This window comes from Schistocerca cancellata, chromosome 1 (genome assembly GCF_023864275.1).
Source record: "Schistocerca cancellata isolate TAMUIC-IGC-003103 chromosome 1, iqSchCanc2.1, whole genome shotgun sequence".
Taxonomy (NCBI): domain Eukaryota; kingdom Metazoa; phylum Arthropoda; class Insecta; order Orthoptera; family Acrididae; genus Schistocerca; species Schistocerca cancellata.
The window spans coordinates 1,230,248,515-1,230,392,693 of record NC_064626.1 but is presented as its reverse complement, the minus strand read 5'-3'; positions in this window follow the sequence as shown (position 1 = coordinate 1,230,392,693).

Genomic DNA, 144,179 nt, shown 5'->3' with positions numbered 1-144,179 from the left:
GACAACTGCACTGGCGGTCAAATCTTCGAAGGAAGCACGTGGGATACGAATTCACGACATCAAGAAACAGATGGCACCAGTATGCCAATATCAATAATTTTTAAGAGGCATACTGAATCGCCGCAAATGGTAGCGGAAATAAAATAAATTAATTTCTCAATTTGCATTGCTGTTTGACGAATTTCTTTGTCCAACTTCATCACTGAGGTTACGGTGTTCAATATGGTATGTGTCATTATACAGTAGTTACTCCGAAATATACACCGCATAGACCGAACAGAGCTTGAGTGAATAAAAATTTATGGCAGTAAATTGGGCTGAACATAACAACCGTAGCCTAGTTTTTGACTCAGAGGACAAGGGAACATTCAATTATACAGCCTGGAACAAGGATTCCAAACCTAACCTATGTTTTGTAACACAGGACTCCCAGGGACAACCTCTAAATACGGTGAAGACAGTGTTTGGAGGTCTCCCAAGAAGCCTACACCGGCCAGTAAGTCTACATGAAGGAATTCAAATGCCTGTAATCAGATCAATTCCTAGACCAAGATGGAACTTCACAAAAGCTGACTGGACTAAATTCTCCAAAGAACTTGGTAAAGTGATCAGATGGATACCCCCACTAAATGAAAATTATGAAAGATTCGTGAGGCAGTTTCAACAACAGCAAACAAATTCATTCCTAGAGAATTACGGAAAGAATATATCTCGGGCTGGAGGAATGACTGTGAAGAACTGTATCAGTCCTATTTAACCACCAATGACGGCGGAACTGCTACGGAACTCCTAAAACACCTTGATAAATCTCGTAAAGAGTACTGGGAGTAAAAAAGAGAAAATCTGAATTTTTAAGAGGTCATGCAGAGAGGCTTGGAGCCTCTTGAGAAAACTGGGAGGAAGTGGACCACCCACCCGAAAAGATCCTGAAGTAACACCAGACCAGATTGCGAATAGAATAAGTTCTCTCTTCAAAGCACCACCACATAAGCCACACACAAGAATGGTTAAGAAAAAGCTAGGAAACCTGCAGCAGAAGGCATCCAAAAAATCAGAGAACTCCACAGACTTCATTGTAGATGAGATTACTGTAGCAATCAAAGAAATAAAGAAGGTAAAGATCCGGGATTTGATGGGATACACCCACACTTCCTCATCAGTTCTTGAAACAGGACTCCTGAAGCCAGGTAAACCAGCGAACAAAGCTGTTAGCTATCGCCCAATCGCCCTCCTGAGCTGCCCCTTCAAGCTTTTGGAAAGAGTCATCCTCAACCGAATCGGTACAAAGATCCATGAAGTTATTCTCATCGAACATGTAGGAACCAGACCTAACAGAAGCTGCGCAAACCAAGCGCTCAGCTTAACTAGACACAAAGAAGCTGGATTCCAAGGTTGTCTTAAAACATCAGAGGCTTCTATTGATCTTATAGTACGTAGACAAGGACTCTTGTACAAACTCGTCAGTGTTATACACTGCCAGACCAAAATCACGCTCATAAACAACATGCCATCTGAGATATACTACCAAGTAGTCCTTGGCAACCAACTAAGCAAACAGAGGAAACATGATAATGATCTTCCTCAGGGCTCAGTTTTGGCACCAATCCTGTTCAACTTGTATACATCTGACCTCCCTGAAACAGAGTCAAAGAAGTTCATCTATGCAAACGATCTGGCCTTGGCCACCCAGCAGAGATCTCTTGAAGCTGGTGAGGAGATCGTACCTGTATATCTAAGCTCAATAGATGAATAGTCCAAAAAGTAGAGACTTATACCAAATCCAACACAGACTGAAGACAGCTGCTTTCACCTTAACAACAGAATGGCCAATGCGGAGTAGAACGTCACATTCAGTGGTCAGGTTCGTCACCTTCACCAAAACATCCAGGAGTGACTGTTGATAGAACTCTTTCTTACAGGAAGTACATAGAAGACACCGCAGCAAAGCTGAGATCACGCAATAACGTCATACAGAAGTTCAGTGGTACGCCATGGGGCGCAAGAGCTACGGCACTGCGATGCGCTGCTGGTCTGTTCTGCTGCCGAATACTGTGTCCCAGTGTGGCTTAATAGTACACATGTGAGACAAATTGACGTAGAGCTAATCGCAACAATGAGGACACTAACAAGTTGCATCAAATCTACTCTTCAATACTGGTTACCACCTCTAAGCAACTTTGCGCTACCAAACCTCCGAAGACAGAACGCCCTCCTCAAGGAAAACAAAAATTACTTAAAATCCCCGAGCTTCCACTGCAATATGATGTTCCTGCACCCTGAATGAACCGATTAAAATCCAGGCAATCATCTGTCCTATTGGCAGAATCGCTACCGGCAGTTACTTTCAGTATCAACAAAAAGTGGACAGAAACGTGGAACACTATTGTCCACGAGGAACATTAACCCTCCAGAGACCTGACACAAGACTATCTGGTATGGAATTAACGCGACGTGCCTGGAAAACAATAAATCGGATCCGCACAGTCCACAGCATCTGTGCTGAAAACCTCTACCGATGGGGAAGGGCTTCATATTCTCAACGTGACTGTGGAAATGAACACCAGACGATCCATCACCAGACGATCCACAAACTGTAGCAGAAGAGCATACCATGGGAACTTTGAAGATTTCTTTGAAGTGACAGAGGCAGCCCATGAATGGCTCGACAAGTTAGACATTAATTATTAGACCCATTTTTTAAATTATAAACTATGAAATTAATACATTTTTGTAAAATTACGTAATCCACGGTTGTTAGTTGCTGTTCATATATAATCCCATACGCTAAATAAATAAATATGCCAATAAAGTACTGTGCTTATGTGTAACTTTGATACTGCAGTTTCATTGTAATAGATGGTGCAGATTAAATCTTGCCTTGACAGAATCCATATGATTGAGTTAAGGATCTAACAATAATGATGCAGCCCACGTATTCGCAAACTAGAGAAATCGTAAAGCAGATTTTTGTAATAGTCAAAGTAGATAAACACTGATATTGACAGAAGTGATGTGAACCAATAATAAAACTCTTCGCCATCGCTTGGGCAATTATGTTTAAAAATATTATGCGACCCAATACAGGGATACGTGTAGTCATTTCAAGTATCATAAAACTTTTAATAACTCTCAAAAACACACATCTACCTCAGAAGTATTTCTATACAGTTTCACAAAACAGTAAAAAAGTTTTAAATGTTTTATCATTATCATCTCAAGGAATGTAAAACAGCAGCTGCAAAAAACACTGATTCACATTATAGGGCTACATGGTTGTGAAACTTTTAGTGTCTGGAAAATGGACTTAAAAAAGCTTCTCTTTTTCTAGCAGGAAGGCTTAAGGAAGATCTATGGTCCGGTACAAGATGAGATCATTGTGGAATGCTGGATACGATATTACTGTTGACTGGATGAAATCTACAGGCCTGATAAGAACCAAGCGGCTTGTGCGGGTAGGGCAGGTAACTCGGATGGATGAACACCGATGACACTTCCAATCCACGGACTTTACTCCTGGAAGAAGAGTATTAAACTGACCAAAGAAAGAGCAGGGAAATTGAATACGTGAGGACCTGCTGAATATCGGCATAGAGGTTGATTGATAACAGAAAGCCAGAAATAGAACACAATGCAAGAGGAGTCTTATTAGTTAATTACATGTTCCACAAATCATTTGCAAGAGTCTTTTATCGAAATTATGTGAAACGAGGCAGTTCGAATTGGATAAAGGAATCCGTCCAGGGGAAACGGTTTTAAATTAGATTTATGACTTGTTTCCTTATTTATAAGACATTTTATATGTTACTGGGACAATGATCAAAAATTTTTGTTGTTGCATGTTGAACTCCTCTCTGAGCCAGACGTTACACGCGATCCTCTGGGTCTGATCGTGTAGAGTACCATTAATTAGTTGTTATATAATGCAGCATGCTTGCCTCTAATAACTGAAGTCTTAATAAAATGAATATAATAATGTTTCTAGTTCTTTTCTCTGTCATGAATAACGTTACTTCTGTATATTTCGAACTAAAAGAAATGTAATTTTCATAAGGCAATAGTTTGAAAAATAAAACTTGAAAACTTTTATTTAATAATATTTAAGCGAGCAAGTGTAATTTACTTAAAAATGATAGACAGATAGATAGAGAAAGAGATAGTTAGATAGAGAGAAAGCGAGAGAGAAAACGTTAAGACAGTCGCGACATGCGGCTCTGAAAACACTTCGTTATTTTGCAAAAACCGTCTAAAATTTTCGTCGTACGGAATAGCAGTACTTAACTTCAGTAAATCTCTCGGGCTGAAAAGTCATCGACACTCATGTGTCTCTTACCACACATTTTCTAAATTGTTCCTAACTACAGTAAATATTGTTTAAAATTTTAACCACAAACACACTTCCAAATACGACAAATTGATAACAATCTGGAGTAGTTTGGACGCGTCTGAGATGACTTCACAGTCATTCAAACACAGACACCAGGCCTAAAACTTCTGTCGTGTAAAAATGAAATCTATGCCGTGTGGATAAAGATTCTTAGTGTTGGAGCTGTGATTATGAGATAATTAATTATTTGTCAGCTTAAATCAGGATGAAGCGTCTCGTGTGCCGGATAACATGACGTAGCTTTTTTGAGCACTTCTTTTTCCAGATTACGATTTAAAGCTTATATTTAAAAAACGTTCATGGTGCGTACGTTGTCGAAAAAGAGCGAAATGGTAGGGTCGTTCATCTGGACTCTATAAGTGCCTTATTCAGTGCAAATCATGTAATTGCATGCATTCCATGTATGGCGTTAATTGGAAGAAATAATTACTGAGCTTAAAAGCGGATTTGGTGATAAATGGCGGTCGTTTTCGTCATTACGGCAGTTATGCTGTTCAGACCTGTGGGCATCGTTATAAAGCAATTACCGCTTTTCTACCCCGTTTAGAAGTGAATCCACAGAGCGTAGTTACGTAAGATGTGTATATACGCATTATTAAATGTCGTAAGAGTGAAGTGTTGCAAGGAGAGGGAGGTTTTCAGTATATTTAGTTTTGGACCAAGGGTCAATTAAAGTACCGTAGGAGAGCATGTCTAAAATTTGTGTAGATACAGATACATCGTTTAAATAAAGTATATATTTAATTATATGTAATAATATTCCAAGACGCAGTACCGTTGAGAAATAGTTTCGTTTAATTGTCTTTATAAACCTGTGGGGTTTTGTGCGTATCGACGGAAACGATAAACTGAAATAGCGTCTCATTAAAACCTTGCATTTTTCGGCAACAGAAATTTCTAACAGCTTGCAAAAGTTTTTTAAGATGATGAATTCTTCTCGGGTTATCAGCCGAGTGGTGGCGCTCTCTTGTCGCAACGTTTCAATGAGTTTCGTACTCATCATCTTCTGGCGAAGTGTTTTTTAAGTTGCCTTTTTTTAGATGTCTGCTACATTTTCAACAATTATGAAACAATTATGAATTCGAATACAAGGTGTTTATAAATCAGTTATACAAAATGAGCCTTTAAATGTGAAGAAGATAAATAACTTACAGAAATGTTTGATACAACACAAGCCGGCCGCCGTGGTCTAGCGGTTCTGGCGCTGCAGTCCGGAACCGCGTGACTGCTACGGTCGCAGGTTCGAATCCTGCCTCGGCCATGGGTGTGTGTGATGTCCTTAGGTTAGTTAGGTTTAAGTAGTTCTAAGTTCTAGGGGACTTATGACCTAAGATGTTGAGTCCCATAGTGCTCAGAGCCATTTGAACCATTTGAACAACACTGAAAGCAGTAAATCTTCGAGTTTTATTTCCAAATGTTGTGTGTGGTTATCGTTTGTAACACGATTAATGCCTCGTCTGTAATAAATTTTCTGCCAAATCGTATGAAACAAGTCTTGATATATGGTGACAACTGCTCGTGTTATCCATTGTCAGAGGTCGCCGACTTTCCCGGTGGCGCAGGAACAAGTACTGTGTCTTTAACATAAAATCATACACAGAAGTCCACTGTGATTAAATGAGGTGATCTTGGTGACCAGGATATTGTTCCACCACCACAAATCCAAGTCTGCACATTCACAGAGAAATAGGTGCAAGCGACAACTTCACGATGATACTGTGGTGGAGCACCATCTTGCTGGAAAATAAATTCTGTGCGCATATCCTGTTGTAATCGAGGTGTTAGATGACGTTTAGACATTTCACGATACGCCAGTTACAATTAACTCGGTAAAAAAGAAAAGACCATAAATCACATTACAGCATACAGCGCAAGAAACATTTATCTTAGGCGAGTCCCGTACATGATCGATTATGTAGCGTGGTTTCTGTTCACCCCACATCTGGACGTAACAACAATTCACTTTACCGCATGCACGGAAGGTGGCTTCTTCACTGCACACAATTTTAATAAGATAACCATGTTCAGCCTGCATCTTCTTAAACATTACTGCACAAAACTGTGCTCGTCTTTCTTTGTCGCTTTCTCTTAAGCTTGCAACAACCCCATTTGGTAGGGTTTGGTTGGTTGGTTGATTTAGGGAGGAGACCAAACAGCGAGATCATCGGTCCCAGCTGATTAGGGAAGGCCGTGGAAAGAGGTCGGCGGTGCCCTTTCAAAGGAAGCATCCCGGTATTTGCCTAAAGCTATTTAGGAAAATCACGGGAAACCTAAATCAAGATGGCCGGACGCTGGTTTGAAACGTCGTCCTCCCGAATGCGAGACCAGTGTGCTAACCACTGAAACACCTTGCTTGGTGGTAGGGTTTGAATGACAAGTGTTTCCACAATAACTTTCACAGTGTAACACTAGGCGTATTCAGGGCTAAGTTGGCGCGTCTCGTTGATTCGCAAGGACTACGATTATAAGACTGCCGGACATGTATTGTGGCCGGCCGCTGTGACCGAGTGGTTCTTGGCGCTTCAGTCCGGAACCGCGCAGCCGCTACGATCTCAGGTTCGAATCCTGCCTCGGGCAAGGATGTGTGTGATGTCCTTAGGTTAGCTAGGATTAAGTAGTTCTAAGTGAAGGAGACTCATGACCTCAAATGTCAAGTCCCTTAGTGCTTAGAGCCATTTGAACCATTTGAACCGTGTATTGTGCCAGAGACTGTTGGCCGGTATCCTATGCGATATACAGCCGGTTTCGGTGAAATGATTGTACCAGTTAATAATAGCTTGTTGCTGAGACAATGTCTTGAGATATTTAATCATGAATCGTCAGTGAACTGTAGTAGCGGTTTTGGATTCATGAAGCCATAAACAGCACTGTGCACGCTCTGCAAGTTACACGGCTGCATGATGGTTGTTTGAATAGGTCGTTAGAGCGTACCATCTAGCAGGAACGTCGGGAACTAACAGTACTAGGTAGAAATAATACTTAAAGGCATACTGCCTTCAGTGACGTATCAGAATTTCTGTATGTTATTTACCCTTTTCGCAATTAAAGGTTGCTTTGGCGTACCTAATTTATAAACACCCTGTATGCCCAATCATTTCTCAAAGATTGTGTGTTTAACGCACACAGAACCTGTGATCTTGTATAAAACCACCAAGGACTTGGACGACAGGAGATCAAACGTGTATGGAGCAGCTATTCCAAAGACTTTTGAAATGAAAGACAAGCTCTTAAGCTACATAGACGTGAGAAGGCTTTGTTTTGATGTTGGGGAGAGTTTTGTACCTTGCAATCTTCTCAGATTTTCGAGTATAGCCAGCCCTATGATAGAAGTTTAATTGATTTCCTATTCCATTTCAAAATGATAGGATTCACTTGAGCTTGCACCCGTGGTGTAGGGGATAGTGTCTTTGATTATTAATTAAAACGTCAACGCTTAAATTTTGAACAAAATTCATCAGAAATGGCAGCCGGAAATTTCCAGCATAAGAAGTTGGGGTTGGGGTTGGGTTGTTTGGGGAAGGAGAGCAGACAGCGAGGTCATCGGTCTCATTGGATTAGGGAAGGACGGGGAAGGAAGTCGGCTGTGCCCTTTCAAAGGAACCATCCCGGCATTTGCCTGGAGCGATTTAGGGAAATCACGGAAAACCTAAATCAGGATGGCCGGATGCGGGATTGAACCGTCGTCCTCCCGAATGGCATAAGAAGTCACCGTTCTTCTGCCAACGGTCTTGGTCAAAGAGGGCGGATAAGTCGACAGAGTTTCAGGGCAGTCTATTGCACTTGGGGTGGGAAACAGTCCCCAGACAGAAGAATCAGCAACGCCATAAGGATGCAGAAGGCAATAGAAACGATTGCGTTAACGACAAATAATGGCCTGTAGTTGAAAAAATGTCATGATGATCTCTCCATTGGCAAAAGATTCTGTAATAGTCCCCCATTTGGATCTCCGTGATGGGACGGCGTAGGTTTAGCTGACCAAGAGAAAAAAAACTAAATAATCAACTGTAAGATGCGATATTTCTATAGTTTATTGTCAAATCACAATTTATGAAAGATGTTTATATTTTATTAATAGGATTAAGTAGGAATAATTAATATTTGTCATGTTGGAAATAATTGTGGTAGCAGGGAATGTCTGCACCAAAGTATTGTTGACAAGAGAGACCGCAAATTGATATAATTTTAAAAAGGGCGGGAGAGACCGCGTATGGATATATTTTAAGAAAAGAGCGTGAAAGACCGCGCATTGATACATTTTGTAATGGTAGCAGGGATTGTCTGCACCAGAAAGCGTTGTTGGCAGGAGAAACGGCACTTTAGCGTTCGTAGGAAGTCAGTAGTAAGCGAGAAGTGAAGCGAGTCGGTAGCGGTTCTGAAGCGAGAGGTTGAGAAAAGCGGTGTGCCTGCCAGCCACTGGCTATGATTTACAAGAGATTATAAACGGGTGTACAGAGACATCAGCTAACTATTATAATAAGAGGAACTAATATTACTGAATTAATTTTTGAGAAACTCAAGACTACTGAAGGTACGTTTGCACATTGCTAGTTGTAAGATTATTGTAAAAAGTAAGTCCCATTTCAACGTTTGTAAAATCATTTCATTCAGAATATAATTAACTTTTGCCAGTAATATTGCATTTCTAATTGTAATCCATCCCAAAAACCATCAACGTAAAACTTTGCAAAATTTTATTGTTGTCAAGGAAAAGTTTAACTATGAATTACGTAATTTTAGTCAAATTAATTATAGAATAACGTCAGCTTTGCTATTAAAGAATAACGTCAGCTTTGGTAATAAATACAGCCACTTATTATTAAAAGCCCACCAGCAGCTAATAGAGTATAGTAAAACAGAGTAAGTATATTCATGTCGTAGTTCGATGCAGCAGTCAGAAGGCGATCCAGTAACAGTAAAAAAGGTAAGCAACAGTTTTGGGTTATTGCAGATAACGACTGAGGGCCAGGACGACGACACGTTCTATGTTTCGTCGAAATAATCAGAAAATCACTTTTAATAAGCAGCAATTAAATTTGTATGCAAAGATAGAGAAAGAGAATAAATTTCAAAGGGAAGATTTCATTTGTTATTATTAAGCAAGAGAACGAAATCCTAAGAAAAGGTTACATAATTTGTTGTAAAAGGTAAGGTTATCAATAACACAAGAGGTATAGAGGAGACGGGAAGGTTTCACAACGAAAGGAGGCCTGGAATGTCAGAAGCTTGAACGTAGCTGCGAAATCTGCAAAGGGAAATGAAAAGGCTCAATCTTGAAATAGTGGTGGTAGGTGAGGTGAGTAGAACTCCTTATGAATAAGAATCGATTGCACACAGTGAGTTTCTGTTAACAGTTCAGTAATACGGCTGTTATTACCAGAACCGAGAGCATACCAGCACCAACAACGATAGTTCAGGTGTACAAGCCGACGTCACATACCGAATATGAAGAGACAGAAAAAGCATATGAGTATATTGAAAGGCTAATACATTACGTAAATGGAGATGAAAATCATGGAAGACTGTAATATGGTTGTACAGGAAGGAGTAGAAGAAAGGGTTATGGGAGAATTTGGGATTAGTACTAGGAACAAGATAGGAGAAATACTAATTGAGGTCTGCGTAAATTTAAGCTAGTTATATCTTATACTCTGTGCACGAATCACAAGAGGAGAAGGTACACTTCGAAATGGCCGGGAGGCACAGGATGATTTTAGTTAGATTACGTCATTGTCAGACAGAGATTCCGTAGTAGATTACTGGATTATAAAGGGTAGCAATAGAGCAGAAGCAGACTCGCATCGTATTTTAGTAGTGATGAAGAATAGGCTGAAATTAAGAGTCTCGTCAGGAATAATCATTGTGAAAAGAACTGGGATATTCGAAGTGCTGAGGACTGAACAGATACGATCGAAGTCCTCTGAGGCTATAGATACTGCAATAATGAATAACTCAGTAGGCAGTTCCGACTGAAGAGGAATGGAATCTCGAGAAAGGGCAGCCACATGCGTTAGAAACAAAATCATAGGTGCAAAGAAATAAATATGGCAAACAAAAGAAATACTTTAATTGATCGATTAAAGAAGGAATTTCAAAAATGTCCAGGAAAATTCGGGAATACAGATACGCAAGTCACATAGGAATTAAATAAATAGGAAGTTGAGGGAAGCTAAGGCGAAAGGCTGCATGAAAAATGTGATGAAATGGAAAACGTTTTCGGAAGGACTGACTCGGCGTAAAGGAAAGTCAAAACTACCTTCACCGAAACTAAAAGCAAGAAAAAATAAGAGTGCAACGGGAATCCCACTGTTAAATACCGAGGAAAGAGCGAATATGTGGACGGACTACACTGGAGATCTCTATGAGGATGAAGACTTGTCTAATGACATGATAGAGGAGGAAACAGACGTCTATATAGAAGAGAAAGGGGATCCAGTATTAGAATTAGTATTTAGATGAATTTTGGAAGAGTAAGATCGAATGCAGCAGTAGGGAGGGATAATATTCCTTCAGAATTTCTAAAATAATTGGCGAAGGCTTAATACTGAATATGGTGCAGGTGGTTTCCTTTAACGTTTACATAGTATGCTAGAATTGTATTTATAAGTACATTATTAACTTTACTATTTTTATGTGGTGATTAAGGTGCCAATAAAACAACCTTTGACGTCGGTGTGTAGAATGTACGAGTCTGGCGATATACCATCTGATATTCGGAGAAACAACTTCCATACAATTCCGAAGACTGCAAGAGCCGACAAGTCCTAGACTCACGCAGATTAGGTTAACAGCTCATGCATCGAAGTTTCTAGTAAGGGTATTGATAGCAGAATGTGATAGAAAATTGAGGATGCGTTAGATGATCAGTTTGGTTTAGGAAGTCAAAGGCCCCAGAGAGGCAGTTCTGACGTTGCGGTTGAAAATGGAACAAAACTGAAGACAAGTCAAGATACGTTCATAGGATTTGTCCACCTAGAAAAAGCATTCGACAATGTAAAATGTTGCAAGATGTTCGAAATTCTGAGAAAAATAGGGTTAAGCTACAGGGCAGATGTACAAACACCAAGAGGGAACAATGGGAGTGGAAGAACAAGTACGAAATGGTCGGATTAAAAAGTGTGTAAGAGAGGGATGTGACCTTTCGCCTATATTGTTAATCTAGACATCAAAGAAGTGACGACGGAAACTAAAAGTGAGGTTCAACAGGGGAATTAAGACTCAAGGTGAAAGTATATCGATGGCAAGGTTCGCTTGTTACATTGTTATCGTCAGTGAAGAATTACAGGTTCTGATGAGTGTAGAATACGGATTGAGAGTAAATCGAAGAAAGACAAAAGTAATACGATGTAGCACATCTCTTGACCAGAAATGCCATATTTTCCGGTTGTACTCTGCTTTTTATGTTCTCCCTCCTCCGTCCATAATGGGTTATTTTGCCGCCTTTAGAACATCGAGTAACTTAACATCAGGACTGGTGATCATAAAGTACATGAAGTTTAGTAATATCGCTACCTACGCAGCAAAATAACCAGTTACTGACAGAGGAAGAAGGACATAAAGAGTAGACTACCACGGGCAAAAATGGCATTCTTACCGAAGAGGTCTATTGGTATCAAACATAGTCATTAGTTTGAGGGAGAAATTTCTGAAAATTTACGTTTGGTAGTACTTAAACATGGACTGTGGGAAAACAGTAACAATCGAGGCATTTGATACGTGGTGCTACAGAAGAATGTTGAAAATTAGGTGGACTGATTAGATGAGAATGAGGAGGGTCTATCGAAAACAGGCGACGGAAGCAATATATGGAAAACTCTGACAAGAATAAAGGATAGGAGGGTACGACATCACAGAATAACTTACATGTTATTATAGGGAACTGTAGACAACTGTAGAGGGTAAAAATTGTAGAAGAGGTCAGAGTTTGGAATACATCCAGCTAAAAACTGAGGACGAAAGTTGCATTTGCTACTCAGAGGTGAGGAAGTTGACACGAGAGAGGAATTCGTGACGAGCCGCTTCAAATCTGTCAGGAGCAGATGACCTAAGAAGAAATTCACTTTATGTGTGCTCCGAATTAGAAAAAGATTTTCCAAATATGAAAAACTATTCCAAGGTACACCGTGTCATGTACTCAAGGAAATACATTCCTTTCTAATGTTAAGGTCTTGCAATAGAGAGTGTGTGCGTGTGTTACACTAATATTCTGGTATATACCAGTAACCAATAAGTGAAATCAAATTAAGGAGTATTATCAAAAACAAATAAGAAGTTAAAATCATTTTGAAAAGAGGCCTTTGGCAACCAACACAAATCTCCATTTTCGAGAGTGAGAAAATTGTTACGAATTAAAGGAACGCAGTTGATTTCCACACATTCCAAAGACTTTCCATTTCAAGACATAAGAAGGTGCACGAGTGACGAAGTGGGGCTTAACCGTCCACACCATAAGTAACTAGTTTTTAAAACATACAGGTTTTGCTCAACGTAAACCTCTGTATCTGAAGAATTAACTATATCCTCAAAAGAGTATTGATATAGCCTGAGGCAAGCCGCGGTGGCCAAGCGGTTCTAGGCGCTTCAGTCCGGAACCGCGCGACTGCTACGGTAGCAGGTTCGAATCCTGCCTCGGGCTTGGATGTGTGTGATGTCCTTAGGTTAGTTAGGTTTAAGTAGTTCTAATTTCTAGGGGACTGATGACCTCATATGTTAAGTGCCATAGTGCTCAGATCCATTTGAACCATTTGATACACACTAAAGCCCAAAGAAATTGGAATAGGCATGCGTTTTCAATTGCAGATACAAAACAGGAAGAATACAGCGCTGAGGTCGGCAATGCCTGTTGAAGACAATAAGCGTCTGGCGCAGTTGTTAGATCGGTTACTGCTGCTCTAATGACAGGTTATCAAGATGTAAGTGAGTTTGAACGTGTTGTTATAGTCGACGTGCGAACGTTGGGACACAGCATCTCCGAGGTAGCGATGAAGTGGGGATTTTCGCGTACTGCCATTTCACGAGTGTATTGTGAATATTAGGAATCCGGTAAAATATAAAATCTCCGACATTCCTACGGCGGAAAAAGATAGTGCAAGATGTGGACCAACGACGACTGAAGAGAATATTTCAAAGTGACAGAAGTGCAAGCTTTCAGCAAATTGCTGCAGATTTCAGTGGTGGGCCATCAACAGGTGCGAGCGTGAGAACCATTCAACGAAACATCATCGATATGGGCTTTCTGAGCCAAATGCCCAATCGTGTACCCTTGATGTCTGCACTAAACAAAGCTTTACGCCTCGACTAAGACAGTCAACACCGACATTGAGCTGTTCATGTTTGGAAACATGTTGTCTGGTCTGACAAGTCTCGTTTCAAACTGTATCGAGCGGATGGGCGTGTACTGGTATGGAGACAACCTCATGCCGGCCGTTGCGGCCGAGCGGTTCTAGGCGCTACAGTATGGAATCGCGCGACTGCTACGGTCGCAGGTTCGAATTCTGCCTCGGGCATGGATGTGTGTGATGTCCTTAGGTTAGTTAGGTTTAAGTATTTCTAAGTTCTAGGGGACTGATGACCGCAGCAGTTAAGCCCCATAGTGCTCAGAACCATTTGAACCAACCACAACCTCATGAATACATGGATCTGCACTGTCAGTAGGTGACTATGCAGGCTGTTGGAGGCCCAAATGATGTGGAGCGTGGATAGTTGTAGCGATATGCACCCCTGGTACGTCTAGATACGACTCTCACTGGTGACACGTCTGTAAGCATCGTATCTGATCACTTGTATCCGTAGATGTCCATTGTGCATTCCGACGGACTTGGGCAATTCTAGCAGGACAATATGACACCCCACACGCCCAGAATTGATACAGAGTGGCTCCAGGAAAGCTCTTCTGAGTTTAAACTCTTCCGATGGCCATCAGACGTGCCTAAAAATGAACATTGTTGAGCATATCTGGGATGCCTTGCGACGTGCTGTTCGGAAGAGATCTCAACCCCGTCGCATTTTCCGGATTAATAGAGAGTCCTGCAGGATTCATGTTGCCAGTTACCTCCTGCACTACCTCAGACGTCTTGCGGCACTTCTGTGTGCTCCTGGGGGCCCTACATGATATTAAATAGGTGTACCAGTTTTTTTGGCTTTACAGTGTATTGTAAAGCAGTTAAAAACGTAGCACTCACACTGCTGGAGAAAAATTGTACATCTGGAAATACGACGTCGATTTTGATTGAGATGGAGGATATTAGATGTACTATAATGGTTTCAACGTCTCCCGTCAACAGATAGCGTAGTGGACTAGCTACGAGAATGCGAGCTTTGTCTACCTGTTAATAGGAAATGCTCACAGCCAGAAGGCTTAGTCTGATGCAAACTTGTGAAGCAAGCAGGCAACCATGCCACGGCGATGCTTCCTAAAGCCAACGGAGCAAGTTAGAAAGGTGTCAAGTTGTTGCCTTCTGAGTGGCTCGATGGCTCTTTCGGAGAACTGCCACACACGTTGGACGCACTGCGTCAGTTGTGCAACGATGCTGCTGGCATGAGTGATCACGTGAATATTCTCACACCCCTAAATGAGGTTCTGGACGAAGTACAGACTCCTGCCCGGATCGCCGTATTGTAAGGGTAGCAGTGACGGATCGTAAGCTACCTCATCAAGATAAGAGGGCTTGTGAGCCAATAGGAGTCAACATGACCTATTGCGGACCGGTTATTAGAAGTGAGATTATGGGCATGCACCCCCTACAACCCATGTTCGGAGAATACCGTTTTCTCACCGCGTGTTGATATTTACGGTAAATACCTACGTATATTTCAGAGCTCTTTGAGGGATGTAGGAATTGAGGAAGGGTGATTCATGACACTTGGTAGCTAACTCCCAGTAGTTTGGCGCCATGTACACATGGTTGTGATTTCAAACCCACTCAGGGAGAGATACTCGTTGTGATAAAATTACCTACATATCGAATTGATAAAGGGATACATAGTATTAACCTCATACTTACTACTCCTTTGTGCTGCTGTCTGAATACCTTAAGAGACGTAGTAGGTGACCGTCATGAGAGAAAATTGAATTTAATATTCTTGTCCTGTGATGCAGAACGTAACAGTTATTAGACTCATAAGAACAGATTATCCTTTTTTACCGGATGAGAGAGAAGAGGAAAAATATAGTTTATAACACACTTCACGCTACTTTAGCGATGTGAAGACGTGTGTTTGTTCACTGCAAATACGAGATGGGGATAAACATTTGGGAAAGGCTGGTCAGCAGACAAGTATTTTCCTATTGTTCACGTGGCCGGCGTGTTTCGTTTTGCAGAAAGAATTATCCCCTCAGCGCACAGGAATGTCTTCGAAGCCAGAACGCTTAACAGTTCGTTGTTTGTTCTAGGTAGGAATTTCATTTACGAAGAACTGTTTGGTTCCAGTGGCTCCATACCGCACACACAGGTACAAATACGCTATTGTTCTAGAGCAGTGTCAGCATTTGTTTGCTTTCATCCATCTATACACGTGAGGTTAATTGCATATTTGTGTTCGGATCCTGCAACCGGAGAAACCTGAGCAACGGTTAAGGCGGGCGGCAAGATGAGGCGAAGGCTAGGGAGGTGACGCAGGCGGCCTCACGCCAAATTCCTCACGGCGGCGTGGGTCACGCACGGCGACAGTCATCGCAAGTTCGATCGCAGTTTCAATACGCAGTTTGCCGAGAAACTTTGGCTCTGGCAGAGATGGCGACTACTTCTGCTATGTTAATAGATATCCGATTCTGAGTTTGAGTTCGAAAGGGTGTGTTACATCGCTTTGATGAAACAAAAAGCAGAAAAAAGTGCGTACATGAAAAGAAGACTAAGTCATGGGGAATTTTAGATTAAACCGTGATCAATTCCAAGAAGTGCATGATCTCATCAATGCAACATACGAGGGCCGTTCAATAAGTAATGCAACACATTTTTTTTCTGAAACAGGGGTTGTTTTATTCAGCATTGAAATACACCAGGTTATTCCCCAATCTTTTAGCTACACAACACTATTTTTCAACGTAATCTCCATTCAATGCTACGGCCTTACGCCTCCTTGAAATGAGGGCCTGTATGCCTGCACGGTACCATTCCACTGGTCGATGTCGGAGCCAACGTCGTACTGCATCAATAACTTCTTCATCATCCGCGTAGTGCCTCCCACGGATTGCGTCCTTCATTGGGTCAAACATATGGAAATTCGACGGTGCGAGATCGGGGCTGTAGGGTGCATGAGGAAGAACAGTCCACTGAAGTTTTGTGAGCTCCTCTCGGATGCGAAGACTTGTGTGAGGTCTTGCGTTGTCATGAAGAAGGAGAAGTTCGTTCAGATTTTTGTGCCTACGAACACGCTGAAGTCGTTTCTTCAATTTCTGAAGAGTAGCACAATACACTTCAGAGTTGATCGTTTGACCATGGGGAAGGACATCGAACAGAATAACCTCTTCAACGTCCCAGAAGACTGTAACCATGACTTTACCGGCTGAGGGTATGGCTTTAAACTTTTTCTTGTTAGGGGAGTGGGTGTGGCGCCACTCCATTGATTGCCGTTTTGTTTCAGGTTCGAAGTGATGAACCCATGTTTCATCGCCTGTAATAATCTTTGACAAGAAATTGTCACCCTCAGCCACATGACGAGCAAGCAATTCCGCACAGATGGTTCTCCTTTGCTCTTTATGGTGTTCGGTTAGACAACGAGGGACCCAGCGGGAACAAACCTTTGAATATCCCAACTGGTGAACAATTGTGACAGCACTGCCAACAGAGATGTCAAGTTGAGCACTGAGTTGTTTGATGGTGATCCGTCGATCAACGAGTGTGTTCGCACGCTCCGCCATTGCAGGAGTCACAGATGTGCACGGCCGGCCCGCACGCGGGAGATCAGACAGTCTTGCTTGACCTTGCGGCGATGATGACACACGCTTTGCCCAACGACTCACCGTGCTTTTGTCCACTGCCAGATCACCGTAGACATTCTCCAAGCGCCTATGAATATCTGAGATGCCCTGGTTTTCCGCCAAAAGACACTCGATCACTGCCCGTTGTTTGCAACGCACATCCGTTACAGACGCCATTTTAACAGCTCCGTACAGCGCTGCCACCTGTCGGAAGTCAATGAAGCTATACGAGACGAAGCGGGAATGTTTGAAAATATTCCACAAGAAATTTCCGGTTTTTTCAACCTAAATTGGCCGAGAAAATAAATGTTTTGCATTACTTATTGAACTGCCCTCGTACCATTTTGTATGTCCGTTTCCTTGGCCACTTCCTCCCACTTCTCGGCTTTCAGCTTCGTTTTCAAGTAATCTTCATGGCTTGTATCATACAGAACTTTGCGATCACGTATGGCTTCAATTAGCTTTTCCTCCATTTCGAACTACCAACAGCCAGAACCACCGTGAGCCTCGCAGTAAACTGCGTACAGGAGACTGCGCTCCGCAGGGTCACCAAGCGCAGGAACTGCGTCACGTCACGCTGCGCTCTAACGTGCGCAGGACCACTCAGTTGTGTGGTTCGCAAAAACTCACCGTGAGTCACCCTGCGTCACCTCACAGACCTGCGTCTCATCTCGCAGCCAGCCTTAGAGGAGGGGACGCAGGGAGGGGGATGGGAGGCTGGTTCTCCCAGTGCCCTCTACAGGTCGAATTGTCAACTACTTAGTTGGTCTTCTGTAGAGATGGGCAAACTGAAACACGTAACTGTTTCGAAACAAATGAAACAGTACAATGTAATGTTCCGATACGTTGTTTCGAAACAGTGAAACAGTCTGTGTTTTGTATTCTAAAAAACCTACACATTTTATCATCTTGAATGTCTACTGTATAAGTATGTCCATATAAACACAAATAAGGTGCGAGAGCGCTAATCACGTCGCAGAAAGTATGAAACTATCACTTAGGCGTCTTGGCAGTTTCGTATTTCCTGCAGCAAATGCGCTGCTTTCGTGTCGCGTGACTTTCATACTTTTCAATTGGCTGAGGACAGCCATAGCTGAAGACAGAAGAACCACCACGAACGGAACTGGAGGTGGGAGCAAACTGCAGAAACACACGTTCCGTTAGTATGGGTAATATACCCATCCTGATAATTTCCATCTACACAAGGGGAATCATTGTGGATAATAGGCACAGTGACTATAGACTCACAAATAACGCCAAATAATTCGAATAAATAACAAAATATAACAGAAATTTTTTTTGTCTTTCAAGGTGTTTCGAACCGTTACTATAAATTCACCATGCTTCGCAGCCCTTCCCGTACACCATTACACTATCAGTGATTTGTCAAACAGATTGTTTGCAATTATACCTACATCAAATTTATGTATATGTCTAATAACTGTCACTCTACGCCTTTTTTTATTCAAAATGTTGTAGGCTTACTTGCGTTTCTTAATATGATTACTGTACATGAACAGAGAAGCGTATGTTATAAAAAAAGTGTAATTTAGCTGAATGATTTTCACATATTTATTATTTTGAATGTGAATAGTATGCGTTGTTTTATTGTTTGGTTAGTGTTTATAAAGCAGATGTTACGCCATTTCGAAACAGGACAGTCAGCTAGAAACGAAGCTTTATTTTCGGATATCTTAAGCTTCATGCTATTGCTTGTCAAAAAGATTTCGACACTCTTGAAAGAGTTTAATGAAGTGGTATGTTGTGTTTCAGTACCTGTGCCGAGCCCGAATCTCGTCCGACACAGAGTGGAATGAAACATCACTGTTTCGATACAATTAGTCCGTTCCAGGCACAGGTGGACTGAAACAGCGTTATTTTGAGACAACGATACAGTTTCTGTCTCTGGCTCGAGATCGAATCTGGTCCGAGACAGGGGCGGAATGAAACACCACTGTTTCTAAACAGTGAACCACAACCGTTTCGAAACACTGAAACAGTTCCACGTGTCGATACACTGTATCGAAACATAAAAACAGTGGCCAAGTCTAGTCTTCTGACACCTAGGTGAACACTCGCAGCTGCCTCCAGTCTTCTGGCTGAAGGCTCTTTTTTGTAGTGATTTTTTGTGACATTTTTCCTATGTTTTCGTCGATTTCAGGTATTAGCAGTGTGTATAATGATCTGAATGATTTCTCACGTCAGAATAGAGTGGTGCTTGTTTTATAAGATATTCGTGGTGCATTTTCCGTCAGTTGTAACAGTGTGGTCTGTGCGTTTCGAGCACTAATTTGTTCGCTACTTCAGTAATTGCCAGCTCCGTAATTATAGAGCTTTTCGTAATGGATGAGGTTTCGGAAGGCTGTATTGTGAGCTAATTCTCTGCGAGCCCTCTGGGACAGTGAAATGTGAAAAGTCGCCAGAGAACAAGGGTTATTGGTGCAATGGTCGGGCAGTGTTTTAGAAGTTTTTTCTAACTAGAACTGCGATACGAAGACGAGGTTTTTGACAGTCGGTGTTGTGGACTTCCTAACTGCGAGTGCCACTCACCCGACAGTTGAGGCCACTCTCGCGTAAGCTGTGCAGTCTTTGCGCACGATCTATAAGCGCGTTTAAGAAGGATTTTTGAGTGAACTCCATCGTCGAATTCGCGTCGACTAGGCCACGCTGCAACACTGTGTTCCTATTAATTTTTTTTTTCAGTGGTGTTGTGAACATGTCTCACGTGGTGACAAGTCCAACGAAAGACAGACCATAAACGCTTCCGGCGGTTTGTGTATGAAGGTACCAGCAGTGAGAAACGTCAAACAGTGACTTTGGCCAGTCTAATACTCTAGTTGAAGGGATGTAACGATTCAGAGAAAAGATTCTGGAAAAACTCTAACTTGGGATAACACTCGTTTAACGCGTAATACTATCATCTTGCGAAAGGGAATACACACAAGAGACCATACTCCAGTGCCAAAAGTTTTCAGTGGGTACAGGTATGAAGGTATTAGCAGTGAGAAGAGCGAGAGAGTAGGGTTAATCAGTCCAACACACTAACTGAAGGACTTTGAATGATGTGATAGCCCGTGAGAAGCACAAAACAACAGCTTCAGCCAGCCTAACACACTAGCATAAGGGATGCAGAGAAACTGTTCTGGGCAACCTTAACACGAGATAACACTTGTTTAAGCCGTAATACAAAATCTGACGAAAGGGAATACGCAAATGAGACCAAATTTCAGTGCTCAAAGTTTCCGGCAGGTACAGGTATGAGGGAGAAATAGAGATCGCAGTGGGAAGCGTCAAATAGTAGCACTGACCAGCCTAATGTTTTTCCTGTATGAGTGTGATTTTACTTGTCCGAGAACCACTTTTGCTTTCCGTGTTATTGCAAGAGACTTAGGAAGTTCGTATTGTACAAAATTATGCAATAAGGATAAAATGTGGGCTCTCTCGTTTGCTCACAACGATGTAGACAACTGTTTAAGGAGCTAGGCATCTTAACCACGGTATCATAGTATATATTTTCTGTGGTCAAATTTGTTTTAAGTAATCATTATACTGTGGTAAGAATAATGACAGCTTTTAACTGTTGCAGAGTAAAAAAGGTTCATTATCCTTCATTTAGGTTGACTTTATCTCACACAACGGGGGGAACTAAAGTTGCTATGAGTGTCTTTGGTCACGTACCCAATGCCGTCTTACAGCACATTAAAATGCGTACGTATTTCAAAATGAACGTATGTGTGCATGTATGTGTGTGTGTGTGTGTTCCACAACGCTTGCTACACCACTGGACCGATTTCAGTCATACTTTGTATACCCATGCTTCACCGCAAGACAACAATCGTTATGTGGGGGTGAGAACCATATACCTGACGTAGTTCAGAACATATGACGTCATAAACAATGAGATGCATGAAAACTGCTGCATGACGCATGATGATTAAATTTATTGCTTCTTTTGCTACTAACTCCATTCGCAATACATTTCGCAGGAAAGTCCACACATACTGCTGAATGTACCTACATAAATACATCACTGTACGGCGCAATCTTTTAAGAGATAAGGCGTCGTAAACACTGAGATGCAATTAAAACTGCCGCATCATACACGAAGTCTTAGTACATTTATTCCTTACTACTAAGACACACCTAGCCATCTATAGAGCTATGAAGAGTCGTTGTCATAGAGACGTTTAAAAATGGCTTTGTGCACACGCTAAGAAGCTGTGCCCAGGGTAAATAAACTCTCTGGCATCAAGTTTCTTAATTTGGATACTATAATTATACATTTGTATATTAAGTATATTTCTTTGCAAGACTGTTTCATAATTTCAAAGGTGTTCCCTCGAGTGCATGGAAATGACATATTTTCAAAACTTCAATACACTCAGTTCATTTTCTTGTCTTCATTTCTAATTAGCAAAACGAACACCCGGGCAATGTCGGGTTTCTCAGCTAATTTCAAAATATGCTGGAAGGTTCCTTCTGGTCAACTCCTTTATTTAGAACCTAGTAGCTTATCTAATCCAAAAGTGTTTCCTACTTTCTAGTGTAGATTAAATTAAATGTTGTTTCCTATTATATGAACTCTTCTGTACATGGCGTGTTCACTCAGTGTGAACTGGGTGGTTCCACGTCATTACATTTTGTCGTGCGGAATAGCCAATGAAGTATGTATCTGAATATGAATGGCAAGTCTTCGTCATCCACTAGACAAGAAAACAGCGAGATGACACTTGGATGGTAGAATAGATACATCTTAACTCATAAGGGGATTGTTGGTAGCTCCATCGTATTTCCCGGATTTGCCACTTTATTAATTCCACAACCAGTGAAACAAATTTTCGATTGAAATATATTCCCAACCAAACGAAAAGATTGTGACAATAAAGGATGTAACTCACAAGTTTTCCAGAGCTGCATTCTTTTCAGATCTCTTCGGCGTAAAATTGACCAAGTGCTATCTTCCAAATGTTGTCGACTTCGAGATGTAAGTGCATTTTTTTTTGTCAATAGCTGGTCCAGAACCCTTTTTTATGCTTGCACTGTGGAGCTCGTGCACTACACTAACTTTCTGAGACGATACACGATGGTGCCCAGTATCAGTAATGTTACTATTTTCGAACTTTTCAACCCAATTTTAATTGCGCCCACAGCGAACCGTATGTCTTCTTGACATAAAGTTTTAATTACCCAAATCACACAACAATTAATTTCTGCAAAAGCAAAATTTATAAAAGCGTAATTAAAGCCCAGTGGATGAAAAACGATGGATTTAATTAAGTAACTTTTCGACTGTTATACACTAATATCGCAAACCGCAGAACATGGTGACCTCGTATTGGATTACAAGAGCTTAGCGTTCTGCTATAAACTGCTTAAAATTGACGGGCATGAATAGGGTATCTACGCCTATATCTATACTCCACAACCCACCTGGCGGCGGACGGCGGAGTTCTTGACTCTCGCTTCATTGTTCCGTAAGCGAATGACGCGTAGAAAGAACGACTGTCGGCAAACCTTCGTATTAGCTCCAAATTCTCGCATGTTGTCTTTGTGGTAACCTCGTGAGACACATGTGGGAGGAAGTGATACGTTGCCCGAGTCTTCTGGAACGTACTCTCTCGGGATTTGAAGAGTAAATGTCTTCGTGATGGACAACACCTCTGTGGTAGCGCAGTGCTTTCGCTCCGAGGAAATACCTGACGAAAAGTGTCGCTCTTCATTGGATCTTACCTCTTCTATTAATCCAACATGATAAGAGCTTCTGACTGAACATCAGAATTCAATAATGAGTCGAACATTCTTGAAAACGTCAATGGCCTACGTTTTCTTCCAGTACCTACACTCTGGCTACTACAACCAACTATAAACTACTGCTGGAGGGAAGAAAAGTCATTTCACACAAGCTCTGTAGAACCTCACGGTATTCCGTCTTTTCCAGATGCCTTTCCAATTCTAGTTGATTTCCCGTTCAACAATCGCTTATCTCAATATTCGCCATTTCGAAGTTCGTGCGAAACATATTGGAAACAGCGAATGCAGTACTGCCACCTTCTCTCTTTCGTCTACCGTTTCAGTGCTTGTGTGGTAAGATAGTGATTGAATAGACAGTTTATTTCCTTTTATTTCCTTTTACGAATTTTACGCAAGGACAATATTTCTTAGGGTTATTCGTCGGCTCGCTTGTCCAAATTTTGATTTTAGATTTATGGAGCACATCTGTCATTGCCCCATTTTAATTCGTCCAGCTTACGTTTGACTAGTAACTTTCAGCTACGCCTAAATCGGAGATGAACGTCTCTATGCTTTCGTAGCAACATTCAAACACGATGAGCTTTTCCCATCCCTGACAACAATGTGCGCCCTATACTTATCTAAAGTGTATTGACCAATCTGTGCTCCACATCTCTGTCTTTAGGAATCAAAATTGATATTCACAATGAATTTTCACTCTGCAATGGAGCTCGCGCTGACACGACACTTCCTAGCACTTTAAGCCTCTGTGTTTAAGTGTAATTCGAACATGAGACTCGCACGTTTCGCAGGAAAATACCCTATCGACAGAGCTGTCGAACACACCTCCGGCCTCACACCTCTCCTTCCGCTAGTACCTCTTCTCCTACTTACCAAACTTCACAAAGTTCTACTGCTTATCTGGCGGTCCTAATACTTCTGGAAGAAAAGATATAGCGGAGAAACGTTTAAGCCACAGCCTAGAAGATTGTTGCCAGAACAAAACTTCACTCTGCATCGTATTGTGCGTAGATATGCAAATTACTGACAGACTGAGACAAGTCTAAGCTCCCAGTTTCGAGTTCCACTGCGGCACACGATTTTAATCTGCTGGAAAGTTAAATGTCAGAGCACATGGTAGTCCACAACGATTTTGTTGATGAACATAGGTAGTTGGAGGAAGCACGAACATAGTTATAATGTACAATACCAACTGTAAGTAGGCTGTTTATGTTTTCTTTATGTAAGTAGGCTGTTTATGTTTTCTTATTGGCAACGTTACGTAGCGCTCTATATGAAAATCACTGGCTGTGCTGTGTGCAGTCTGTGGCTAGTTTGCATTGTTGTCTGCCATTGTAGTGTTGGGCAGCGGCAGCTGGATGTGAACAGCGCGTAGCGTTGCGCAGTAGGAGGTGAGCCGCCAGCAGTGGTGGCTGTGGGGAGAGAAATGGAGGAGATTTGAAATTTGTAACACTGGATGCTATATATATTATGACTATTAAACTAAATACATTGTTTGTTCTCTATTAAAATCTTTCATTTGCTAACTATCCCTATCAGTAGTTAGTGACTTCCGTAGTTTGAATCTTTTATTTAGCTGGCAGTAGTGGCGCTCGCTGTATTGCAGTAGTTCGAGTAATGAAGATTTTTGTGAGGTAAGTGATTTCTGAAAGGTATAGTTTACTGTTACTCAGGGCCATTCTTTTGCAGAGATCTTTGATAGTCAGATTGCGTTGCGCTAAAAACATTGTGTGTCAGTTTAAGCACAGTCTTGTATAATTGTTCTAAGGGGACATTTCATATTACGACCCTGCCAGGATACGAACCTGGAATCTAAACAATTTGTAAAATTTTTTGTGGGGAGCATGGGGGCTATGTAAGTAGGCTGTTTATGTTTTCTTTATGTAAGTAAGCTGTTTATGTTTTCTTATTGGCAACGTTACGTAGCGCTCTATATGAAAATCACTGGCTGTGCTGTGTGCAGTCTGTAGCTAGTTTGCATTGTTGTCTGCCATTGTAGTGTTGGGCAGCGGCAGCTGGATGTGAGCAGCGCGTAGCGTTGCGCAGTAGGAGGTGAGCCGCCAGCAGTGGTGGATGTGGGGAGAGAAATGGAGGAGATTTGAAATTTGTAACACTGGATGCTATATATATTATGACTATTAAGGTAAATACATTGTTTTCCTCTATTAAAATCTTTCATTTGCTAACTATCCCTATCAGTAGTTAGTGACTTCCGTAGTTTGAATCTTTTATTTAGCTGGCAGTAGTGGCGCTCGCTGTATTGCAGTAGTTCGAGTAATGAAGATTTTTGTGAGGTAAGTGATTTCTGAAAGGTATAGTTTAATGTTACTCAGGGCCATTCTTTTGCAGGGATCTTTGAAAGTCAGATTGCGTTGCGCTAAAAATATTGTGTGTCAGTTTAAGCACAGTCTTGTATAATTGTTCTAAGGGGACGTTTCACAACTTGGGCCAACAAATCATCACTTTCGCCTATATATACGTAACAGTGTAACTAAACATTATTTTGATAGTATCTGTGTGTGTGTGCGTGTGTGTGTGTGTGTGTGTGTGTGTGTATCTGAAGATTTGACTTCTCTCATTTGGAGCCTGAGATAGAATAGTCACTATCGGAATCACAAGGTATCACACACATTATGCACACGTCAAAAAAGATTTTGGATCACCTCGGTGCCGAGAGTTCCGGAACCTGTACAGAAAATTGGAATAGAGATCAAGATAAACATCATTTCTGCCCTTTTCATTGCTAGTGAAAACCACACATTGCATGTTGTACAACCATACATCGAGACCTTCAGAGGTGGTGATCCAGACTGCTGTATACACCGGTACCTCTAATACCCAGTAGCACGTCCTCTTGCATTGATGCATGCCTGTACTCGTCATGGCATACTATACACAAGTTTATCAAGGCACTGTTGGTCCAGATTGTCCAACTCCTCAACGGCAGGTCTGCGTAGATCCCTCAGAGTGGTTGGTGGGACACGTCGTTACGGCGCCTTCCATGACCACCAGCGGCGTACGTCGGCCCCACATAGTGCCACCCCATAACAGTAGGGAACCTCCACCGTGTTGCACTCGCTAAGGCGTTGAGCTTGACCAGGTTGCCTCCGAACACGTCTCCGACGATTGTCTGGTTAAAGGCATATGCGACACTCATCGATGAAGAGAACGCGATGCCAATGCTGTCGTTGGGCCCTTCTGTACCACGCTCCATGGTGGTAAGATCGTCCAAACTTGTCCGGTCATCCACGTCCTGGCCATCCACACACAGCTGTGACTGCTGCATATTTGCGATGTGTGGACACTCTCATTCGAGGTGATTTATGGACCAAAGTCAAACAAGTCCCTGCTCAACTGGTTATATCTGTTAGTTGTGTTGACGCACTCGTACACCAGTTGAGGAACTAAAACTTGTGGATCCACTGGGTTTCTTGAAGATCATAAAGAGCAACGAAGGACCGCCTGTGGGAATCAGTACGCAGATGTTGGTGAAGTTAATGAGGATGTAGAAAAGTAGAGTGGTATCAAGCGGGCATAAAGGTGTGAGGTCGTTGCATTGAACAGAGACGACGTTGGAAAGTCATGTTTTGTAGCGAAAAGACTGGGGAATAATACTGTGTATTAGAGTCCTGGATAAACCTAACTGCTTTCACAGAAAATAGTTGTATTACTTAGTTAACGCCCCTCGAAGCTTCCGCCAGGTCAGTAATAAACAACATTATTAGCATGCGTCCAAACACTTTACCCTGGGGCACAGATGAAGTTCCTTTTACATCTATCGATGGCACCCCATCCTATATAACATACTGTATCTTCTACTTACATTTAAGGGCTCCTCCACTCTTTAGTAATTGCCCTGTATTGCCATTCTCCAGCCTTACGATCATGGTAGTCTTCATCTTTCAGATCTCTCTTCCTCATCAGTTTAATTACTCCCACTGTTAATCTCGACCGTTCACGCTTCCTCCTTCCCGGCGGTGACAATTCGAAGATTGCGTTTTCCCTCTTCTTTGCTCGCCCCATTCGCCGCACATGGTCATACCATTGAAGAGCTCTATACTCAAACCTTTACATAACTGGTTGTTCCATATCCATAAACTCCCTGATTTCTTCATTTCTTCTCCACTCTGTTCTGGTTATCCTAGCTGTCTTACTTATTCCATCCCTCTCTACCGCCTATACTCAGCTTCTCTGCGGTTCCCACAAGGTCTATCATACTGCACAGTGTGTTAATATGCTGTTCGCAACTGTTTGCAGAATCCTCTTCTTTGTTGCTTTTGATATTTCCCGGCTCGACAGACCTCCATTCAGCATTTTAACTGCGCCTCTTGCCTGCTGGATACTGCGTTGTACATCTGTTCACCGCTTTTAGAGAAACGGATAATCGATGCTAAGTGTTTAAACTGCTTTGCAGCTTTAATAGTTCCTGGCGAAAATACTGTATGCCTCCCAGTTCGTACCACTACTAGATATTACTTTTTGTTCATATTTATTCGAAGGCCGCCTCGTTCAAATGCTTCTATTAACTTCTTAATCATAGATTTGAGATCCTCTCTACTATGCGCTGCCAGTATTTGATCATCGGCGATTAATAATGAGTAGATGGTACCATGTTCGAAAGGAATTCTATATCTTCAATGGCTGATTCCACCATGCCAATTTATACTGCATATATAATTTAAAGAGTGTCGGCGATGTAATGGAGCCTTGTCTAAGTCCTTTCGATATTTGGAATGTCTCACTCAACTTTCTCCCCACTTTAACTACTGCATACGATTGGTGGTATATTCTCCGAATTAAGGAATCTACACGCGTATATTCCATTGCTTCCCATGGTTTCCATGTTTTCTACATCCAAAAATAACAGGCGAATATTAGGTGAATACACCCACTCATTTATTTATACACTTCTGGAAATGGAAAAAAGAACACATTGACACCGGTGTGTCAGACCCACCATACTTGCTCCGGACACTGCGAGAGGGCTGTACAAGCAATGATCACACGCACGGCACAGCGGACACACCAGGAACCGCGGTGTTGGTCGTCGAATGGCGCTAGCTGCGCAGCATTTGTGCACCGCCGCCGTCAGTGTCAGCCAGTTTGCCGTGGCATACGGAGCTCCATCGCAGTCTTTAACACTGGTAGCATGCCGCGACAGCGTGGACGTGAACCGTATGTGCAGTTGACGGACTTTGAGCGAGGGCGTATAGTGGGCATGCGGGAGGCCGGGTGCACGTACCGCCGAATTGCTCAACACGTGGGGCGTGAGGTCTCCACAGTACATCGATGTTGTCGCCAGTGGTCGGCGGAAGGTGCACGTGCCCGTCGACCTGGGACCGGACCGCAGCGACGCACGGATGCACGCCAAGACCGTAGGATCCTACGCAGTGCCGTAGGGGACCGCACCGCCACTTCCCAGCAAATTAGGGACACTGTTGCTCCTGGGGTATCGGCGAGGACCATTCGCAACCGTCTCCATGAAGCTGGGCTACGGTCCCGCACACCGTTAGGCCGTCTTCCGCTCACGCCCCAACATCGTGCAGCCCGCCTCCAGTGGTGTCGCGACAGGCGTGAATGGAGGGACGAATGGAGACGTGTCGTCTTCAGCGATGAGAGTCGCTTCTGCCTTGGTGCCAATGATGGTCGTATGCGTGTTTGGCGCCGTGCAGGTGAGCGCCACAATCAGGACTGCATACGACCGAGGCACACAGGGCCAACACCCGGCATCATGGTGTGGGGGGCGATCTCCTACACTGGCCGTACACCACTGGTGATCGTCGAGGGGACACTGAATAGTGCACGGTACATCCAAACCGTCATCGAACCCACCGTTCTACCATTCCTAGACCGGCAAGGGAACTTGCTGTTCCAACAGGACAATGCACGTCCGCATGTATCCCGTGCCACCCAACGTGCTCTAGAAGGTGTAAGTCAACTACCCTGGCCAGCAAGATCTCCGGATCTGTCCCCCATTGAGCATGTTTGGGACTGGATGAAGCGTCGTCTCACGCGGTCTGCACGTCCAGCACGAACGCTGGTCCAACTGAGGCGCCAGGTGGAAATGGCATGGCAAGCCGTTCCACAGGACTACATCCAGCATCTCTACGATCGTCTCCATGGGAGAATAGCAGCCTGCATTCCTGCGAAAGGTGGATATACACTGTACTAGTGCCGACATTGTGCATGCTCTGTTGCCTGTGTCTATGTGCCTGTGGTTCTGTCAGTGTGATCATGTGATGTATCTGACCCCAGGAATGTGTCAATAAAGTTTCCCCTTCCTGGGACAATGAATTCACGGTGTTCTTATTTCAATTTCCAGGAGTGTATGATGTTGAAAATATGATCCATACAAATCGTCTAACTGTAAAATCTGCTTGTTCATCTCCGTTTTTCCCTCAATCACATTTTCCAACCTGTTGTTCATTACGGCGCTAAAAAGTCTGTTGATAGATACCATCACACTAATACCGCTACAATTATTTTGGCGCTTCTTGTTTACTTTTTTACAGGCAGCAGATAAGTATTATACACACCACTCTCTTGGTATCTTCTCTCTGACTGACTTAAGTCTCATCATTTGAAGGGGCCCATAATTTCACAGTTCCATCACAAGTCCTCCCGATCAACTTGTCTTTCCATTTGTCGCCATTTTTCAACATCTCTTTTACTTCTTCCTCTAGTATAGGTTCTATATTGCCCAATGAACTGCTTTTTTGTATGTTTCTATCACGTGGTCTCTTCTTTTTTATACTATAAGTTCTCCAAAGCACTTTTCTCGCTATCTATTGGACGTTTGTTGTATTGTGCGCGGGATTGTTAGCCATTTCCATCTTACTTAACATCCTCCACACCTCTGCCGATCTTCTATATCCTAGCGAATGCTCTAGTTCTTTAGGTATTCTTTCCCATGCCTCTTCTTCACAAGTAATTGTTAATTTGTTAACCCTCTTCTTATATACATTGCACCTGCTCCATCCTCTTCACTCCCAGAGCGAGCTTAACACATGAGATATAGTTATTTCTTTTTCCTCAACCACCTCCAGCAACCCCGTGATCATCCATTCGATCTTCTCTCCCTATCCCTTTCTAAAGCATCCTCAGCTGCTTCCTTAATTGACTGTTTCGGGAAACGGCACAGCTCGCTAAGACTCCAGTCCTCATGCGCTGTATCTAATCTTAGATTTAACCTTTGCTGATATAAATTTTCACACTTTCTTTCTGTAGCAGGGATCTATCCTATATTCTGCATCCTCTGTAGATCTATTTGCAGCGTCCTCCTCTTTCTCTTACTGTTTTAACTTGGACTTAATCGGAAAACCAATTTCAAAAGTAACTATTAAATGATTGGAGCCACATTCTATCCTTCTTTACACCTTTACATCTCGCACCTTAATTATCCGCTGCTTCTGCTCTATTACGTAGTCTATAATTGAGTTTAGGTTCCCTGACGGATGGGCCTAACAGGAGTTGTGTATTTCTCTTTGCTTGAATTGCCCGTTCCTAACAGTAAACTTCTGAACCTGACAAAAGTTATTCAACCCCCTACCATTATCATTTTTACATGCTGTCCCTACGACCCTGCAACGTCACTTAATCCTTTTCGAGGTTTGCCATCTACTTCCCGCTTATCAGTGGTTCATGTCTATCGAGATTTTCGTGAACCATTTGTTATAAGTCATCAAGGAATCATTCTTTTACGGGCAATGCCCCCCTGTCAATTCCAACTTTAACTGTTACACTGGTTATAATTTCATTCACTTGCCCTCATTTAATTGTTCCTTGTTTCCGTTTCCTTTTTATAACACTGCTACTCCTGATATTGCTCTTTCAGTTTTTCCCACTCCAGAATGAAATACAATCTCCAATTACTTCTTGTCTAGATCCTTTATTTTTTGTTTCTGTTGTCGCTAAGATATCCTTCTTCAGTACTTCCATTCCTTTAATTATATTCTCAATTTTTATTGCTAACCCCTGTGCATTCCATGTTCACAAATCAAAATCTTTGTTCTAAATCGATGCGATGCCTCTTAATCTGTCTGGCTTTTTATTTCGCTTGGGAAACATGGCAAAACCTCCTTTTACTGGGATGGGATGTCGACCACCAGCTGAACCCTATACCTAGAGGACCGTAATTTTTCTTCAGGCTATACTCCGCTCAGAGGTTGCCCTCACTAGGGAAAATGGTCCCTCCCTCCCCCCCCCCCCCCTCCGCCATCTTATGTTACCAACTCAAGGAAGCAAAACTCAGGAGCAGTTAAAGAAAAAAAAATGGGTTGTTGTGAAACACTTTTTGTCTGTCTCCTCTGCAAGAGGCCTGTCCGACATAGGAGACCCTGCCAGTAGCTACGCTAAGGTCAATAACTGCTATGCTGAGAACAACATAGCACTCTGCTTCAATGAAACGTGCAAACCCTCTCTCCCGGATGGACAGTGCTACTTTACGGTGGTGTCTTCTCGAGAGAAATTGTGTATTCTGCAAGAAATCCTCATTACAGTCACAAATCTCGTTAGATACCCACATGACCATAGTAAAAGACTGGAGAACTGAGCAAGGCTTCCAACAGCGATCAGTTAGAAATCTGCAGAATGGCCTCCGTTCGATTAGAGCAGGGACTTGGGCCCCTGACTGCCACACGTGTGACCATAAGGCTGAGAGGCTTGTGTTTGTGCGTGCCGCCGGGTGGCTAGCGGCCGGCGTAATTGGCCGGCCCTAGCCGGCCGATAAAAAGCCCCATTTCACGCGCCGTTTGGCTCGCTATCTGCATGGCCGGAGGTCGGCGCCACCCCCTTGATGGCGCGCTCGTTCCGCTACGCTGTTTGCCCCATCAAATACAATGCGCGCTTTGGCCTGCGGTTCTCTCCAACTCCCCTCCCCCATCCCTACACATGGCTTCCGGCAATTTTGGCATCGCGGGTGAGATTCATGGTTGCAAGACGCGCTGGGCGTAGTAGATACTCTCGGCTTCCGTCGAGAAGTGGCCCGAGAGACATTTGTTTTCAGAATCTATCTCCGGGAGAGGGAGGAGCCACACAAACATCTTAAGCTCGTGGGGCGCTACAGGGAGAGACAATAATATTCTGCCAAGTTGCTACAACTCTTTCACGAGGCTTTTACACACGACCATTAAACAGCACTATTGCATTTCGTCATTACTACTGTTTTAAAATATGTTATTTGTTACAAATAAAGTAAGAAAAGATAATAAAGTACCATGCCGCTATGGTTACAGTGAGAGATTAACGAAATAGAATGAACATTTGACCGTGCCGCCATTGAAAGTTCTTTTTTTCATTATTTTAGTAACGACTTCCAAAGAATGGCTCCACCATTCAGACATTAGACCGGCCACAAGAGCCTATCGAATCTGTTCAGTTCCTAGCGTTTGTGCCTGTTACTACGCGGCGAGAACTCCTCATGGTGCGACGAAGTGAAGTCCACCCCGAACACCCTGTTATCGGTACCGGAGCTCAACAACCCATACAACAACGGTTTACCGGTCGCTAGGCATATACACTCCTGGAAATTGAAATAAGATCACCGTGAATTCATTGTCCCAGGAAGGGGAAACTTTATTGACACATTCCTGGGGTCAGATACATCACATGATCACACTGACAGAACCACAGGCACATAGACACAGGCAACAGAGCATGCACAATGTCGGCACTAGTACAGTGTATATCCACCTTTCGCAGCAATGCAGGCTGCTATTCTCCCATGGAGACGATCGTAGAGATGCTGGATGTAGTCCTGTGGAACGGCTCGCCATGCCATTTCCACCTGGCGCCTCAGTTGGACCAGCGTTCGTGCTGGACGTGCAGACCGCGTGAGACGACGCTTCATCCAGATCGGAGGACAGATCGGAGATCTTGCTGGCCAGGGTAGTTGACTTACACCTTCTAGAGCACGTTGGGTGGCACGGGATACATGCGGACGTGCATTGTCCTGTTGGAACAGCAAGTTCCCTTGCCGGTCTAGGAATGGTAGAACGATGGGTTCGATGACGGTTTGGATGTACCGTGCACTATTCAGTGTCCCCTCGACGATCACCAGTGGTGTACGGCCAGTGTAGGAGATCGCTCCCCACACAATGATGCCGGGTGTTGGCCCTGTGTGCCTCGGTCGTATGCAGTCCTGATTGTGGCGCTCACCTGCACGGCGCCAAACACGCATACGACCATCATTGGCTCCAAGGCAGAAGCGACTCTCATCGCTGAAGACGACACGTCTCCATTCGTCCCTCCATTCACGCCTGTCGCGACACCACTGGAGGCGGGCTGCACGATGTTGGGGCGTGAGCGGAAGACGGCCTAACGGTGTGCGGGACCGTAGCCCAGCGTCATGGAGACGGTTGCGAATGGTTCTCGCCGATACCCCAGGAGCAACAGTGTCCCTAATTTGCTGGGAAGTGGCGGTGCGGTCCCCTACGGCACTGCGTAGGATCCTACGGTCTTGGCGTGCATCCGTGCGTCGCTGCGGTCCGGTCCCAGGTCGACGGGCACGTGCACCTTCCGCCGACCACTGGCGACAACATCGATGTACTGTGGAGACCTCACGCCCCACGTGTTGAGCAAATCGGCGGTACGTCCACCCGGCCTCCCGCATGCCCACTATACGCCCTCGCTCAAAGTCCGTCAACTGCACATACGGTTCATGTCCACGCTGTCGCGGCATGCTACCAGTGTTAAAGACTGCGATGGAGCTCCGTATGCCACGGCAAACTGGCTGACACTGACGGCGGCGGTGCACAAATGCTGCGCAGCTAGCGCCATTCGACGGCCAACACCGCGGTTCCTGGTGTGTCCGCTGTGCCGTGCGTGTGATCATTGCTTGTACAGCCCTCTCGCAGTGTCCGGAGCAAGTATGGTGGGTCTGACACACCGGTGTCAATGTGTTCTTTTTTCCATTTCCAGGAGTGTAGATCGTGATGGACTACGTCGAGCAAAATGGTGCACCGACATATCAATTCTTAAAGAGGCATGGAGCAAATATCATTCCTGGATGATAGACAAGCCCTCACTTAACTCAGACATTGCGGAGTAAGAGAAGACCACGTCTCGGTCGGTAGCTTAAAAAAGGTTTTAAAAAAAATATTTTTTCGGAATATCGCAAGCACGTGGTGGTTTTTCACCGACGGATCAAAGATAGGGAACAACGTCGGGCGTTCTGTTATTTAGCCACATTTTATCATTAGAATCTGCCTACCACGTCTCTTCTCATTGCACTATGCAGAGCTGTGGACGGTAAAGGATGCACTAGCGCACATGAGACTTCTTGGTGGAGGGAAATTTCCTGTCTGCACGGGCTCTGTTAGTGCTCTGCAGGACACCTTGCAAATGAAACCAGGGTATAGGATACTTCAGATGGTCCAGGATAATATCTACCCCCTGCACAGGCAGAAGAAAGAGGTGGCCCTCAGCTGTGATTCTGGACACGGGGACCTTGAGAGGAATGAGAAAGCTGAGAAGCAGCGAAAGCAGACTGTCTGGAAAACACAACAGACCACCTTAACCTCTCCCCTACAGCCTATCGCGTCATAGAAGACAGAGAGTGTAGGAAAGATAATGGCTGGAAGTAGCCAACGGCAATCTGCGGTAGGTCAAATCTGACTGTTCGACCATCGCGCACTTGCTTTAGAAGTGCTCACGCGACTCCCTGTTGGACACTACTCAGTGACGCATGCTTATGTCTTGCGGCCAGAACACCCCTGGGAATGCCCTGTTTGCGGTTGCAAACTCTCGATGCACCATGTTTTGAAACCTAGTAGAAAGAAAGTCTTTGATCTACCGAAGGACTTACCTTCAACTTTAGGCGATGATGAAACAAAAGCAGGAAAATTGTTGACATTTAGTGTGGCGTCAGAACTCCTGTCTACATTAAATGGACGAGGGCTTTAATGTATTTTAGTGCCGCAAAGAACCATCAGTATCAGTAGTTACACTGGAGATTGTATGTGAAATTTATTATGACTATGAATGTAGTTAGACAGCTTTTTCTTTTAGTTTTAAAAGGAGTAGCTACTCATACACCAGTACCTCGATCTTGAGAAAGGGCGCCGATTTTCACGCTGTTTAGCACTCAACAATTTTAAATTCATCCAATCCATCCGAAAACCATTTAGTTCAACTTTTTGTAAACAATCATATTCAGAAATATCTGTTTACAACTGGTCTCCAGAATTTCATCATGTTTGTGCTTTCGTCGGCGAACAGTATCGCTATGGTCGACAAAATCTATTATTGAGCGAAGTAAAGTGGATGTTCCATGCAACATGACAGGGAATAAGGTCAGTATCGTAGTTATCTTGAGACAGAGTCATCCTGTGGCATATTGAAGATTAGAGTGTATTCTATTTCACACGAACATTTGGATATGAAGTACATTTGTTCCCAATGGAATCTGCACAAAGTTCAGAAACAGACTCGTATCCACTGTTGTGTGTAATTGCTCGAATAATTCGACCAAAGAAGAGCCAGTTCAGTGTATAACACCGAAACTTGGAAAGAAATTTGGGTTTATTCGTAGACGCCGGAAACTAAGACGCAGTCAACCGTTTAGGTGTTCTAACTGAAAACAAGAAGAATGTTTCACTTGCGTATCACTACCAAAAAGTAATCAGAGAGCAACTAATGCTGAATTCTGTAGAAGAAGTTGCTTCGCAACAAAAAAATCGGGAAAAAACCACCGAAGGGTAGGGGCATCATAAATCTTCATGAAATGACGCCAAATAATTGATGGTTTGACGCAGGAAGTCATTGAATCAACATCGCATAGCACCTATTCGCCTGATATATTTTCTAAACACCTCTTCCCTTGCGCATTTGCCATACATAAAATGCAAGGACAGCGATTTCGTAATGAGACAAAATACTTGTTTCTTCCTCACACGTTTCAGCGTTTCGCCATTTTAAAGGGAACTGAATAAAAAAGGAGAAGTACACAGCGAGAACGTATCAGCTTATCAAGCTGAATACAGTAGTATAGACATCAGAACATGCACCTACCACTGCTGCTACAAAATATCGCGTCCAACGTACTCTTACTAAGCATAATTGCAAACAGCCGCGTATGCAGCTGTAGAATGACAAATAAAACAGTGTATACAGACTGCAGTGGCAGGCCTAGTCCCGAATGGAACACAGACTTTTTTCTACAGCTACAGAAAATTACAAGCCTATATTTTACAATCGTATACACACATTTGCATATATTCTACTAACATAATGTTACATATACTAAAAAGAAAACTGGCACTGCGTAATGTAGTACTATGCTTTGCTGTTAAACACATAATAGTTACATATACATGATGGTATCACACAGAGAGGTGCACGCAAATCGTTATAACTGGCCACAGCATGATGAGGCTGAGCAGGATGCGGGCAGTCACGATCATGAAAAAATATAAACATATGAATAATTTTTTTAGGATTATTTTCCTATGTACTGCATGTTTGGTGACGTTTTGATCAATTTTAAAACGAATCAGTGAAATTCTGACATCAGTCAGCAAACTAGGAGCGGATCGTTGCCAATGTATCATAGAATCCTATAATCACTGTGTAGATATCATAACAGACTTTGAAATAGAATGGCATCCAAAACAAGTTCCATATCTTGATTTAAAAGTTCAAAATACATAATGGCCGTAAATAACTCCTTATGTTGTACATGACCTAGAAATAATGCCAGGCTGGTCAGATAAGTGGCCGTGTGTGCAAGTGTAGGTTCATATGAACACGACAAATTAATTCAGTGTAGGCCTAAATGCTAACATGGCGGACCAAAAATACGTCTAATCTGTGTGATCACCCGACATCATACGGAAAATTGGAGGACACTTAAACTTTAAGCTGTGGTAATATATATCATGCTGTACTGTCAGGTATTCAGTCTGCATGGACACGCACTTATTAAGACTATCGCTACTATCATGATGACCAAAGATCGACCCTCTACGGCCACCTCTAGTACAATGGGCGTTATTCCCTGACGTCTTAACGCATCCCATCATTCTGTCCCTTCCTCTTGGCTGTGGTCTCCGTTATTTCGTTCTTCGCCAACCTCCTCATTCCTTATCAGTCCATATATCTTTCAACATCCACACCTCAAACGCTTAGAGTCTACTATCATGCAGTGCTGTGCTCCGAACGTAGATTCTCGGAAATTTCTTCTTCAAATTACGGCATATAAATATAATTCTACTAGACCTATTAATGTCATAAATGCCCTATTTTCCTGTTATGGTCTCCTTTTTGTGCCATCCTTACTTATTCCGTCGGATGTATTTTGGCTTCTAAGGCTGCAAAATGCCTTAACTTCTGTTTCGTGGTCATCAATTTTGATGTAAGTTTTATCACTGATCTGATCACCCCTCAATCCCTCATTGCATTTGTCATTCTTCTCAATCCATAATTTGTATTTAGTGTTCGGTGTTCCCCGTACAACAGGTCTTCTAAACGTTTTTTACTTTCACTGAAAATTGAAATTGTCTTTCCTTTCCATTATTGCTTCACTGATGCACACAAGTTTCAACAGTACGAGCGAAAGACTGCATTGTTGTCTTACACGGTTTTAACCCGAGTACTTCATTTTTGGCATTCCATTCTTACTCTTCCCTCTTTGGGTGTGTATATATTATTTCTTATACGTCTTCACCGATACGTTATTCCCTTGTTCTTTGAATGTGTTATGTTTTTCACCAATTTACACTTTCGAACACTCTTTGTAGGTCGACAAACCCTATGAAGAGGTCATGTGTTTTCTTGAGTCTCCATTATCAGGTGTGATGTCAAACCACTCACACTGTCACACCTTTGCCTTTCTGAAAGCAAATTTAATCGTAATCTATCAGATCCTTCTTTTTATTTTTCATTCTTCTGGATATTATTACTGTCAGCAACTTGGATGTACTAGCCTTTAAGATAATTGTGTGGTAGTTCACGCACTTAACTGCCGTTGCTGTTATCGAGATTGGGTGTATTATATCATTCTGAAAATGTGATGATATGTCTCTGGTCTCATAAATGTAGTTTGGTTGCCACTGACCCCAGTGATTTTAGAAGTTCCGAAGAGTTGTTATCTATCACTTCGGCGTTATTCTATAGCTCTGAAAATTCTTAATCTAACACTCGCTCGCCTACTGCATATCTTCCACATCGACTTCCATTTCTTCTTCTGTCACAAGTCCTTTGCCCCGCACAGGCCTTTCATGTACTCTTTCCACCTATCTGCTCTTCTCTGCACTTGACGCTGCAGTTGTCTTTGCACTCTTGCTGCTGGGGTCATTGATTTGTACTCCTACGAAGATTGCTTTGACTTTTCTCTATGCTGAAGAAGTACTTACGACAATCATTTCTCTTTCGATTTCTGCAGCCATTTCTCCTGTCCGTCACTGCACCTCCTAATTCTCCACTTCCTATGTGACTTATGTCGCTCTGTTTCTGTCTCTCTCAGTGCCCAATTTTGAGTTGCCGTCTTTCGTCGATTAACTGAAGTATTTGCCCTGTTACCCAAAGTTACTTCGCCGCTAAGTGGCGTCTACCTCTGCTGTTTGTCCGGATTCTACGATTGTCGTTTTTAGGGAACCCCAGTCATTTATCATTGAACTGTCCACTATTACATTCATTACCATCGTATACACAACTTTAGAGAACTTCAAACCCACATAGCCGGCCGGGGTGGCCGTGCGGTTCTAGGCGCTACAGTCTGGAACCGCGTGACCACTACGGTCGCTGGTTCGAATCCTGTCTCGGGCATGGATGTGTGTGATGTCTTTAGGTTAGTTAGGTTTAAGTAGTTCTAAGTTCTAGGGGACTGATGACCTTAGAAGTTTAGTCCCATAGTGCTCACAGCCATTTGAACCAAACCCACATAATTATTCATCAGCACTTTAAGGTCCCAATTTTCTACCTTAATGACTCTCCTGGAGGAATCTCTTGAACATCGTTCTACTCTTCTGTATTGCTAAATGTGATCGGAGTCTACATATGCTCTTGCGTACGCTTTACAATCCACTGTCCGTTTTCGGAATCTCTGTCTGACCATTCTGTAATCCATCTGGAATCTTTCCCTGTCTCCGGGCCTTCCTTTTCAGAGCATACCTCCTCCACTTGTGATTTTTGAACTGTGTATTCCCTATTACTAGTTGAAATTTATTCAAGAATTGAATTAATCGTCCTCCTCTCTCATTCTATCAAACCCATAAACTCCAGTGACCCTTTCTTCCATTCTTTCCCTATTACCGCATTCCAAATCCCCATGATTACTAGCTCATCATGTACTTTTAAATATTGAGTTACCCGTTAAATATCATCATATTCTCTCCTCACCTATTTGTCGTCCGCATGCGGCGTCATGTATGCATAAACGATTGTTGCTCCAGTTGATTTGTCGTCGATCGTAACTCTTCACAATAGCTCGCTATCTTCCTTATCTTCCTTCGTAGCTACTCCCACGCTCGTTTAGTTTCTGCAGCTGTTAATATTTGTGTCTGTCGTCTAACCAGATTTTTATCTTTCTTCCATGTAACTTCACTGATCTCCACTATACCTATACTGAGATTCAGATTTTCTAGCTTCAGTGTTCTGACATTCGACTCTACAGCTGGCAAAGTGCGAAACTTTTTTTGGTTATTCATTAATGTCAATGTTACCTCGCGTCCTGGTAGTCCTCCCCGGTGTTTCGAAAGTAGCACTAATCTGGAATCTTTTGCCATTTTGAGAACATCATGTCAATGTTTTCAATTTCAGGTAACATGCCATGAAGTTAGCAGGTGTAAAATACAGGGAGAAAGAGGTCCTCTACAGCTTTTATAGGAACCAAACTAATGTTATCAAATAAGGCAAGCATTTTGCACGCCAGTTTCATCAAGAACTAGAGTATGTTTATTATTCAGATTCTGACAACAGGGAAAATCCGTGTGATAATGTTGTTGATTTTATAAACCACGGCGACTGGCAGAAAGGTGCACTGCATAATATGAGTGTCTCTCTTTACTGACTGATGTTATTTAACGGATTATAAATGTTTGAGGTGCGCGTGAGAATTTGCAGCACATTGGACTTGAGACATAGCAACAGGAAACGCTTTAATCAAGCAGGCCGATGATCAGTGGGTGGTACCGCATCATGGGCGGCATAAGATTGTAGGAAGCGAGGTCAGTTAAAACCCACAGGCCAGCATTGTCCTCCAAAGCGACTACTTGCTGTTTGTCGTGTGGAGGGCAGGTCGGCGCCATCTGTGGGAGTCTGGGTGCCTTTGCATGTTTTCTGACTTCTTTCGAAGATAAGCATCTACTGCTTGTAGAAAGCAAGGGTCAAGGCCTGGTAGTGGTCCTCTCAGAATTTCTCGAATCCATTTGCGAGGCTTTGGACATCGGCGGGAGAACGTGCCGTTGGTGTAGAGACATCGACATCTACTTCTACATCCACATGGATTCTCTGCAAATCACGTTTAAGTGCCTGGCAGAGGGTTCATCGAACCACTTTCACGATTCTCTATTATTCCAATCTTGTATAGCGCGCGGAAAGAAGGAACACCTATATCTTTCCGTACGAGCTCTGATTTCCCTCGTTTTATCGTGGTGATCGGTTCTCCCTATGTAGGTCGGTGTCAGAAAAATATTTTCGCATTCGGAGGAGAAAGTTGGAGATTGGAATTTCGTGAGAAGATTCCGTCGCAACGAAAAACTCCTTTCTTTCAATAATGTCCAGTCCAAATCGTGTATCATTTCTGTGACAATCTCTCCCATATTTCGCGAAAATAGAAAACGTGCTGCCCTTCTTTGAAGTTTTTCGATGTACTTCATCAGTCTTATCTGGTGGAGATCCCACACCGCGCAGCAGTATTCTAGAAGAGGACGGACAAGCGTTGTGCAGGCAGTGTCGTTAGTACACCTGCTATATTTCCTTCGTATCCTGCCAATAAAATGCAGACTTTGGTTAGCCTCCCCCACAAAATTTTCTATATGTTCCTCTAATTTAAGTTGTTCGTAATTGTAATACAAAGGTACTTAGTTGAATTTACGGCTTTTAGATTAGACTGATTTATCGTGTAACCGAAGTTTAACAAGTTCCTTTTAGGACTCATGTGGATGACCTCACACTTTTCGTTATGGGCCAACTGCCACTTTTCGCGCCATTCTGATACCGTTTTACAATTTGTTTTGATCTTCTGATGACTTTATTAGTCGATCAACGACAGCGTCATCTGCAAACGACCTAATACAGCTGCTCAGATAGTCTCCCAAACCATTTATATATATATATATATATATATATATATATATATATACTCCTGGAAATGGAAAAAAGAACACATTGACACCGGTGTGTCAGACCCACCATACTTGCTCCGGACACTGCGAGAGGGCTGTACAAGCAATGATCACACGTACGGCACAGCGGACACACCAGGAACCGCGGTGTTGGCCGTCGAATGGCGCTAGCTGCGCAGCATTTGTGCACCGCCGCCGTCAGTGTCAGCCAGTTTGCCGTGGCATACGGAGCTCCATCGCAGTCTTTAACACTGGTAGCATGCCGCGACAGCGTGGACGTGAACCGTATGTGCAGTTGACGGACTTTGAGCGAGGGCGTATAGTGGGCATGCGGGAGGCCGGGTGGACGTACCGCCGAATTGCTCAACACGTGGGGCGTGAGGTCTCCACAGTACATCGATGTTGTCGCCAGTGGTCGGCGGAAGGTGCACGTGCCCGTCGACCTGGGACCGGACCGCAGCGACGCACGGATGCACGCCAAGACCGTAGGATCCTACGCAGTGCCGTAGGGGACCACACCGCCACTTCCCAGCAAATTAGGGACACTGTTGCTCCTGGGGTATCGGCGAGGACCATTCGCAACCATCTCCATGAAGCTGGGCTACGGTCCCGCACACCGTTAGGCCGTCTTCCGCTCACGCCCCAACATCGTGCAGCCCACCTCCAGTGGTGTCGCGACAGGCGTGAATGGAGGGACGAATGGAGACGTGTCGTCTTCAGCGATGAGAGTCGCTTCTGCCTTGGTGCCAATGATGGTCGAATGCGTGTTTGGCACCGTGCAGGTGAGCGCCACAATCAGGACTGCATACGACCGAGGCACACAGGGCCAACACCCGGCATCGTGGTGTGGGGAGCGATCTCCTGCACTGGCCGTACACCACTGGTGATCGTCGAGGGGACACTGAATAGTGCACGGTACATCCAAACCGTCATCGAACCCATCGTTCTACCATTCCTAGACCGGCAAGGGAACTTGATGTTCCAACAGGAGAATGAACTTTCGCATGTATCCCGTGCCACCCAACGTGCTCTAGAAGGTGTAAGTCAACTACCCTGGCCAGCAAGATCTCCGGATCTGTCCCCCATTGAGCATGTTTGGGACTGGATGAAGCGTCGTCTCACGCGGTCTGCACGTCCAGCACGAACGCTGGTCCAACTGAGGCGCCAGGTGGAAATGGCATGGCAAGCCGTTCCACAGGACTACATCCAGCATCTCTACGATCGTCTCCATGGGAGAATAGCAGCCTGTATTGCTGCGAAAGGTGGATATACACTGTACTAGTGCCGACATTGTGCATGCTCTGTTGCCTGTGTCTATGTGCCTGTGGTTCTGTCAGTGTGATCATGTGATGTATCTGACCCCAGGAATGTGTCAATAAAGTTTCCCCTTCCTGGGACAATGAATTCACGGTGTTTTTATTTCAATTTCCAGGAGTATATATATATATATATATATAAGGAACAGCAAAGGGCCTGTAATACTACCTTGAGAAAAGCCAGAAATAACTTCTGTTTTACTCGATGACTTTCCGTCAATTACTACGAACTGAGACCTCTCTGACAGGGAATCAGAAATCTAGTGACATATCTGACAAGGGGAAGGCCTCAGACACGGCCAATCGATTCGGCTCAAATTTGGCAGGTCGCTTGTGTACAACCTAAAACGAAGGAATCAAAGATATTTTCGGTCAACACCCCCGCGTTTTTGAGAGAATTACCCGTAAAGTTTATGACGAACAATCGTCTCAAAATTGGCGGGATCGATAGATAATTGTAAATAGAGCATTTTTCATCATCAGGCATGGGGTCCGCAAACACAAACTTATCCAGAAATCGAGGAAAGAAACTTTTACAACTGCCGCTTCTGTACCCACATGGTAAACGCTATTCTCCGGTGGCAGCGATAGCGCAACGGCCAAGATAACTGGCTAGGAATCGGAAAACCCAGGTTCAAATCTCGAAAAAACCTAGCGGAGGTTCTTCTTTTCGTTTATATTTTTCCATATCTCAATTGATTGGAATAGGAGGGTTAATAAGGTAAGTAAATCAATAAGGTATGATAATAAGGTAGGCAAATAAATTTCTCAAACCTCTTGGGATAGTAAACAACTAAAATGTTATTCCAAGTCACTTTGCAATGGCTCTTCCAGTCACTGTTAGTGTCTCCACTTTTCTTCGAACAACTAGATGGATGGTATTTGTCATATAAACATTCGAAACAAATATACTCACGGCACCAAGAACATCTAATGAATCCAATCATTCGACAGCTACACTGTTCCTTCTGAAGAGTCGGCGGAGAACAAACTTGGTTTACGTTTAAAAATATGTCTTTTTCGGGAATTATTTTTGATGCGTACCACGCATACGATATCATTGGCTGAAAAATCGGTGCTGAAAGTTGGTTATGAATTATGCTGTGAATAGTTATTGCATCAGTGCGGTTGTGGGATTCCCGCTGGGTTTCCAGAAGCACACTGCAATTCTGAAGCCTGGAAATAAAGTTTCTAACCTGGTGATAGAAATAAACATCACACGGCTGGCACACAGGTGTGCAGTTTTGCGGTACTACTTTTACTGTGCACGTCGGCTGACCCTCGCCATCTACAAACATTGTGTCATATATTGTAGTATTAATTTGTCCACTCCAGGAATCCAGTATTAGACGAAACTTGTTATCAGAAACATATTGTTTTAAAACTTTCTCGGGAAATGTTCTGTAAATCGCATTCGTCAGTTTCCCGGTTTTGGAGCAGGCAACGTAAACATTTTTCAATGAGTCCGGTACACGATTGACCTCTTCTATAACCCGATGACCAAATGTAACATTAGTTTCTTGTAAACACAGGAAAACCTTAGACAACACCTTTCCAGAGGGTGTGATGGCAAATTGCGCCGTGTACGAATGTGTTAGTTTGTTTTTACTACCAACTGCGACAAAGGTTCGTTTTTCTCCCTTATGCGATAACGTGCGTCGAATGTTCACCCGATACTTACATCCTGTTCGATCGGTGTTGATCACGTAATCACGATTAAAACCGGTCAAAAATGACGCCGTTTGCGTGCTGAAAAGAGCCACCAGTTTCTGCATATCTTCTATATTTAGTACCTCCTTATGAAAGACGTATTTAGTGACGTGCCGTTGACGAATTTTATACTCCGATTTGAAATTTCTTGCCCAAGATAATGATGCAGCAAACTTAAAATCCTTGTTGGCCGTATATTGAAGTGCTGCACCTGCAGCCCACTCCTGAAGTATTCTCGTTGTTACATTCTCGTTACGACAACGAGATTCGACAAACCGGTATTTGTCGTATCTTGTCCCTCCTTTAAGGATATCACTTTCCCAAAATTTCAAGTCTTTCTTCCTTTTCAGGGCTGTTGTTGCATTCTTCTGCAGCGTTTGTAAGTTCCAATTTGGATGATTCCCGGCTAGCGCCACCGCCTTTACTTTTACTTCAAGGGGTATAGCACCGTAGTTCAATCGGTTAGTAACCGGTTCGTAATAATCATCTGGAGCTGATGAAGCACATATTCCCAGTGACGTGGAGATTTCCGAAGTGTTATGACAATTTTGCGATTCACTAGACGGGATATCTTCCACTGAATCACCTTCTGCTTCGTCTTCATGGTATAGTACTGCAGTATCAACAAAAGTCATTTCGTTCGTCAGCTCCAAAAATCGCTCGACGATAGCCGCTCCTATCAATCTGGAACGCCGAGAAACAGAACTGCCTGCTTCCGGTAGTGCATTGATAATGCCTCCGTCTTGCAACACAGCGTCGGTAACTTCCCGCTTGCCATTGTCTGTGACAGGCTCCCAACTATATATTACAGCACTAGTCGAAGGGTGTACATCCTCCATTATTCAGATTATGCACCTGAAAGATATGACACAGCAGACAATAGCTAGTTACTACGGAATAAACAGACGAGCTAATTATTACAAACTATACACAGTACTCGTCATATGTTACTTACGAAAGGCCACTGTATTCATTGACAAAACGTATTTCATCCGGCGCATTAACGATGGAAAAATCGCTACATGTATCCGCGAAGTTCGCGGCAGCCTAATGACGGAAAACAACTCTTTCCGATTGACTTCTATAAGGCTCGTGGTGGACACCTTCATTCACTCTTCCAGGTTCACAACTATGATATGACGAAGAGGCAACCCGGACAACGTAACTCCCCCCACGTGCATTCTGTCCCGTGCCTCGCTGTAAACAAGCGTCGCGCTGTTGGCTATCTGTGATCCCTCGTGAGGAATTCGCATCACTCTTACTCGGAGTTGTTTTCGTGTGACAGGACTTAAAAGTTTAATACTTTACTAACTCACGGCGTTTGGGAAATTAGTTTGCCTACCTTATTATTATCATTCCTTATTGATTTACTTACCTTACTAACCCTCCTATCCCTATCAATTGAGATATGGAAAAATATGAACGAAACGAATATGATCTATTAGGTTTCTTCGAGATTCGAACCCGGGTTTTCCGATTCCAAGACAGTTACCTAGGCCTTTGTGCTATCGGTGCTGTCGGCCAAAAGCGTTTACCATGTGGATACAGAAGCCGCAAGTGTAAAAGTTTCTTTCCTCCATTTCTGGAAAAGTTTGCGTTTGTGGACCCCATACCTGATGATGAAAAATACTCTATTTATAATTATCCATCGATCCCTTCAATTTACAGTCGAGTGCTAGTCATAACCTTTAGGGGAGATTTTCTCAAAAACGCGGGGGTGTTGACGGAAAATATCTTAGATTCCCTCGTTTTAGGTTGTACACAAGCGACCTGCCAAATTTGAGCCGAATCGGTTGGCCGTGCCTTAGGCCTTCCCCTTGTGAGACGATATTCCATTGTTGTTGTTGTTGTGGTCTTCAGTCCTGAGACTGGTTTGATGCAGCTCTCCATGCTACTCTATCCTGTGCAAGCTTCTTCATCTCCCAGTACCTACTGCAACCTACATCCTTCTGAATCTGCTTAGTGTATTCATCTCTTGGTCTCCCCCTACGATTTTTACCCTCCACGCTGCCCTCCAATACTAAATTGGTGATCCCTTGATGCCTCAGAACATGTCCTACCAACCGATCCCTTCTTCTGGTCAAGTTGTGCCACAAACTACTCTTCTCCCCAATCCTATTCAATACCTCCTCATTAGTTACGTGATCTACCCACCTTATCTTCAGCATTCTTCTGTAGCACCACATTTCGAAAGCTTCTATTCTCTTCTTGTCCAAACTATTTACCGTCCACGTTTCACTTCCATACATGGCTACACTCCATACAAATACTTTCAGAAATGACTTCCTGACACTTAAATCTATACTCGATGTTAACAAATTTCTCTTCTTCAGAAACGCTTTCCTTCCCATTGCCAGTCTACATTTTATATCCTCTCTACTTCGACCATCATCAATTATTTTGCTCCCCAAATAGCAAAACTCCTTTACTACTTTAAGTGTCTCATTTCCTAATCTAATACCCTCAACAGCACCCGACTTAATTCGACTACATTCCACTAGAAGCCGCTTGTGTGGTACAGTGTCAAAAGCTTTCCGGAAATCCAGACGTAGGATATCAGATCTCAGTGCTGAAATGAGTGCTGTTTAATAATAGGGGAGAGTGTTATTGGTCATTATAGGCTCAAAAAGCGTGCGGTTTTTTGTTGGATTCTCTACTGGACGGACTCCTCGTGACTGAATCGCAGTGACCCGTAATTCTGCGATTGGTGACTGGCAGCTCTTGGCATCAAGAAATAGGGAGAGCGTAAGTGAGAGCCACGAGGAAAGCAGATCGGTGTAGACCCGAGAGTGTCCGCATCGAAGTCCGTTTAGGACCCGATGCTATTCTGATCGACTTGGTGCAGGACTGTAGAGGCTGGCAGCTGCAAAAGTGCTCACAATTCTGTCTTCATGAAGTGGCCAGTTCGTCTGAGCGCACAGCTCAGCGCAGCATAGTCGTGATTGAGGTGGGCATAAATAGTAGGATCGGCAGAGTATTTTTATTAGATATAGCACTTGTGGAATGCAGGACAATCAGATGTCTTCTCTTTTTGTACAGGTAATGAATGTGTGGGTATCTGGGTGTAACGCCGGAAATGCATATCCTCCTATTTCCATCTATTGTACTATAAATTGGTTTTCCTTATTTTTGTTACCTGGATATATGACATTTCTGTGCCTTTACATATTGTAATTGTTTTACTATTTGTATATATATATATATATATATATATATATATATATATATATATATATATATATATATATGCATTTATGTCGATGTATAATTGATTTATTTCGTAAATATTATTTGTATTTTTACGCTGGGTCTTGCCTAGGGAAAACTGCTATCGAACGATTACATCGATAGGTCGTGTGAAGAATCAAAGTGTGTAGGATCTTTGGTAGTGTGGACTCTGGCGCGTGGAGCGCGGGCAGAGTGAGTCTGGCTGGAGTAGCGAGGGGAGGAGGTGTGTTGCGTGACGCTCCCGCGAGTTGCCGCGCTTTCGGGGATTGGCAGCATGTAATTGCGCTCGACTTGCGATGATAGTTTCTGACATGGTGTCGCGGACGGGAAGCATTAGCTGGCGCACATCAAGAGCCCGTTTCGCCTGGTGACCGTGTCCAGAAGAAGGCGCACCAACATCCAGCTTCTGCAACAGCGACGGCCGACAATGAGTGACTGTCGCCACCTCCTCGATCGACGGCTTCAAACCTTCAATCAACCAACAAGGAAGACTGGAAGCACGTAAAGTTTTAGAACTGTATGGCAGACCTCAGCTTTTCAAACTGTACCATTTTCGTAACTATAATTACAGCAACTTAGCGTGAACATTTGTTGCTCATTGTCCCAATTTCATTGCCAAGCAGGGTCCCTTCCTTTTCCGAAATGAACCCGAGTGTCGTTGAAATTCAAACGCCAGAATCATTGATTTCACTGCTTTAATTTCAAAGTTCGGTTAAGGTATTCATAGCTGGCTACAATATTTAGATTACACAAGCACAAATTAAGAGTGCGAGTTTTGTTACCATATTTTAGCTTACCTGTGACTGCAGCTCAGATTGGTACGTACTAAATTTTACTATTGTTCAGAATCATTTAATTCAAGTTCAAAGTTAAATCTCTTATTTCTAAATTGCGTAGATTCAAGTAGCTTTTGAAATGATTGTTGAGGTAGTCCAAGACTAACCGTGTTTTACTGAATTTCGATGTGCTTCAGAAAGAAAGCTCACTATTAACTTCAGTCACTAAATTAACTTTCAATTTTCGTGTTTTATTAATTCTTTTATATTAAGTCAGAGTGTAGCGAAATTTATTAATTCTGACAAACTTTCAGTTTTCACACTGCATGTGTCAACCTTCAGTTGCCACGCTTTTAGTGCTAATTATATGTGTAATAACCTTTCTTTTTCAGTTACTATAGTAATTGTCCTTAGGACTGGCGACCGTAATTTCCCCCAAATCTCAAATATCTAATTACCGCTAGTTAATTGTTAACGTAACGGCCGCACATTTACTTTCTTTATTAACTTTACCCCTTTTCATTAGCATTTTTCCTTTCATTTAGATGTAACCCTTTCCTCCCTCTTTACCGACAGATTAACTTCGGTGACGATTGCTTTTCCCAAATTTCCATTAGGTACACGCGGTTTAATTTTTCACTGTCATTAAGGTCGATAAGTGAGGGGGAGGTTACACGGGGTTTCGTCGCCAACTTCCAGTCACTGTTTCGATCGAGAAGTACAGGACTGAATAATTGTTAGTTTTCGTTGCACTGTGGGGGGAAGTAATTTCTTAAAAGTGTAAGAAGTAACTCTACTGATCCATTTAATCTTGATGAATTTTGAATAAATGTAATTTATTTAGCAAACACAGTCGTATTGGCGTATACGTCGTTACTTTAATTTGTGGATGACCGGCTTCGATCTACAACAGAGGTCACCATGAGATACGTATTCCTTGGTGTTAGCAGGGATTCCTGGAGCAGGCCTATCCATGCTGGCGTTGAGAACACTACAGTCTGACAACGATCTATATTGTAGATCAAAATCGCTCATTCGCAAATAGAAAGTAACAACTTATACGTGACTATATAAAGTTTGCTAAAAAAATTATGAACATAGATCGGCTTTTCCTGACACAATCTTCCAAAAAATTTTATGGGTACATTATGTTGATCCCGTAAATGTGTTTGCGAATAAATGTGACTATCGAATTTTGTCATTGCTTTCGTTCAACCACTTCGCTTACTTCAGGCTGTAGGCTTTTCATCTGTATCAAGTAATATACTTGCATTCAGGTCAAAATATTAACGAACATACTACTCCAGTCTGTTAGCGTTAATCAGAGTGATATTTTCCGCAAATTCTTCACTCTCAAGGCCTATGCCTAGGGTAATTATTTCTGCGTTATGCATTTACCTTCGCGAACAAGAATTTAGAGGTTAGTTGATAAAGAGGTGGCTTGCTCACAATTAATTTTGGAGAGTTAAGGGAAATTCTACACCGTGCATTACAGTAGCTGTAAGAGAAATAAATGAAAGGCATGGCCATTATGGACAGTTCCGTCTATCAAAGTAGAGACTGCATTTATCGACTGTGGATTGCATCCCACAGAAGGAATAAAGTGCCAGCCGTTTGTGCCAGCTTTGACACTTGGTCACCTGTCATACATTCTATACGGCGTTCAGCGCACTACCTGTTTTTTAATATGATCTTCAAACGCTCTGCTCTCAGATCCCAGTCCATTATTCAAGTACGACCTGGCTGGACAGTACTAATGTCAACGTTGGATTCAATCGTCTCGTTCAAGCACAATGGCCGGGTTTTCTCTGTGTATATACTGATGGCTCCAAAATTCCGCAAGAAGAGTGTACAGGATGCGCTTTTTTCTGCCCTCAGATCCAGATCCGCAAAACCTTCAAACTGCCTACGAGCACTTCTATTTTTACGGCGGAGACAGTGACAGTTTTGGAAGCACTTAAGTTTGTCTCTAGCAGTTCCTCCCCAAGATATTGGTAGTATCTGACTCGCAAAGCGTTCTTAAAAACATTCAGTACAGTCGATGGAACAAAACGACCAACAGTTATATCTTGGATGTGATATCTGAATATATTCGCAGCACACGCACGGGCCGGACGATCCATTTGTTGTGGGTACCTTCCCACTCTGGTATCGTCTATAATGATGAAGTCGATGCACTAGCCAAACAAGCGGCAACGTCAGGCACCGTCCTGGATCTGCAGCTTCCTTATACAGACTACTTACGTGCAGTCAAGGATCACGCAAGACAACAATGGCAGGAAATGTGGAACGTTTCTCAACAGACAAAAGGCGGTTATTACGCAGTGCTACAACCTCGGATTCCTTCACAGCCGTGGTTCATGAGGACACATCTGGACCGATCCACGATTTCTACCATCATAAGACTCCGCTTCAATCATGCCTCTTTCCCACAGCATCTACATCGGATCAACGTTTACAGTTCACCAGCATGTGAGTGTGATCCTGAGTCGGAAGCTGATGTCAACCACATCTTATTTATGTGCCCCAAATTTGACCATTTGACCGTGAACGGTTGGTCTTTTTGAAGATATTGCTGAGTATGGGCTACCATCTTCCTCAATCAGCTTCTTCTCTTTTGTGTACTAAAGACGTTCGTCTATATAAAGTGATCGTTAACTTCATCAAGAGTACTGGTCACAATCTGTAGGTTTTAATGGTGTACGTCAATTATAAATATGTCTTGCTGAAGATATTTCAGAATTGGTGTGAATTGTACGCCAAGACACTTTTAATTATTTTTCAATTCAATTCAATTTTTAAAACATTAAGTACAAAACTGTAACAGTTAAGCTTTTTATTCTTGTAAATATGCATTTCTGTATTTGTTTATTCAATTATGTGTACATTGTCATTGTGTTGCCGATGGCTAAATTGAGTACACACTCAAAGGCCAAATAAAAAAATAAAAAAAAATGAAAGGAAATCAGTGGTTGAGAAAGGAGTAGGTTGTAGCCTATCCCTGATATTACTCAATCTGCAAATTGAGCTATCTCTATAGGAAACAAAGGAGGAACTCTTTACGTTAACCGAAGATGTGCTGGAAAATGGTCTTTGACCGAAACCGGTCTCTTACTATGGAGTACTTTTAACAGAAGTGTGTGGAATTACGTGATGTCATTTCTAACGTTCACCATAGCTCTAAAACCTAACCAAACACTAAGTACTCTGCTGTTTTAAATTCCAAAGTTGGCTCTTGCTTTCTAAGACGGTCGGGTTTCGTGTAACGGCGAAAACGCCTCCTGGTGCAGACGAGACGCGCACCGCCTCATTCCTTTCAATTACTCTCGGAGCGTTTACCCGCGTCGCTAGCGAAACACGGAAAGAACCGGTGAAGGGGCGGCGACTACAAAGAAGCAGGAGCGGGCCACCTTAGGACGCTTATTAAGCCCCATTTAGCGTTGTAGGAAGAGGTGGGTGGCGGCCCTCGAGGCAGCCCCCCGGGGGCAGACGTGCAGCGAGCGAGCCGAGATTACACGACCGGCAGCGGGGCGAAGTTGGCGGCGCCAGGGCGCGCCCGTGCCAGCTACACCCGTTTTCCGGAAAATTAACTCAGCCTGCTACGTAATTACTCCGTGTTCTTTGCCCCTTAAGTGAAATACGGGGGAATTGTTTTAGGAGATTGCAATTACTTAACCCCGCTCGCGCGCTGATAAGGAAGCCGCAGAGGGACACTTCCTGCTCCGGCAACAACACCGGGTGCGGAGCGGTGCAGGTCGCTCGTCATAAGCGCTGGGGTCGCCGCAGCACGCGGTGGCTGCGACGGGAATGCAGTTGGTGAAGGCGTTTACGTCACTGCGGAGGAAACGTCTGACAGAATGCAACCGAGCAAGTGAGGTCACTGGAGAACATGGGCTGCACGTACAAGGTTGGTTGCTTGGTTGTTTGGGGAAGGAGACCAGACAGCGAGGTCATCGGTCTCATCGGATTAGGGAAGGACGGGGAAGGAAGTCGGCCGTGCCCTCTGAAAGGAATCATCCCGGCATTTGCCTGGAGCGATTTAGGGATATCACGGAAAACCTAAATCAGGATGGCCGGACGCGGGATTGAACCGTCGTCCTCCCGAATGCGAGTCCAGTGTCTAACCACTGCGCCACCTCGCTCGGTACACGTACAACTTCTCACACGTAGCAGGATATAGACTGGCAGACTCAAACGTTTATAACGGGTGGCAGGTACGAAGAATCCAGTGAAATTTTTTTAAGTGCATTATCTGAAAACTGCCTTGAGCAGTTAAACAGAGAACCGGCTCGTGGCGATAACATATTAGACCTTCTGGTGACAAACAGAGTCGAACTATTTGAAACAGTTAACGCAGAACAGGGAATCAGCGATCATAAAGCGGCTACTGCATCGATGATTTCAGCAGTAAATAGAAATATTTAAAAAGGTAGGAAGATTTTTCTGTTTAGGAAAAGTAACAATAACCAGATTTCAGAGTACTTCATGGTTCAACACAAAAGTATTGTCTCAAGCACAGATAGCGTTCCGGATCAGTGGACAAACTTCAGAGCCATCGTACAATATGCATTAGATGACTATGTGCCAATCAAGATCGTAAGAGATGGAAAAGAGCCACCGTGGTACAACCACCGAGTTAGAAAACTGCTGCGGAAGCAAAGGGAACTTCACAGCAAACATAAGCATAGCCAAAGCCTTGCAAACAAACAAAAATTACGCGAAGCGAAATGTAGTGTGAGGAGGGCTATGTGACAGGCGTTCAATAAATTCGAAAGTAGAATTCTATGTACTGACTTGGCAAAAAATCCTAAGAAATTTTGATCTTATGTCAAAGGGAAAGGTGCATCAAAATCAAAATGTCCAGACACTCTGTGACCAAAATGGTACTGAAACAGAGGATGACAGACTAAAGGCCGAAATACTACATGTCCTTTTCCAAAGCTGTTTCACTGAGGAAGACTGCACTGTAGTTCCTTCTCTAGATTGTCGCACAGATGACAAAATGGTAGATATCGAAGCAGATGACAGAGGGATAGAAAAACAATATAAATCGCTCAAAAGAGGAAAGGCCGCTGGACCTGATGGGATACCAGTTCCATTTCACACAGAGTACGCGAATGAACTAGCCCCCCTTCTTGCAGCGGTGTATCGTACGTCTCTAGAAGAGCGTAGCGTTCCAAAGGATTGGAAAAGGGCGCAGGTCATCCCATATTTCAAGAAGGGACGTCGAACAGATGTGCAGATCTATAGACCTATATCTCTAACGTCGATAAGTTGTACAATTTTGGAACACACATTATGTTCGAGTATAATGACTTTTCTGGAGACTAGAAATCTACTCTTTAGGAATCAGTATGGGTTTCTAAAAAGACGATCGTGTGAAACCAAGCTCGCGCTATTCGTCCACGAGACTCAGAGGGCCATACACACGGGTTCCCAAGTAGCTGCCTTGTTTATTGGCTTCCACAAGGCGTTCTATACAGTTGCCCACAGTCGTTTAGTGAAGAAAGTAAGAGCGTATGGACTATCAGACCAATTGTGTGATTGGATTGAAGCGTTTCTAGATAACAGAACGCAGCATGTCATTCTCAATTGAGAGAAGTCTTCTCAAGTAAGTCTGATTTCAGGTGTGCCGCAGGGGGGTGTCGTAGGTCCGTTGCTATTCACAATATACGTAAATGACCTTGTGGATAACATCGAAAGTTCACTGAGGCATTTTGCGGATGATGCTGTGGTATATCGAGAGGTTGTAACAATGGAAAATTGTACTGAAATGCCGGAGGATCTGCGGCGAATTGAAGCACTGTGCAGGGAACGGCAATTGAATCTCAATGTAGACAAGTGTAATGTGCTGCGAATACATAGAAAGAAAGATCCCTTATCATTTAGCTACAATATAGCACGTCAGGAACTGGAAGCAGTTAATTCCATAAATTATGTGGGAGTAGGCATTAGGAGTGATTTAAAATGGAATGACCATATAAAGCTGATCGTCGGTAAAGCAGATGCGAGGCTGGGATTCATTGGAAGAATCCTAAGGAAATGCAATCCGAAAACAAAGGAAGTAGATTACAGTACACTTGTTCGCCCACTGCTTGAGTATTGCTCAACAGTGTGGGATCCGTACCAGATAGGGTTGATAGAAGAGATAGAGAAAATCCAACGGAGAGCAGCGCACTTCGTTACAGGATCATTCAGTAATCGCGGAAGCGTTACGGAGATGATAGATAAACTCCAGTGGAAGACTCTGCAGGAGAGACACTCAGTAGCCCGGTACGGGCTTTTGTTGAAGTTTTGAGAACATACGTTCACCGAGGAGTCAAGCAGTATATTGCTCCCTCCTACGTATATCTCGCGAAGAGACCATGAGGATAAAACCAGAGAGATAAGAGCCCACACAGAGGCATACCGACAATCTTTCTTTCCACGAACAGTACGAGACTGGAACAGAAGGGAGAACCGATATAGGTACTCATGGTACCCTCCGCCATACACCGTCATTAGGTTTGCGGTGTATGGATGTAGATATAGACTCCTGACGTGAAATTCTGCCCGTCTCCAACTTATATTACGGGTTGTTTTAATACTGGGACCCAAATTGATTAATTTTTGTTAAATGAAACATACATCGTATCAGAAAGTCATTTTTCCAGTCTTTCAAAACAATGGACCTCCTTTCCTTTTAAACTTTATGAAAGAAAATCTATGTTTTGGCTAGTAACTTACCATTATCAATGCTAAAAAACACATGAAGTACATAGTAAGGCGATAATATAAAAAAGTTACAACTTGTGACATAAACTGTATTGCTTATACATTAGATTACGTACCAGTATTTTATAGGTTTAGTACATGTCTTAGTACGTCAGGCCCCTATTGTTCGGGCTCCTGTCACAGTTAATTGAAAACTACTGTATACCGAAGGTAGGCTTTGCGGAGAACACATCGATCGGCTGTATGCCACCTTCTATATGAGCTACGTATTGTGTAACATTCGTAGCGAAGCCGTTATGATCTCTACTAACTCTACTAAACAACAAAAAGTTTGCAGAAATAACACAAAATAAAATATAGGTGGGTTTTTTTCTGTTGTCTGACTTACTGCCACATGTAACAGTTTTCTTTCCTTCATTGTGATTTCATTCACCTGGCCCATACGGGCAGGGGAGTGCTGTCAGCGGCATTATCCGCCGCTCTTCAGCCGAGTGACATGACAACTAAGAGGAAACAAAATGTTACATATAAGGCGATAAAAAAAGATGGGACATAAAACAGAGTAAGGGGAGACAATGGAGGTAAAAATACACTGACATGGAGACGTTCATGGGGGACAATTAAAAAAGTCGACATAAAGCTTAAAAACACAGTTGGGGATTCGTAGAACACAAAAAAGACACTGAAGTCACACACACAGGTTAAAATTAGGCCACGGTATTAAAAACAGTCCAGAGCAACACACTTTAAACCCACTTTGAGCACATACGATGAAGAATAAAACTGCCCGACGGGACCTGCCGAGGGAGAGGCCGGAGAGGATGGAAAAGGAGGGGAGAGCAAGGGGCAGCAGGGGAGGCGGCGCGATGAAGAGAGAAGGGGCGTCAGCGGGTGCCCCAACAGGCAGGAGACAGTTGGGGCGTTTAACAGTGAACATTAGAAGATATAAAAATTTCACAGTCCCTCCTTGTGAGCCATTTGTTTTGTTATTCTGTAAAGCACGACGGTAACGTCACTTTGGTAAAAATTAAAAAAAAAAGTTACAAAACACTAGGAGGCGTATGATGCATGCTGCGCCTGTTAGAATTGATTTGATTTAAATATTTTATCTTTTGTACTATTTTTCTCGTTATTTAATCGTCGCGACGAGGTATGAGGTTCCTCTTATTTGCTGAATAGTTCAGAGATGACGCCAAATCTCAGCTAGATAGGTAGTTGCTGTGATCTGCCATTGCGTAACGGGTGCACAAAGTACTGATCTCTTTGCTACTTCGCCGGCCGATGTGGCCGAGCGGTTCTAGGCGCTTCAGTCTGGAACCGCGCAACCACTATGGTCGCAGGTTCGAATCCTGCCTCGGGCATGGATGTGTGTGATGTCCTTAGGTTAGTTAGGTTTAAGTACTTCTAAGTTCTAGGGGACTGATGACCTCAGATGGTAAGTCCCATAGTGCTCAGAGCCATTTGAACCATTTTTTTCTTTGCTACTTCAAACAGATATTTAATTATATGTGAAATAAACCAATATGCTGAATTGCTGTTATGATGTACATGCATCTAAACCAATATAACATGGGAAAATTCTGTAGGTTCAATGTTGTAACCACCGTATTCCTACAGTAATGGCTGCTACATATTGGCAAGAGGACAGGCCTATTTCATACCCTAGGGCTCCTGTCTTTCACTGCTTCTTGGCAAGTAGTTTTCAAATAATTTTGAAAGTTGTGTTCTTTTATTGACCTGATCATTAATTAGGTTTTGCTATTCTCGCATTTATGCAGGAACGTCACATTAAATGTCAAAGTCGGCAGCTTATGTTTTGTTGTAACTAAGTGAGTACCCATTCTCCATTTCTCCGTGTCATCTTTTCTATCTAACGTGACGTGTTACCAAACCTAGAACCAGCCTCCTTCGCGAATGGCCAACGTAAGAAGCCGCACAGTCCAGGCAATCCGTTTTATAAACTCCAGAAGCATTCCTAACGGAAGGTAACTTGATGAATGACAGTGGTTTTTCAATATGTATCAAGAGAACTTTCTCTTTCGTCTTTGTCCCACATTTGCACGAGGTTGGCATCGTTATTAACGAGTTTGGCGTGCTTACTTTAAAGGGTTGCCAATTACCCTTCCTGTCGTCATCCTCGTACCCCCCCCCCCCGGGACGCAATGGGGACATCCGAACTGTCTGATTAAAGTGAATGTGTGCAAAAGTATTCTGAATGTTCACGAATAGTGTAACTGAGATGAGGCTAGAATATTCATCGAGCGGGATGTGAGATACAGCGTAAAAATCACATCCAGTCAGGCCGTCACGCAGACCCTCGTCTATGATCTATTCGGTACCGGCGCACCTTCCCGCCCCAGATACAGCGCTTTAACACTCATGGCTATCCAGAGGGGTTGACAGCATATCTTGCCATGTAAAACTTGACTTTCTCCCGTCGCATAAAATGTTCAGCTTATGGGAAGGCAGCCGGGTGACGTCTTCAACAAATCGAAATGATAATTAAATGGACACCCTAGCTGCAAACAGGCGTTGATGTACTTAATTGGGGACATGTTGAAAATTTGTGTCCTGACCGGGACTCGAACCCGGGATCTCCTGCTTACATGGCAGACGCTCTATCCATCTGAGCCACCGCGGGCACAGAGGATAGTGCGTCTGCAGGGACTTATCCCTTGCACTCTCCCCGTGAGATCCACATTCCCAACATGTCCACACCACCACATTCGTAGTGCGCCTAATAGATGTTTGCCCATCATACTCATTACTCGTGGCAGATTAATCTACCAAGTCCCGTACGAGTTCGGGCATAGCGTGTGCGTTCGCACAAGAAGGTCAATGGCCTGGAAGCCATATTTTAACTATATATGACGGTAGTATCTGTTCCCGAAAGAACAGTTACCGTGGATGACCATGCAGCTTTGCTAGAAATGAAATGATAATTTAATGGACACCCTAGCTGCAAACAGGCGTTGATGTACTTCATTGGGAATGTGGATCTCACGGGGAGCGTGCAAGGTATAAGTCCCAGCAGACGCACTATCCTCTGTGCCCGCGGTGACTCAGATGGATAGAGCGTCTGCCATGTAAGCAGGAGATCCCGGGTTCGAGACCCGGTCGGGGCACACATTTTCAACATGTCCCCAATGAAGTACATCAACGCCTGTTTGCAGCTAGGGTGTCCATTTAATCATCATTTCATTTCTAGCAAAGCTGCATGGTCATCCACGGTAACTGTTCTTTCGGGAACAGATACTACCGTCATATATAATCTTCAACAAATGGTTCAAATGGCTCTAAGCACTATGGGACTTAACATCTTGGGTCATCAATCCCATAGACTTAAACCTAACTAACCTAAGGACAAAACACACATCCATGTGCAAGGCAGGATTCGAACCTGCGACCGTAGCAGCAGCGCAGTTCCGGACTGAAGCACCTAGAACCGCTCGACAACAGCGGCCGGCACGTCTTCAACAACCTCCGATATTACGACAGGTACACACTCCGTCATATTCAAGACAGAACTGCAACGAGAGAGCGCTGATGCAAGGAAATTTAAACACTCGGGACGCAGGGATACCCCGATCAAAAAACAAAACACAGATCATGCTGGAAATTAAACCACACACCGCAGATACCTATCTACCGCTACTAAACAACCAAAGATGACCAACGTTAGAAACTGTCGATAGTGAATATTAATTACCAAGGGTGAGCAAGTACCATTAACTCCGTTCTCCTGTTACTTGATGAGGGAGAGAGCACGATTTGAGCCTTCACTCAAGCTAAAGCTTCTGCGTCTAATTATAAGGTCATTTGCTGATTTAATCGGATATGCTTCCTTTGTAGCAATATGCCAATAACTGGAAACGCACACCAGAATCTGTATGCTCTTATACAGCGATTCCAAGTGGTTGCCGAGATTGAACGCATGTAATGTGCATTTGTTTGTGGACTAGTAGCGTCCACGTATGTGTCTTACTCGTCCTACATCTTTGATATTTTATTCTGGCTCAACCTACCTCGTTGCTTTCAACACCTTTGCTCGCGATGTCTTTCTGCCATTAAATTAGCCAGCTGAAGACGCTGTTATCCATAGTGTGTTGCGAGTGAAGTTGGTTGAATTGCCTAAATTAGTTAAGAATATGCATATATGGCGCACATTTAAGGCGTGGTGGTATTGCTCCTCCTGCTGTACAAGAACAATGCCTGTGGTATCCGACACGTCGAGTTCTTGATCATAAAGTATTTACCAGAGTTTTCGGCATCTTGCAAGAGACAGGTATTCTTCCGAGCTTTCATTTTCCTTCCGAACATTTAGTTCAACGACCGGTGTAGGAACAACAACACATTGTTGAAATGGTGAAAGGTGGTGCACCTACCAGCACACGGAATCTTTTTGCAATTATAAACGTTAAAAATACATATTTTTGAATTGATACTTCGAAAAACACATGTTGTAGAGTTTACTGGTGTACATCTGCACATATGTAATCCTGACAATGTGTCGAATAGCACATAAAATAAATAACAATGAACATTAAATTTGCTCAGTCTCGTAAACCGTTCGTGTATGTCCATACGCAGTTGTTTTACTTCAAATGATCGTTGCTGTAATATCCCTGAATGTGACTCTTCGCCGGCCGCGGTGGTCGTGCGGTTCTAGGCGCTCCACTCCGGATCCGCGCTGCTACTACGGTCGCAGGTTCAAATCCTGCCTCGGGCATAGGTGTGTGTGATGTCCTTAGGACTGATGACCACAGCAGTTGAGTCCCATAGTGCTCAGAGCCATTTGAACCATTTGACTCTTCAATCTCTCCCGCCGGATTTGTTGTAAACAGCCTTGGGATACGGCAGACAACAGTCTTGCACAAGCTCAGCTCATCCTTTACAGGTACTAAAAGGGTCGTAATCTTTGATGGTGATCTAAAAAGACACTTCACACCTTGTTTTCGCAGAATACGACCAGTCATCTGGAAATTTTTCCTGCGTAACACAAATAGGCCGTAGTTCCAGATGGCATCTCGTTATTCGCAACCCTCACCCTATTCACTGTTCGTCGACAGAACCAAGCGCGTCTGATCTGTCTTCCATTACAATCAGTCTGGCGAAAAGTGACTTCAAGGTGTGCTAAGACGACAAACATTGATGTTCTTCGATGCCGTGGCTCTATGGACCAACCTATGAAGGATTTCTTCAAGCTGGGATGGATAGTGGTACCTACTAGCATTAAGACGCAGGTATCATCGACTTTCCATACACGGCACTCCCCAGAGTACCATCAATCTTCCTCTTGATCAGCGTCCAACTAGAGAGGGTAGTCATTCTTTCCCATTACCGATAGTGAAACGAATATTCGGGTGCAGTCAGTTCAGAAGACCTAAAACGCTGTTTCCGTCACGAGGCCGAACATCAAAAATATCATTTACACACCTAAAGAGTGATGCAGCGTGCAATGTCGCCCACTTCAGGTCACGTTCCCCACACGTATATTGTGCGCAGTCTCTGATAATCGCGTCGTCTTCCGGAGGTGAGACACTCCTTAGAAGTCCGTGGCCGATGTGCACGACAGTAGTGTTGGATGCCTCCCTTCCAGGCATTAACCTATTCGACTTTCATCTGACAATAGGAAGGGCAAAATAAAGTTGGCCCGGATAATTCTTCATTTATCTTACCCTTATGCATCATATACAATTGGGGCAAATTATGTAAGTAGGCTTACCTACTTTAAGATGTATGCAATACACTCTGTATTTAAGTTTGCTTCAGTTCTAATGTTAAACAGACGCAAGCAATTTTTAGGTGCTACTGAAGATTCTTGCATCAAGGGGTGTAGTCCGTAAAATCGGGCCATGTGATAACTTGTTTTTTAAAGGTTTGTCTATATGCCAGTTTTAATTGCCTTATCGTGAATAGTTTTACTTTCATAGCTGAGTAATTAAAGTCATATGTGGGTACATCGAGCAGTGTCCATCATGATCGTTTCGTTCGGATGTTACTTGTGGGCAGATGTCATGCTATGGGCAGGGGCTGTGGGTATGCTGACCCACGAATCTCTGAACATGATACACTTACCTGTCAAATCTCTACTCCTTCCCCATGTGTATCTTTTCAGGTGTGCATACGCCCCAGATTTCATTTTTGTGAATGACAGTGCGCGACCGCATAGAACAGCGCAGGAGAAAGAAGAGCTCTTGAACAGGAGGAGCCGGCCGCTTACACAATCATGATTTCTGCTTCAAAGTGTTTTAAGTGTTATAAATTGCCAAAGATGGCATACTGTTGTATTAAAATAAAGTATTAGTCACATTGTCGCAGTGGCCGAGCGGTTCTAGGCGCTTCAGTCTGGAACCGCGCGGCCGCTACAGTCACAGGTTCGAATCCTGCCTCCAGCATGGATGTTTGTGATGTCCTTAGGTAAGTTCTAGGGGACTGATGACCTCAGAAGTTAAATCCCATAGTGCTCAGAGCCATTTCAACCATTTGAACAAGAGGATATTCGGCGAATGGGCTGACCTGTCCGTTCTCCTGACCTAAATCCAATCGAGTACGTGTGCTATACGTTGGGAGATGTATTGTAGCATGTCCACATGCAACAACGACCTTCCATCAGTGGTCAGTCGTGCTCCTGGAGGAATGGAACACCCTGTCCATAGCCCTCCTTATCAATCCTGCGGTCAACATGGAAGCACACTGCAGAGCATGCATTGCTGTTCGTGGTGATCACACGCCGAATGAAGAACCATGTCTCGCCCGTGTGTATTTGTTTTAGTTATCTTTTGTACCACGCTATAGCAGTTATTTTCATTTATTATAAAAATTGTTACCGATCTTGGCAGTGTCGTATCATCTGGACCCTACTTTTGTTCTTTCGTTTTACATACCAGTGCATTCGTCTCAAGTTATCTCCTCAGAGCGAGTTAGCGTATGTTAGCGACGAACCCAGTAGATACAATACACTGTAGCTTACAGAATGACGGAGAATAACGCCAGAAGTTTTCGTTTTATTCAAACTGACATTAACCAAAAATGTCTACAGACTTTTAGACACAGGCAGCCTTCTGTAACTGAGTGCCACCCACAGTTTGCTTAACAGTGCTTGGGCTGTTGTATTCTCTTCGCAGCTGCTGCAAATAATTATCCTAATGGTAAGATCTCACACAGCACGCGGCCGCCACAGACGTGCTTACGCTTTTTGAAGCCGTCTCGTGAAAAGCTGTGGCAGCGGTATAACTCGATGGAAGCCTCCATTAAGGTAATTATATCAGAATGCAATCCTAGTAATTGCTAGTTGTTTCTACTTTTTCCTCTTGAAGCATATCTTTGCTGTCCATGTATGAAAACAACTGGGCAAATTTTCAAAAGAATTCAATATTGTATAATGTCTAACAAAAAACATACAATTATTACTATATCGTAACAAATTTAAATTTGTTCCATACCGGAATTTGAATAGTTTCAGAATGTGCCTCACTGATCTCGTTTCATGTCACGGATCCCAATCATTAGGCTTTCTGCTTTCAGTAAACTGAATTCATCTGAAGCAAGACTCTGCATCCCATGTTTTTCCCATTCCACCAAACCATTTCTCTTTGAATGAATTTTGAGTGTGGCTTTAAGTTCTTGGACAGAGCATCAAATGGAAACTCTTGATGCTATAGGCTGCATAGGTGAGTAAAGAGCTCAGAGCTCTCAGAAAGCTAGCATCCAGACGTAACGCAGAGAAAGAAGTCACGAAGACGGGCAGTCGTAGCACATATCTGAACCCATACGATTTACAATAAAATTTGTTGAAATTATCTCTAGGATACATCAAATAAACCATTATAAACAGCAGTTTTGGTGTGGGGTTGCTTCCCAGATACTTTATTCTACTCGTAAATGATACAATGAGGCATCCATGGTACATTTTATATGCAAGTCTGTTAATTTACATTTCTTGGCTTCACAACTGCGAAAGTTAAGCAGCAGATCGCTTGGTATTCCATAAAAACACGGTAATTAGTCCCCGTGAAATATAGCGTATCATAATGCTTTATTAGCACTATTACTATAATTATTAAGTGAAGGAACCCACGAGCTGTAGTTTACAACATCGCAATATGTACGGGCTGTTTCACAATTCCCAGTACAGTCAACTCCTATACAGGAGTAATTTTGCTAAGGAAACCACGTCTTCAAATTCACTGTTTGAATGTAAAATTTGTTTGAGGATCGGATCGCTTTCAGATCCCTCGCTTCTGGACTACTACGTAGGCAGTGTTTTGAGTATTCGTCGTCAGGTTCTTTTCTGCGCAAGGGAGGACGTCCTCTTCAACGTAGAGAGTGAGACGTGTTCTTGGAGAACCACAATCAACTCTCTTAGCTGCAAACCTCCTACTTCCTCCCAGCCGATGTAGTCGGACGGAAATCGTATGACTGTGATTCCTCTAAAGAAATTCGTTGTCAAAAATTCATCACATTCAAAGAACAGTCTGCCACAAGTGTATTCTCGCAGTCTTCTTTGCAGTTCTAAAACAAACTGCGGGATTTCGTTTATACACTCCTGGAAATTGAAATAAGAACACCGTGAATTCATTGTCCCAGGAAGGGGAAACTTTACTGACACATTCCTGGGATGAGATACATCACATGATCACACTGACAGAACCACAGGCACATAGACACAGGCAACAGAGCATGCACAATGTCGGCACTAGTACAGTGTATATCCACCTTTCGCAGCAATGCAGGCTGCTATTCTCCCATGGAGACGATCGTAGAGATGCTGGATGTAGTCCTGTGGAACGGCTTGCCATGCCATTTCCACCTGGCGCCTCAGTTGGACCAGCGTTCGTGCTGGACGTGCAGACCGCGTGAGACGACGCTTCATCCAGTCCCAAACATGCTCAATGGAGGACAGATCCGCAGATCTTGCTGGCCAGGGTAGTTGACTTACACCTTCTAGAGCACGTTGGGTGGCACGGGATACATGCGGACGTGCATTGTCCTGTTGGAACAGCAAGTTCCCTTGCCGGTCTAGGAATGGTAGAACGATGGGTTCGATGACGGTTTGGATGTACCGTGCACTATTCAGTGTCCCCTCGACGATCACCAGTGGTGTACGGCCAGTGTAGGAGATCGCTCCCCACACCATGATGCCGGGTGTTGGCCCTGTGTGCCTCGGTCGTATGCAGTCCTGATTGTGGCGCTCACCTGCACGGTGCCAAACACGCATACGACCATCATTGGCACCAAGGCAGAAGCGACTCTCATCGCTGAAGACGACACGTCTCCATTCGTCCCTCCATTCACGCCTGTCGCGACACCACTGGAGGCGGGCTGCACGATGTTGGGGCGTGAGCGGAAGACGGCCTAACGGTGTGCGGGACCGTAGCCCAGCTTCATGGAGACGGTTGCGAATGGTCCTCGCCGATACCCCAGGAGCAACAGTGTCCCTAATTTGCTGGGAAGTGGCGGTGCGGTCCCCTACGGCACTGCGTAGGATCCTACGGTCTTGGCGTGCATCCGTGCGTCGCTGCGGTCCGGTCCCAGGTCGACGGGCACGTGCACCTTCCGCCGACCACTGGCGACAACATCGATGTACTGTGGAGACCTCACGCCCCACGTGTTGAGCAATTCGGCGGTACGTCCTCCCGGCCTCCCGCATGCCCACTATACGCCCTCGCTCAAAGTCCGTCAACTGCACATACGGTTCACATCCACGCTGTCGCGGCATGCTACCAGTGTTAAAGACTGCGATGGAGCTCCGTATGCCACGGCAAACTGGCTCACACTGACGGCGGCGGTGCACAAATGCTGCGCAGCTAGCGCCATTCGACGGCCAACACCGCGGTTCCTGGTGTGTCCGCTGTGCCGTGCGTGTGATCATTGCTTGTACAGCCCTCTCGCAGTGTCCGGAGCAAGTATGGTGGGTCTGACACACCGGTGTCAATGTGTTCTTTTTTCCATTTCCAGGAGTGTATAACCTAAGGCGTCAATTTTATATTCTCAGAATTTCTTTTAGGTGGGGTACCCCTCTTCATATTGCTCTACGGTACTGCACCAGAATATTACACATTTAAAGGCTTCAGTGACTTATCAGAGACGGCTCTCAGAAGAGGAAATAGTTCTATCGCATAACGTGTACAATCGGATAGGTATTTCATGTGCTCCAAATGCAAATCATTTTGACAGATTTTATATACACTGCGAAGGCTTATCTCAATAGCTGCCCTATCATAGTTGGTTTGACGAAAAGATGAAGCATATAACGATCTCCCACGTTGAGAAAGCTGGGAAGACCTAATTATTACTGCGGTATTCTCTCAGTCACCTCCCGTTTGGATATCTGTATGATGACTGAGCAATTTTATCCTTTTATTCACTTTGCGTAGGAAAGAAATTCCTGATGATTTTTCTCCATTGTTTGAAAATTTCACTTTCGTGATGCTGGATAGCTCTACTATTGCTCTTCTCATTCTTGTTTCAGCTTTCGCCTTAGCGTGCGTTAGTATTGATACCTAAAGCTCATTAAACTTCTCTGTAGTTCGTATCATAGAGATTGGTTTGCATCCACTTCACCGAGGACGTAGGGTTCGTCATGTCGTCGATTGTAGTTCATAACTGTTTAAATTGTAGCTATAGCATTCGAAGAATTACTGCCTCCCGCTGTCTTCATGGCAGTTACTTTACGTTTTCAGAACCGAGGCGTTTCCCATTTCTACTGCTTCGATTTGTGTATGTCTTGTTGTCAGTATTTACCATGCAGGCAAGGACCGAGGTAGAAGGAAAATGTTGAGCGCCCTTAATTACGTATAACTAAAGAACTGGTTTTGATTCAGAAAAACCCCATTCTTTGAGCGTGTCCTTGTTACAGAAATTTAGATTGGTTTTTGCGTATCATACTGTCTACTTTTGATTAATGATTGTTACATTTGCCCCAGTCATCAATATGGATCAGCATTCCAAGTTACCAGAACACGCTATTCCAAAGGTCACTTTAAAAAAGCAATATCCTGCTAAACTGAAATCTTTTACCATTTTGTGCTATAATGTTTGGGTAGGAAAAAAATTAATCATTTCAGTTTGTGTGTAGGCTTTCCAAAGGCCCAGGTGTGAAAACTCACATGAAAGACTAATCTTCTGAAGTTTTTGTTTCCTTTTACTCATAAGTCAAATTGTCACACTTAATTCAAGATTTCTGAATCGAAGTACAGAATCGTATATTGTTCACAGATAAGGCGTGAAAGGGACTTACGAGATCTTTAGAGGTATTATCTGTCATTAATTTCTGTTCCAATCTTGTGACACTGTGGTTGAAATAAAGAAATACCACGTTTCGAGAAATACGGTACACATTCATGAATATGTCAGTTTTGCAGGCGAATGGCAGTGTTATTCCCAAACGTAAATAAACTCCGCAATAGACCGTACAGCACGTAATGGAAAAGACTGTTAAAACATTAACGGACGCATTTATTTTCATCTCTTAACAAGCATCCATACATCCACACATAAAAATGTACATAGATACATGTGTAATTACATGTTCAAGGGCTATATTTATTCACTATGAGTTTAAGATGTAACATTTGTATAAATACAGACATGTTTATTTAAAATGACATTTCTATACTGTTGTCGTTTGCTGCATCGTACAATAGTGCTCATTTGTGACGCTGAGGTCTTATAAAGGAATGTTCCAGACAGTACTTTTGAGAAAAATACAAACAATTACGAACAGCACCGTTTCATAATGCTTCATACCACAATCACTATTTCGTACACATAACATTAATTCTACACTGACGCGTCAAAGAAATTGGTATAGGCATGCGAATTCAAATGCAGATATATGTAAACAGAAAGAGTATGGCACTGCGGTCGACAACACCTATATAAGACAACAAGCGTCTGGCGCAGTTGTTGGATCCTATATTTTTGCTACATTGGCAGTTTTTTCAGATTTAAGTGAGTTTGAACATGGTGTTATAGTGGGAGCACGGGCGATGGTAGCGATGAAGTGCATATTTTCCCATACGACCATTTACGGGTGTATCATGAAGATCAGAAATTCGCTAAAACATCAGATCTCCGACATCGCTGCGACCGCAAAAAACATTATGCAAGAGCGGAGTCAAGAGAATCGTTCAGCGTGACACAAGTGCAACCCTTCGGCAAATTGCTGCAGATTTCAATGCTTGGCCATTAGCAACTGTCAGCCTGCGAACCATTCAACGAAACGTTTAGGAGCCGAACGACCACTCGCGTACCCTTCATTATTGCACGATACAGAGTTTTACGCCTCGCCTGGGCTCCTCAACAGCGAAATTGGTCTGTTGTGACTGGAAACATGTTGACTGATCGGACGAGTCTCGTTTCAAGTTGTATTGAGCGGGTGGACGTGTACGGGTGTGGAGACAACGTCGTGAATCCATGGACTCTGCATGTCAGCAGGGAACTGCTCCAGCCGGTGGAAGCTCTGGAATGGTGGGGGGGGGGGGGGGGGGCGTGTGCAGTTGGAGTGATATGGGACCCCTGATACGTCTAGATACGACTCTGACAGGTTACACGCATGTATGCATCCTGTGTAATCACCTGCACCCATTCAGCTTCATTGTGCATTACGACAGACTTGTGCTATTCTAGCAGCACTATTCGACACCCCAAACGTGCAGAATTGCTACAGAGTGACTCCAGGAACGCTCTCCTGAATTTAAACACTTCCGCTGTCCACCAAAATCCCTAGACATGAAAGTTATTGAGCATATCTGGGATGCCTTGCAACGTGTTGTTCAGAAGAGATCTCTGCCCTCTTGTACTCTTACGGATTTATGGACAGCAATGCAGGATTCATGGTGTCATTGCCTCCAACACTACTTCAGACATTAGTCGAGCTCATGCCACGTCACCTTCCGGCTCTTCTCCGAGCTCTTAGCGGCCCTACACCATATTAGGCAGGTGGACCAGTTTCTTTGGCTCTTCAGTGTAGTACGCTATTGTATCCGCAGGTCTGCCAGGCATAACTGATCATGTGCATGAAAACTGGCAAACACATCTGGTGATAAACATAATTGATGTTCGGCCACGTAATGTATCTTGCTATGGCTCGAAAATAAATTTATTTCTAATGTAATCTTCAAGCCTGGGAACGAGCGGTTTTTTTTCCTTGGGTCATCAAACTTCTGACTGGGTTGATGCCGCCCTCCACGAATTCCTCTCCTGTGCCAACCTCTTCATCTCAGAGTACCACTTGCAATCTAAGTCCTCAATTATCTGCTGGATGTGTTCTAATCTCTGTCTTTCTCTACAGTTTTTGCCCTTTACAGCTTCCTCTAGTACCATCGAAGTCATTCCCTCATGTCTTAACAGATGTCCTACCATCCTGTCCCTTCTCCTTATAACTGTTTTCCACATATTCCTCTCCTCTCCGATTCTGCGCAGAACCTCCTCATTCCTTACCTTATCAGTCCATCTAATTTTCAACATTCGTCTGTAACACCACATCTTAAATGCTTCATTCTCTTCTGTTCCGATTTCCCACAGTCCATATTTCACTACCAAACAATGCTCTACTCATATGTACATTCTTTCAACTTTCTTCCTCATATTAAGGCCCATGTTTGATATTAGTAGACTTTTTTTGGTCAGGCATGCCCTTTTTGCCATTTTTGGTCTGCTTTTGATGTCCTCCTTACTCCGTCCGTCATTGGTTATTTTACTCCCTAGGTAGCACAATTCCTTAACTTCGTCTACATAGTAACCATCAATCCTGATGTTAAGTTGTAAGGGCACAGCACGGAAGGTTGTCAGCTATGTAGCTGTATAGCTACATAGCTGACTGCCCCCCATGCTGTACCCTTCCAACTATCACAGGATGTCACCTGAAGATGTGGTTTTAACGTCACGAAACCCGTAGTGGTACAGTAATAAAGGACCAAATTACAGCTGAAGTGATTTTTAATACGCAAGATGAATACTCATAGCTGTGGTTGCCCCACCTACAAGGTTGTCTCCACAAGACTCACACTGTTCAAATACCTATCTTGTAAGCTCAAGCTGGTCTCCCTGTCAACGGCTGATTATTAACCAAATGTATTCGTTACAGCTCTTTGAAATGTGATGTAATAGCGTTAATGTTTTCATTGTTTGCGTATGAATTACACATTATATTAACTCATGTACCGAATAAACGAAAATTTTTTGTAAAACTTGTAAATTCTGTTCATACTGATTCTCTCACTGTCTATGAGATTTAAAACTCACAGCCCGAAAATTTTTAAATTTTCCCAAAATATTCACTATATGTATCATGTTGATTATGTGCTTTATTAATAACTATTGAAATATTACATTTCTGAGGAATTAAACTGATCACTAATGTAAATATTGTTCGAATGCCACTAGGCGAACACACGTAAAAAAAATGTATTCTTTCTGGTTATATTGATTTCAGCAGCTTATCACTCCCAGCTCCACGCTACCTGCCATTTCGGACTTCGCTTTGTACAATAACAGATACTTTTGAGATGTGGTCGTTTGGAAGAATGTGAAGTTTCAAGGGTTAGTCGAATAATTAACGTGAATGTACTGAACTAAATTGGAGAGAAAGGATATTTGTCTAACAACTTGTCTAAAAGAAGGGTTCGGTTGGGAGGACGCATCATGAGCCAGCAGGGAATCGTCAGCTTGGTAACTGAGGAAACTGTTCGGGTAAATATTAAAGGGGGAGAACAACGCTTCAGTACAGTGAGCAGGTTCTGATGCATGCAAATTTCTGTAGCTATTGAGAGATGAAGAAGCTCGCACAGGATAAAGTAACGTGCATGAAACCAGTCTTCGAGCTGAAGATCGCAACAACAATACACTTCACGACAATATGTGATGTGCTGCATGCCATCTTGGGCGGTTAGCGATAATTGTAACCAGGAAATTAGTACAACGTTTTCATTAACTTACTATTCTACTTAATGACAAATATAGACTTTTTTAAAACACTTTTCCACATTTCATTATAAAGGAGCGTTAGTCTATTCAAAAGGAAAAAAATAGAAATTCCATGAATTTAAGGACACGTACACCCTTCAGCTGGCTGAATCGATTAAAAACCTTTACCTCAAATATCAAGTAGAAGTGGATAGATCCTGTGAATTATTATGGGTGGAGGTTACACTCAACAACCGAGCTAGGTTAATAATTGGCTCCTTTTACCGACCCCCCGACTCAGCAGCATTAGTGGCAGAACAACTGAGAGAAAATTTGGAATACATTTCACATAAATTTTCTCAGCATGTTATAGTCTTAGGTGGAGATTTCAATTGACCAGATATAGACTGGGACACTCAGATGTTTAGGACGGGTGGTAGGGACAGAGCATCGAGTGACATTATACTGAGTGCACTATCCGACAATTACCTCGAGCAATTAAACAGAGAACCGACTCGTAGAGATAACATCTTGGACCTACTGATAACAAACAGACCCGAACTTTTCGACTCTGTAAGTGCAGAACAGGGAATCAGTGATCATAAGGCCGTTGCAGCATCCTTGAATATGGAAGTTAATAGGAATATAAAAAAAGGGAGGAAGGTTTATCTGTTTAGCAAGAGTAATGGAAGGCAGATTTCAGACCACCTAACAGATCAAAACGAAAATTTCTGTCCCGACACTGACAACGTTGAATGTTTATAGAAAAAGTTCAAGGCAATCGTAAAATGCGTTTTAGACAGGTACGTGCCGAGTAAAACTGTGAGGGACGGGAAAAACCCACCGTGGTACAACAACAAAGTTAGGAAACTACTGCGAAAGCAAAGAGAGCTTCACTCCAAGTTTAAACGCAGCCAAAACCTCTCAGACAAACAGAAGCTAAACGATGTCAAAGTTAGCGTAAGGAGGGCTATGCGTGAAGCGTTCAGTGAATTCGAAAGTAAAATTCTATGTACCGACTTGACAGAAAACCCCAGGAAGTTCTGGTCTTACGTTAAATCAGTAAGTGGATCGAAACAGCATATCCAGACACTCTGGGACGATGATGGCACTGAAACAGAGGACGACACGCGTAAAGCTGAAATACTAAACACCTTTTTCCAAAGCTGTTTCACAGAGGAAGACCGCACTGCAGTTCCTTCTCTAAATCCTCGCACAAACGAAAAAATGGCTGACATCGAAATAAATGTCCAACGAATAGAAAAGCAACTGGTATCACTCAACATAGGAAAGTCCACTGGACCTGACGGGATACCAATTCGATTCTACACAGAGTACGCGAAAGAACTTGCCCCCCTTCTAACAGCCGTGTACCGCAAGTCTCTAGAGGAACGGAAGGTTCCAAATGTTTGGAAAAGAGCACAGGTAGTCCCAGTCTTCAAGAAGGGTCGTCGAGCTGATGCGCAAAACTATAGGCCTATATCTCTGACGTCGATCTGATGTAGAATTTTAGAACATGTTTTTTGCTCGAGTATCATGTCGTTTTTGGAAACTCAGAATCTACTATGTAAGAATCAACATGGATTCCGGAAACAGCGATCGTGTGAGACCCAACTCGCTTTATTTGTTCATGAGACCCAGAAAATATTACATACAGGCTCCCAGGTAGATGCTATTTTTCTTGACTTCCGGAAGGCGTTCGATACAGTTCCGCACTGTCGCCTGATAAACAAAGTATGAGCCTACGGAATATCAGACCAGCGGTGTGGTTGGATTGAAGAGTTTTTAGCAAACAGAACACAGCACGCTGTTATCAACGGAGAGACATCTACAGACGTTAAAGTAACCTCTGGCGTGCCACAGGGGAGTGTTATGGGACCATTGCTTTTCACAATATATATAAATGACCTAGTAGATAGTGTCGGAAGTTCCATGCGGCTTTTCGCGGATGATGCTGTAGTATACAGAGAAGTTGCAGCATTAGAAAATTGCAGCGAAATGCAGGAAGATCTGCAGCGGATAGGTACTTGGTGCAGGGAGTGGCAACTGACCCTTAACATAGACAAATGTAATGTATTGCGAATACATAGAAAGAAGGATCCTTTATTGTATGATTATATGATAGCGGAACAAACACTGGTAGCAGTTACTTCTGTAAAATATCTGGGAGTATGCGTGCGGAACGATTTGAAGTGGAATGATCATATAAAATTAATTGTTGGTAAGGCGGGTACCAGGTTGAGATTCATTGGGAGAGTCCTTAGAAAATGTAGTCCATCAACAAAGGAGGTGGCTTACAAAACACTCGTTCGACCTATACTTGAGTATTGCTCATCAGTGTGGGATCCGTACCAGATCGGGTTGACGGAGGAGATAGAGAAGATCCAAAGGAGAGCGGCGCGTTTCGTCACAGGGTTATTTGGTAACCGTGATAGCGTTACGGAGATGTTTAACAAACTCAAGTGGCAGACTCTGCAAGAGAGGCGCTCTGCATCGCGGTGTAGCTTGCTGTCCAGGTTTCGAGAGCGTGCGTTTCTGGATGAGGTATCGAATATATTGCTTCCTCCTACTTATACCTCCCGAGGAGATCACGAATGTAAAATTAGAGAGATTATAGCGCACACGGAGGCTTTCAGACAGTCGTTCTTCCCGCGAACCATACGCGACTGGAACAGGAAAGGGAGGTAATGACAGTGGCACGTAAAGTGCCCTCCGCCACACACCGTTGGCTGGCTTGCGGAGTATAAATGTAGATGTAGATGTAGATCAGTGAGATTAGTGAGATTATTAAACAATAAAAACCTTAACTAGCTATATTAATTATTCAACCATGCTTGAAAACAAAAAAATGGAGTATATTTCTGGTTCACTGGTGATGGTATAACCAGACGACCATCGCCTTGGAATGGTAATAACAAACGGCAGGGATAACAATCAATGAATTACTATAACAGACACAAGCAACAGAATTCAAACGTCAATTTAAGCACAGATCAGATATAGACACCAAAAGCATGGAGGGATGCACAAAGAAACTTGGCTAAAGCTTTGAAATATAGAAAACTACAGCACAATATAAACAATGATAGTTATGGTTAACTGCTGTAGACTATATTCTGCTTTGGAAATCCTGAAATCAACATAGCTTGAAAACAACAAACAATATTTATATTAAAATATTACTCCACAGCTGAGGCAGCACTAATACAAAAAGAAAGAAACACAATACTCAATGGTTATCATGAGACAAGAATATCAGAACGTGTTATAATTCAGAATAATTGTCACCCCAGACAAACTCAAAATTTTCGCTATGGCTATAGCAATATGTTAAACTTCAGTGGAAATCTCCGGTGAGATTCGGAAGGAGATGTTTAACATAAAGTTATTACCAAAATAATTTTTCTCTCTTGACATTCCGAGAGTAACGATATCATAGCCATCGGTCTCGTGTGCCAGTGCTGTTAATGCGCTCGGGTTCAGTTCCTTTCTACAGCACTTCTCGAAGTTAACATCCCGGCAAGGACTGCAGGAGACGTACCAGAAAGCCTCCCGCTTGGCCACAACCAGGAGGAATATGACCAATATCTAATCGACGAGCGCCGGCCGCAGTGGCTGTGCGGTTCTAGGCGCTGCAGTCTGGAACCGCGAGACCGCTACGGTCGCAGGTTCGAATCCTGCCTCGGGCATGGATGTGTGTGATGTCTCTAGTTTAGTTAGGTTTAACTAGTTCTAAGTTCTAGGGGACTAATGACCTCAGAAGTTGAGTCCCATAGTGCTCAGAGCCATTTGAACCATTTAATCGACGAGCGGAGGCTCTGTCCGCACTTCCTCCAGCACACGACTGCCACGGCGAACACTACAATACGCCGGTATCCCCTTGTTACCAATGAAGGTAAACACGAACTCGCGAGTCTAACAAATATCCAGTGACACACACATAGACACACACACACACGCACACCTCATCGATCCTGCGCACTAACACGTGGCAGTGTTGCGTAATGGTAACAATGTAGATGTATAGTATGTAAGTCAGCAGTTTTTCGTGGCCGTATTCACAGAAGTTAAAATAATCGTAATTGTTAGGCCACGTCATATTTCTTCTAAACGATCAATGTTTCCACCCCCTCTGCTGGGATCTTCCTCAGAATATTGTGATGTCCATTGTAGATTGATCACTGTTACAGACCAATGTCACCTTCCCTTATAAAGGGGAGTTCTCACACGCTTGTGCTGGAGAAGTGGGATTATTGGGTAAAAATCCTGTGGTTGCCATTGTTGAACCATCTTCGCTGGATAGTAAGAGAAGTAGTCCCACGCTAATGCCAAAGTAGGGGGTTATCTGTAAGACTCTTGTGGCTACCATTAGCTGGCCAACGTCATTGATTAGAATGGGATTTTTCCCACGGTTATGCTGGAGATGAATTTCTGACTGAAACTGCTCTTGCTGCTATTGGCGGGCCAACATCATTGCCTAGATGCGAAACTGGCACAGCAACAGACGGGGAATGTTTATTTAAAACGTTAGTGGCCGCTGGGATGGTTTTCAGGGAGTCGCTTTTATTGCTCGTACTCCGTGGCAGCGTATTCACTTCCCTGATGGCAGGGACCACGGTGCTGGAAGCCTATACCCGTCCTCCCCATTGAAGTTACGCGCATTCTTAGAAATTTCAATCGATTCTCGGACTTTTCTTCTACAAATGTTGGTTTCACTAGTCAGCGCAGTTACGTAACTCAAATCGAATTCAAAATCACATTTCTCGTAATTTTCCGTTATCGCCAATTACATGTTTCGTTTTTGCCGCGCTTGGCGTTCGTGTTCTTTAGTATGTTCGTTAACAATCCTTCCAGTTTCGCCAATATACACTTTGCCGCAGCCACACGTCATTTCATACACGCCCTCAGTGTGAAGGTAATCAGATGCACCTGTTTTCCGTCTCAATAAACTCTTTTACTTTGTTTTTACTGAAGAGAGTGGTCTTCCTTAGAATAATGCTTATGTGGGAAGTGATCGCAGAAACAAATGGTAACAGGGTGAGAAGGTGGTTCTTCATCCTTCCTACTAGTATAATTAATATTTCGGTTGAGCCCTGTCTGTAGAAAAACTGCCATGGCCATTGGCCTCCATTGTCTTTCTTTTTTTAAATTCAACTCCAATTCCAAGCTGTAGTCATCGCTGATCCGGAGGCACGTGAAGACAAAGAGTATTGAACAGTGCTTGCTCTTCGGCTAGGTAGTGGTGTGAAACGGCGTCTAAGTACCCGCTTGTGTTAGTAGATTTTCTATACACTCTGTGCCCAAAAGTATTGTCGGATCTTGTATACATGGTGAATATTAATAAAACCGACAAACTGCAGCTTCGAATTGCTGAGTGGAAAAGGAGGAATAACAGTCCTATGAGTATTTATCCGGATGTGCATCGTTGCCACGATAGATGGCGCTGACAATGGCAGTTCCTTCGACCACGTGCTGTGTGTTCCTTGTCCGTTGCAAAATGGTTCAAATGGTTCTGAGCACTATGGGACTTAACATCTGTGGTTATCAGGCCCCTAGAACTTTGAACTACACTCCTGGAAATTGAAATAAGAACACCGTGAATTCATTGTCCCAGGAAGGGGAAACTTTATTGACACGTTCCTGGGGTCAGATGATCACACTGACAGAACCACAGGCACATAGACACAGGCAACAGAGCATGCACAATGTCGGCACTAGTACAGTGTATATCCACCTTTCGCAGCAATGCAGGCTGCTATTCTCCCATGGAGACGATCGTAGAGATGCTGGATGTAGTCCTGTGGAACGGCTTGCCATGCCATTTCCACCTGGCGCCTCAGTTGGACCAGCGTTCGTGCTGGACGTGCAGACCGCGTGAGACGACGCTTCATCCAGTCCGAAACATGCTCAATGGGGGACAGATCCGGAGATCTTGCTGGCCAGGGTAGTTGACTTACATCTTCTAGAGCACGTTGGGTGGCACGGGATACATGCGGACGTGCATTGTCCTGTTGGAACAGCAAGTTCCCTTGCCGGTCTAGGAATGGTAGAACGATGGGTTCGATGACGGTTTGGGTGTACCGTGCACTATTCAGTGTCCCCTCGACGATCACCAGTGGTGTACGGCCAGTGTAGGAGATCGCTCCCCACACCATGATGCCGGGTGTTGGCCCTGTGTGCCTCGGTCGTATGCAGTCCTGATTGTGGCGCACACCTGCACGGCGCCAAACACGGATACGACCATCATTGGCACCAAGGCAGAAGCGACTCTCATCGCTGAAGACGACACGTCTCCATTCGTCCCTCCACTCACGCCTGTCGCGACACCACTGGAGGCGGGGTGAACGATGTTGGGGCGTGAGCGGAAGACGGCCTAACGGTGTGCGGGACCGTAGCCCAGCTTCATGGAGACGGTTGCGAATGGTCTTCGCCGATACCCCAGGAGCAACAGTGTTCCTAATTTGCTGGGAAGTGGCGGTGCGGTCCCCTACCGCACTGCGTAGGATCCTACGGTCTTGGCGTGCATCCGTGCGTCGCTGTAGTCCGGTCCCAGGTCGACGGGCACGTGCACCTTCCGCCGACCACTGGCGACAACATCGATGTACTGTGGAGACCTCACGCCCCACGTGTTGAGCAATTCGGCGGTACGTCCACCCGGCCTCCTGCATGCCCACTATACGCCCTCGCTCTAAGTCCGTCAACTGCACATACGGTTCACGTCCACGCTGTCGCGGCATGCTACCAGTGTTAAAGACTGCGATGGAGCTCCGTATGCCACGGCAAACTGGCTGACACTGACGGCGGCGGTGCACAAATGCTGCGCAGCTAGCGCCATTCGACGGCCAACACCGCGGTTCCTGGTGTGTCCGCTGTGCCGTGCGTGTGATCATTGCTTGTACAGCCCTCTCGCAGTGTCCGGAGCAAGTATGGTGGGTCTGACACACCGGTGTCAATGTGTTCTTTTTTCCATTTCCAGGAGTGTATTTAAAGTAAACGCGGTTCCAGACTGAAGCGCCTAGAACCGCTGGGCCACACTGGCCGGTTGTGCGTTGCGGGCCGTGTGATATGACGCGGCGTACTGTAAGCGGCACAATGGTCTGGTATTCGTGTTGGGAACAGACCGAGACGGTGTTCGTGCACGGGAAAACATATGAAAATGGTCGAGAGACAACAGCGCTATACCAAATCAAGTACCCTCACATATACCAACTTCATCAGTTAACATTACAAGCCCTCTTTGAGCGTTTGCGCGACCATGGTTCTTTCCAGACAGACGAACGTATAGTGGAGTGCAGAACTGTGCGCACACCAGATATGGAGGATCAGGTGCTAAAGAGTGCTAGTACAAGTCCTAAACCTTGTGTACGCAGAGTCTGCAGCCCCCCTCCACGTTCTTCTGTTTGGAAAGACCCATGATTACTCAAACGCCCAAAAAGTGCTTGAAATGCTGTTTGGTGTGGTTGGTGTTGTAATCTCCCCCTTACTAATCTACCTATCCCGCTTGCGATGTAAAATATGACCGTGGATCGCCTGTATACCTAATGGAATTTTTCTAGTTGGATAAGGCTATCTTTCGCGAAGAAGTTGCGACCGAACCGCCGAATCTTTCCATCAGTAAATGGGGTATGTTCTCAACTGACTCGGTTGTTTTAACCCCCTCCACTGACGGAATGATCCGCTTCCTAATTCCGTACGTATAAAACCAATACGGACTTGTAGCTGTCACGCCCTTGCGCTTACTGCTACGTATTTTAACTGTAAATAGCTCAGTCCTAATGGTAAGAGGTAGTAGTGAATTCACGTTGTTAATATTTGAATACAGCACAGCTGTCACAAGCTCAGCTCCCTTTTACTCCACTCCTACCCTCGCCATTGCACCACATTAACTAGGTGCTACGTGGACCTTGCTAAATTCACTTGCGTATACATTTTTGACCGTTACTCGCCAGTATTTACCTAATGATTAATACACTCCTAACCGGACTATTTCCCTAAGAGCTGTGATGATTGAACGGGTTCGATCCACGGCCTACAGTGCCCTACAGTTCACACGGTAACACTGCCTACCTGACCCACTTAACTTGGTAGTGAGCTTATGTATCCAATCACCACTGCTAGCAGCAGTGGATAATCCTATCAGCACGACGAGAGCAGCAGACGTACCGTCGAATCCTCCTGAAAATACTTATAACTACAGTCGCCAGCTCTAAAGGAGCAAAAGAATAAATCAATTTTTGGCTCGTTTCAAAGTGAAATGGCTTGAGTTGAATTTAAACTTAATTCTCAATATTACTATTTCTGACCATTCTAGGTGATTCTACAAAGCAAATACTCTCTCAATTTCTGTGAGTTGGCTTGGTAATTACTACCAAGACAATTTGTGCAACTTAGGTTAACAAAATTCTATCCTTCAACGTATTTAATGATTTTGGATATTACTCTTTGGACAACTGATACAGAATTAGTTAAGTGACTTTACTTGAAAGGTTACTCAGAAAAATTTAAGTAACTATAAATAGGCGACTCATTCTGGTGTGACCATTGCTCTTTTCAACATTTATATACGCTAAAGTATTCTACAACCAAAAGAATTGTAAATGAAAGAGGCGATGGTGGCCTCAGTCTGATTTCACTGTACTATGTTTGAGGTTACTACACTTTACAATGAACAACATGCATCGTAATTTTACTCATTACTATATTCTGTCCTCTGCACTTGCATAAAAGAAAACTGGTATTCTCCTTTTACATGTATACAAAGTTCGACTTAACAATTGCAAGCAGTCTTGCCTTGGGTAGACGTGTCGGTGCTGGTGGTGAGATGCATGTGGCTAACGCAGCTCTTCACGCCTCATGCCCTTAATGGCGGCTGGAACTACGAGCTGTATCACTCGTATAAGCTACTGCACGTCCGCCATAAAATCTGGGCGCAGGAACTCTTACAATCAGCCCCAGTGGCATAGAGGCGGCTTCAACAACCATTCGTCGCGTTTTACTCCAAAAACGGCGACGATATTCACCTCTTCTCTGTTGCACAATCACTTTTGCGTGAGCACAGTTATGCACGTCCGATCACATCAACACTCCCCAGGCCATTTCATTGTTCAGTCCCTGTGTCTCCAGCTACCCCTAGCTACGCTCGTATCACCAAGTGTGGGGGTGTTCTCCTACCACCTTTTTACCGAAATCATTTAGTATTTAAGAATATTTATATTTATTACCCTGGAGTTCATACCAGTCATAACGATTTACTACTAGCGCTTTACAACATTAAATTATACAGTAATAACTTATAATTACTAAAAAAAAGAATACATTTGACTCCGAGAGCTTAGTGCATTCTCTGACAGGTAGCGCTAATTCCCAGTTTCGCCAATAGATGGCATCAGGGTGCACTCCCTGGCAGACTCACACAAGCGCGCCCGTTTCCGACGCGCTGGCTCCAAATTACTGTCAGCCCACCATCATTTCAGTTCCGTTACAAAGTGATACAGATAAGTAGGGGGAAAGTGTACAACCAATCTTCCTGATAGAAAAGTCTACTAAAAAATAAAAAAAAATAATTAAACCGAACAGGTCTACAATTTGGAAAAATGAAAGTTATTTTGTGCATTCACTCACGAACAACACTGGACAGAAAAGGGGTACCACTGATCATGAATCCAAAAGTTACACTAGGGTGATTTACATCCAAAATGGTGTACAAGATGATGGGAGAGAAAAACATTTATTGTTAAACACTGACGTGGCAACTGAAGGTTGTCACGTTTTTTGACACTAATTTTAAGTGACTATGTAATGGTAAAGAAAACTGAGAAGTCACTTTTACGCTAAGTTTGTTATTAATTTTTGAAAAAGGCAATCGAATAATGATTTGAAAATACCCACTTAAACTGTATGTTAGCATTGAACTTCGTTACGCGAACAATGACTTTCATAGACCTCAACATAACGTCATCAAATAAATTTAGAGAAAGGGAAGCACTTTTTACTTTGCAGTTACTTAATTTTCAAATTGGATTTCATATTATTGTCTGAACAACTGAGCCGTTTTTACTGACTTGAACAGAATTAAATACTAGAATACGTACCAAACCAAACAGCCATGTGCTCCAAGCTATACTTAAAATAAATAAAACTTCCGCACTCTTAATTTCTGCATTTTCTTTAGATTTGCATTTTTTCCACTGATAGATACTCAAACTTCGGTTAGCATATAAGGAAATAAAGGGAACAAGGACCCAGCTTGGTAACAATGTCTGGGGGCAATGAGGACCCAATCGCCTTGAATTTAACTGATTATTATTTAAATAAAGTTCGTTAATCAGACCACATTCAGTTGTACTGCTGGGTTAGCCGTTAATACTTTCTAACAATGAACAGTCTTACTTCAGTGCTGTGCATGCGACGAAACTCGGAGCCGACGACGAATCTGTGTTGCTGGAACTGCTGCTGTTGTTGAAGGTGGTAGCATCTTGTAATTAATACAGCCTCTTCCACCCGTTCACTGTCCTTCCTCGTGCTACTAGTCATCTGGCCGGCGCGCTTACATGATGCCGCCGAAATGATACTCTGTGCTGTGAGACCGTTAACACCACACTTCCGCACACTACAAGCGCTGGAACCCGTCTCCCACTCTCTCCGCACGCTCTGCGCAACGACCCCTACCCAAAGATATTGCAACGCACAAGCACTGCTATTATCGTTGCTAGTCGATGCAAATAAAAATTCCTTTGGCTTTCTCCCAGAGCTTATACGTTTCACAGTAAAACCCAGATAAATATAATAAAACGTCAACAGACTTCTAGCTAAATGTACACATACAGTGAAGCATTGTCCTTACTTATTAAAACGAGAGCATTTAAATTACATATATTTACATACAATTAAAAGAAAACTATATATCGGTAGCAGGTGCCATGCATCCTGCATTTTCGGTGCTACAGTGTGTGTGAGGGTACCTATTCCGGTATAGCGGTGCTGCCTATAGACTGTTTCCATTTGCCTGGCCATACAAAAGCACCACTCTCCTTGTTCTCGACATAATTTGTAGTGTTGGCAGAAGAGCCAACACTGTGTTGCAAGAGGAGGCCGAAATGCACGCGTCAACTCACGCAGGTGGGCGGTAGGTCTGAAACAGGATACGTAATGAATGCTATAAAGAAAAGTACGTAGCTGCTGGAATACTTAACATTAATCCATCATTTGTATACAGCATTCTTGATGATACAAGTGAGACTCTCTCTAGAATGGTTAATGGCGCCTTGCTAGGTCGTAGCCATGGACTTAGCTGAAGGCTATTCTAACTATCTCTCGGCAAATGAGAGAAAGGCTTCGTCAGTGTAGTCGCTAGCAAAGTCGTCCGTACAACTGGGGCGAGTGCTAGTACGTCTCTCTAGACCTGCCGTGTGGTGGCGCTCGGTCTGCAATTACTGACAGTGGCGACACGCGGGTCTGACATGTACTAATGGACCGCCACCGATTTAAAGCTACCACCTAGCAAGTGTGGTGTCTGGCGGTGACACCACATAATTACCGGACCAGTCTGCTTTTCATAGTACGCTGCGTCAATCACACAGCCTGTGACTCACAAGGAATATGGCAAGTGATTAGATGAACTGTCATTCGTCAGCGTCATGTAAAGTGGCAACGATGCACACGTGTTCACATGACCTATTTTCCCTCCATCTCCAGCGAGTAATCCATCCCTGCAGTTTGTCGGTTTTATTAATGTTCACCCCGCGTACCAAAAAACCTAGGAACGGGTGGCCGACCTCACTCTCAACTTCCAAGGTGTAGGTGTAAATGCTGGTGCCCAAATCTATCCACACATCAGCAGTAACAGGAGAAGGGAAGCGGAAATGAAGCTCCCTTGCTTTGGACCCGGGCGCAGCTGCTCCAGTGGTGGGAGGCGGGGCTGTAAGTATCGCGCGCAGCAGGCGTGGGACGCGGGAGGTGCTCCCTGCGGCGGAGGCTGCCACAAGAAGTGACAGCGGGGCGTGTAGCGCAGCCGGCGCATGCATTATGCATTGTGTACACTTCTTGCCGCGCCGCTTCGGCCGGGGCCAGACCCGCCCGCCGACGTGTGGACGGACGGACAGTCGCCGGCGTGACGCGGGCGGCGGCACGGCGGGCGCGCGCTTAATGGTCCAATAAAACGGCCGCCCGCCTGAGATACGGGCCGGAGCAACGGCAGCGCGGGATTTTTGTGCCGGGGGAAAGCGTATCACCTGAGAAATCAACGCCGCGTTATGGTAATACCACAGGGGCAATATCACCCGCTGCTGAGTCATGGCTGGCGGTCTTAACGACAGTTCTTTTACTGGCAGTCTCGGCGCTGCGGTCTGCTCGGGCGTGTCGCGTCGTTGGCTCTCTATCTCGGCGTAGAACACTCGCGGCTACCAGAAGATTGCCTTGCGTCGAGTGAAGTGGCAGTATTTTCGGTGGCAGTTAAGGGGCTCCGGAAAGGCTCAAAATAATGAAAAGTTCAATTTTTACTTTTTTGCGTTTTCTGAATCTGCAGACTATTACCTTTTAATAGATATATAATTTATTCAATTCCGAAGACTACAACTATTTTTAAATTTTTTTTGAAATGTGTTCTACATGGGCGTGACCCACTGTGGCGCTGTTAAACTGCTGTCAAATGGTATTATTAACGTCCGTGTTCATCAGGTACATTTTAGTGATGTGAGATAAAGTATGTGTTGTGGCTAACCTGTGATGGTTCAATATATATCGCTGCTGCGATTGTCGATTGTTTCATGTTTATTTACTCTGTCGTTATCTCGAAAATTTTCGTAATTAATTCTGTTTCTTGAGTCTCTGTTTTGTTGAAGTATAATAATGAGTAAAAGTAAAGTTGCTGTTGCGACTTTCAATGATGCCAACATTGTAAGGGGCAAGGTATTTAGAAATATGGGAATGAAGATAGGTTCTAACATGGTACGAGCGATGCTTGCTTTACACAAGGAACGCCTTCGGGCTGCAGACAGGGCTGTAAAGAGTCTATAAATACAAGCAAGAGTAAACAGGAGGAGGAACAAGAGGAAGCTGGAGGAGGAGTTTGCAGAGGATGAAGATAATCCACCCTACTGACCTGAAATGCACTAAAAAGTTAATCCAATCTTTGTCGCTCGATTCCCAAAACTTTTATTTTCTCATACTAATTACATGTTTTCTAAGGATCTTCGAAGCATATTTGTTTCAAACTTTCAGTAAATGTTACACAGTTACCTTCTGCATAATTTAACACAGCCTTTTTCCAAAAAACTGTATATTTTTGAATATATAAATAAAAAATTGCAAGAAAATGTTGTGAATTTTCATTACAATTGAAAAAAATCATCTTTAATAACTGAACTAAAATTTTGTAAAATCCTTGTGTTAAGTTGTAGCCCATATTCCAATAAATAATCTGTAAAAAGTTCAACTTCCTACCTCAAATACTTTGTGAGGAAAGATGTAATTTATAAGCGTTATTTTAACATTGCAAGTATAGGGCGTTCCGGAGCCCCTTAAACTAACCAGCTGTATAGGGAGCATATTGATCATTGATTGAGTGGTGTTTAAAAATATATATACTCTTACAGGGGTAGTATTGGCAAAAAATAGAAAGAAGATTCATGTAATGATGTATCCCAATATCAGTGCCGATTGTGATATAGTGCCTTGAAGAACGGCAGTTTATAGCACAGATTTTATTTACAGATTGTGATAGGTTTTGTTCAGTTTGTCGTGGTGGTGTGTACGTTTTATTGTAAAACGTGTGAAAATGTAACAGCAAGAATAACAGTATTATTTAAAAGAACTAAATAATCTCTGATAATTCTTATTTATGTGCTGCTGAACCCGACAGCCGGCCGTTTTGGCTGAGCGGTTCTAGGCGCTACAGTCTGAAATCGGGCGACCGCTACAGTCGCAGGTTCGACTCCTGCCTCTGGCATGGATGTGTGTGGTGTCCTTAGGTTAGTTCGGTTTAAGTAGTTCTAGGTTCTAGGGGACTGATGACCTCAGATGTTAAGTCCCATACTGCTCAGAGCCATTTGAACCATTTTCTTGGAGCCCGACAGTAATGAATTACTGTCATACCTTATCACACACATAAATATTGAAATGCTGTTTCAATAATTTAATAAGTGACATTAAAATGTATACGCCAAATAATTAATAAATCACACCATAACCCCTTCCCATAACAACACTGGTTTCGTAAATACACTACTGGTCATTAAGAAGAAATGCAGATGATAAACGGGTATTCATTGTACAAATACATTATACTGGAACTGGCATGTGATTACATTTTCACGCAGTTTGGGTGCATAGATCCTGAGAAATAGAGTGAAACAGAGCTTGGATGGCGTGTACAGGTGCCCATGCAGCTTCAACACTTACCACAGTTCATCAAGAGTAGTGACTGGCGTATTGTGACGAGCCAGTTGCTCGGCCACCATCGACTAGAAGTTTTCAATTGGTGAGAGATCTGGAGAATGTGCTGGCCAGGGCAGAAGCTACACATTTTCTGTATCCAAAAAGGCCCGTACAGGACCTGCAACATGCGGTCGTGCATTACCCTACTGAAATGTAGGGTTCTGCAGGGATCGAATGAAGGGTAGAGCCACGGGTCATAACACACCTGAAATGTAACCTCCACCGTTCAAAGTGCCGTCAATGCGAACAACAGGTGACCGAGACGTGTAACGAATGGCACCCCGTACCATTACGCCAGGTGATACGCCAGTATGGTGATGACGAACGATGTCGCCAAACACGGATGCGACCATCATGATGCTCTAAACAGAACCTGGATTCATCGAAAAAAATGACGTTTTGCCATACGTGCACGCAGGTTCGCCGTTGAGTACACCATCGCAGACGCTCCTGTCTGTGATGCAGCGTCAAGGGTAACCGCAGCCATGGTTCCCGAGCTGATAGTCCATACTACAAAAGTCCATACTACAAAAGTCCATACTACAAAAGTCGTCGAACTGTTCGTGCAGATGGTTGTTGTCTTGCAAACGTCCCCATCTTTTGACTCCGGGATTCGAGACGTGGTTGCACGATCGGTTACAGCCATGCGGATAAGATGCCTGTCATCTTGACTGCTAGTGATACGAGGCCGTTGAGATCCAGCACGGCGTTCCGTATTACCCTCTTGAAGCCACCGACTCCATATTCTACTAACAGTCATTGGATCTCGACCAACGCGAGCAGAAATGTAGCGATACGATAAACCGCAATCGCGATAGGCTACAATCCGACCTTTATCAAAGTCGGAAATGTGATGGTACGCATTTCTCCTCCTTACACGAGGCATCACAACAACGTTTCACCAGGCAACGCCGGTCAATTGCTGTTTGTGTATGAGAAATTGGACGCTTTCCTCATGTGAGCACGTTGTATCTGTCACCACCGGCGCCAATCTTGTGTGAATGCTTTGAATAGCTAATCATTTGCATATCACAGCATCTTCTTCCTGTCGGGAAATTTCGCGTCTGTAGCACGTCATCTTCGTGGTGTAGCAATTTTAATGGCCAGTAGGTTGTTTTTTTTAAAGTCACCGATAAATTACTCTGAGAAAAATTATACTTACGCATAAGCCACAAAAATTACTTCACTTACGTAAAGTCCAAGATTGTTCTACTGAATGTTATTTCCAATGTTAGAATAGAAAAAAAAAAAAACAAATTCCTATGGATTCTTGCCCTCGGAGTACAAATATTTTTAATTTCGTTCAAAATAATTAATGTCTGATTATTTCTGCAGTTTGGAATTGCCGCTCCAAATGCTCACATAAAGGCGACAGACAAAACACAAACTGGACTGTTTACTCTTACCAATGTAACTCTTCGTAGGAAATCTATAACATCACCTTTCCCTTTACGCTGTATTAAATCTCAGAATCCTACACCGTTCTGACTGTTCACAATATCAATGTTATCACTAGTTACCAATAACTCAGTATCGCCGTACAACGTGCTAAAGGCCGCTTTCATGTTTGCTGTGGACACAAAACTGTAATCATTCATAGTAGGTTATCTAGTAACAAACAAAAGTCCGTACACTAGAATTGCATTTTGTAAATTGTACGTTATATTTTAGATTTCTTGTACATAACACGATTTGTTTTTTACTATATTTAAAAGAACAGACCTCAGCTTAACCGTTGATCTCAGCCACTTCATTCATCACGGAGGACAAGAGAAGGGAAAAAAAATCATAGACAATACAATGCCGATACCTACTTTTACTGGTATTGTCTTTCGTTATATGATTATTCTTTGTAGAAAAATATTTATAAAAATAATAAAACAATTTGTTGTTGAAATTAGTTACATTTCACAATACTTCACACAATTCCTTTATCAGTTTTCACATATAGGCTTAAAAGTCATTTCTGGAAAATATTCATCATTTCATAAGTCTCGAGCACTGTTGCACACACCGGTGACACAAAATATTGGCGTTGACACTACAAGATGCACGATCCACAAGATATGTTATAATAATGATTTGGATATGCAGTACACGCAGACTGAAACGACAAACGTAAATTTATTCCAAGGCTGTGATTCGAATCCAGCTCTCCTCCTCACTATACACATGCGCTAATCACTGCTCCACCCTTGTACGGCTGCTTTGAATAACTGCACAGTCTATCTAGCACGCCTTCTTCAGCTCTTCAAATTCCTATTCATGCCTCAACCCACTTGGTACTCCCCTCAAACTCGAACAGCTTTGCAGAGGCTCTCCAGGTATATTGGAGTAGTACTTCAGCATCGAACAAAGTGGGGTATCCTTTCTAAACCCCAGGCATAGGTCCTTCAATCAGATGAAACTATATGGTTCCAGATACGTTTTCACGTCAGAAACATCTATGACGTACATCTGCAGACTGAAGTGTCGAATGAAAATTTCTACCAAGACTGGAATTCGAAGTCGGGACTCCTGCTCACTGCGTAGAATGAGGAGTGAGGCGAGATAGGGTAATCCAAACTGTTGTGGAAAGCCACTGTGTCGGAGTGACCAAGTGGTCACTGCACCTGCGTAATGTGCAGGAGACCTGGGTTCAATTTCCGGCCTTGGTAAAAATTTTCATTCGCCCCTTCACTCTGCGTTTGAGAGTTGAAAAATTCTCTGGAACCATTTGCTTTTTGTTATTTTGTGCGTCGTACAATAGGTAATACCCCACTTTCTTTCTCAGAAAATATTTATTATTAAGAGTCAGAATTTGGTGACAATATACATCAACATGTGTTGTCCATGTCTTATTTTTCTACGTAGTCTCCATCACATTCTACGGCCGTAGGCCAACTTCGTGGAAAAGCATGTATTCCCTGCTGGTAAAAACTCTGGTCCCGTAGGTGTAGCCATTTTTTCACTACATGACTGATTCTCTCGTCCTCTTCCAAGTGCGTTCCCCATTGTAGGGTGGATGTGGGAATGATGTCCAACCCAGTTTGACGATCTACTCCCGGGTTCTCAGACTTGTGTGTGGGTGCGTATTATCGTGTTGGAGCAAGCTTTCTGCTGCGTTCTTGTCCGATCGAACACGTCGGAAATGGTTCTTGAGTTTATTCAGTCTTCACATATGCCTCTGAATTGATGGTTGACCCTCTTGGCATCACATCCACGAGAATGACGCCATCACAGTCCCAGAAGACCGTCACCATGACTTTTCGGGCAGACGGATTCTCTGGAATTCCTTCTTTTGTGGTGAATAAGTATGAGGTCACTCCATGGACTGCCGTCTTGCTTCCGGCGAAAGTGGTGCACCCAACTTTCGTCCCCCGTAAGGATACGTGACAGAAAGTACCTCTCAGTCAGTCACCAAACGCACCAACAATTCACATGAAATGGCCTTTGTTTGAATCTTGTGGTCGGCTGTCAGCATTCATGGAACCTGTCTTGAGCACCTCTTTGAATATCTGAGAGTCTCGATCATTGCAGAAGCACTTCCAATGCTGATCGAACTACAGAGCTAAATGTCGAGTTGTGATACCCCAGTCGGCACAAATAATGGCATCCGCAGCATTCAGCATGTCTGCAGCTATGGCTGTGACAGGATTTTCCGAGTTTGGCCGATCATGGAGCTCTGTTTATGCATTTCCTAAAGCTGCAACTTTCTTTACCGAACGCCCAGTTGTACTCCTATCAGCTGTAGCGTCACCATACACTGCACACAAACGTTTATGGATGTTCACCATGGCTTCCATTTCTGCACATGAGAATTCAATAAAAGCACGCTGCTTGTAACGTGAGTCGTATGTAGACGCCATTTTGACGCTGTATTATGGCCCTGGCATCTGCCAGACCGGTTCGAAATTTTGCCGGTGCACTGAACAAACATAAAATGTGAAGCACGAGCAAGCACGTTTTTCTATGTACAGGGTGTTTCAAAAATGACCGGTATATTTGAAACGGCAATACAAACTAAACGAGCAGCGATAGAAATACACCGTTTGTTGCAATATGCTTGGGACAACAGTACATTTTCAGGCAGACAAACTTTCGAAATTACAGTAGTTACAATTTTCAACAACAGATGGCGCTGCGGTCTGGGAAACTCTATAGTATTTTCCACATATCCACCATGCGTAGCAATAATATGGCGTAGTCTCTGAATGAAATTACCCGAAACCTTTGACAACGTGTCTGGCGGAATGGCTTCACATGCAGATAAGATGTACTGCTTCAGCTGTTCAATTGTTTCTGGATTCTGGCGGTACACCTGGTCTTTCAAGTGTCCCCACAGAATGAAGTCACAGGGGTTCATGTCTGGCGAATAGGGAGGCCAATCCACGCCGCCTTCTGTATGTTTCGGATAGCCCAAAGCAATCACACGATCATCGAAATATTCATTCAGGAAATTAAAGACGTCGGCCGTGCGATGTGGCCGGGCACCATCTTGCATAAACCACGAGGTGTTCGCAGTGTCGTCTAAGGCAGTTTGTACCGCCACAAATTCACGAAGAATGTCCAGATAGCGTGATGCAGTAATCGTTTCGGATCTGAAAAATGTGCCAATGATTCCTTTGGAAGAAATGGCGGCCCAGACCAGTACTTTTTGAGGATGCAGGGACGATGGGACTGCAACATGGGGCTTTTCGGTTACCCATATGCGCCAGTTCTGTTTATTGACGAAGCCATCCAGGTAAAAATAAGCTTCGTCAGTAAACCAAATGCTGCCCACATGCATATCGCCGTCATCAATCCTGTGCACTATATCGTTAGCGAATGTCTCTCGTGCAGCAATGGTAGCGGCGCTGAGGGGTTGCCGCGTCTGAATTTTGTACGGATAGAGGTGTAAACTCTGGCGCATGAGACGATACGTGGACGTTGGCGTCATTTGGACCGCAGCTGCAACACGGCGAACGGAAACCCGAGGTCGCTGTTGGATCACCTGCTGCACTAGCTGCGCGTTGCCCTCTGTGGTTGCCGTACGCAGTCGCCCTACCTTTCCAGCACGTTCATCCGTCACATTCCCAGTCCGTTGAAATTTTTCAAACAGATCCTTTATTGTATCGCTTTTCGGTCCTTTGGTTACATTAAACCTCCGTTGAAAACTTCGTCTTGTTGCAACAACACTGTGTTCTAGGCGGTGGAATTCCAACATCAGAAAAATACTCTGTTCTAAGGAATAAACCGTGTTGTCCACAGCACACTTGCACGTTGTGAACAGCACACGCTTACAGCAGAAAGACGACGTACAGCATGGCGCACCCGCAGACTGCGTTGTCTTCTATATCTTTTACATCACTTGCAGCGCCATCTGTTGTTGAAAATTGTAACTACTGTAATTTCGAAAGTTTGTCCGCCTGAAAATGTACTGTTGTCCCAAGCATATTGCAACAAACGGTGCATTTCTATCACTGCTCGTTTAGTTTTTATTGCCGTTTCAAATATACCGGTCATTTTTGAAACACCCTGTACATTAATGGCTTAAAAAATGTGGGGCATTACTTATTGAATGACCTTCATAGTAATTTATCATAACATCCACGTGAGGCACGATACAAATCCCCTACCAATCATGGAGGTAAGGCATCAGAATCGCTTCAGTATCCGTTTACGGTCAGGGATTGTCGGTGACGGATTCATTAGCAAACGGTTTAACAGGTGCTCTGTATCATCGATCTCTGTCCGATGAGTAACCAACGCTATTGGAAAACGTAACCCTAGCAGAAGGAAAAGAAATGAGGTGTATGCACGATGGGGCACTTCCTCATTCGCTACCTCACCACTACGTTTCATGAGTGACGGATTGGTCGAGGTTGTCGGGTAGCTTGGCCTACCAGTTCTCTGGACCTGAATCCGTTAGACTTATGGCTACGGGAATACTGACAGGCATCGGGGTACGGCCAACCAATGGAAAACGTGCAGACGTTACAGGAACGTGTGACCAATGTACGTGGCACATTCCAAAGGAGGCAGTTATATTCAAAAGAGACGAAAGGCTGAACGATGTGTCAGGATTCGCGACAACCGCATGAAACACTCCCTAAAGTGTAATAGACATTAGGTCAATATCTCACCGTTATTAGTTTCTAGACATATTATTTTTATAGGGACTATCCTTCTAGTTTTTACAAATAATACAACCTGTATGAATATGCGACACTTTTTTGCAAACGCCCTGTGTATGTGACACATTTTTGCAAACACCCTATAAATCAAGTACGTTATTTACTCGTAATTAGATAGTCACAAGAGCGATATGAAAAGTAGTATTTTCTAGTTTCTTATGTGAAAGATCTCAACACTTTTTAAATAAAAAAAACGTAATTAACGATCCACATCGTTATTCACCATGTATCTACATTTGCGGCCCTCTGATGTTAGAGGACTCCGAACTGCATCGTGTTACATGATGAAGTGTAACGTAAGTATAAATAATTACTATTAAAAACAGTCTTGATCACGATTTATTTAACAAGGTGACCGGTTTCGACCACTACTGTGGTCATCTTCAGACCATTGAGTAGGACCATTGTTAAACAGAAAGAGGTTCCTACTCAATGGTCTGAAGATGACCACTACTGTGGTCATCTTCAGTCACCTTGTTAAATAAATCGTGATCAAGACTGTTTTTAATAGTAATTATTTACAAGACATTGTTCACTGCTGTTCCCGTAATGCATTCAAAAGTAACGTAACTATGTTGGTGCGTGAGAAACAGAGTGCTGTAATGGAGTTTCGACTTCGAACAGTTCGTCCACACATGGAGCAACCTCTCCTTGAGCATGAAAGTGCCAGACCACATACACGAGCGCTGCGATATCTGCAGTAATCCTACACCTACATCTACATCTACATCTACATCCATACTCCGCAAGCCACCTGACGGTGTGTGGCGGAGGGTACCTTCAGTACCTCTATCGGTTCTCCCTTCTATTCCAGTCTCGTATTGTTCGTGGAAAGAAGGATTGTCGGTATGCCTCTGTGTGGGCTCTAATCTCTCTTATTTTATCCTCATGGTCTCTTCGCGAGATATACGTAGGAGGGAGCAATATACTGCTTGACTCTTCGGTGAAGGTACGTTCTCGAAACTTTGACAAAAGCCCGTACCGAGCTACTGAGCGTTTCTCCTGCAGAGTCTTCCACTGGAGTTTATCTATCATCTCCGTAACGCTTTCGCGATTACTAAATGATCCTGTAACGAAGCGCGCTGCTCTCCGTTGGATCTTCTCTATGTCTTGTATCAACCCTATCTGGTACGGATCCCACACTGCTGAGCAGTATTCAAGCAGTGGGCGAACAAGCGTACTGTAACCTACTTCCTTTGTTTTCGGATTGCATTTCCTTAGGATTCTTCCAATGAATCTCAGTCTGGCATCCGCTTTACCGGCAATCAACATTATATGATCATTCCATTTCAAATCACTCCTAATGCGTACTCCCAGATAATTTATGGAATTAACTGCTTCCAGTTGCTGACCTGCTATTTTGTAGCTAAATGTTAAAGGATCTATCTTTCTGTGCATTCGCAGCACATTACACTTGTCTACATTGAGATTCAGTTGCCATTCCCTGCACCATGCGTCAATTCGCTGCAGATCCTCCTGCATTTCAGTACAATTTTCCATTGTTACAACCTCTCGATACGCCACAGCATCATCTGCAAAAAGCCTCAGTGAACTTCCGATGTCATCCACCAGGTCATTTATGTATATTGTGAATAGCAACGGTCCTATGACACTCCCCTGCGGCACACCTGAAATTACTCTTACTTCGGAAGACTTCTCTCCATTGAGAATAACATGCTGCGTCCTGTTATCTAGGAACTCCTCAATCCAATCACACAATTGGTCTGATAGGCCATATGCTCTTACTTTGTTCAATAAACGACTGTGGGGAACTGTATCGAACGCCTTGCGGGAGTCAAGAAACACGGCATCTACCTGGGAACCCGTGTCTATGGCCCTCTGAGTCTCGTGGACGAATAGCGCGAGCTGGGTTTCACATGACCGTCTTTTTCGAAACCCATGCTGATTCCTACAGAGTAGATTTCTAGTCTCCAGAAAAGTCATTATACTCGAACACAATACGTGTTCCAAAATTCTACAACTGATCGACGTTAGAGATATAGGTCTATAGTTCTGCACATCATTTCGACGTCCCTTCTTGAAAACGGGGATGACCTGTGCCCATTTCCAATCCTTTGGAACGCTACGCTCTTCTAGAGACCTACGGTACACCGCTGCAAGAAGGGGGGGCAAGTTCCTTCGCGTACTCTGTGTAAAATTGAACTGGTATCCCATCAGGTCCAGAGGCCTTTCCTCTTTTGAGCGATTTTAATTGTTTCTCTATCCCTCTGTCGTCTATTTCGATATCTACCATTTTGTCATCTGTGCGACAATCTAGAGAAGGAACTACAGTGCAATCTTCCTCTGTGAAACAACTTTGGAAAAAGACATTTAGTATTTCGGCCTTTAGTCTGTCATCCTCTGTTTCAGTACCATTTTGGTCACAGAGTGTCTGGACATTTTGTTTTGATCCACCTACCGCTTTGACATAAGACCAAAATTTCTTAGGATTTTCTGCCAAGTCAGTACATAGAACTTTACTTTCGAATTCATTGAACGCCTCTCGCATAGCTCTCTTCACACTACATTTCGCTTCGCGTAATTTTTGTTTGTCTGCAAGGCTTTGGCTATGTTTATGTTTGCTGTGAAGTTCCCTTTGCTTCCGCAGCAGTTTTCTAACTCGGTTGTTGAACCACGGTGGCTCTTTTCAATCTCTTACGATCTTGCTTGGCACATACTCATCTAACGCATATTGTACGATGGTTTTGAACTTTGTCCACTGATCCTCAACACTATCAGTACTTGAGACAAAACTTTTGTGTTGAGCCAACAGGTACTCTGAAATCTGCTTTTTGTCACTTTTTCTAAACAGAAAAATCTTCCTACCCTTTTTAATATTCCTATTTACGGCTGAAATCATCGATGCCGTAACCGCTTTATGATCACTGATTCCCTGTTCTGCGTTAACTTTTTCAAATAGTTCGGGTCTGTTTGTCACCAGAAGGTCTAATATGTTATCGCCACGAGTCGGTTCTCTGTTTAACTGCTCAAGGTAGTTTTCAGATAAAGCACTTAAAAAAGTTTCACTGGATTCTTTGTCCCTGCCACCCGTTATGAACGTCTGAGTCTCCCAGTCTATATCCGGCAAATTAAAATCTCCACCCAGAACTATAACATGGTGGGGAAATCTACTCGAAATATTTTCCAAATTATCCTTCAGGTGCTCAGCCACAACAGCTGCTGAGCCAGGGGGCCTATAGAGACATCCAATTACCATGTCTGAGCCTGCTTTAACCGCGACCTTCACCCAAATCATTTCACATTTCGGATCTCCGTCAATTTCCTTCGATACTATTGCACTTCTTACCGCTATAAACACGCCTCCCCCTTCACTGTTCAGCCTGTCTCTGCGGTATACATTCCAATCTGAGTTTAGGATTTCGTTACTGTTTACGTCTGGTTTCAGCCAACTTTCTGTCCCTAGTACTATATGGGCGTTGTGATCGTTTATTAATGAGAGCAGTTCTGGGACCTTTCTATAGACGCTCCTGCAGTTTACTATTAGCACATTAATATTGTTATTCCCTGTTGCATTTTGCCTACTCCTATCTTGCCGTGTCTCAGGAGGCGTCTTGTCGGGCCTAGGGAGGGGATTCTCTAACCTAAAAAACCCCCATGTGCACTCCACACGTACTCCGCTACCCTTGTAGCCGCTTCCGGCGTGTAGTGCACGCCTGACCTATTCAGGGGGACCCTACATTTCACCACCCGATAGCGGAGGTCGAGAAATTTGCACCCCAGATCTCCGCAGAATCGTCTGAGCCTCTGGTTTAAGCCTTCCACTCGGCTCCAAACCAGAGGACCGCGATCGGTTCTGGGAACGATACTACAAATAGTTAGCTCTGATTCCACCCCGCGAGCGAGGCTTTCCGCCTTCACCAATTCCGCCAACCGCCTGTACGAACTGAGGATGACCTCTGAACCCAGACGGCAGGAGTCATTGGTGCCGACATGAGCAACAATTTGCAGTCGGGTTCACAGTTATCCATCATCTGCCACACAATCCCGAATTGGCCCCATCCAATTTTCATCTGTTTCCAAGACTTACTGGGGTTGTGTATTGTGTATTAAACCTGGGACCTGCCGGCCGCGGTGGTCTCGCGGTTCTAGGCGCGCAGTCCGGAACCGTGCGACTGCTACGGTCGCAGGTTCGAGTCCTGCCTCGGGCATGGATGTGTGTGATGTCCTTAGGTTAGTTAGGTTTCAGTAGTTCTAAGTTCTAGGGGACTGATGACCACAGCTGTTAAGTCCCATAGTGCTCAGAGCCATTTGAACAAACCTGGGACCTAGAAACAACCCGAGAGGCTTCGTCCCAGAGGCTTCGTCCCGCCGTAGCCCTCAGTGTTTCACAATCCCACAACAGGCAACAGCAGTCCACCCACCTCAGCGGCGCCCCACACCGAATCCTGGGTTATTGTGCTGTTCTGCCTCCAGTGGAACCCCCCCCCCCCCGTCCGCCACCATCCCCCGCCGAGTGTAGCCCCAAATGTCGGCGTGGTAGAATAATGATGTGTACGAGTACGTGAAGACAGTGTTTGCGCAGCAATGGCTTAAAATGGTTCAAATGGCTCTGAGCACTATGCCACTTAACTTCTGAGGTCATCAGTCGCCTAGAACTTAGAACTAATTAAACCTAAGTAACCTACGGACATCACACACATCCATGCCCTAGGCAGGATTCGAACCTGCGACCGTAGCGGTCGCTCTGCTCCAGACTGCAGCGCCTAGAACCGCACGGCCACTTCGGCCGGCTGCGCAGCAATCGCCGACATAGTGTAACTGAGGGGGGAGTAAGGGGAATCACCTCGCATTCGCCTAGGGAGATGGGGAAAACCGCCCTAAAAACCATTTATAGGCTGGTGGGCACACCCGACCTTGACACTAATCCGCAGGGCAGATTCGTGCCGGGAACCAACCGGCACGCCTTCCCGCTCGGGAAGCAGCGCACTTGACAGCATGGCCAGCCGGGCGGGTTTTACTGGGATTAATACGTTCAGAAACAAATGTATAGACATGAAGAACAAATAGATAGGGTGTTAGTAAAGTTTATTTCATGTAAAAAGCTTTACGAAGTTTCACGTGAAAAATTCGGAGGCATTACTTTTCAACGTGCACACTTACTTATGACTTCTAGAGATCATTTGCATTCTACCGAAACGATGTGGAGCAATATTATGTGTTCTAGGGATCATCTACAGAGTTTCTATCGAAATAATGTGGAACAAGACAGTTTACAGGAGCAGGTTTAGTACCACACATTAAATTTTTTCTGTAATGCTGTACGCTGATTATTTACTGATTACTAAACAGCACAATGGCCTAATTAGACATTGTCGGTACTCATGCTATAAACGAATCACAAATTCCTTAATCAAATTTCTCGGCTTTATTACAAGTAATACCAGACTTTAATTAAATATTCCTTTGTCAGTTGTTTTATTGTAATATTGTTTGTGTTTGCCTTGCCACCTGTAAAACGTTTTAAGTTATTGGAGGAATGTTCAAAATTGTTTTTTAAGATATAGCTAGGAACGCCCCCTCCTTTATTAATTCATTGTTTTATACAGTCAATATATTTTGCTGAAGTGATAAAATATCCCAGAAAATTATGCCATATGACAGTAATGAGTAAAAAAAAGGAAAATGCTAAGATACGGTTTGTTTGCAATTAAAATTGACAATTATTGAGAAGAGCAAAAGTTTTATTTTTGCTATTACAGTAGCAGTACAATTTTTAGTAATTTCGTTTTTTCTAGTTTGTAACTAATCTTGATTTGGACAAACTAAATACAAAGTAAGCAAATGAAATCAAAGCATTGGTCTGAGCCGGCCGGTGTGGCCGTGCGGTTCTAGGCGCTTCAGTCTGGAACCGCGTGACCGCTTCGGTCGCACGTTCGAATCCTGCCTCGGGCATGGATGTGTGTGATGTCCTTAGGTTAGTTAGGTTTAATTAGTTCTAAGTCCTAGGCGACTGATGACCTCAGAAGTTAAGTCGTTAAGAGCCATTTGAACTATTGATTTGATAAGGGACGCCAACAGGAGGCTACAAAAACCAAAGCACCAACAGGTCTGTCGCTGTTGCTTCTTTGATCTTCAGTCTGATGACTGGTTTGATGCAGATCTGCAAATTAGTTTATTCCTCTTGAGCCTGCTTACTGCAGTCACCCCTGGTCTCATGTATCCCTCTACGATCTCAACAATTTCTACATTACTTCTACTCCTCCTCCCCCCTAATTCTTCTTGAAGCATACACGGTTCTATATATGACTATAATGGCAATTTCTTTCACCTCTCGGTACCTAATATTAATTTATACCTTATTTTAAGCAAGTTGGTACCGCAATGTTCTCCTCTTCCCGTTTAAGTCAGTGCCTCTCCATTTAATATCTGATTTATCTGTGTAATATTCAGATGCACGATATTTCAAAATCTAATCTCTTCTTCTCTATACTGATTAAAGTCCACGTCTCTTTTCAGCATTTAGGATGGACTGCAGACAAATATTTTCAGGAAAACGTCCTAAAAGCTACTTGTTTGAAAGTAGCACTACCTGTGTTATTAAGAGGTGCTATGCAATGTATGTCCGAAAGAAAGTTCCATCTTACCTCTTAGTGCACTGAAGCGACAAAGAAACTGATACAGGCATGCGTATTCAAATACAGAGACACGTAAACAGGCAGAATACTGCTCTGCGGTCGGCAACGCCCATATAAGGCAAGTGCGTGGTGTAGTCGTTACGTCGGTTACTGCTGCTACAATGGCAGGTTATCAAGATTTAAGTGAGTTTGAAGGTGGTGTCACAGTCGGCGCATGAGCGATTGACACAGCATCTCCGAGGTAGCGATGAAGTGGGGATTTTTATCTTACGATTATTTCACGAGTCTATCGTGAATGTCAGGAATCTGGTGAAACATGAAATCTCCGAGACCGCTGCGGCCGGAAAAAGATCCTGCATGAACGGGACTAGCAACGACTGAAGAGAATCTTTCAACGTGACGGAAGTGGAGTCCTTCTGCAAGTTACTGCAGAGTTCAATGCTGGGCCATCAAGAAATGTGAACGTGTGAACAATTCAACGTAACATCATCGATATTGGCTTTCGGAGCCGGGAGCCCTTTCGTGTACCCTTGATGACTGCACGACGCAAAGCCTTACGCCACGTCTGGACCCGTCAACGCCGACGTTGGACTCTTGATTTCTGGAAACAAGTTGCCTCATCAGACGAGTCCGTTTCAGATGGGCATGTACGGGTATGGAGACAACCTAATGTATCCATGGACCCTGCATGTCAGCAGGGGACTGTTCACGTTGGTTTAGGTACATGGTGTGGGGCGTGTGCATTTGGAGTCATGTTGGACCCCCGATAAGTCTACATACGACTCTGGCAGGTGACACGTACGTAAGGTTTCTGTCTGATCACCTGCATACATTCATGTCGATTGTGCATTTTTAAGAACTAGGGCAATTCCAGCAGAACAATGTGGCACATCACACGCCCAGAATTGCTACAGAATGGCTCCAGGAACACTCTTCTGAGTTTAAACCCTTTCACTGGCCATCAGACCCCCTAGACATGAACATTATTGAGTATATCTGGGATGTCTTCTGACGTGCTGTTCAGAAGAGATTTCCACCCACTCGTACTCTTACAGATTTATGGACAGCCCAGCAGGATTCACGGTGTCAGTTCCCTCCAGCACGTCTTCAGTCATTCGTCGAATCCATGCCATGTCGTGTTGCGGCGCTTCTGCATGCTGGCTAGAGCCCTACACGATAGAGGTAGGTGTACGTGTTTCTTTGGCTCTTCGGTGTAACAGAACCACTGCCATTTCATACTTATTCGCCAGTACCAGGCCATAAACAGTCAGTAAACAGGTCCTTTCTGGACGGGATTATACCTACCGCACGTGTTCAGATTGTGACACATGGAAAACGACATATGAAAGTTTGGGTCTGCCCGTCGTCCGTACACAGATAGCTGAAGCGGTTAAGACGACCGCTCACACAAAGAGGGATATCTGGTTCAAAGGGTTCAAATGGCTCTGAGCACTATGGGACTTAAAATCTGTGGCCATCAGTCCCCTATAACTTAGAACTACTTAAACCTAACTAAGTAGTCACCGCAACGGCAACTCCATGATCATGATTCACATCAGCCTCTGGACGTTAATGCCATTTATTCAAAGCCTTCTGCTTCACGTGCTTCGACAGCTCGTCGTGTGAATGAAGTTTTGCCAGCCACTTCCTCTCGCATTCAGCGTGATGCGAGGAAACTTTTTGTGACTTTGTTCATTTCTGGACGCTCTGTTCGCATGCAGCTGAACACTGGTGCGTCAGTTTATTTAGTGAACAAATCAACGAATGACTTGCTTGGTTCGCCCCCACTTAGTCGTTCACATTCCACACTGACTGCGTTTACTGGTCAGGAAATCTCAGTGCTCGGCGTGTGTAGTTTTCAAGCCATATATGGTGCTAAGATCCGTACAGTGTCTTTCCATGTGCTCCGCTCTAGTGATGCTACCAACATTTTCGGCATGGACGCATTTGAATTTTTTGGCCCCGAAATTCAGGACAATGTACTTTGCATAAACGCTAGTGACCATGCAGACTGTGTTGCCGCGCTATGCGATGGTTTTGTTGAACTCTTTTCTGATGGCCTTGGTTGCGCCACAGACTTTGCAGCGCATGTTTTAGTTAAAGACAATGCCACGCCTGTTTTCCTTCGCGCACGCCCGGTACCGCATGCACTGCGCGACGCCGTAGCTGTTGAACTTAACGCATTTGCAAGACAGAGGTGTAACGGAACCTGTTTCTGCTTCGCCGTCGGCTTCGCCTATAGTGTGTGTGAAGAAACCAAACCGTCGTCTCCGTATTTGTGCTGACTTTAAGTCTACAGTAAATCCCCTGGACAGTGGTAGCTACAGGGTGTTTCAAAAATGACCGGTATATTTGAAACGGCAATAAAAACTAAACGAGAGCGATAGAAATACACCGTTTGTTGCAATATGCTTGGGACAACAGAACATTTCCAGGCGGACAAACTTTCGAAATTACAGTGGTTACAATTTTCAACAACAGATGGCGCTGCAAGTGATGTGAAAGATATAGAAGACAACGCAGTCTGTGGGTGCGCCATTCTGTACGTCGTCTTTCTGCTGTAAGCGTGTGCTGTTCACAACGTGCAAGTGTGCTGTAGACAACATGGTTTATTCCTTAGAACAGAGGATTTTTCTGGTGTTGGAATTCCACCGCCTAGAACACAGTGTTGTTGCAACAAGACGAAGTTTTCAACGGAAGTTTAATGTAACCAAAGGACCGAAAAGCGATACAATAAAGGATCTGTTTGAAAAATTTCAACGGACTGGGAACGTGACGGATGAACGTGCTGGAAAGGTAGGGCGACCGCGTACGGCAACCACAGAGGGCAACGCGCAGCTAGTGCAGCAGGTGATCCAACAGCGGCCTCGGGTTTCCGTTCGCCGTGTTGCAGCTGCGGTCCAAATGACGCCGACGTCCACGTATCGTCTCGTGCGCCAGAGTTTACACCTCTATCCATACAAAATTCAAACGCGGCAACCGCTCAGCTTCGCTACCATTGCTGCACGAGAGACATTCACTAAAGATATAGTGCACAGGATTGATGACGGCGATATGCATGTGGGCAGCATTTGGTTTACTGACGAAGCTTATTTTTACCTGGACGGCTTCGTCAATAAACAGAACTGGCGCATATGGGGAACCGAAAAGCCCCATGTTGCAGTCCCATCGTCCCTGCATCCTCAAAAAGTACTGGTCTGGGCCGCCATTTCTTCCAAAGGAATCATTGGCCCATTTTTCAGATCCGAAACGATTACTGCATCACGCTATCTGGACATTCTTCGTGAATTTGTGGCGGTACAAACTGCCTTAGACGACACTGCGAACACCTCGTGGTTTATGCAAGATGGTGCCCGGCCACAACGCACGGCCGACGTCTTTAACTTCCTGAATGAATATTTCGATGATCGTTCGATTGCTTTGGGCTATCCGAAACATACAGGAGGCGGCGTGGATTGGCCTCCCTATTCGCCAGACATGAACCCCTGTGACTTCTTTCTGCGGGGACACTTGAAAGACCAGGTGTACCGCCAGAATCCAGAAACAATTGAACAGCTGAAGCAGTACATCTCATCTGCATGTGAAGCCATTCCGCCAGACACGTTGTCAAAGGTTTCGGGTAATTTCATTCAGAGACTACGCCATATTATTGCTACGCATGTTGGATATGTGGAAAATATCGTACTATAGAGTTTCCCAGACCGCAGCGCCATCTGTTGTTGAAAATTGTAACTACTGTAATTTCGAAAGTTTGTCTGCCTGAAAATATACTGTTTTCCCAAGCATATTGTAACAAACGGTGTATTTCTATCGCTGCTCGTTTAGTTTTTATTGCCGTTTCAAATATACCGGTCATTTTTGAAACACCCTGTATGTTTCTCTTACCGCGTACTGAAGACATTTTTGATAAGCTTGGTGTCTCTGTTGAACATAATTACATATGATATTCGGTTTATACCAAATGCAGCGCAGATTGCAGTGCCTTTGCATCGCCTTCGGGCATAAGAACGTTCCGCTTGTTTGGTCTTCGGAATGTGACGCTGCTTTCCACAAGCTCAAATCTGCTTTGTTGAGTGATCGCTGTTTGATTCCTTTCGATCCCTCCAAACCAGTTGTTTTGGCTGTCGATGCATCTTCTCACGGTATCCGAGCGGTTCGCTCGCAGCGCATTAATTCTGTCGATCTGTAAGTAAGCTGTTTATGTTTTCTTATTGGCAACGTTACGTAGCGCTCTGTATGAAAATCACTGGCTCCATTCCTTTGTAGGGATTTCTGAAAGTCAGATTGCGTTGCGCTAAAAAAATATTGTGTGTCAGTTTAAGCACAGTCATGTATAAATGTTCAAAGGGGACGTTTCATATCCCCCGATCGCTTTTGCGTCTAAGTTGCTCAATTCTGCCCAGCAAAACAATTCTCAAATCCAGGAGGAAGCTTTAGCTATTGTCTACGGAGTAACTAAGTTTCATGATTTTCTGTACGGTCGCAAGTTCTATTTGGTCACCAACCACAAGCCTTTGACGTCGTTGTTTCACCCGTCAAACCCAGTTCCGGCCCGTACTGCACAAAAGTTGCACTTTTGGTCTTTGTTTTTGTCTAACTACAATTATGAAATTTTGTTTCGGCCTATGGCCCAGCATGCCAATGCTGATACTTTGTCTCGTCTGCCTATCGGTCCTGACGCAGTGCTTGATTCTTACGAATTGTCATGCATGTTTATTAATTCGCAAGTTAAGGACTTAGCTGATGGTTTTCTGGTGGATTTTCGTCGCATTGCTTCCGCGACAGCCGCCAACGGTTTTTTGCAGATTCCTTTGCAGTATATTCGTACTCAATGGGCTCCGTCTGCCACACAGATTCGTGATCCACTTGTTCGACGTTACTTTGCGCAATGTCACAACTTGTCTTTACACCACGGTGTTATTTTGCTGCGAACTGACGATTATCAGTGTCGTGTGGTTGCACCTCGTTCGTTGCAGTCGTAAATCCTCCGTTTACTGCACGCTGGTCATTGAGGTATAGTGCGGATGAAGCAATTAGCGCGTCGTCACTGCACTGGGGTCGGCATTGATAAACATATTGAGAATTTGCTTGCTACCTGTCGCTTTTGCGCAGAGCATCAATCTGCTCCCCGACAGCGCTACTTTGTGTGGCCGACTCCTACTACGCCTTGGCAACGCGTTGATTTTGCAGGTCCTTTCTGGGACACCTATTGGTTGATAGTTATCGATGTGTACAGAAACTTTCCTTTTGTTGTACCTATGTCTCCTACATCTGCCAGTACTACTCGGGCTTTGACGTCTATTTTTTGCATCGAGGGCATTCCTGAAGTTATTGTCTCCGACAATGGCCCCAAATTTGAGTCCTCAGAGTTTGAAGCGTTCTGTGCTGCTAAAGGCATTCGCCATCTGGCCTCAGCCCCATTCTACCCACAGTCGAATGGTGAGGCTGAACGTTTTGTGCGTACTTTTAAGTCGCAGATGATCAAGTTAAGTACCACGCACTCTCGCGAGCATGCTCTCTGGACTTTCCTTGCTTCATCTACATCTACATCTACATCTACATCTACATCTACATTTATACTCCGCAAGCCACCCAACGGTGTGTGGTGGAGGGCACTTTACGTGCCACTGTCATTACCTCCCTTTCATGTTCCAGTCGCGTATGGTTCGCGGGAAGAACGACTGTCTGAAAGCCTCTGTGCGCGCTCTAATCTCTCTAATTTTACATTCGTGATCTCCTCTGGAGGTATAAGTAAGGGGAAGCAATATATTCGATACCTCATCCAGAAACGCACCCTCTCGAAACCTGGCGAGCAAGCTATACCGCGATGCAGAGCGCCTCTCTTGCAGAGTCTGCCACATGAGTTTCTTAAACATCTCCGTAACGCTATCACGGTTACCAAATAACCCTGTGACGAAACGCGCCGCTCTTCTTTGGATTTTCTCTATCTCCTCCGTCAAACCGATCTGGTACGGATCCCACACTGATGAGCAATACTCAAGTATAGGTCGGACGAGTGTTTTGTAAGCCACCTCCTTTGTTGATGGACTACATTTTCTAAGGACTCTCCCTATGAATCTCAACCTGGTACCCGCCTTACCAACAATTAATTTTATATGATCATTCCCAGCCGTGAGGCACCTGTTCCCCAGCGGAATTGCTACATGGCCGCGCCCATCGCTCGCTCCAGCGGCTATTGCACCCGCCGCCGTACGCTCCTGCTGCTTCGCCTCGTTCTGGCTTGGCGCCGCGTGATTTGGTGTTCTATCGCGTTTTCTCTGGCATCCAGCGCTGGGAGCAGGGGCGCATGCTTTGCCAGCTTGGCCGCGCCTCATTTGTCATTTATGGTTCCTCCGGCACTGTCAAGCGACACCGGAACCAGATCCGTTTGTGCCGTAGTCGGTTTTCTGCCACTGGTTGTTTTCCGGCAGAAGTGGAGGCTTCGTGGCTTCCGCCGCCTCAGCCCACGCCTCTACTGACGGCGCCTCCGCCTCTCAGCCCTCCTCAACGGGCGCGCCTGCCATCGTCGCCACTGCCGGTCCGGTCACCTGCACCAGACGGACGCCTCTCACCGCTGCCTGCTGCTGCTCCTTTTGTGACTTCCTCACTGTGAGGAGGTTCGGTTGGAAGTTTGTGGCCTGTTGGCCTTTACTCCCCTGGGAATCTTGACGAATCTTCTTTCTGTACTGGTAGGTATTTCTGGACTGGCAAGGAGTGCCGGTGACCTATTTCCTGTACTTGTCGGTGTGACGATTTTTCTTCTTCTTCTTGGCTGTTGCTGAGGGCTCCTCCTCGGTTGGGATATTGTGCGAAATGCATCCCGCTTTATCGTATTCTCCGTTGACCAGAGCGATGATGATACAGCGCATTTGCCACTCTGTGAAGATAGGGTAGGTGTCAATCAGATTGAACTCCTCCCTAGAAAGACCAAGAAGGCCTTCTGGATACCCAAGTGGGCGATGTGGGAGTTGAGGTTTAGGATGGTTAGGTGGAACGAAAGGATATGTGTTGTCGTGGTGGGGGTACGTGCCGTCGCGAAGCGATGCAGCGATCTTCTGTGTTACAGCGCTTACGCTGTACATATCTGGAAGCGGGGGGAATGGGACTTCTTCCCACTCTTCCTCTTGCGCTGCTGCTTCGGTGTCCGTCGTGTGCTGTGTTGCTTCCCCTTCGGCAGGCTCGTCGGTCTGCGTGGCCAACGTCGCGAACTCCACGCGTGGAGGAGTCGCCTGGGTGGCTGTGTCGACTGTTGTGGCGGAAGCTGCTTTGGCTGAGCGAAGCTCTTGCGTCAGCACAGCAATCTGACGCCAAGCCTCGCCCAGTTCCGCCAGCATGGCCGCCCTCTCTTCCGCCATGGCGGATTTGAAGGCGGACGTGGCTTCTTGTACGGCGTCGTTAAAGCGCCTGGTGACGACGTCTTCTGTGCAAGTGACCACCTCTTCGTGTGTGGTGGTCACTTGCTGCTGCGTCTTCTTCTCCGGTCCGCGCCAATTTCCTCTGTAGGCGCAGGAACAGGCGTTGGCCGCGTGTGCGCCACCGCAGTTGGCGCAGGTGCAGGGGGCGTCCTTCTGCTGCTTGCAGTCACGTGTGTCGTGTGCTTGCGCACACTTCAAACACGCAACTGCTCCGCTGCAGTGCTTGGCGACGTGGCCAAGCTTTTGGCAGCGAAAGCACTGCGCTGCAGTCCTCCTCTTCTTCTTGCCGGAAGTCCCTGCTATCGTGAGCAGCAACTCCGCCAAGGCAGCAGCTTTGCGTCCACTTCCGCGTCCAGGCATCTCCAGTAGCAACAGCGACAATCTGCTATGCGTACCTCACCTCACCGCTGCCACTGCCCCACCTCCAGCCGTCACCGCCGCCGCCGTGCTCCTCCGCGGTACCAGAACCGATGGACGCTGAGACTGCTGTCCCGCCGCTGTCGCCGTCGCCCATGGAGGTCGCTGCTCCGCCTTCTCATCCGAGCATATCCAGTGGCGGTGCATGGCCTGGTCTGGTTTTCCACGGGGTGTTTTCATCGCCCCCTTGCGTGCAGTTCGGGGTCGCGGGTGGACAGCGCGCCCCAGCAGTACCCGTTTCTGCCCCCTCAGCTGCGCCGCCCCTGGATCCCTCCACCCACCATCGGAAGCCATACTCACTGATGGTGCGTCGTTCCAGGAGGTGGGGGGGGGATGTTGTATCGACAGCTACAATGCCCCAAAGTAGGTGCACTCTCCTAGGTTGGCACTACGACAGACACCGACGACAGCACACTCTAGCCGGAGCGGGAGAGCTCTACGAGCTCCGCTCCAGATTCTGCCCATTTCATCAAGAGCAGACAGCCGGGGCACTTCGCTTCGGCTTTGCACCTACATACAAAGTTATGTGTGCCTCTGTGCATATTCATGCAACAGTAAATTACTTTTACTCACTCGCAGTACTGACGTGTTTTACCTCACCTGCTCCAACTCGCGTCCTTCATTCGGCCAACCTTTCAGTTTTCAGGAGCAGAACCATGCGCTGCCTTCCAAGTTGGATACAAAAGAAAAGATGATGGTAGTTGAAGAGTGAGGCAAGATTGTAAACCTCTCACTGAATAATTCAGCCTTCACACCCGGTAAGCAGTAAAAGAAACCATTGGGATATTTGGAAAGGGAATGCATTTTTCAGCATGTCTTCAAATTTCAGTAATATCCTTCTTCCAGTTCAAGTTTTCATCAATATGTACACTCAAAAATTTGGAGCATTCTATTCCATTTACTGACTCCGGTTCGTGTGGCACATCGACTGTTGGAATGACTATTTCTTACACAGAGCTGAGTATACTGTGTTTTCCCAAAATTTAAGGAGAGTCGAGTTCCTGGAAACTACATAATAGTTTTTGAATAACATCATTAACGTTGTCTTCTATTGATTTCCCTCTAATGAGGCTTATTATAGAGAATATAGATCGCCCCAAAGTTGAACTATATAGGACTCACTTCACGATTTCTCCGCAGATAGTCATTTTCTCCCTTCACAAATTTGTTGAATTATTAACCACAACTTTTTACATTCTCTCTGTTATGTATTATTCAAACGAGGTGTGTGTGTAAAACGATCAAAACTTATGTTTTTTGCTAAGAGTGTAACATGACATAGACAATCAAACGCCTTGAATATTTCACAGAAAATACCCACTGGCGATATTTTAGTACTTAAGACTTGTAATAATTGGTGGTTGATGGTATAAATACTATTCTCAGCCGAGAAACTATTCTGGAATCTATGCTGTAATAGGCTATGTATAGTGTCTTTACTTAAATGCTATATTACTCTTGAGTACATTATACTTCCGAATATTTGGGAGCAAGTTTTCAGTAAAGAAACTGGACGACAGGTGTTTACGTCTTGCTTGTCACTTTTCTTATAAAGAAGTTAAACACTTGCATATTTTAAACTATCTGGAGGAATTCCCTGTGACAGTGACATATGACTTGCATCACTAACGCCATTACTTGTTACATCAGAAAAGTATATCAGAGTTCTGTACGAAATTACGTAAATATCACAGGAACTATCGTTTTTTAAACTTTTTACGATTCTATTACTTTCAGTGAAGTATATTGGTGCGAGTTACAGTGTCTTATAGCTTTGGGAAATATGTTTAACATACAGCATTGCCTCTTTAACTGAACCACTTAATTCTGTTTTTGCGGCTATATTTAAAAACGATTTTTAAAATCGTGAAGTATCAGTTACAATTTGTCATTTAATTTATGGTACCTTGTTCAGTGACCTGTCTCTCTCGTTTGACAATATGCCTTATCTTATTACATGCAGTATTAATTTCTCTCAGAACCTCAATATCTTTGGATAATTCAACGACTTTTCTTTAAATATACCAATATTTTTGTCGTATGAAAGTCACGCCCGACCTTGACTTATTCATGCCTTTAAATAAATTTCAAATTTATAATTTGCAGGGCTTTCAGTATAATTTGAATGACCGATTTGGGATACCACTATTTTTTGTTTCTTTTTGCTGTAAATGACTACCTCACACAGCATGCGTTTCACGGACTCTGTTTAGTCATGTTCTGTTCTTGTTTACCCTACTTCAGAAATAAATTCTTAATGTAGCCGATCAGGAAAAGATGAGTGAGGCAATTCGACAGAAAATGAGTTGAATGGGTTGAGAAACGAGCATTATCATCCCCTTGTGTTTAACGACCATGATTTCGTTGCGGCGAAAGACATTATGTTCTTGTTATGGTCCATGTCTAAACTAAAAATGCTCCCACAGGCTGCAGCGCTGAAAGGCCAAAATCCATAGCAACTCCGAATGAATCTCACGATGAACATCGGACAGAGAAATGTGAACAACCAGTATCGTTCCGTAACAACCATTACGTTGCATAAAAGCTGTTATCGCGATGAAACAGCAGCGAAATATTTGTTATTGAACCAGTGCTTGATGGAAGTCCATATACCGAGCAATGAAAAGACACACAGTACGCAAAGTGCAAGCTCATCTGTGAAACAGGTGTTGATTCATAACAAAGCACACCAGGTGGGACAAGAACAGAAGAAATCATCTGATGAAAGTTCAACGTCGCTTCCTGCATTCGTTGAGAGATCCACCAGAAGATCAGACTGAAAGATAGTAATTTAGATATGTATTAATACTGAGTGCAATGAACCTTTAATTATAGATTGATTGATAAGAAATATGCGGGAGTGTTTCATTAGTTAGTGTCTGCCTTATACTTTCTAATAATAAAACTGTAGTCAAGTAGAATCGTTATTGTAACTTGCTCTGCGGCAAAAATAATCTGAACCCTGTCCTGTGGCACGTGACGCTTTTGTATTAGTTTGTAAAGTCTGAAAATTAATTGAGGTTCTATTAATATATAAAAGTATAAAACTAGAGCAGACGAAAAAGGCTGTTTTAGAATACACGCAAGAAAAATACAACTATCTCAAAAATGTTTTAATTAAAAGCCATTGACTTTAAACACCATCAATTTGCCCCAGTTTCCCCTACCACAAAAATTTCAAGAACCCTACTCACTGACACCTGTTTATGATCTACACTAATAGTTCGTAAAATTATTTTTATTATTCAGAAATGAACACATAGCATTTTCCGAAGTTACGTGAGAATCCAGTTACGGGAAAGCACTGCTTACAGTATGTACGTTACGTACCGAGGTAATTTTTAATCATACAGGGGCTAGTGGGTAAGTGAAATTGGAAGTACTTTTGGAATGTGTAAGAAATTTATAACTTCATCTCAGATGTAACTTATAATGTAAAAAAACTGTTTAGTGAACCAAAAATATACCTATATATAAACACATAGAAAATGAGCCATATTTCACAGACCAACAGGAACTTCACACAGTGAATTAAAAGTAAATTTATAGCTGGAGAATCATTGTAGCTAAACAGTTATTATGCTCACGGCTGCTGTGTATTTCAATACACAGCCGACAAAGTCGTTATACTGATAAAAGTGCTTGATTAAATAAAACTACACAAAAATTGTCTGTTTACAGTATTTTTTCAGGTACTTCATCCACAGCACTGAAGCTCCTGCACCATAAATATGGATAAATTAATTTAGTAATGCCTTGACAAGCGTTAAAATCCATTTCTCTTGGTGCTGTCTTTGCAAACAGATTGGTCCAGAAAATTATGCCACAAGAAACAACATTTCTAGTGATATCCACCAAATAAAGAGATGGGTGGCAAAATCCTCGCAGGCCAAAATCATGACGATGTCAATCTTTAGGAAATTAGTTCCACCCACTGAACGTTTCTTCATTACTCTACAAGTCATCACCTAGAAAGGTGACTGTAGAAGGCCAACTATGGCAACTTTTAATTCTAACAAATACTTCGGTACTTAACATTAGATGTCTCTTTAACATTAATCAATATGTTCAATGTGCGCCTTCTGAAACAAAAGATATCGATAACTATAACTTTTATAAAGTAGTCCATATGGTTGTTTTAGTGCAGAGATTCATTCTGTTTCTGAGGTGAAAAAATTCCCTATAGGTGCAGGGGATGACTGGATCCGTATCATTCTTCATGTGTCTTTGTTCTTCGCCTTCATGATATTCTGTCCTGTGTCGATCTTCTGCTGTGTGTTAAGTTTTTTATATCCTGTTTCTTGTGCCTCCTCACCGTCACTGATAATTTCAAGTTTAGTAATTTATTGCAACAATCTGGCTACTATTATCTTCTGATAACTTCTCTGTTACTCTTGTATCTGAACACCCAACCTGCGTCCACGTGAAATCTTCCGACTTCTATCGAAAAGGAAACTGTTCCGCTAGTTAAATTGTGTCAGTCCCATACCAGTTGACAAGTACACGGCCCAGCATCAAACTCAGTTTGGTCACTAATTATTAAGGTATTTTCATATGCATAACAGATAGTGAATCCACTCACATGGCGTAGTTAAAATTCATTATAGTTTTCTGAGCCGATCTTTACTGTGATCCCAATGTCTGAATACTGAAGGTGGGAAACGATGTAAAAATCAATCGTAAGAATGAAGCAACAACGGCGCCACGATTTTTTCACGTAGCCTGTATTAGACCAAAGTACTCGTAGGAAGACAGTTTCCTTACATTGTTTTTGAAGGCAATACAACGACGTCAATCGCCTCCTCTACACCATAATATAGCGCTACACATTCAACTATAAGCACTCGATATGTGTAGCAGTTGCTGATGCTGGGACTTCGTTTGACACCTCTGTACTTGCAGTCTGCAGATGTCTTGGACTGCCATCTTTAACGATCTAAGAAAACGCAATTTCTCAAACAGTTGTGTCTAGTCATAAAACCCCCTAAAAGAATCTTTTTTGAATGTTAGCTGATGACAGTAGCGTAAAAGACAAGAATTCGTGAAGACGAAAAGTACAAACACTTGAATAGCGTAACTTGCCGGAAGATACACAATAAATTGTGAAATGATGGTGCCACAAACAAGCGGGATACTAAACTGAAACAGCGGGAGAAATTAAATTGAAAGAAAAAAGTAAAATTTGTCACAAATTTAGTAGAGACACATACAGATGCTATGAACGATCAGCATAAATTTTCTCCCAATCTTCAAATCTGGGAGTACTGAGCATGTATTGCGAAGAAGCAAAAAAGTCTCGTTGTGAAAATAACCATTCGCTACTCCTATCGCTTTCACAAGGAATTTCATTACGGGAACGAGAATTTGGCGAATGTACTACTACCTAGGGCGTCTCTTGCGTCTTTAACTATGGAGCTGAGGAAGTTCACGATATCGTGTAACATTATTAGAGACACTTTTAATAGTTCTGCCAAGCAATCTTGGGGTAATTGAATTCCGCTGCTCGTTCCAGCGGTTATCCTAAAGAAGCTGTGCTGCCCACGACTACGAAGAATGATGTCACTGACCTCTCTACTCTCATAGTGAGCTGAATTTCTGGACAGGTTAACTGGAATGGAAAATTGCTTTCGCGAATGACTCTGGTAGTTCGTAATACGCCGTTTTTTGCAGGAAGTACTTTGTCTACTACTCATTACTGGGCCTGGAAGACTCAGGATTTCGCTTCTCCGAAGCGGCGTCACCCGAAGAACTTTCTGAAAACTTCTACATCTGCGTCTGTATTTCGATGTGTAGCAGAGATCATATACGAGGGCTTACTTCTTAAGATTACACAGAAACAATAAAAAACTGATTGATTGTAAAACACCTTTGAAATGTATACAGTTCTGCATTCAGTGAAGCCAATTCCGGTCGCGTTTTTTTTTTTCCGTTGTGCTGTTCCTACCTGGCATGCTTATTGTAGTATTGCGTAGCCTCCTGAGGTGACGAAAATCGATATCTACACATATCATGCTTGGTATAAGGGAACTAAATGAAGCCGTTAGACAATAAATTAGATGATTACCGGCATTATGGCAGTAATAAAATACTTCTCTTCGTCACGTAATCGGTTGTTTCACTTGTATGACAGTCAGACTGTGACGACAAAAACGATATGACAATTTCCACTCATTTTTATGTTTTCAATAATTATTTGTGAGGGCTAATTTTTGTAGATTGTTCACGCGTCTTTCACCTTCAGAAGCAATTTCTCAAACAGTTGTGTCTAGTCATAAAACCCCCTAAAAGAATATTTTTTGAATGTTAGATGATGACAGTAGCGTAAAAGACAAGAATTCGTGAAGACGAAAAGTACAAACACTTGTAGATTGTTCACGCGTCTTTCACCTTCAGAAGCAATAGTTACGGCACGACAAGTGTAACAAGTGAAACAAGCGATCATTTTCATGGATATCTTCACGAACGAATCAGTATTGTTGGTTTCGGTTCACCTACAACTATTGATGGCCGTGTATCTTGCGGGTCATACGATTAAATCCGACTACTGTTCTGGCGCTATGTAGGAATTATGCATTTTCTAGACACTGCTTCTCGGGTCTGACAAACTGTGCGGTAACAGTTGAGACTAACTCTTGAAAATTTCTTCTGGAAGTGCATTCTTATCAGGGTAATTTGGACTGAAACATAGAGTAAATAAAATTGTTTGATTCAGTAGCTGGAGGTTTTATAGTTAGAATGAAATTGCTGGTAACTATTCTCGGCAGTTGTCGTACAAACTTTCAGATACAAAGGCTGCGAAACTCCGATCTTTCATAATGAAGAGAGGCAATCAGAAGTGGACATTCATTTTATCTACACTCCTGGAAATGGAAAAAAGAACACATTGACACCGGTGTGTCAGACCCACCATACTTGCTCCGGACACTGCGAGAGGGCTGTACAAGCAATGATCACACGCACGGCACAGCGGACACACCAGGAACCGCGGTGTTGGCCGTCGAATGGCGCTAGCTGCGCAGCATTTGTGCACCGCCGCCGTCTGTGTCAGCCAGTTTGCCGTGGCATACGGAGCTCCATCGCAGTCTTTAACACTGGTAGCATGCCGCGACAGCGTGGACGTGAACCGTATGTGCAGTTGACGGACTTTGAGCGAGGGCGTATAGTGGGCATGCGGGAGGCCGGGTGGACGTACCGCCGAATTGCTCAACACGTGGGGCGTGAGGTCTCCACAGTACATCGATGTTGTCGCCAGTGGTCGGCGGAAGGTGCACGTGCCCGTCGACCTGGGACCGGACCGCAGCGACGCACGGATGCACGCCGAGACCGTAGGATCCTACGCAGTGCCGTAGGGGACCGCACCGCCACTTGTGGTGTCGCGACAGGCGTGAATGGAGGGACGAATGGAGACGTGTCGTCTTCAGAGATGAGAGTCGCTTCTGCCTTGGTGCCAATGATGGTCGTATGCGTGTTTGGCGCCGTGCAGGTGAGCGCCACAATCAGGACTGCATACGACCGAGGCACACAGGGCCAACACCCGGCATCATGGTGTGGCGAGCGATCTCCTACACTGGCCGTACACCACTGGTGATCGTCGAGGGGACACTGAATAGTGCACGGTACATCCAAACCGTCATCGAACCCATCGTTCTACCATTCCTAGACCGGCAAGGGAACTTGCTGTTCCAACAGCACAATGCACGTCCCCATGTATCCCGTGCCACCCAACGTGCTCTAGAAGGTGTAAGTCAACTACCCTGGCCAGCAAGATCTCCGGATCTGTCCCCCATTGAGCATGTTTGGGACTGGATGAAGCGTCGTCTCACGCGGTCTGCACGTCCAGCACGAACGCTGGTCCATCTGAGGCGCCAGGTGGAAATGGCATGGCAAGCCGTTCCACAGGACTACATCCAGCATCTCTACGATCGTCTCCATGGGAGAATAGCTGCCTGCATTGCTGCGAAAGGTGGATATACACTGTACTAGTGCCGACATTGTGCATGCTCTGTTGCCTGTGTCTATGTGCCTGTGGTTCTGTCAGTGTGATCATGTGATGTATCTGACCCCAGGAATGTGTCAATAAAGTTTCCCCTTCCTGGGACAATGAATTCACGGTGTTCTTATTTCAATTTCCAGGAGTGTATATGCAGTATGTGATTAAAAGTGTCCAGACACCCCCAAAAACAGGTTTTTTTTATATTAGGTGCATTGTGCTGCGACAGTCTGCTAGGTACTCCATATAAGCGACGTCAGCAGCCATTAGACATCGTGAGAGAGCAGATGGGACGCTCCGCGAAACTCACTGACTCCGAACGTGGTCAGGTGACTGGATGTCACTTCTCACACTTCTGTACGAGAGATTTCCACATTCCTAGACATCCCTTGGTCCACTGTTATCGATGCGATAGTGAAGCGGAAACGTGAAGTGGCACCCACGGCACAAAAGCGAACAGGTCGACGTCGTCTGTTGACTGACAGAAACCGCAGACTGTTGAAGAGGGTCGTGATGTGTAATAGGCAGACACCTATCCAAAACTGCATTAGGACCCACTGTGAGTACTATGACAATTAGGCGGGAGGTGAGAAAACTTGGATTTCATGGTCGAGAGGCTGTTCATAAGGGTCCGCAGCTCGTGGTCGTGCGGTAGCGTTCTCGCTTCCCGCGCCCGGGTTAGCGGGTTCGATTCCCGGCGGGGTCAGGGATTTTCTCTGCCTCGTGATGACTCTGTGTTGTGTGATGTCCTTAGGTTAGTTAGGTTTAAGTAGCTCAAAGTTCTAGGGGACTGATGACCATAGATGTTAAGTCCCATAGTGCTCAGAGCCATTTGAACCATTTTTTTGTTCATAAGGCACACTACATGCCAGTAAATGCAAAACGACGCCTCGCGTGGCGTAAGGAGTGTAAACATTGGACGATTGAACAGTGGAAAAACTTTGTGTGGAGTGACGAATCGCGGTACACAATGTGGCGATCCGATGGCACGGTGTGGGTGTGGCGAATTGCCGGTGAACGTCATCTACCGGCATGTGTAATGCCAACAGTAAAATTCGGAGTCAGTGGTGTTATGGTGTAGTCATGTTTTTCATGGAGGGGGTTTGCACTCCTGGTTGGTTTGCGTGGAACTATCACGGCATAGAGATTCACTGATGTTTTAAGCATCATCTTGCTTCTCACTGTTGAAGAGCAATTCGGGGATGGCGATTGCGTCTTTCAACACGATCAAGCACCTGTTCATAATGCACGGCCTGTGACCGAGTGGTTACATGACAATAACATCCCTGTAATGGACTGGCCTGCACAGAGTCCTAACCTGAATCCTACAGAATACTTTTGGGATTTTTGGAACGCCGACTTCGTGCCAGGCCTCACTGACCGACATAGATACCTCTCCTCAGTGCAGCACTCCGTGAAGAATCGGTTGCCATTCCCCAAGAAACCTTCCAGCCCCAGACTGAACGTAAGTCTACGAGAATGGTAGCTATCATCAAGGCTATGTGTGGGTCAACACCATATTGAATTCCAGAATTACCTATGGAACTTGTAAGTAATTTTCAGCAACGTGTCCGGATACTTTTGATCACATAGTGTATAACAATATCCATGCTTCTCCAGCTACGTGATGAAAAATCTACGCATTTATGAAATTCAGCTGAAATAATAGCCTGTGAATGTTGATTCATTTGTAAAAATAATGTAGATGCATTATATGTTTGCTGTTTGGTAATAATTTGAGAGCCAAGTGTGGATCCTGCGTAGGTTTGCAGATTTTCGACGCCCCAGAAATGATTTTGTCCCAACATGTTTGCTCTTTGAGCTTTCTAGTCCAGTAGTGGCGCCTCTTTTATCTCTTTTGAACTGCCCGGGGTTTGGCTCTAAGCGCCGAACACAGCCGAGTGGGGCGGACATGAGCCGAAGGTGCCTTTGGCTTGCAGTGCGCCTACAAACACGGACTATGGTATCTCAGGGTGGAGGGGGGGGTATGCTTGGTTGGCTACACTGCTCTCGTACTCGGGCCTTGAGTGTATATACACCCGAGCCACTATGGCAGCCACAAAAACAGGGTCCGTACTCTTCCGAGGAGAACCGAATACCTCGAATCTTTGATTCTCGCACTGCGTTAGCAGTTCACATGTAGTTGCGAGCGAGGTATCTATCTACTGTGTGTTCTGTTTAATAATTTAGCGTGTGCCATTGTGAAATCTGAGGCTCAGTAATAAGTGAATAAATGAAACAACGAATCATGTAATTTCCTTGTTGTCTAAACGGTTCGGTTTACACATGTTTGAAGAAATATTGTAAATCAAGAGCCTAGGTAGCCGAGCAAGATATACGAGATAGGCGAAATACCATGATTTCAAGAAGAATATAATAATTCCAGTTCCAAATGGTTCAAATGGCTATGAGCACTATGGGAATTAACTGCTGAGGCCATCAGTCCCCTGAACTTAGAACTACTTAAACCTAACCAACCTAAGGACATGACACACATCCATGCCCGAGGCAGGATTCGAACCTGCGACCGTAGCGGTCGCGCGGTTACCGACTGTAGCCCCTAGAACGGCTCGGCCACTCCGGCCGGCTCCACTTCCAAAGAAAGCAGTTGCTGACAGGTGTGAAAATTACCGAACTATCAGTATAATAAGTCATGGCTGAAAAATACTAAAACGAATCGTTTAAAGAAGAATGGAAAAACTCCCAGAAGCCGACCTCGGGGAAGATCAGTTCGGATTCCGGAGAAAAGTAGGAACACGTGAGGCAATACAGACCCAACGACTTATCATAGAAGACAGGTTAAGGAAAGACAAACCTACGTTTGCAGCATTTGTAGATTCAGAGAAAGCTTTCGACAATATTGACTGGAAACGTGTTTTTCAAGTTCTGAAGGTGCAGGTGTAAAATACAGAGATTGAAAGTCTATTTACAGTTTGTACAGAAACAAGATGGCAGTAATGTCTCGACGGGCATGGAAGGGAAGCAGGATTGAGAACGGAGTGAGAGAGGGTTGCAGCTTATGCCTGATGTTATTCAATCTAACAAGATGGCAGTAATGTCTCGACGGGCATGGAAGGGAAGCAGGATTGAGAACGGAGTGAGAGAGGGTTGCAGCTTATGCCTGATGTTATTCAATCTCCATATTGAGCGAGCAGTGAAGGAAACAAAAGAAAAATCTGGAGTAGGAATTAAAGTCCAGGGAGAAGAAATAAAAATCTTTAAGTTTGCCGATGACATTGCAATTTTGGCAGAGACAGCATAGGACTTGGAAGAGCAGTGGAACGGAATGGACAATGTCTTGAAAGGCGGATGTAAGATGAACATCAACAAAAGCAAAACGATGGTAATGGAATGTAGTGGAATTAAATCAGTTGATGCTGAGTGATCCAGATTAGGAAATGAGAGAGTTGAAGTAGTAAATGAGTTTTGCTATTTGGGACGCAAAATAACTGATGATGGTCTAAGTAGGGCGGATATAGAACGCATAATGGCAACGGAGAGAAAAACGTTTCTGAAGAAGAGAAATTTTCTAACATCGAGTATAGATTTAAGTGTCAGGAAGTCCTTTCTAAAAGCATTTGTAATGGACTGTAGCCGTATATGGAAGTGAAACGTGGACGATAAACAGTTTAGACAAGAAGAGAATAGAAGCATTTGAAATGTGGTGCTACAGAAGAATGTTGAAGATTAGATGGGTATAACACGTAACTAATGACGAGGTATTGAATATGTTTGGGGAGAAAAGAAATTTGTGGTACAACCTGACCAAAAGAAGGGAACCGGCTCGTAAGACACATTATGAGACGTGAAAGGATCACTAGTTTAGTACTGGAGGGAAGCATGTGGGGTAAAATTCGTAGAGGGAGACCGAGAGATGAATACAGTAAGCAGATTAAGAGGGATGTAGGTTACAGTAGTTACTCGGAGATGAAGAGGCTAGCGCAGAACAGAGTAGTATGCCTAGCCGTATCAGACCAGTCTTAATACTGAAGAACACAACAACAACAACAACAACAGGTAAGCCGACAGCTATTTTAATCATTTCACAGACAGTTGTAATGAAAAATCGTCAATTCAGTAGAAAATTTGACTCCAAACTGTACTGTAAGCATGAATGTCTGTAGGGTTGGAATTTGAATAACATCTTATTTCCTTAGTTATTATTTGGAGGAGAGCTTTCGTGAACTAAACACGGTGTCTATGGCCTTCAACACGTCCACGACAATGTTAGGACACACGAACTTTCTTCAGTCCACATGAATAATGTTTTGAATCCGGCAAGTGTAGCGAATGTAAGTATAGCTACTCACTTAGACAGTGGGCACAGAAAATCTGTTGCATTGCACAACCAAAACGTTACCGGCAATAGGTTCATATTTTACCTAATTTTTAGTTGTATGTGTTTCTGTGGTGCAGTGGAACTTGCCCTCAGTCGACTTGATGAGCCTGAATCTTCTTCAAATCGTGGCGTTTGTGCCTGGATTAATTTTAGTGGACAATTAGACTCTGTGCTAAAATTGGATTTAGAAAAAGCAACAGTTTTCAGAGGCATATCTAAAACACCCAGAATGATCTATCCAGTGCCTTCTTCAAGTCTGCTAGGAGGATATCAGAAAGGAAATTAAAGACATGGAATATTTGGCTGTAATACTTTACGAAAACAGTGACCTAGCCTCCATTTTTCAGATGGTTGTAGTATATAGGTACATCACTAATGGTAAACCGGTTAGACTTCGGGACTTCGTGGCACCTGGAAAGCAGAGTGCCCAGTCTTTGTTAATGTACATCATCGAACATATGAGTCACCACTTGGAGAATTGTCCACATGGACTAGTAGCAGACACGTATGATGATGTAGCATTTATGAATGGCTCGTCACTTGAGGTAAAGGTTATTGTTAAGGAAAAATTTTTCAGCGTATATACATTCATTGCTACGACAACCAGCTTACTCTCACTATGCTTATAGCATTTTCGATTAATAAAAATGTACGAACATTTTTCACTAATCTTTAACGACTCTGCAACTTCTTTCCAGCATCTCTACAAAGAACAGAAACTGTTGACGAAATAGTACGAAAACCACTAGTACGTTCAGTGGCTGCTCGCAGGAGTATTAAGTCAAGAATTGTCGATACTTTTTTCAAATATAGGGAAGATATTATCAAGAGCAATGGGGAAAAGCTGTGTAATGAAAACACCATCCAACAAACTTGTGGCTTAAAACGACTTTAGAGGACCAAAGTTTCATTTTATGGTTCTTTTTATTTACCAAAATTGTGACCGATGCGGATACTTTGTATACAGAAAAGGGATACTGACCCGACTTATGAGAAAGATCAGCCGATGGCTTTCGCGCTTGAAATCAAAACAAAATTGCAGATTTGCACGAGTGTCACAAAAGAGGGAGAAATGAATATGGAGGAGAGATGCACAGTCAAAAGCGAAAGGCAAAAGAAGTAGGTGGTGCTATAAGTTACGAGGCGCCTGAAATATTAATGTTCACTAGACACCTAGTTCCAGCCTCACTTTTTCTATCAGGCAAATTCACCAGTCACTCCTCCAATTTTATAACTTCTTTCAGAACTGCAATTGAATGCAGAAAGGATTTCAAAAGTATGTGTGGAGCTTCGAGCTTGCTAGATTAAAAATAGATGATAATCTTTGTGGTACATTGAGTGAAACTGTGAAACTCTTGAAAGTGGCAGTTACAATTCCAATGACACACCAGAAGCAGAACTGTAAATGAAGTCGGCGTGTTTCATTACGAACGTTATCTCTATTGAAGGTTTTTGCGTCCCACTCCAGTGAAACCGTTTATGGATAATGGAGTATGTAACACTGTTGGCAATAAAGTTAAAACCGAGTGTCAGTTTCGTAAGATGTATCAGTGCCAAGTAACCTCGGTCTATAAAACTTGAGCGATACATAGAAAGAATTACTATACTACAGTACAGTACAGTACAGTACAGAACGTTACAGAAAGCAATACACAATGAGACCAAGAGAAATGACACTCGTTACAAAAGATATATTATTGTTCTTATTACACTGCTGGCCATTATAATTGCTACACCACGAAGATGACGTGCTACAGACGCGAAATTTAAGCGACAGGAAGAAGATGCTGTGATACGCAAATCATTAGCTTTTCAGAGCATTCACACAAGGTTGTCGCCGGTGGCGACACCTACAACGTGCTGACCTGAGGAACGTTTCCAATCGATTTCTCATACACCATCAGCAGTTGATATGCGTTGCCTGGTGAAACGTTGTTGTGATGTCTCGTGTAAGGAAGAGAAATGCGTACCATCACGTTTCCGACTTTGATAAAGGTCGGATTGTAGCCCATAGCGATTGCGGTTTATCGTATTGCGACATTGCTGTTCGCGTTGGTCGAGATCCAATGACTGTTAGCAGAATATGGAATCGGTGGGTTGAGGAGGGTAATACGGAACGCCGTGCTGGCTGCTGCCTTGTATCACTAGCAGTCGCGACGACAGGCATCTTATCCGTATGGCTGTAACGGATAGTGCAGCCGCGTCTCGATCCCTGAGTCAACGGATGGGGACGTATGCAAGACAACAATCATCTGCACGAACAGTTCGACGACGTTTGCAGCAGCATGGACTATCAACTCCAAGACCATGGCTGCGGTTACCCTTGCGCTGCATCACAGACAGGAGCGCCTGCGATGGTGTACCCAACGACGAACCTGGGTGCACGAATGGGAAAACGTCATTTTTTCGGATGAATCTAGGTTCTGTTTACAGCTTCATGTCGGTCGCATCCGTGTTTGGCGACATCGCGGTGAACGCACATTGGAAGCGTGTATTCGTCATCGCCATACTGGCGTATCACCCGGCATGATGATATAGGGTGCTATTGGTTACACTCTCGCTCACCTCTTGTTCGAATTGACGGCACTTTGAACAGTGAACGTGACATTTCAGATGTGTTACGACCCGTGGCTCTACCCTTTATTCGATCCCTGTGAAACCCTATAGTTAAGCAGGATAATGCACGACCAAATGTTGCAGGTCCTGTACGGGCCTTTCTGGATACAGAAAATGTTCGACTGCTGCCCTGGCCAGCACATTCTCCAGATATCTCACCAATTGAAAACGTCTGGTCAATGGTGGCCGAGCAACTGGCTCGACACAATACGCCAGTCACTACTCTTGATGAACTGTGGAATCTTGTTGAAGCTGCATGGGCAGCTGTACCTGTACAAGCCATCCAAGCTCTGTTTGGCTCAATGCCTAGGCGTATCAAGTCCATTATTACGGCCAGAGGTGGTTGTTCTGGGTACTGATTTCTCAGGATCCATGCACCCAAATTGCGTGAAAATATAATCAGATTTCAGTTCTAGTATAATATAATTGTCCAATGAATACCCGTTTATCATCTGCATTTCTTCTTGGTGTAGCAATTCTAATGGCCAGTAGTGTAGAATATGTGATTACGGCCTATAGCAACGCAAGCACTGCGACGTGTTTCCTTGTGGCGTCTAGGTTGGTTAGGAGTTCTTGTGATAGTGTGTTCCACTCCTGAACTAGAATGGATGGCAATTCCTGCAACTGGTGCATGCGTACGTCTCTCCACATCGCTTCCCCCATATGCTCTGTGAGATTTAAGCCAGGGAAACTGACAGGTCAATCCATTAGTCGAATATCCTCTCGTTCCAATAGCTCCTCCACTTGCACAGTTCTATGCGGTTGTACATAATCGTCCATAAAAATAAAGCAACAGCCGATTGCACCACTGATAATACAAAGGCGCAGAAGGAGCTAAGCGACACAACACTTTTGACTTGAGCGTGTCAAGTGTTCGAAGATTTGGCCGTCAGTACGCCCATGCAGCATTAGGTCTCACCGCACGATAATATCTTCATCAAAACACATTCGGCAATGCAGATCGAAGTCGTGTCGAGACACGCCGTCATGCAGGCGAGCATTCATCTTGGCACATGGAAGGTGGCAGAAAAAATGACGGTCAGTTTCGCACCTTACATAAGAGTTTTATACATTGAAACAGGAAGGTGAATATGACAACTAACTTACTTCGGCGGTAACGAGCAGATTTGCCTATAAGTATGTAATGCAAAAGGCATAAACTCAATCGATCGTATTAACACAACACTTCTGTATAATGCACGTCAATGAGCAGAAGGTGAAACAAGCAGCGAGAGGAAACGTTTTGTGTGGAAGCAGGCATGGGCAGAAGCAGAGGTCGCACGATAGGAGGCAACACGAAAACCACTTAGGGGTTGTCCCACAGTGCGAATATCCGCCCCCGGTAGCGGAGTGGTCAGCGCGACAGAATGTCAATCCTAAGGGCCCGCGTTCGATTCCCGGCTGGGACGAAGATTTTCTCTGCTCAGCGACTGGGTGCTGTGTTGTCCTAATCACAATCATTTCATCCCCACCGACGCGCAGGTCGCCGAAGTGGCGTCAAATCGAAAGACTCGCACCCGACGAACGGTCTACCCGACGGGAGGCCCTAATGACGCGACATATCCTATCCACAGCGGGAATCAGTGACTGGGCAGGTGAAGCATACTGGAGAGCAAGTAATGGGCCACCAGAAGGACAACAGAAAGGAACTTTAGAAAACCGCGTTTCGAAATTCCAAATGGATACAAGCAAAACCAGTGACGCAGTTGATCACGTGAAGAGCGAGTGGCACACATGTGATGTACACATGTAAATTTTAGGGTTCTGGAGCGGACACAGAACGTCCGATAGGAGGAAAAGTATTGGTAAGGAGTAAAGAGCCGAGAATTCGACGCAGTTTAATGGTAGGAACCTTGCAATTGGCAGAGAGAGTTTCCACAAAATAAGAGCAATACTCCTATCATTCGGCCGTGACGTGGACAATGAAGAACCGAGATGGGAAGGTAGTTTGGCTACGACAAAAGACAATAGAGAAATTTTCGGGGTCTCTTCTCTGAGCTGGCGTCAAGTGCAGAACAGGGTGCACAACGCTCTGTACGACACAGAGGAGAAAATTGTGTGAACACTGAGTTCACTGCAGCTGACATTCAGCTAGATATTAACTGTAGCGTCATTGAGCTCCAACTATGGACATACGAACCAGCCAGTTATTTAACTGTTCTTGCGAGGACTTAGAGAGAATTTCAGTATGCATGCTGCTTCAACCACGTGCAAGTCACCATATTCCAAGACTAGGGATGAGTACATGTAACACGAAACATAGGGAGAGTTTGTGGTGGAGAAATCACCAAAGCATTAATTCGTTTTTATAGGAATTTCAGAGGATGACAGCAGTCACTCAGACGACAGTTCATCGCAGCTAAGCTAAATACCGTGAGAGGAGGTGCAAACTTGTCTGTTCACCAGCTTGCGTCCGCTGTAAACTCGAGCGACCTTGAGTAATCTTTTGCAAAACTTGCCACAAAACTAACCATCCTCCATAGACATGATTGTCGTGCTACACTACTGGCCATTAAAAATGCTACACCAAGAAGAAATGCAGATGTTAAACGGGTATTCATTAGACAAAAATATTATTCTAGAACTGAAATGTGATTACATTTTCACACAATTTGGGTGCACAAATCCTGAGAAATCAGTACCCAGAACAACCACCTCTGGCCGTAATAACGGACTTGATACGCCTGGGCATTGACTCAAACAGAGCTTGGATGGCTTGTACAGGTACAGCTGCCCATGCAGCTTCAACAAGATTCCACAGTTCATCAAGAGTAGTGACTGGCGTATTGTGACGAGCCAGTTGCTCGGCCACCATTGACCAGACGTTTTCAATTGGTGAGATATCTGGAGAATGTGCTGGCCAGGGCAGCAGTCGAACATTTTCTGTATCCAGAAAGGCCCGTACAGGACCTGCAACATGCGGTCGTGCATTATCCTGCTTAACTGTAGGGTTTCACAGGGATCGAATGAATGTTAGACCCATGGGTCGTAACACATCTGAAATGTAACGTCCACTGTTCAAAGTGCCGTCAATACGAACAAGAGGTGACCGAGAGTGTAACCAATGGCACCCCATACCATCACGGCGGGTGATTCGCCGGTATGGCGATGACGAATACACGGTACCAATCTGCGTTCACCGCGATGTCGCCTAACACGGATGCGACCAACGTGATGCTGTAAACAGATCCTGGATTCATCCGAAAAAATGACGTTTTCCCATTCGTGCACCCAGGTTCGTAGTTGAGTTCACCATTGCAGGCGCTCCTGTCTGTGATGCAGCGTCCAGGGTAACCGCTGCCGTGGTCTCCGAGCTGATAGTCCATTCAGCTGCAAACGTCGTCGAACTGTTCGTGCAGATGATTGTTGTCTTACAAACGTCCCCATCTGTTGACTCAGGGATCGAGACGTGGCTTCATGATCCGTTACAGCCGTGCGTATAAGATGCCTGTCATCTCGACTGCTAGTGATACGAGGCCGTTGGGATCCAGCACGGCGCCCCGTATTACCCTCCAGAACCCACCGATTCCATATTCTGCTAACAGTCATTGGATCTCGACCAACGCGAGCAGCAATGTCGCGATACGATGAACCGCCCTCGTAATAGGCTACAATACTACCTTTATCAAAGTCGTAAACGTGATGGTACGCATTTCTTCTCCTTACACGAGGCATTACAACAACGTTTCACCAAGCAACGCGGGTCAAATTCTGTTTGTATATGAGAAATCTATTGGAAACTCTCCTCATTTCAGCACGTTGTAGATGACGCCACCGGCGCCAACCTTGTGTGAATGCTGTGTAAAGTTAATCATTTGCATATCACTGCATCTTCTTCCTGTCAGTTAAATTTAGCGTCTGTAGCTCGTCATCTTCGTGGTGTAGCAATTTTAATGGCCAGTAGTGTAAATAGTACTGAACTTTGAACCGGAACCGGATGATGTATCGTAGTAATGGGTAGCATCATGACGTAGTCGTAAGAACAGTTTCGTAAAGAAAGTTCTAGTTAAATTTACCATTGTTGCATTTAGAATTATTTCACTTTCTGAGGACGAGATGTGTTCCTTTGACAATTGTCGTAACATGGTCACATTGTACACTGCGTAAGGAAAATATGTCTGGATTTGTAGGGGATCTGTAGGTGTAATCGAAAGCACAATGATAGCTGTGGCATTGGCATCCTCCAGCATGATAACAGCACATATCACCAGACCAGAATCGTGCCATAGCTGTTTGTGGAGCCAAGAGATCACTTGTCCACCAATTTTACCTTAGCTGAACCCGTTGAAAAGCATGTGTTGAAAAGCATGTGCGCGCCAGATACGAGTCAGCACTCATGTGACCCGTAATGCATGGCAAAATCGTGACGTGTGCGTAGACATTAGGCGCCACGTTCATCGGGAGACATGGCAGGGGCTTTTTAAATCCACACCAACCTGTATGGGTGTCCGAAGCTGGACAACATGCTGGTGGTCATAATGTTCTGGCTAATCAGTATATTATTAACACGTTGTTGAAATAACTTCCAAATGAACGTATGCAGTTTCAAAAAGCGTGGATTCACACATCTTTCTCCCACTTCAGGAACACCCGGTAATGAGAACAGCTAACGTCTGTTTTTACAATTTTTTCACAATGCGGGGCCACAGTCATAATATATTTCTTTAAAGTCAGTACCGCCATTAGACTGTTGTTTATTTGCAGTATTACATTTACACTTACACAAAAAATGGTTCAAATGGCTCTGAGCACTATGGGACTTAACTGCTGAGGTCATCAGTCCCCAAGAACTTAGAACTACTTAAACCTAACTAACCTAAGGACAACACACACATCCATGCCCGATGTTGGATTCGAACCTGCGACCGTAGCGGTCACATGGTTCCAGACTGTAGTGCCTAGAACCGCTCGGCCACTGCGGCCGCTACACTTACGCAATCGACAATGTGTCTAATAGTGTATTTTAATACAACAATATGCCCTCTTAGGCAATTTATAACACTTAAAACACTTTGAAGGAGAAATCATGATTGTGTAAGTGTAAATGAACACTGTAAATAAACAACAGTCTAATAGCGGTACTGAATTTAAAGATGTGTAAAGTGTTAGAACCGATCTTTCACTTCCTTTTCTAATAAGTTTCGTATGCTCAGACCAAGCCTGCGGACGTGCGAAGTCGATCGCAGTACATAAAAGTCGATCCACGGAGCTGGCAGTTCCATGTACGTATGATGCGAGTCGCCGATTGCAAGAATTTAGCAGATTGCGTTATAGTTGATTATTATTACAAGGCCGTGCTGGACTGTAATGCCTCAGAATTTTTTATTCATTTCTCAGAATCAGTAGAAGTACTGCATATGGTGCATATTAGTCGGTTGACTTTCCCGCTTTTCTGACGCAACCCTCTATGGCTCGAGTGCTCTGTATTAGAGCGTCTGATATGGCGGTGTACAGGGTGTAAATTTTAAGTTGACTAACCAGAACAACTCGAAAAATAAGCTTCACATGAAAATATGTGTAGAAACCAAAGTTCATTACTTTCGAGGGGACATATGCTGGTGCTAAAATTTAGCCCGCCACCCCAGCCCACTGGGGGTGGGGCGACAGGCAACTTTAAAATTTCAAAGTGGAACCCCTATTTTTTTATTGCAGAATCGGATTCTACATAAAAAAACTACGTACATTTTGTCTTAAGCATTTGTTTTGATTCTTGGTACTTGGCGCTGTAATTCAAGAAAATCCATGTTCTCATTTTTGCGTGGAAAATGGTTACAGATAAATGAAAAATACTTATTTACTTCGTAAATTTTGATTTGCTAAAACTAAAACTCTCTCTCTCTCCCCATAGGTTGGGGTTTGAGACAGAGGAACTAGAGTTTTACAAATGTTGACGCAAATATTAATTTTCTCCGCAGATTCGGGTAAGTTTTGTTTGTTTCGTGGTCATGAGGCCACACAACTTTTAATTATCAAACAAATCATCTGACTAGCTAACTAACTAACCAAACATCCTACTTTCTAACAAGTGAACCCATTAACTAAAAAAATATCTGAGTCAGGAACCCAAATATTTGGGCCAACATTTGTAAAACCTCTCTCTGGAACCACAACTTATGGGGAGAGAGGGAGAGTTTTAATTTTAGCGAATCAAAGCTTACGAAGTAAATAAGTACTTTTTATTTATCCGTAACCATTATCCACGCAAAAATGAGAACATGGATTTTCTTGAATTACAGCGCCAATTGCCAAGAGTAAAAGAAAAAAATAATGTTTAAGACAAAATGTACGTAGTTTTTTTATGTAGAATCTGATTCTGCAATAAAAAATGATGGTTTCCATTTGAAATTTTAAAGTTGCCTCCCTCCCCACCCCCAGGGGGCTGGGGTGGGGGCTAATTTTAGCACCAGCAGATGTCTACCTCGAAAATAAAAAACTTTGGTATCTACAATTTTTCTCGTGTGAAGCTTATTTTACGAATTATTCTGGTTTGTCAACTTAAAATTTACAACCTGTGTAACGTAAAAAGCCAGTGTGTCAGAAACAGTGTGCTGTATTCGAGTTTCTAACCGCGGAAAACGTTCGTCGACACATGGAGCACAATATCCTTCAGCAACACAATGTCAAGCGGCACACAAGCGCTGCGACATCAGCAACAGTCCGTTGCCCTGAGTATACTATCATCGACCATCCTCCATATAGTCTCGACTTCGCCCCATCCGTTTTTCATCTCTTCCGAAAAGTTAAACATCACCATCAAGGAATTCGCTCTGATAAAAATGAAGTGGTGTAAGGACAGGTGACACTGTGACTCCGTGAACAAATCAAAACTTCCCCCAGTGACTATATAAACAAACTGGTCAGTGTTGGGAGAAATATCTTCGTCGTTGTGGTTACTAAGTTCAGAAACAAATACGTCGACGTGAAGGAAAAAGATCGTTAACAACATTTATTTTGAGAATGAAATTTGCACATTATAGCGGAGTGTTCGCTGATATGAAACTTCCTGACTGTTTAAAAATGAGTACTGGACCTAGAATCTAACTCTGGGCCTTTGCCCTAGTCTCGATCAGGCTCAAAAGTTTAACCTGCCAGGAATTTTCATTTCAGCGCACACTCCACTCTGGAGACATACCCCAGGCTGTTGCTAAGCCATGTCTCTCCAATATCTATTCTTCCAAGAGTGCTACTCCAACAAGTTTCTCAGGAAATCATCTGTGAAGTTTGGAAGCCAGGAGATTATGTACTGGTGGAAGTAAAGCTGTGAATACGGGGTGCGAGTGGCGCTTGGGTAGAGCACTTGCCCGCGAAAGACAAAGGACTCGAGTTTCAGTCTCAGTTCGGCTCACATTATTAATCTGCCGGGAGTTTTCACATACAAAATATCTAGACATTTCTTTTCTTTGAATTATTGTGCCGAAAGAAACTGGCAGAAGAATGCAAAATCGTTCGCCGTCGTTTATCCAGCAATAAGCGGAAACCACCGAATCTGGACGCTGAATTAAATTAATTTGAAACTATTGATCTATTAAAAGGAAAAGGCTATCACACGAATAGTAGACGGTTATTATCTTACCAGTACCTGGGCTCTTTCTTTGTTTGCAGAGAATCTTCCGAAGAGAAAACCTGCAGTGTAATTCCAATGAAAAGACCAAGTGTAATAAATTTATTACCGACGTTTTTATATCCCCAATGTGCCACAAAGAAACGAAGATAGCGACAGTTTTCATTGATTTCAGCTAGGCTGCGTTGCGGATAACGCACTTAAACCGCACCATTATGTCATTAAATAGCTTAAGCATTGAATAAGGATGGTATGCAATTACCGTTTCCAAACAAAAATCAGTAAAAGACCTTGAACAAATTTAGGATAGCATCTAAACTGGGTATAATAAACTGTTGCAGAATATCCTGAAGGGATACAATTCGATTCTACACAGAGTACGCGAAAGAACTTGCCCCCCTTCTAACAGCCGTGTACCGGAAATCTCTAGAGAAACGGAAGATTCCAAATGATTGGAAAAGAGCACAGGTAGTTCCAGTTTTCAAGAAAGGTCGTCGAGTAAATGCGCAAAACTATAGGCCTACATCTCTGACATCGATCTGATGTAGAATTTTAGAACATGTTTTTTTGCTCGCTTATCATGTCATTTCTGGAAACCCAGAATCTACTCTGTAGGAAGCAACGTGGATTCCGGAAAAAGCGATCGTGTGAGACCCAACTCGCTTTATTTGTTCATGAGAACCAGAAAATATTAGATACAGGCTCGTAGGTAGATGCAATCTTCCTTGACTTCCGGAAGGCATTCGATACAGTTCCGCACTGTCGTCTATTATACAAAGTAAGCGCCTACGGAATATCAGATCAGCTGTGTGGCTGGATTGAAGAGTTTTTAGCAAACAGAACACAGCATGTTGTTCTCAATGGAGAGACCTCTACAGACGTTAAAGTAACATGTGGCGTGCCACTGGGGAGTGTTAAGGGACCATTGCTTTTCTCAATATATACAAATGACGTAGCAGATAGTGTCAGAAGTTCCATGCGGCTTTTCGCGGATGATGCTGCAGTATACAGAGAAGTTGCAGCATTAGAAAATTGCAGCGAAATGCTGGAAGATCTGCAGCGGATAGGCACTTGGTGCAGCGAGTGGCAACTGACCCTTAACATAGACAAATATAATGTATTTGCGAATACATAGAAAGTAGGATCCTTTATTGTAAGATTATATGATAGCGGAACAAACACTGGTATCAGTTATTTCTGTAAAATATCTGGGAGTATGAGTACGGAACGATCTGAAGTGGAATGATCATATAAAATTAATTTTTGGTAAGGCGGGTGCCAGGCTGAAATTTATTGGGAGAGTCCTTAGAAAATGTAGTCCATCAACAAAGGAGGTGGCTTAGAAAACACTCCTTCGACCTATACTTGAGTATTGCTCATCAGTGTGGGATCCGTACCAGGTCGGGTTGACAGAGGAGATAGAGAAGATCCAAAGAAGAGCGGCGAGTTTCGTCACAGGATTATTTGGTAAGCGTGATAGCGTTACGGAGATGTTTAGCAAACTCAAGTGGCAGACTCTGCAAGAGAGGCGCTCTGCATCGCGGTGTAGCTTGCTGTCCAGGTTTCGAGAAAGTGCGTTTCTGGATGAGGTATCGAAGATATTGCTTCCCCCTACTTATACCTCCAGAGGATATCACGAAGATAAAATTAGAGAGATTCGAGCGTGCCCAGAGGCTTTCGGGCAGTCGTTCTTCACGCGAACCGTGAACTGGAACAGGAAAGGGAAGTAATGACAGTGGCACGTAAAGTGCCCTCCTCCACACACCGTTGGGTGGCTTGCGGAGTATAAATGTAGATGTAGATCGAAAAATTTAGAAAAAAATATTTCCATGTTAAACTAAACAAATACTAGTCCACTCCGTCGTTCTGCCGAACTTTTACTTCTGTGATATAGTCTAACGCAGCCGAAATGGGAAAGTCTCAAGTCCACTTGCGTAAGGTACGTGTGAAACATTCGATTGTTATCTGCATCTGCGTCTACATACATAGACCGCAAGCCATCGAAAGGAGCGTGGCGTAGAGTACATTGAACCACTACTAGCCGTTCCCGTTCTTCTTCCACTCTCCGTACGAGCCTTATTTTATCTTACCCTGTCTCCTCACTGATTTTGTAGGATTCCACTACATGATGTCTGATATGTCGCCAAGCTTTCACTCTCTTAAAATTGTGGGCCTACCAGGTCATGGTCCACCACGAATTGAAATTCGCGAATGACACCAAGTACAGAGTCACGATGTGGACACCTTGAAGCAGAAAAACGCAATCCACATTGCCGCCCCACATGCTCCGCACTGTTTCCTCCAGCACGGAAAACCACTTCCATTAAAAACGCTATCTTTGCAATAGTGAGCATTGTCACTACACAAGAACTCGACAATAACAGCAACAAACACCCAACACCACTACCCAAATCTTTCAAGGAAAGACACGCGAGGCTCGCTGCAGAAAAGACTATGCGGACGTTCCGTATTTACTCACTGATTAGGTCTTTTTACATATAAAAGAGAGCCTTGTGGTACTGGTCTTGCGACCTTACATACAAGTGTAAGTAAATAAACAAATATATAAACAACTAAGGCACTTCATATTAAGTATCTGAAAGCTATGTCAGAGTCACTACTTCGTCGGTGAAGTGATATTAATACATAGCGCCAAGAGAGTATTCCGAGAAAGAGTGGGTGACACCTAACGTGTTCCCGTGATGGAACTTTCTCTGTGTCTCTACTTTACAGGAGACCATTGTCAGGCGAAATGTATACCGCGAAGTGATTGTCAGAAAATCGAAACGATACTGAAAATGGAACAAAGAGAACAGGCTGTCTTAACGATACTGAGTGTACAAAGCCAAAGGCCACCTCGTCCCCCAGTTTTGAACTAAAAGTAAGCTGCTTTCTCACAAGTGCTGGTTATCAACTTTGGAAGGCGATGATGTATCGAAGGAGATCGTTGCCAATTATTTTCTTTGACGCCTCGCCGCGAACGTTGCACAACACAGGAACAAAGGGAGATGGCGCTTCAGTTCCGCGAGACGGCGATTGCCATTAGGGCGACCATTTTTGCCCTTTGTGTCTGCGCCGGGTCTCACGCTCGGATAAGCAATCCTGGCAGTCCTGCTGAGCGCGCTGGCCCTCGCAGGCTGCTGCGACTGGCGGCAGAAAGGCCGCGGGGGAGGCGCCGGCCATTTCCAAGTGCGTCAGAATAAAGTTTACACAGGGGACAAAAGGAAACACTGCCCAAACTGCGAATGCGAGAGGTGGACGGCGCCGAGAAGCGGCACGGAGGTGCTGCACCGATAGAAGCAACGCAAGGCGGAGCTTCGGAAAGTCGCCACAGGTCGAAAACGTAGTGGTTCAAAGGCTGTTATGAGTCCAAGCAGAAACTCGTTAACACAACTTTCACACAAAAAATGAAATTTAAAAACTTAAGAACTTTCAATGGCCTTCGATGATGCGGTTATAGACATCTAGAATGAGATTTTCACTTCGCGGTGGAGTGTGCGCTGATATGAAACTTCATGGCAGATTAAAACTGTGTGCCGGACCTAGACCCGAACTCGGGACCTTGGCCTTTAACGGGCAAGTGCTCTATCTGAGTTACCCAAGCTCAACTCACGCCCTGGCCTCACAGCTTTACTTCTGCCATTATCTCGTCTCATACCTTCCTAACTTCACAGAAGCTCTCCTGCGAACCTTGCAGAACTAGCACTCCTGGAAGAAATGATATTGCGGAGACATGGAGTGCTAGTTCTGCAAGGTTCGCAGGAGAGCTTCTGTGAAGTTTGGAAGGTAGGAGACGAGATACTGGAAGAAGTAAAGCTGTGAGGACGAGGCGTGAGTCGTGCTTGGGTAGGTCAGATGGTTAGAGCACTTGCCCGCGAAACGCAAAGGTCCCGAGTTCGAGTCTCGGTCCGGCACACAGTTTTAATCCGCCAGGAAGTTTCATATCAGCGCACACTCCGCTGCAGAGTGAAAATCTCATTCTGGAAACCTCCCCCAGGGCTGTGGCTAAGCCATGTCTCCGCAATATCCTTTCTTCCAGGAGTGCTACTTCTGCAATGTTCACAGGAGAGCTTCTGTGAGGCTTGGAAGGTAGAAGACGAGATACTGGCCGAAGTAAAGCTGTGAGGAAGGGGCGTAAGTCATTCTTGGGTAGTGCAGACGGTAGAGCACTTGCCCGCTAAAAGCAAAACTCCCGAGTTTGAGTCTCGGTCTGTAAAGGGAGCTGCGCGGCATCGCGGTTCAACCCACAACTTCTTTAATGTATGTTACTGATAGCCAATTTTCGTCAAGCGACCATCTTCAACTCGTGAGTACCATTACATGAGGCTACCGTGCAGCACCTCTTACTTTTACGTGCCACTGTTTTAACACGTTTTCATTAGGTCCCTTTCTTGACTGTCTTCAGATGGATACAGATTTTGAAATTAACAATTCGATGAGCTACAGACTTGAAAATTTAAACATAGCTCAGAACTGTATGACAATGGAATATTGACTCGCATTCATGTCTGTCTGTTCAGTACGTCTAAAAATGGAAGGATGTGGTGACACCTGACACCTCGGCTGTCCTGCACGACTGGTGTGTGATGCACTTAATATCAGAGTGTATCTCAGGCAGTGTAAGAGCAGATGGGCATGGCTATGAAGAAATTGGGGCAAGAGGAGATGGTCTGAGAGACGGGGTGGAGCAGATATGTTCAAATGTATGTGACAAACATATACGTTGGAAAAGTCAAAGGTAGAAAGCTAGTATATATAATTATTTGAATAAAAAAATCTCATGAAAGTGCTTAAAATCCGTTGAGAAATTTCGCATGCGCAGTACTAAAAAGCAGAAAGTAATTATTTTAAAAGATAAATGTTCAATATAACATTTTTTTAAAATGAACTATAAAGTATAAAATAATCTGGATGGTCCTGGCAGCATATAGATTCTTAGCTCTATGTAGATAGTCCTGAAAATATGTGCTTCTGAAATTTTGATAGGTGTGACAATATTTGTAACATTTACAACGATAAAACTGAGGAGCATGGATTAGATAAGAGTTGGCAGCTGAACTGTTCATGGGTCAATCATGTACTGCAAAAATGTTCAAATGTGTGTCAAATCTTATGGGACTTAACGGCTAAGGTCATCAGTGCCTAAGCTTACACGCTACTTAACCTAAATTATCCTAAGGACAAGCACACACACCCATGCCGGAGGGAGAACTCGAACCTCCGCCGGGACCAGCCGCCATGTACTGCATGCACTCCACATTTTTCATTATAAATCTTAGAAGCCAGCCGGTGTGGCCGAGCGGTTCTAGGCGCTTCAGTCTTGAACCACGCGACCGCTGCGGTCGCAGGTTCGACTCCTGCCTCGGGCATGGATGTTTGTGATGTCCTTAGGTTAGTTAGGTTTAAGTAGTTCTAAGTTCTAGAGAACTGTGACCTCAGATGTTAAGGCCCACAATACTCAGAGCCACTGGAACCATTTGAACCAAATCTTAGAAGTAGTGTTGAACCTACTACAAATTTACAAGTGTTAATTTTCAGAACTATTTGTATCTTACTAATAACCTGTATGGGGCTACGACAAATTACATTTTTTTTGTTTTTCGTTCAGTTTATAAACGTCTTACACCAAAATTTGTTATGATTTAAATAATCATTTGTATTTCTTGTCAGTTTGTGCGCTTAGTAATTTACAGAAAAATCTGTGAGTTAATGGATGTATGTGTACGTGGTAGTTACTGCAACCGATAAAGATTATGTACCTGGCGCCAAGGAATATTCCGTTAGTTTGATTTAAAAGTATCTAGATTTACAAATGGTTATTTGACTAAAGTTAGTTGTACATACATAAATACACAATAAAGCAGCAGGTGGTGGTACCGTGCGCTGTTTCTTAATTTATTGTTGGATATGTTCTATTCTCTTTCATATCGAATCAATATCTTCGGCTATCTCTAGCACCATTGTCTAAAATTTAAATCTCTGCTTGTATCAGGAAAATATATCCGCATCCGCAGATATTAAAGTTTTTTAAAGCAACTTAAACCGCCACTCTTCTGGGGGAAAGGCTTGTGCCTGGCCTCAATTTTTGTCTGATCGAGTCCGCACTCGTCTTTGATGCGATTTCAGAATGAATATACTCGTATTTCGATGATAGTCATATCAAACTTAAATACTACTTTTGCATGTAAATGTGGCACAAACGTATTTGTTAACAACTTATGTGGAAAGCCATTTTGTGATGAGGAATTTCGTACACTGTTTTTAAGGTTTTAAGGGCAGGCCTCGTAGTTGAGATAACCATACTATAATACAAAACGGTGTGGCATATTCTCGATGTAGTGGCCAAATAATGATACACTTTCATACTTACTGAATCAGATTTTGGGAACTTTTCTGTGGTTCATTTCTTCTGCAGTAGTAAGTCAGATGCATCCTTGGGACAAGTTGTCACATATTGCGTGTTATTAAATGTTAGTCACATAGTTGGTTTATTATGCAATGCTAAATTTTCTCCAATTTTTTCTCTTAGCACTGTAACAAGCATTGCATTGTGTACTTTTAAATACATTTAACACGGACGTCGATAGATTTGCTGATTTTATACCGAGCATTATTTATGGCGAAAGTGATGAACAAACAGATGTGAGATTATGAAAGGAAAATTCCAAGGAATGGCTTGTCTTGAAAGAGCCTAATAATCATGTTGAGGTTGCTTTAAAAAATTAGGTAACTGAGCTGTGTTACTGCAAAAAAGAACAGGAAATACTCAGATGAAAAGTAGCTGCTTATAGGATGAAGATTGAATGGATATTTAAAAAAGGAAGGAGAACGTACCTCCGTCTTCTGCCCTTGCAGATGTTGATAATGTACACTCCTGGAAATGGAAAAAAGAACACATTGACACCGGTGTGTCAGTCCCACCATACTTGCTCCGGACACTGCGAGAGGGCTGTACAAGCAATGATCACACGCACGGCACAGCGGACACACCAGGAACCGCGGTGTTCGCCGTCGAATGGCGCTAGCTGCGCAGCATTTGTGCACCGCCGCCGTCAGTGTCAGCCAGTTTGCCGTGGCATACGGAGCTCCATCGCAGTCTTTAACACTGGTAGCATGCCGCGACAGCGTGGACGTGAACCGTATGTGCAGTTGACGGACTTTGAGCGAGGGCGTATAGTGGGCATGCGGGAGGCCGGGTGGACGTACCGCCGAATTGCTCAACACGTGGGGCGTGAGGTCTCCACAGTACATCGATGTTGTCGCCAGTGGTCGGCGGAAGGTGCACGTGCCCGTCGACCTGGGACCGGACCACAGCGACGCACGGATGCACGCCAAGACCGTAGGATCCTACGCAGTGCCGTAGGGGACCGCACCGCCACTTCCCAGCAAATTAGGGACACTGTTGCTCCTGGGGTATCGGCGAGGACCATTCGCAATCGTCTCCATGAAGCTGGGCTACGGTCCCGCACACCGTTAGGCCGTCTTCCGCTCATGCCCCAACATCGTGCAGCCCGCCTCCAGTGGTGTCGCGACAGGCGTGAATGGAGGGACGAATGGAGACGTGTCGTCTTCAGCGATGAGAGTCGCTTCTGCCTTGGTGCCAATGATGGTCGTATGCGTGTTTGGCGCCGTGCAGGTGAGCGCCACAATCAGGACTGCATACGACCGAGGCACACAGGGCCAACACCCGGCATCATGGTGTGGGGAGCGATCTCCTACACTGGCCGTACACCACTGGTGATCGTCGAGGGGACACTGAATAGTGCACGGTACTTCCAAACCGTCATCGAACCCATCGTTCTACCATTCCTAGACCGGCAAGGGAACTTGCTGTTCCAACAGGATAATGCACGTCCGCATGTATCCCGTGCCACCCAACGTGCTCTAGAAGGTGTAAGTCAACTACCCTGGCCAGCAAGATCTCCGGATCTGTCCCCCATTGAGCATGTTTGGGACTGGATGAAGCGTCGTCTCACGCGGTCTGCACGTCCAGCACGAACGCTGGTCCAACTGAGGCGCCAGGTGGAAATGGCATGGCAAGCCGTTCCACAGGACTACATCCAGCATCTCTACGATCGTCTCCATGGGAGAATAGCAGCCTGCATTGCTGCGAAAGGTGGATATACACTGTACTAGTGCCGACATTGTGCATGCTCTGTTGCCTGTGTCTATGTGCCTGTGGTTCTGTCAGTGTGATCATGTGATGTATCTGACCCCAGGAATGTGTCAATAAAGTTTCCCCTTCCTGGGACAATGAATTCATGGTGTTCTTATTTCAATTTCCAGGAGTGTATATGTCCTTCTGTTGGACCCTGTACGGTCAAACACGTGAAATGCTCACTACAGCGGGTAAGAGACCTTACGATGCGGGACGTTAAGAGAACGAGGTCGGCGACGTTGTGAGATTCCGACATATCATAAGGCTGCTCTGAGCTTGCGCAGTTTCTTCTTAGAGGAGAGCGAGAATGCTTTACGAGCTGGAACAGCCTGTTCTAGAATAATGTTAATGTCATGCTTGTTACAAGCTTAGATAGGCACATTACTGATAATCATTATTTGGCTTCGTAATATTTCTGGTATTGCTGCGAATATTCGCCCGAGGTGGACATCCGCTCTGACCTCTCCTCCATAGAAGTTACTCTCCGATGTCGTAACACGACGCCACTCATCCTGTTCCTTGATCTAGTCATTATTTCTAGTCACTTCTTTACTCGCCGAATTTGCGGAAAACTCCCCGTTTATCACGTCATCAGTGAACTGAATTTTCGGTATTCTTCTGTAACACGACATCTAAAACGCACCGAATATCTTCCTTTTACAGTATTTTTTTTCTCAGCCCACGACGCATTCCCGTCCAGCTATGTGCTGCTTGCGTACCTTATGAGAAATATATTTCTCAAGTTTTTGCGCATGTTTCAAGTTAGTAGATCGTTTTACGTAAAGCGTGGTATCTTTTCCTGTATATTTGTACAGCGTACATTATTCAGTGTATGTTTTAATCTAAAGATGTATTGGTATATTTAGAGGTATATGTGTATTATTTATGTCTGCAAAATCCCTTGTGATAAGTGCAAACTGGTGACATCGCAAGAAGGAGAGGTCGTGATACGAAGGACCCCAGAAGACGTTGCGATAGCCACAACGAGAACAAAGTTTCATTAGATCTAGCATCTAGCGGGTCCCCGCGGAATTAAATTTTAATTGAAATGGGGGATATCGTGGAGTTACAAACAAACTTAATTGCTGGCATTTAATCAAATCACACCATGTAATACGCTTTCTCTTATCTCTGGTCTTCAAACACGGTGGGGATGTCATCTAATCATCACTCATCCAAGCCGTAATTTAGATATCCTGCTCATGTATCACGTCTGTGCGTAAAATGTTTTCACGCTTCTGCGTGACCCCTAACATGAACTTGGCCTATCTACACAAGAACAGTCTTTCGTCTTAAGCATGAACTTATAAAACAACTACACTGCTCTGAAAAACTTAAGTATGAACTAGATCAAGTGATGTTAGATATTAACTACCCAGCAGAAAAGAAGTGCAGGAGCATGTTGCCATAGGTCTCCCAGCCGTGCACAGAATGTTGGATGACGTCACTGAGGGAGGAATCATGGGCAGCTCGTTTAGTTCTTATTGCCGTTTCAGATATACCGGTCATTTTTGAAACACACTGTATGTGCGTAAAATGCATCCATCCTTCTTCGTGACCTCTCTCATGGACGTTGGGCATCTGTACAACAGTCTTTCACCTTAATCATGAACAGCAACACGTATCAACCGCACTGCGTACGGCAACCACCGTGTTCTAGGCGGTGGAATTCCAACACCAGAAAAATCCTCTGTTCTAAGGAATAAACCATGTTGTCTACAGCACACTTGCACGTTGTGAACAGCACACGCTTACAGCAGAAAGACGACGTACAGAATGGCGCACCCACAGACTGCGTTGTCTTCTATATCTTTTACATCACTTGCAGCGCCATCTGTTGTTGAAAATTGTAACTACTGCGCTGAAAAACGTAAGGATGAAGTAGATAAAGAGAAAAAATGTTGTGAGCAATACCCAACTCATACACTCATCACACTTCGTCCTTCTGCCAGTGTTGTTGCAACAAGACGAAGTTTTCAACGGAGGTTTAATGTAACCAAAGGACCGAAAAGCGATACAATAAAGGATCTGTTTGAAAAATTTCAACGGACTGGGATCGTGACAGATGAACGTGCTGGAAAGGTAGGGCGACTGCGTACGGCAACCACAGAGGGCAACGCGCAGCTAGTGCAGCAGGTGATCCAACAGCGGCCTCGGGTTTCCGTTCGCCGCGTTGCAGCTGCAGTCCAAATGACGCCAACGTCCACGTATCGTCTCATGCGCCAGAGTTTACACCTCTATCCATACAAAATTCAAACGCGACAACCCCTCAGCGCCGCTACCATTGCTGCACGAGAGACATTCGCTAACGATATAGTGCACAGGATTGATGACGGCGATATGCATGTGGGCAGCATTTGGTTTACTGACGAAGCTTATTTTTACCTGGACGGCTTCGTCAATAAACAGAACTGGCGCATATGGGGAACCGAAAAGCCCCACGTTGCAGTCCCATCGTCCCTGCTTCCTCAAAAAGTACTGGTCTGGGCCGCCATTTCTTCCAAAGGAGTCATTGGCCCATTTTTCAGATCCGAAACGATTACTGCATCATGCTATCTGGACATTCTTCGTGAATTTGTGGCGGTACAAACTGCCTTAGACGACACTGCGAACACCTCGTGGTTTATGCAAGATGGTGCCCGGCCACATCGCACGGTCGACGTCTTTAATTTCCTGAATGAATATTTCGATGATCGTGTGATTGCTTTGGGCTATCCGAAACATACAGGAGGCGGCGTGGATTGGCCTCCCTATTCGCCAGACATGAACCCCTGTGATTTCTTTCTGTGGGGACACGTGAAAGACCAGGTGTACCGCCAGAATCCAGAAACAATTGAACAGCTGAAGCAGTACATCTCATCTGCATGTGAAGCCATTCCGCCAGACACGTTGTCAAAGGTTTCGGGTAATTTCATTCAGAGACTACCCCATATTATTGCTACGCATTGTGGATATGTGGAAAATATCGTACTATAGAGTTTCCCAGACCGCAGCGCCATCTCTTGTTGACAATTGTAACTACTGTAATTTCGAAAGTTTGTCTGCCTGAAAATGTACTGTTGTCCCAAGCATATTGCAACAAACGGTGTATTTCTATCGCTGCTCGTTTAGTTTGTATTGCCGTTTCAAATATACCGGTCATTTTTGAAACACCCTGTAAGAGGAAATGTATTACATTGTGTGATTTGATTAAAGTTCAGCAATCAATGCATTGCGGAGCGTCATTACCGGCTGTGCCATATCGTGAGGCATTGTCACTCTCTTTGAACAACCGATCACATTTAACAGGATCGCGAGTCTCGCAATCTCGCACTCCACAGTCTTTTCCCAAAGACCAGTAAGTTGTATTTCGTTGGCAATCGCGCATCAGCAGCACATATTTTGCTGATCGTGGTGTTACGGTGTGAGGACGCCCAGTGTTGCCTGCGCATAATGACCTCCAATTCTTTGAACACGGTTCACTCATCCGTCAACGTTATTGTGACACTGTCCTCCACCACCAGCTCGTCCTTTCCGGGGTGTACTCCCCCTGACTTCATTTATACGGATGACAATGTGCAGGTGGAGTAGCTCACGAAACGAGAGGTTATTGGGCGGAAGGACCGGTCTTCCCCCGACTTCAATTCCTTCGAGCACTTGTGAGATGATTGAGAACAGGTGTTGCAGCTCGTCCACGTGCATCAAAAACGATTCAGCAGTTATAACCGCGCCGTTGAAGGAATGGGAAGCGCTACTATAAGAACTCGCAGTCGGCAAAAAAGGACGTTGCAAAGCATGCTTTGCTGCCCATGGTAATCAGATACACTATAAAGAATTACGTCCCAGCTTTTTAAGTACGCTGAGGATCAACATATCTACATCTGTAAATAACGAAATGAAAAGCAACCAGTAGCACAAAAGAAATTTAATTTATTTCCAGTTTCGGGCACTTAGTGCTCTTCTTCAGAAGATTATACCTATCGAATTATTTGCAAGTAGCAACAGTTATTGTGCCAACAATTATTGTTGACACTCGCACATAATGCGATAGGTGTAACCCTCTGAAGAAGGGCATTAAGTGCCCGAAGCCGATAAAGAAAATACATATTTTTCATGCAACGAGTTACTTATTATTTCGTTACATATGACTACAGATACTGAGGATGGGTAAAATACTTAATATCTACTTTTACGTGACTAGTCTGCAGTTTACAATTAAGACGCTGGCAGAGGGTTCACCGAACAGCCTTAAAGCTACTTCCCTGCCGTTCCATTCTCGGTCACCGTGCAATAGGAACGAACACTTAAATGTTTCCGTGCGACCTCCGGTTCCTCTTATTTTTATTATGACGATCATTTCTCTTTATGTAGGTTGGCGCCAACAAAACGGGGAGGAAGTTAGTGATAGGAATTTCACCAGAAGATCCTGCTACAAATGGAAAAGCCTTTGTTTTAATGATTTCCTCCCCATTCACATGCTGTATCCGTGGTACTGTTTTCTATATTTCGCGGTAAGTTCTTTGAACTGTTTCGATGTAATCCGTCAATCCTATCTGATGCGGATCCCGCAGCAGTACTCCAAAGACAGGTCGGACAAGCGTACTGTAATCAGTCTTTTCAGTAGACCCAAGAAAGATGCGGCGCGATGCGTGCAGGAGTACTATGGACCACGCAGTCAATAAAACGCGGGACTGTGCCTGCTAACTACACAAACACGCACGAAACTAACTTCTCAAAATTAAAGGACATAGAGGAATTTTAAGAAAAGTCACTTGCTGTGTCAACTCACAGACGATAACGGTGCACTCTGATGAACTGCTGCAGTAACGAAAGCTACTACTCGTCTGACGGGTGGGATAGTACCGAGATCATTTTAATAAATAGTGTCATCTCTGTTCGTCGGGTATTTCTTTCAATTAGTTCTTGTGCTATTTGCGTCAGGAATTTAGGTGTTATAATTAAATGTTTCCCTGAGACATTTCAGTCTCTTCATTATCTATGATAATGATCGAAGAAGGAGAAATGAATTAAAATTTGTGCTGCGACCGGGACTCAAACCGGGGTCTTCTTGCTTGGCAGAAGTGCTAACCATTATACCACCGCAGTACAATGGCAAACAGTGCTGCACGAACTACCCACTCCCCCACACAAACTTCCCATCCGCGACACAGATTTTAATTCATTTCTTCTGCTTCGACCATTATCGTAGATATTTATGTGTATGGTCCTAGTTTCAGAGAGCTGTTACTTGGCAGTGAAAATACTTTACTCCTAAAGTTTTCCTCATCAGTGTAATTACCTTGCTGCGACTAGCATATTCTCTGCTGTCGTAGTGTGCATAATCCATCCTCTGATGCTGTTAACATCAGTTACAACAGGTCCCATGCGTCTGTTGTTTCATACTGCACCTGGGGTGGAACAATAGTCTGTCACAAGAAATGTATTACAATATGCCGTTGCGATAGGGAAACAGACACCACAGTTTGAGCAGTCCCGCTACCTCTCTACAGACACTGTATGACAACCCTTTCTAATGACATAGGCTTCCACGGAATGCTGAATCACAATCAGCCGTCCCGTTCATTGTATGACATATTTTCTTCCTCTGACCAAGGAATCTCTTAAGATTTCTTCTTCTTTTCGTTAGCGTTCACCCCGGCTGCACTGAAATTTCCGCAGTTTTAATTTTATTTTAACTTCTCGGTCAGATATCCTTCTAGTCGCCGCAGCCATCACTTACCTAAGAGAGTAAAGTGGTGTGCGCCTCCAGTCTGCTTGTGATCGTATTTTAACTGTTCGTGTTTCATACATTACTGTTTGGAAAAAGTGAAACGCACAGAATCAATGGTCTGCAACATTTCACGATTACGGACAGGCCTTGTCACGCAACGCTCAGTCGGTGCGGAGCCGTCATACGAAGTAGAAACTTGTAACAAAGTGCCTTCATGCCTCGCCGACATCACAGGGTGGAATGTCAGCATGTGAGTGCGTTCGTACAGGGCAGAATGCTCTCCGGGCGGCGGGTCTGTCGATCCACGACATTGCGGGTCGTACAGTGCACACTACTTCGTCAGTGAGACATATGTGGAGTCAGTGGAGAGAAGAGGGACTTGCGCAGCGTCGGCAGGCTACTGGACGACAGTTTGAGCACACGCTGACAGCCGGCCGAAATGGCCGTGCGGTTAAAGGCGCTGCAGCCTGCAACCGCAAGACCGCTACGGTCGCAGGTTCGAATCCTGCCTCGGGCATGGATGTTTGTGATGTCCTTAGGTTAGTTAGGTTTAACTAGTTCTAAGTTCTAGGGGACTAATCACCTCAGCAGTTGAATCCCATAGTGCTCAGAGCCATTTGAACCATTTTGAACACGCTGACACGACCGCCATCTTGCCCGCTTGCCCGCTTGTCAACTCCATCCACGGTGTTGACACGACGTTGGAGCAATGCAGAGGATGTGGACTAGACTGGTAGGACGCATGTTACTGCGTCAGCTTCCACTGAACAGAAAATACCAATGTCCCACTCCGTAATGGACACATGAACGACGCCAGTCCCGATTCAACTTGTCTTACAGTGATGATTGCATACGTGGTCGACGCCCCTTTGGTGAACGCAACTGGAAAGATGGTATTCTTGAGCGGCGTAGAGGACAAACGCCATGTGTGATGGTTTGGATTGCCACTGCCCACAATACACGATCTCTCCTCCTACGTCTTGAGAGCGTTCTGAACAACTATCATCACATCAGTGACGTTTAACTGCCCGACGCACTGCCCATCGTGAACACCGTTCCACATGCCGTATTTCAGCAGGACAATGCACAGCCGCGTGGATGGGGAATGTGGAAGCCTTTTTCGAAAGACGAAGGGCAGCACTGCTTCCCTGGCATGCCTCACATGTGGCCCGACGGACGTTTCCGGGATATGGTCGCTCTGCAACATGTTCCTTCAGGTCCTGCTGAACTCACAGTTGACGCTTTGTGGACGCGCCCACAAACGGCATGGCAGAGTAGTCCCTAGCAGCAGTCCATACTACGATATCTATGTACTCTGAGTGCAGTGCGTTGTGACACTGCTCCGTAATGCATCTCCACAGCCGGCTGGAGTGGGCGAGCGGTTCTAGGGGCTACAGTCTGGAGCCGCGCGACCGCTACGGTCGCAGGTTCGAATCCTGCCTCGGGCATGGATGTGTGTGATGTCCTTAGGTTAGTTAGGTTTAAGTAGTTCTAAGTTCCAGGGGACCGATGATCTCAGCAGTTAAGTCCCATAGTGCTCAGAGCCATTTGAACTTTGCAGCGTATTTTCTGGGTGGTGAAGTGATGACCACTCTAAAATATGACTAAACAAGCTTGGAATACCGACTAAAAGTCCCAGGCTGAGCGGCGAGTAGCCACGGCCCCAGTCATCGATGCATGTTATCTCTTCTTTTCGTTTCCTTCTGTTTCTTGAGGGAGAGCGATTCTGTGTTGGACGACGTCTCTCAAAGTCTACCGATGAAGTCGTTACACAGTATTTTTCACTAGAGAGGGTGACCAGCCTCCTGATCGACCATGGTGACCTACCGTGATGGCTACTTGGATTCGATCCAGGTCTAACGTGACGATGATGATTTCGGTTGAGGGGGAGCTCGACATCATGGTCATCAGCGCCCTGACGAAAAGTTAGCATGCAAATCTCATGGTTGGAGACGAAGGCTGTCCCCACATTCGGAGCAGTTGATATTAAAGTCTGCCGCCCTTCCCCACGAATTTAGGGAAGTTCAGTACCTCCTCATGTAAGTCTTCGATCCATTAATCTTCAGCACTGGTCTCTAGAACCACACTAAAAAGCTTTCACCACTCTTGCAACACTGGTATAGGTATCTGCGAGGATGGTGGGCAGATCTTCAGCGAGACTGAGGGATCCAGGTCTGGGCACATCCCTGTCTCGGAAGCTAGCGTGCTGAGCGTTGCGCTGTAGGGACAGATAAGGAATCACAACCCCCTTTTTTAATAAATATTTAGTAACCCGCTGTATATATGGAGAGCCCGAATTCCATCGACAAAACTTAGGACGTTGGTCTGGGATTTTTTCCTGAGTATTTTGTTTAAGGGATCGGTAACAGCTGGTGGCTCGTTAAAGAATAATAGTGGCATTATGTATTATTCGGTTTGTTACCTTTCTTCCTGAGAAAATACATTCACAACAACGAAAAGTAATTTGATGTACAGCCATCAAAAATTACAATAGAAACACTCAGATTCAAAAGTACTATAACGTGGTTGAGTCGATGCGGGGACGGTTCGCCGTAATCTCGTTGTGTCGCTCTTCCGTTGCATTCAGTGAGCACGAACTGCACATCATTCACGCATATATGCTATGTATGCCTTGACATAGAGTTGACAGTTCTTGGTTTGGTCTTCAGTTCGACGACTGGTCTCATACATCTCTTCAGGCTACTCTATTCTGTGCAAGCCTCTACATCTTCGAATAACAACGGCAACTTACATCCTTCTGAATCTGCTTACCGTGTTTATCTCTTGATCTCCCCTCTTTTAC